Raw genomic sequence first — 125,410 nt, forward strand, 5'->3', positions numbered from 1 at the left:
TGTTTAACGGCATTGGTTTTGCACACCAATTGCAATAGGTTACGTCCTCTGCTATAATTTGAACCTATAGAATTTTTCTGACTCATGAAAAATTGTTAGCTACTACGGAGACCCACAAAATCACTGGATGGAATATTTTGCCTATAAAAGCTCCATGAATGGAATGTTCACATTGGCATTTAAACCTAGGAATAGTCATGATATTCAGAGATAAATCTGCTCGAGACTCGGTCCTCCGTCCTTTTGTCCTCATAATCTAATCAGCCTTTTCCCCACCCTGCTTTGTATGTCACGCTTTTCTTTTTCCCTGTTCACATGTGGCTTCTGAGGGTGTGTAGAGAAATAAAAAGAGAGAAAGAAGTTCCCCAAACATTCTCTGAAAATGGTATTTATGATGGATCTACACTATTGTGGCCCAAGCTTTTGATTTACAATGGCTGAAACCATTCTGCAACAATGGATTCAAAATGAACAGTTTCTTCACGAGGCAGTGCACACATTTTGGGAATAGCAGGCATGAGCAATCTCTACCACACATCTGTTATTGTGAGAATATACACAGTGTTATGTGGAAGTCTTTCTGGGATACATGAATTTTCTTTTTACCTGCTTGACTGCAGCTTTTTATCTATTTGACTCTACAGATGGTACCTTATAACGTAAATTTCTGCATGTATATACATAGAAAGTCATGTATGAGTTTCCTTATTTTTGGTCATTTTCTGGTGCCTTCAGCCTATTGGTGAAGTGTGTGTACAGAATAGTTTTCAGTAGTCATCTCCAATATTGGGGCTATATCCTCCCATCATTTGCTGGGAAGTAAATCACAGACTAGCGTGAATTGAGCTGATTTTGATTAAACATGGAAGTGTTGAGCCTTTGGATTACTTCAGTGCTTCAAAATTGGGATCTACTGCATCACATTTGTTACACAAAGGACTCTCAAGACAAAAACAAAGGAGCAGAGAAACTATTGAATAGAACACAAATTCAAGTATTTCAGGCTTGACACTTAGTGAACAGAAAACCATGAGGGAGAAAAGACATTCCCTTCCATAGGTGGAATAGCTGATGCTCAGATGTAGGGGTACTAAGTGCGTGCTTGTGGGTGAATCTGTCTATACAGACATTCGTCCACACATTCATAATGCATATGTCTCAACGTAATTTTTAGCACTTGATTGTAAGTGGATTTGGGAGAAGTCATGAAGAATTTTAGTTCCATTCAAAATAATTCGACAGCTTGGACAAATAATCTTATTCAAGCATGTTTCAAACAGCAAAGCCATGTAGCTCATGCATTCAGAACGCTGACGTTCAGAAGGATAAGATAAGCAATACTTCATACCCATTTACAAATATATAGAATATATGCAGGTTGTTGGTTTTTTTTTTTTTGTTTTTTGTTTTTAAAACCACCTGCGACTGTTGAACCAAATTTCCTTCCTGCATTTGCGTATGAGGCTCCTACACTAGCCAGCAGTGATGGCAACCGATGCAATAGCTTTGGCAGGATCAACTCCAGCTGTCTCCTTTTCATAATAAATACATATTCACAGGGCTGGGAAAGAGGGTTTAAAATTTATAAAATTTCATTCAGTTGCCATTTTAAGTCTTGTGACATTTCCCTCCGAGCTCAGAGGAATTGAATGCACTTACACCAGGCTTGAATTTGGCCTGTTATAGTGGAAAGCTGTGATCTGATTGAGTCAATAATTGCAAACCAGCATCTACTATGTTAATATGCACATTTTTCTTACTCTTTCCTGGGCTTCCTCCATTAATTCTGAAGATGAAGAAAAGTGTCATTGAGTTTGATTTAAAAAAAGTAAAATTAAACTCTTCTACCAATACCCATTTTAGCAATGGTTGATGTAAGTTTTTGCCTCCACGTAACAATAAAAGATATTTTAGCAATTTCTTACAATTGGTGAATTTTTACTATTTTGTATAGATTTAATATTTGTTACTGGAACCTATGCAGAAGATCAAAAGGGGGTATCGTAACAAGGAAAATAACATTGACAGAATGTACATTTTCTTGTCAAATGTACTTATGGTGGCTCATCACAATACAACCAAGCTGTGTTTGGACAGCAACCACCATAATGGGGCCCCAATCCAAAAATAGGACTTTAGAGGACTATTGTAGCAAAATGGCTCATTATTCAACCTTATAAGTCTATATAACAGGCTATATAATTGCCCCAAGTACACACACACACACACACACACACACACACACACGCGATGGGGTCTACAACCACCTCCCCATCCCCAAAAAAACAAAACAAAAAAACCACAGGCAAGCAGAGGTTGAGAACCCATCCTGATTGCAGACAGCAAAACATCTCTGAGAATTATCAATTATGGGTACAACTCATCGCATGAGCTCGCACCAGGCTATCTCTAAGGCTTCTGGAGTACAACAGCAGAAGCTGGGGATGAAGCACTGAGTACCAAGGACTTTTGGTCTCATTTATATTAGGTTTATAGTCTCTGCCTTTTCGCTGATTTAATTTAAGTAGCTGGAGCCCACTTCAAGGACCAACCCAGGCCATTCAAACAGTATCCTTGGCTGCTGACAGTACCTTATGAAAAATATTTCAGTTGCACTGAGGGATACATTTTTAACAAAGTACAAGGAAACTTCACTGTGTGACTCCTGTTTTTAGTACTGGAAGTTGCACAGATAAAATCTATGTTATTTCTCTTCATGATCTCCAATTTTACTCACTTTGGAGAGGAGAAATTACTCCAGCAGAACTACTGTGACAGAAACAGGTCTGCTACTACCAGGGGCACAGATCACTCTTTCACTGTGCAGGGTAGTAGTTCCAAAGAGGCAAAGAGGTTGTTTCTGTAGACAGTGTAGTATTTTATTGAGTGCCCCTTGTTTGAGCTGCCCATTGTTGACTTCAACAAAATATGCCCAATCTGTCCCAGCATAGTTTTCCCTTTGCAACAATAAAAAACTACCCTGGTGATTTCTTTCAGGTGGCCCCGCAATCCTTCTTCCATCCCAGTCAATAGCAAAAGTCTGATTGACTTAAATGAAAGCGGGACTGGGTCCAGCAGATAAGTTAAAATGTCTGTGTAATTGCCAAATCCCCTCACCTTCTACACACGATTTTAGTATGAGGCAACGAGTAACTGAAGTTCTAAAAGATTTGTGACTAGTCTTAGTCTGGCTATTCACAGCTTAAAAATCTGATCCTGAGTAGTGCCTTTCTCCGCAAATAGCCTCACTGAAATGAGCTGATGGAATTAAAATTTCGGAATCTGGTCCGAAGCAATTAATTGGGCACAGACCTTTGTATCTTAATATTGGCTCAACACAGAGAATTTTCTTCATGTTTTGTGCTATAACATAAAAATCTTTAACACCACATCTATAGAAGTGCAATATTGTATACACCAAAATGCAAAACAAGTTTGTACATTTTAAATCAATCACTGACTAAAAAAACGAAAGTGAGGTATAAGAGTTTATTTAAAGGAACTGGTGTTAGTACAGAAAAGAGGTCAAGAATTCAGGGATTTGCTTCAACTTCTTTCACAAAAATTTGGTACAAGCAGGAGATTAGACATATCTTTTGCCAGTGTAAACATTGCAAAAAACTTATAGATTTCCTGTTAGAGGCCTTCAGAATGACAAGAGCTGTTTTGTTAAATTTGACTACTGCTATCCCTTTTGGATTCACTCCATGCCAAGTTACAGGATGTAAGCCTTAGTCAAGTTATGCAACTGGTGTTAAAGATTGAACCTAGGTCAACATTTTATAACTATTACATTTTGTTTAGCACAATGCTCAGGCTGATCTCTGTAAATGCAAAAGTGGAACTTAATGTGCATTGCTTAACCGTTTAATAGCTTATTGCACTGATTTCAGATATAAGGCACATTTTTATCCCCTGCAGTGCCACTCTTTCCCAGCTCAGAAGTTTATGCTTGACATTCAAGCTTTACTTTGTGATTCTCTCATTTAATACATTAAATTTTACAAGTCAAAAGATGAAATCATCCAATTTCCTTTTCTTTTAAACCATGGTGACATATTTCAAAGTATGATAGAATTAGTATGTACTTAGAGAGTATTTCATAGCAATTAAAAAACTTTAAAAACATAAATAGTTCATAAAGAAGAAACCCAAGAGTTCTGCCCTTAGTCTACCCAAGAGGATGTACTGAATCTTAACTACAGGATATTTGGAAGTCTACTCTTAAGCAGTTCTCTCATTGAGAAGAGAATTTTTCAGTGTATGAGTCAACAGTCCAAATTCATTACTAGCATGAGATTAATTCCACTGCAGTCACTAGAGTTCTCCCACTTACAAATACACTGGGCCAAACTCACCACTGTGTAGGTAAAGCAATTTAGCAACAGACTTTTTTCAAAACAGACAATTTTGTAGCTAAAAACAAGCTTTTTAGACTTCCTGTCTCAGATATGAAGGTTGGTGTATTTAATATTCCAAAGTATTAGCTAGTAGCTTGTTTACACAACATCCACTTTCAACAGACTAACCGGTACTCTACAGTATGTATGCATACTTTAAATACAGTCATAAATAACGGAGAATTAACAAGGTGCTGATAATGACAGATCTATGAGGCTGCCACTGCCAATTAAAAAACATGATTAGTTTATAAACAGCTCTTTAACTCCAGTTCTGAGAATAAAAAATTCAGACTATCATGTATCCTTATCATTGGCCCATAGGTAAATTCTTTAGGAGGAGAAAAATATTCTCTCAGTTTGTAAGTCACACAGTCATATTCCATTTATGAAATTTAAGACATAAGATTCCTTTTAAATGCTTGCATTGCCGTTCTTTAAACTTGTAAAATATCCTGACTTCAGATAACACTGACCCAGAGGTGGTAATTAGTGCAAGTGACCATAGTTTTCATTCATTCAGGGAGAATTTCACCCTTGTGCAAAGGTTAGCACCAGGCTGAGGCACCATACTAGTATTTCTTAAACCCTATTTTGAGGGCTTAAGTGTTATGTAAGAAGCCTCATGCGGCCCTCTGAAGAGGGTGAATGTAGCCCTGTTAGCACTTTGGGAAGCGGTTACTTAACTCCAAAAAGGAATGACCAGGTAGAGTTATTATAGCAGATTTAAACAGAAGACATAGCTCAGGGGGAAGAGACACTTTAAAAACAACAATGGCAATTTAATAAAACTGTCAACAGCACCATCCTCTTTCATTTTTAAAAAAATGTATCTTGTCATAATAATAAAAAACAACAGTGTGACATTCAGCCATGACATTCAGTGTGAGAGTGTTACTGAGACTCAACATGCTAAGGCACTAAAAAGATGAGTGCCAAAGCCAAGATTTTCAAAAGAGACTTATGCCCAACTTGAGATACCTTAAAGCAGCCAGATTTTCAGAGTTTGGATGCTTAGCACCTTCTGAAATACCAGGCCACTTTAAGGCATCTCACAGTGTGCACCCAAAAAATCACCAGCCATTTGAAAATCTTGGCCTAGAGTCCTAATTCGTAGAATCCGTATCAACTGCCCATCCAAATGAAAGTGTTAATCCTGTTATCTTTATTTTCAAATAAGTTGGCTTTTAGTGATATTATACACGTACAGTATATGTAATGTAACTAGCAACAGCAGGTACTTGACACCGATGTATCAGAGCGTTCTGAATCATCATCTGGATCCTACTTTGGAGAAATATCTAGAAGAAGCTAAAATCCATTTAAGGAAAGCAGCAACAGTCCTCCTCTCCAAAACCAAAACAGCCTTAAATCATCATGGTATCAACAAACTGGTGTACTCTGTCTGTACTGCGCTATGGTGAATAGCAAGTAAAGTTACTTTTCATATGTAATAAAAGTGGAATGGTATTTAACTACAAAGTATGGACAGAGTATTTAGTAAATCCTTATAGGAAAAAAAAAAAAAACACCACACACTTAGGTCTCATACATGTCTGAGACATAAAAGTGTTACCATTGTGATTAGTGTAGTGCTATTTAAATGGAAAGCACCATATTTCTGCTTACTTTCTGGGTTTCTTACTGCCAGTCATAACAAAATAGTGATCATCTTGTTTAGCCTTCAAAATAGGATCTTTTAATACACGAGGCGTCCCCTTGCCATATGCAGTTGTAGTCTTTCCTTTTGAGAGGGGTTTCTTGGCTGTTGAAGCCAGGATTTCATCGCTCTTTTGGGAGGTTTTGATTGAGGAGAGATTTGTTGTGGAAGGCTGTGCTGTCTTTTTTGTCGTTTGTGCTTTGGCTGAAGTTTGGGGAAGTCGTACAACAGATAACGGAGTGCGCTCAGGATGTTTTGATAAACTGGATCCTATCTGTGGGCTTATACTGCTATCTTGCCCCTGTAAACACTTTACTGCAGGTCGTTTATTAGCAGCTGAAGCTACGCTCTTGCTTGGAGATGCCAGTGGAGGCATTAACTGTGATGTTTTACCAGCTGCAAACGAAGATGCAGAACCTGGCTGTTTTAAGACAGGAGTGGTTCTGAGATTCCTCCCTGGGCCAGATCCTGTTTGTGGCACTATTCTGGGAGGCCGGGACCCTATTCCCAATGCTTCATTGTTACATTTGGAAGCAGGTTTTGCTATTTTTGCAAGAGACTGATAAGAATGTGAAGGCTTAGAAACAACAGGCAGATTTGCGTTAGGTGGCCTAGCAGATTTTGATGAGGATTTTGAAGCACCAGAATTAAGTTTGGTGGTAGAGTTAGATACAGTTTTGCATTTAGAAGGAGCATATTTTTGTTTCGAAGCAGTCATCTCTCTTGCCCCAGGTAATTCTGAAAGCTGACTTGTAGAGCAAGAGAGGGTAGGATGTAAAATTGCTGCTGGAGAATTCTGGGATGGTGGAATTTTGATGTTAGGAGTATCAGGGGACCAGATGCGTTTGCACAGTGGCCCTGAACAATCAGGGGCAGTATTTAATAATGCAGGTGAAGAACTTTTGTTTACAGGTTGTGCAAGTTTTGAAATAACAGAAGATGGTAAGTTGCGTGCAGAAGAATCCAGTTTCTTTGAAGCACCTGTTAAGGATCTGAAAGGAGACTGGGCACCCTTTGCTGGAGATCCTTGTAACTTGGAACGAGCTGATATGGACTTGGTTGCTGTTTTTGGGGATGACAGGGCAGGTGACTTTGGACGTTTAGATAATGCCTGCTTACCACTGGCCATCTGAGCAGCTTTTAGAACTGAAACAGGAGTGGCTGGTTTTGAATTTTGTTTCTGAAACATATTAATAGCCGATATGGGATTCATGAAAGGAGGCTGCAGAGTTCTAGATGATGAATCAGGGGTGTCTTCACTGGGGCCACCTTTCTGGAATGCCAGGATTTTTTGCTCCAGAGTTGCAAATTGCAGCACTCGACATGGATCATATTTGAGAAGAAAACCTTGAAGAGTGTCCCAGCCTCCACCAACACGTACCATCACATGTTTTCCATGCAGCATCTGAGAATGGCAAAACTCTAAAATCATATCTACTTTAGTACACAATTTATTACCAAATGTAACACAGGAAGTGTAAGGAACTAGCAACTTTAATGTATCCTATTTCTAAATAATAGCCTAAATTTCCTGAATAGCAGCCTTTAAATAATAGCCTGAATTTCCCCTTATTTTAAATTCCCCCTCCCCCCCCCCCCACTTTTTTTTTTAAAAGGAAAGGATTTCAGGGTTTTTCTGGTCCCCTCTTGACATTAATAAGGTTTTTTCCAGCAACTGAGACACTGACTGAATATGCAGGGGCAACTAAGTGTCTATGGGCTACTAGGTGTTATGGTAATACAAATACAGTACATTCCCATTTATCCAAATGGCCTGGGGGACATTCAGATAACTTTCAGATAACTGGATTAGGATACAAAAAAGTTATTAACTAACACAGGGCTCTGGAGAGGGGACATACTGGATTTGGATAAGTAGGATTTTCAGAAAAAGGGAATTCAGATAACTGGAATTATAGTGTAATAAAATAATAAAGTGTAATGTGACAGATTGGTTTATGTTTGTATCAAATTGTTGTATGCAATGTTGCTATAGCCATGTCAGTGCCAGATTACCTTTCCCAGACCTGAAGAACAGCTCTGTGTAGCTCAAAAGCTCGTCAGTCTCACCAGCAGAAGTTGGTCATAAGAACGGCCATACTGGGGCAGACCAAAGGTCCATCTAGCCCAGTATCCTGTCTTTTGACAGCATCCAATGCCAGGTGCCCCAGAGGCAATGAACAGAACAGGCAATTACCAAGTGGTCCATCCCCTGCTGCCCAATCCCAGTTTCTGGCAAACACAGGCTAGGAACACCATCCCTGCCCATCTTGGCTAATCTTTTTTGAACCCTGTTATAGTCCTAGCCTTCACAACATCCTCTGGCAAGGAGTTCCACAGTTCTACTGAGTGAAGAAATACTTCCTTTTGTTTGCTTTAAACCTGCTGCCTATTAATTTCATTTGGTGACCCCTAGTTCTTGTGTTATGAGAAGGAGTACATAACACTTCCTTATTTATTGTCTTCCCTACCAGAGATTTTATAGGCCTCAATCATATCCTCCCTTAGTTATTTCTTTTCCAAGCTGCAAAGTCCCAGTCTTATTAATCTTGCCTCATATGGAAGCTAATCCATACCCCTACTAATTTTTGTTGCCCTTTTCTGTACCTTTTCAATTCCAATATACAGTACCCTTTTTGAGATGGGGTGACCACGTCTGCACGCAGTATTCAAAATGTGGGTGTACCATGGATTTATAGAGGCAATGATAGTTTGTCTTATTATCTATCCCTTTCTTATGATTCCCAACATTCTGTTAGCTTTTTTGGCTGCTGCTGCACATTGAGTGGATGTTTTCAGAGAACTATTCACAATGACTCTAAGATCTCTTTCGTGAGTGGTAACAGCTAATTTAGACCAAATCATTTTATATGTAATAGTGGCATTATGTTTTCCAATGTGCATTACTTGGCATTTATTGATATTGAATTTCATCTGTCATTTTGTTGCCCAGTCACCAGGTTTTATGAGATTCCTTTGTAACTCTTTACAGTTCTGCCTGGGACTTAACTATCTTGAGTAGTTTTGTATCATCTGAAAATTTTGGCACCTCACTGTTTACCCCTTTTTCCAGATCATTTATTAATATGTTGAATAGGACTGGTCGCAGTACAGACCCCTGGGAGACACCACTATTTACCTCTCTACATTCTGAAAACTGACCATTTATTTCTACCCTTTGTTTCTATCTTTTAACCAGTTACTGTTCCATTGAAAGGACCTTCCCTCTTATCCCATGACAGCTTACTTTGCTTAAAAGCCTTTGGTGAGGGACCTTATCAAAGGCTTTCTGAAAATCTAAGTACACTATATCCACTGGATCACCCTTGTCCACATGCTTGTTGACATCTTCAAAGAATTCTAATGGATTGGTGAGGCATGATTTCCCTTTACAAAAAGGTGTGTTGATTCTTCCCCAACATATTCTGTTCATCTATGTGTCTGATAATTCTGTTCTTTACTATAGTTTCAACCAGTTTGCCCGGTACCGAAGTTAGGCTTACCGGCCTGTAATTGCCGGGATCACCTTTGGAGCCTTTTTTAAAAATTGGCGTCACATTTGCTATGCTCCAGTCATCTGGTACAGAAGGTGATTTAAATGATAGGTTACCACAGTTAGTAATTCAGCAATTTCATATTAGAGTTTCTTCAGAACTCTTGGGTGAAGAACATCTGGTCTGGTGATTTATTTCTGTATAGTTAATCAATTTGTGCCAAAACCTCCTCTAATGACACCTTAATCTGGGACGGTTCCTCAGATTTGTCATCTAAAAAGAATGGCTCAGATTTGGGAATCTCCCTCACATCCTCAGCTGTGAAGACCAATGCAAAGAATTCATTTAGTTTCTCCGTAATGGCCTTATCTTCCTTGAGTGCTCCTTTAGCATCTCGATCGTCCAGTGGCCCCACTGGTTGTTTAGCAGGCTTCCTGCTTCTGATACACTTAGAAAAAATTTTGCTATTACTTTTTGAGTCTTTGGCTAGTTGTTCTTCAAATGCTTTTTTGGCCTTCCTAATTATATTTTTATACTTCACTTGCTAGAATTTATGTTCCTTTCTATTTTCCTCACTAGGATTTAACTTCCACTTGTTAAAGGATGCCTTTTTGCCTCTCACTGCTTCTTTTACTTTGTTGTTTAGCTAATGGGGGCAGTCTCTTACTATGTTTTTTAATTTGGAGTATACATTTAAGTTGAGCCTCTATTATGGTGCCTTTAAAAAGTTTCCATGCAGGGATTTCACTTTTGGCGCTGTACCTTTTAATGTCTGTGTAACTAACTTCTTCCTTTTTGTGTAGTTCCCCTTTCTGAAATTAAATGCTACAGTGTTGGGCTGCTGTGGTGTTTTCCCCGCCACAGCAACCCAATAACATTTCCTTCCAATACAAGATATTATCTCACCCACCTTTCTATCAAATTGTGACTTTCAAAGAATGTGACCTATCCTTTCGGTATGTAACTGGAACTGCCTAGAGCGGTCAAAGACAGATGCAAGGCAGCTTACTGTAATGCCCAACACCTCCATGGAGAAACCAACTTTAGAATCATCAACTGTGATTGTTTTCCAACCAAAGGCGTCCAACTTTAGAACAACGGTTTTGCTACAGAGTGTGGCTAGGCAGAAGGAAACTGGCTTTCCCAGTTTTGGCTCCGGGGTGCTGCGCCATCCCAGTTAATCACCCAACTGTGGTTCTGAAGCTGATCAGTTGGTCACCTGACAGAGGAGACAGAAGCTTTATTTAAGAGTAGGATCTGCTCAAGGCTTCCTCTCTCTCACTGACCAACCATTGCCAGATGGCAGGAGGGCAGTATGTCCACTTGACATACTGATTGGCTTAGGACTCACGAGATGGGTGAACATACACTCAGGGGAGAGGGCGTATAGGCTTGTTATTTTTCCCAAAGATCTGTAACTCTTGTATGTTTTGAGAGTAAGGATTACCGAGGTTAAGAAATACCTGTGTTCCTTGCTTTACCTGCCTCTTGGTCCCTAAGGAGTTAAAGTATAACCAGAGCACCCATGGCAAAGTTAAACGCTGGGGGTGCATGCATAAGCAACTAGGGCAGATTGGGAGGTAACAGCCCTGGTTTCGGAGCCTAAGGCAGATGGACAGCAGAGTACTACACTGCAAGGAACAGTGTCAGACAGGGAGTCTGCACCCAAGCATCTGCCTTACAGGCCCAGAGCTAGAAAACAGTGAATGGACTCTGCTCAGACCCAGCTGGCTTGGAAGGCTGGATCCATTTAAAACGAACTGGGGGTAGCTACTAGGCAGGTCTGTAACATGTACACAGTAAACTGAAATAATAAAGGAAAGTTGTTCCTGCCTACTTCTTTCCATTATAGTAATTGTATGTGTCATTTCAAACTATAGGTACCTCATTTTCAGACAGAAAAGTTGTTTTCACATTGATGATGCCCCTTCAACATTTAGGATAGCATAAGAATTTGTGAGGTTAAGGGGTAGATCAGCTACACTACTCAATAGCCCAGAAGTTTGCTAGTCAACATTCAAGGATTAATATTCTATTCATTTATCTTCCTTTATTCAGAGTCAGAACCTGAAGCGCAGACACAATTCAGTAAGGCACTATACTTTAAACTTAAGGGATTCTGTCTGGTTGTCACTATTTACATGGCAATGATGTTTGGGTCATTATTTACAGTATAAAAATCACGATATCCCCTTTTAGAGAATTTCTTTATGAAATGTAAGAATTGTATACAAATTTAATATGAAAGTCATAAAGACACAAATATATAGTGATCAGTTTCTGTGTAGCTAATATTTCATGACTTCAGTGCTTGTTTCCTTGTTAAACTAATATTTTCGAATTAGTTCATACAGATCAGAGTGCCAACAGCCAGGACTGGGGGGGGAAGGAAATGTACTAGACAGCTACAGACTAGAGGATTAAACCTGTTAGCCAGACAGGAAGTCATCTGTCTCTTTCTTGGTCTTTCCCACCCTCCCAGACACTACCCAAATATCTGCAGTGTTCTGACACAAATCCCAGATTCACAGCTGCTGGAGAGCAGGTGCTGGAGGTTCAACCAAGATGCTTTTGGCTCAGTCTCTGGCTAGACAGTATTATATTTGAAGCTCCAACCACCCTCTAATAGTCAGAAGAGAAAAGAAGTTTTCTGCCTCTTTCTCCCTACTCCAAAGTCTCCTGGCTGCTGCACACACTACTCTATCAACTGTCTAGTATAGCAGGTTGTTGTAATGCCCACCCAGTCTATCCACACACCAGTTTCTAAGCCAGGTTTAAGAACAAAAACAAAAACCCCAACACTTTCCTTATGACCAAACTCAAGTTCCTGCCAGTTCTGCTTCTCATAGCTTCATTCATAGAGTGAATGTCTGCCCCCATTGTAGAGCAATTACCCCCGCCTCCAAGCGGAGGTTGAGGCCATTCCACCAAGCTGGTGGCGAGAGGAGTATTTTGATGGGCCACCCTCGGATACCGGTCCCTTTCCGAGGTCCCTAGGGTATAAAACTATCATTACTACAGACGGGTGTATGGACGTTCTGATGGGACATTAGACACATGAACACTGGAAATCAAGGACAGTAGATTGTTGTAAACAGTATTCCCTCCCTGTTATGCTCCTAGGTCACCAGAGGTTACCAAAGACCTGCAAGAGATTCCAAGGGGAAGGAAGACTGGAAGGACACTGCCAATGGTCCAGGGATGAATCCAGTGAGACAAAACACATGCAGATTGTACATTCCTGTCGTGCTGGACAGACATATGAACCCAAGTGAAAAACCCCAGACCACAGGCCGTATAGGATGGAGGCAAAGCTAACAAATGAGGTGAGGAAACATTTTGAGGAACCGCACTTACTCGTATGAAGAGTATTTTATCTCCCAATCTATAACGTCCTTCAGATAAGTACTCAATCGAAAATCTATGGGAACAGCTACAGGGAGGATCTTCTGCTATGTGCTTAACCTAGATTTTAAAAAGGAAAGTATCTGTTAGAAAATTGAGTTTTTTCAAAAAAAGATTACATGTGTGTGGTGTTTTTTGTTTTGTGGATTAACCACTGATAGGTCATTTAACCATGGCAAAAGATTGAATATGTCCCTGTCAAAAAACTTTCCCTCATTACAAGATGGCCTGAACAGATAAAACTCCTAGATGTAATATAAAAGAAGGTCATAAAAAGGCACACGTGCACGCACGAGAACATATGCACACACACAAGATTACTTTAATTTTTTGAATAGCTCAGATCTGGTGCTTCTAATTTCTCATTTTATTAGAACAAACTTTTTCCTATTTAAATTCCCTTTCTTTACTTTACCCCAATTCATTTGTCAATAGTCGTAAGGGTAGCTTCATAAAGATAGACTTTATGTCTCAAGGAATTGTACCAGATGACTGGGCCACTCTTGAATTGTTGAAATGGTTTTTAGTAGGCCCAGTCTGACCTGTCTCATAAGATGAGCAAATTGGTCAAGATTCTGTACTTGGTCCAAAAGCACCAGTATTCTCCAACATAATTGGATGAAAGTCTGTTTCCTACAGAAATTTGTTCTCACATTACTCCAAGATATTTTAGCAGGTTTGTTTCTTTAGCAAGTTTTCATATTAAAAAAAAACCCTTTCTTTTGAAACATATGTTTTAAAAAGCCTATTCTTTTAATATTAAATAGTTTGGCCAAATACCACTAAATAATACCAGTTAAGACTTACACATCCAGTATGTTGCATTAAATTTCCAAGTTTTTTTCCCATTCAGTGTTTCCCTGTCTTCCATCAGTACAGGAAAGAAGGAGGGAGAGATTTCAGTACAAGCTTTCCCTTTGCTGAAGTGTTTGTCATGCACCCATTTAATACTACTACTTATAGATAAAAAGATTCACTGTGTACATTTAGAACATGTCCATTGGCGGAGGCCTATCCTTGCCCTTTCAATGCAAGAAGGTACATATATGCTACATAGAAATTCCTTGCATTTAATGATCTAAATAGCACATATGCAAAATTAGGAGCTGCAGTAATTCAAAGCCTACACCGCACAAAATATGCACAATACTTACTGCTTCATGCAGTTCCCCATGGTGGCAACATGACTTTGGGGTGCTGAGAGATGTTACTGGCCCAGAGGTCATTAACAATGTCTCTTCTAACTCAATTTCGTTCTCCAGTTTTACTAGCACAGGAGGTTCAACTCCATACCTGAACACAAATACAAAGATGATAATGGGGTAAGAGGAGACCTTATGAAACTAAACAAATACAAAGGAGCCAAAGAAGAAAATACATGCAAAGTGCTGAATAACTGAACAGAGAAAAAAAACCAGCTCATATAAGAAAAGTCTGGTCAGTCAGAGGATTAATTATCTAATAAGTCAGCTAAGAGCATTAAGGTTAGAATTTCTCTCAGACATGCTTTAAATTGCTTAGAATCATTTTGCTGTTGTCTGGGTTCCGTTTAAATAGCAGGTACACATCCCCAGTGAATGTACCAGAGTGGGGGAAAGATGGTCTCAGAGAGGCTACAGCAGAAGATAGTAAAGTTTTCACCAGATCGGAACAATTTAAATTATGAGGAAATGTTAAGGAAGTTGTTCTTATTCCCAGTGGAAAACAGGAGACTGAGAAGACTTAGAGGTTTTCAAAGGTATGACATGACTGCAACAGTTGAGGCATTTTTCAAATTTAAAGTTTTAAGAACAAGAGTTAAAGTTCTGTTTTTGAGGCCACTTAGGTCTCCATTCATGATCTCCCCTCCTTACAAATGTAGATATCTTATTGCTATCTATGTGCTTTATTGTGACATTTAGGCATAGCCTGTATTAAGCAGCAGTGTGGAACTGAACCTCACTAGAAAGCATTCAGGCAGGTATTAGCAATGATGGGAAATTTTTCAAGAGTATCCTTAGCATAGGTAGGCCATAACAGCAGAGCTGTTAATTACTCTCTGAACCAAAACAGAATCTATTTTCATTGTATTAAAAGACTTCAATTTGCAAAATACGGTATGTAACCCAACACTAAAACTTTATATGCTTAACAGAAAGCAATTTTTAGCTTCTAGTTAGAAAACTACATGGAGTTCATACCTCGATACGATGCGACCAATTTCCAGTAGACAGAGATACACCTGTCTTGGATCCTTGTGCAAAACTACAGAGGAAAAAATAAGTCATACTTCACGTTTGAAAAGCTCTATCAGATAAGGGGTGGCCTGTGAACTAAGTACAGAAAATAGAAGGCAGGTAGGGTTTTCACCCATTCCCTAAGCCAGCTTTACATCCTGCAAACAAGATACATAAACACACAAGACTAAGTTTTCAAGTGTGGGATATTACAAACAGCCTCAACAAGACAGAACGTGCCTGTTTGAAAATTTAACAAGTGGGTTATGGAGGCTGACATCAAGGGCCAATCAGAGGTGGGAGTTGACATCTCGACAGTGAATGAGAGAAGATGGGTAGGGTGGGATAGGCTGTGAAGGCCTTGAAAGTGAAGACAAGTAGCTTTATGCCTAGATCACAAACAGAAGTCTCAAGCTTCTGTTTCACTAGCAATCAAGATGTTTGGCTTGGTATCAGAGTGGGCGAGGGGGACAGAGCATCCAGAAACACACTGTTGCCCATGTGAATGCCATTCTGGGGTCACTTAATTCGCTACCTCCATAACCTCCTGCCCATTCTAGGGGTTGTTTTTACAGCATGTCTCTTGGACAGAAACGGGTAATTGCCAAATCACAAAAGCAGCCATTCCCACTTCACCAGTCAAGAAGAGCTTGAAAGCTTGTCTGGGCAGGGGGGGAATTGGGGTGAGAAGACTTGCAGCCTCCCTAATAAGACTCATTGCCAAAGGCATACAACGTTGGCATTTATGCCACAGAGCCAGTTTCTGAAAACAGCAATAAACAGACTTCAAAATACTTCTAGCTACAAACAAAACAAGACAGCATTAGGAAATCCTGACTGCTGATCCCAAGGAAGTTAAACATATTTTAAGTAGTTGTTTCAGAGTGCATTTAATGAGTTTAGGCTCTTCAGTTTATACAGGGAGTGAACTGGGGATATACACAAGCATTTTTTTTCTCCTACTTGCACCACTGAAGACTGAAATATAGCAATAAATTTAATATTTTAGATTAGATTAGATCGGGGTGGGCAAACTATGGCCCGCGGGCCGGATCCGGCCCCTCGGGGCTTTGGATCCAGCCCGGGGGATTGCCACCGTCGCGGGCTCCGCGCCACTCCAGGAAGCGGCCACACCACGTCCCTGCAGCCCCTCGAGGTAGGGGTGGGTCGGCAGAGAGCTCCGCATGCTGCTCTTGCCTGTGGGTACCTTCCCCAAAGCTCCCACTGGCCAGAAACGGGGAACTGCAGACAATGGGAGCTTCGGGGGAAGTACCCACAGGTAAGGGAAACATGCAGAGACCTGTGCCCCCTCCTCCCCCAGGGGCCACAGGGACGTGGTGCCGGCCGCTGAGCAGAGCGGCACGGGGCCAGGGCAGGCAGGCAGCGAGCCTGCCCTGGCCCCGGTGCACGCCGCTGCCACCCTGGAGCCGCTCTAGGTAAGTGGCGTCGGGCTGGAGCCCGAACCCCTCCTACACCCCAACTCCCCGCCCTGATCCCTCTCCTGCACCCCGCACCCCTCCTGCGCTCCAACTCCCTGCTCTGAACCCCCTGCGGCATCTTGCGTCCCTCCTGCACCCCAACTCCCTGCCCAAGCCCCTTCCTGCACCCCACACCCCTCTTGCACCCCAACCCCCTGACCTGAGCCCCCTCATAGACCCCGCACCCCTCCTCTGCCCCAACCCATTGCCCTGAGCCCCTTCCTGCACACCACACCCCCTCCCACACCCCAACCCCCTGCCCCGGCCCTGCAAGCAATTTCCCCGCCCAGATGTGGCCCTCGGGCCAAAAAGTTTGCCCACCCCTGGATTAGATTGATAGACAGATAGATAGGAACTGGAATGGGCACCTCCAAATGGTAGCAATGAGAATTTCAAAGAATAGATAGCCAATAAAATGAGTAAGCAGTGACAGAGGCCATTAAAGTGTCATAAACATTAGCAGTGTGTAATAACAGTTTTTTAAAATTAAATAAATAAAATCACCCTTACTGTAACTGCAAACTACATTTTTGGTCACTATTGCAAGTTTTAATGTACATTGCAAATATAGGTAATTTTATATGTTCTTTTGATAGACAAAGAATTTTGCAATATTTAAAGGGTACCTGAGTTGCCACAGAAAGGCTTGTGCTGGTTTGTTTCTATTTAAAAAGTAGGTGATGCAAAAACAATTAATTATCTTACAATGAATATACAATTTTTCTTAATGAGCAGTCAAAGATTTCATTCCATCTGGAAGATCAGTCTAGCAGCTGCTGGTAACAAAGTACAGGCTGAACACTAGAGGCATAAACTCTATTGACAATCTGTTTTCATAACCGTCTAGTTAGAGGGGGAAAAGTCAGGGGTTGAGAGTCATGTAGGGTAGATCCTGAGGTAAACGTTAATTACTAACAGACTGTTGTAACTTCAGGCACAGAATCCTGACGTAGCTCTCTAATTTAGCCATCATGCGTGTACTATTCTGACCACTTTATATAGCAAGAAAGATTTCTAATACCGAATAAAGGAGATTTTTGTGTTTTAACAATTTCCATGTAGTCTCTTGGCACTTTAAAAAAAAAATGCTTGTCTTTCTTTCAATTATTCTGTTTCGGGGGTTTTTTGCTATGCAGAAAATGTGGCATTTCACTGCACTATTTTTATTTTTTCCTCCCACAATGCAACTTTTCAGAGGCTTCAAAGACACTATTCAGTCAGATTACTCAATGCAGCCATAAGCAAGTGATCCTGCAAAGCTTCTCACATGAGCAGTCCTATCAAAGTCCCAATCACTGCTTATATGATTATTCCTGTCTCATACAAGTATGGTTTGAAGAGCGCCACAGTGCCAACTGGCAAAGGCTTCACTGTTCTGTCAGCAACTCCTATCAGGCCTGACAAACTCACTACACCTAACACACTGCAATCATAGTATTTATCCAAAAGCATCTTGTCAGGTATCAAATGAAAGCTGGTGACACACTGATCATTAAAGTTGTAAAATGGATGTATTAAGATTATATGAGGAATTATGCATATGTACGGATATTATGCTTTAAAGTCTGTAACCAAACAAAGGGAGAACCAGGTTTCTTCCAGACAGGAGGGAAGATAGTTCTCTCTCTGTGAAATATAAATTAAGCACGGTACAGTCTATACACAGGAACTCCACTTGCATGTAAAGTGAACAGGAAAAATAGATTGATGAGGGGGATGTGAACTCAACATGGTGTCAGCATGCCAGAAAAATAAATAAATAAATAAATAAATCTCATCTGGGGGTGCACTTCAGAAGGATACACTTCAAAGGACAAAGGGATAAAATCTGGGTCCTGGTTATCACTGAAAACTAGCAAGCCCTGCAGAAAAATCTTAGGTGAGCGACTGTTTTAGACAAGGATTATAACCAGTTAAAAGCTTTACTCTCTAGAAAATGTTTTATACTTTGTTTCATTTGTACCCATTTCTGTTTCCCTTATTCTTACTCAGTACTCATTTGAATCTGTGAATCTTGGTTAATAAACTTATTCGTTTTAACCATAAACAAATTATAATTCAGTGTTATAGAGGACCTGATCCTGACGTATAACCTTCCAGCTGTGTGTACACTGTCTTTTTGGGGACAGATTAACTTGGTAATTACTGTGAGTGTCTACCGCCAGGGGCTGGACACTACAGGGGGATGCTTCTCTGGAGCTCAGGGATGGGGGTACACTAAGTGTTACCCTGCAAGGCAAAATAAGTGTTGGCAGAGTCCTGAGGTGTGTGTTTGGGTGGCTATCTGAATGAGTGTAAATCTCCTCACTGTATTTTCCACTGAATGCATCCGATGAAGTGAGCTGTAGCTCACGAAAGCTTATGCTCAAATAAATTGGTTAGTCTCCAAGGTGCCACTAGTACTCCTTTTCTTTTTTGCGAATACAGACTAACACGGCTGCTACTCTGAAACCTGTCGGGGAACTGATACACAGTTTAGCACCAGCAACTCTCTCTACAGCTGAGGCAGAGGGGTGAGTCACAATCCTGGGCACCCCAAGAAAGTGTCACAGTAAGGGTCAGGATAGGGTCCATGGAGAGTTCTATGCCCCCAAAATAACTTTACAAAAAGAGATAATTACCTAACCCTTCAGATTCAAAGAGATAAGTCTCATCAACTCCAATGCACCTACACCAGTTCAGGAAGTTGGCTGTATTATCTCTAGCAAAGAAGGATCCTGATGGTGCATTCTTCTTACATGGAACACGTCTCATAGGAAAATTCTGGCAAAAAGTATTTCAAAAATTAATGTACATATGCTGTGCGCACAGATACATAGATGACATTTTGAAACACATTTTCATAAGATCAAATAAGAATATCACATTTAAAGTACAAAAATGGTGGCTGGCTAATGACTATTTTATTATTTTTTAATAGCTGATGTAACCTACATGCATATCTGGAATGCAGATGAAGCTTTCCCCATTTGATGGCTAGCTACAGCCAGGTCATATATAGGCCTTCAAGGGGCAAGTCGTCATTCTTGTGCACAGTCTAAGAAGACAGCGTGTGTACGGTTACTCTGTTGAAGTCAAGAATTAAGGCGGGGGAAAAGAAATCTTCCACTGCAACTCTGCATCCTGGGATGCAGTAGTGTGGCCTCTCCTGAAGCAGTCTCTACCACTGACCTCCACCAACCTCACAGCACATGGGGAAGTTTAGGTGGTGGCTCTACGCAGTCGTGGTTCCACTGGCTGCACCCTCAAACTCCCTGTACAATGCGGCAAAAGGATTACTCTTAGAGCACATCCCTAGAGTACACAGAGGGTGCTGACTAGCTACATGGACGACACAATCCTTTCACCCCATCCCCCCAGAATATAGTGAAACTGCACTGGCTGTCACAGTCAGGCACTTTTCAAGCCCTTCCATAAGCAGATGGCAGTGGTACGGAGGGAGGAAGAGGGTAGAGTTTCCTTTAGAAAGTAGTGACTTGCTTTCAGTTTTTTCTAAAGCAGTTTATTAACTTTGGGGATATAGGCGAGGCATCTTCTCTCTTCCTTTCACAGCCAATGATGATCTGCAACATTCATGGGTGTCCCTTATCAATAGGGCCCTACCAAATTCACAGCCATGAAAAACGTGTCACGGACCATGAAATCTGGTCTCCCCCCCGCGAAATCTGCCTACTGTAGGGGGGTCATGGTATTGCCATGCTGCCTTCAGAGCTGGGCAGCCGGAGAGGGGTGGCTGCTGGCCAGGCACCCAGCTCAGAATGCAGCACCGCGGCCAGCAGCAGTGCAGAAGTAAGGGTGACATGGTATGGTATTGCCACCCTTACTTCTGCGCTGCTGCTGGTGGTGGCATTGCCTTCAGAGTTGGGTGCCTGGCCAGCAGCCACCGCTCTCCGGCTTCCCAGCTCTGAACGCAGCACAGAAATAAGGGTGGCAATACCATAACCCCCCTACAATAGCCTGGCAACCTTCCCCATGGTTTTAAATTCACCCTTACTTTGAATTTAAAATTCAAATATCTGAAACTGTGAAATTCAAGATTTTTAAAATGCTATGACCATGAAATTTACCAAAATGGACAGTGAACTTGGTAGGACCCTACTTATAAATATACAACATGGTGCTCTGTGAAAGTTGCTCCCTTTTTACTATCAAGCACCTCCCTCAAGAAGAATTTTAGCAGTTAGTTACGGATATATAGCCTTAATATATTTAGCTATAGTTAAAAATGTAGGCCTTCCTGTCAGCTTCTACAATACAGAGTGCGAATATAAAAAAAGACATCGTGTTTCTTATCTCCAAGAACAATGAACACAGAACGCAAATTTGTTAAATGCAGATAAAAATTGGTTGCTCGTAAAGTGATGAAGTTCATCAATTACTGTACTAGTCAGATGGCTCACCCTTAAGTCCTTTGAGCTACAGCATTTTTTAATTGTACTTTGAAGGACACCAACCAACTGGCAGAGTAGTACGCCATTATCAAGCTCTTCCAGCAACCGTTCCGCTGTAACATCTACCCCTGAAAGTAAAAATTGGAAATGTTAGAATTATTCCAGAGGAAGGCAAGCTAACACAAACTATATGCAGACAACTCAGACATGGCATTCCACCATTAAAAAGACACAAAGTTGGGCTGTAGTCTACAATAGAAGTGAAATCATCAGTATTTTGAGTACCAGTTTTTATTCCATTCAACTAAAACAATTGATGAATGGCATAAACTTTAAAATTTCTGCTACCTTACATATTCACCGTAAAAATCAACTGCCAGTGAAGTAATATAAATATAAGCTTTTATTAAATCTAAAAAATAGAGATACACCTCTAAATTAGTATTTGTACTGTGTTTCCCCCTTCTCAACAACCACTGTTTCAGCCTGTGTTAGTTATACCCTATAACTTTGGATTGTAAAAAGAGAATTGGCATGCATTTACAATTAAATATGTTTATTTACCTATAAAACTATTTCTATTAAAACACAGATAAAAATCAAATAAAATATGCATTATTTAACTAGACTACAGACAGACCAGTCACTGAACAGGAAATATAAATAAGAGGTATTAAGCTAGCATCGACAGTTGTCTGCTCATAAAATCTGAAACTGGAACATGCATTTTAATTCAATTTTCCTTATTATGCAAGCCCAGTCACATTCACTCGCTCTTAGCAAATTTATGAATATGAAAGGTCAGCATTGGCCAGGATAATGGATCTTTCAAATTCATTAGACAATGATGTATTTTAGCATTACCCAGTAATCCAGATAGCCAGATTGATAGATCTTCCTGCATAGGCACCAGAGTTGCTTCATGCCGCACAGATATCCACTGATCATATAGGCAAACATCTGCCAAGCCCGGGCCATGTCTGGGAGTCAGAGGGCTTCGTGGAGTTAGAGGAATATCATCTCCAAACCACACCTAAACAAGTTTTCAGTAAGTTAAAACAAATGGCTCTAGTAGCTGCAACCTCCAGTAATGGAATCTGATAATTTCCTCACACAAACAATAATCAAGTAATGACATAAGACATGTAATTTTGATTTTTTTAAGCCACTCATCAACCCTGCAAAAATCTATTGCAGCTTTCAGTCTTCATTCCTAAATTCAGATGGTACCGCATCACTATGATTTACAGTTGTCCCTCTGAGTTATATAAGAAAAATTTCTCTCCCAAAAAAAGGTCTATTTTTTAAACTGCCTTATAAATAAAGAATTAATTCATAAAACTTGTAAGAAAGTTAGTACTGGGCAGAATCCACAATATAAAAAGACAAATCTACAGCCTAAAACCAAATTTGCTGCTGGTCTCTCTCTCTTTGATCAAAGATTTCACAGGAGGTTTTTGTTTAGGGGGAAAAAAAGAACATTAAAATTCTTATGCTACAGCAGAAAATGTAGAAACCTAATTTCCCCCATATTAATTTCCCCCTACTGTTACTCACACCTTCTTGTCAACTGTTTGAAATGGGCCACTCTCATTAATCACTATAAAAGTTATTTTTCCTCCCTTGGTATCCTGCTGTTAATTTAATTGTCTCATTAGACTGACCTCACACTTGGTAAGGCAACTCCCATCTTTTCATGTATTTATACCTGCTCCTGTATTTTCCACTCCATGCATCTGATGAAGTGGGTTCTAGCCCATGGAAGTTTATGCCCAAATAAATTTGTTAGTCTCTAAGGTGCCACAAGGACACCTCGTTGTTTTTGCTGATACAGACTAACACGGCTATCACTCTGAAAGTAGAAAATGTGTTACTGTTCAGACTTGTTTAATACAGGAACACACACTTTTTAGACACTAGTCTTCACCTCTTGTATTCAACCATTCTAAAGCAATGTGCAGGGGTACTGAAAATGTTTTCCTCACTATGGGGCAGGAAGGAAGACTTCATTTGCTCAATATACCATAGCATCAATAAAAAAAGGATATCAGTCCAAGTCTTCTAATTGTATTTTTTCCCTGTGTCAACACCTGTGTCATGTTAGCAAAGAAATAAGAAATTCTGACAAGATATATAAAAGCCAGCCTTGCAGAAACTTTACCTGCAGTGCCTAGTGACTGTCAAGAAAACAAAACATAACAGAGAAACAGGGGCAGATGAAAATTTGTTCTGAATTGTATTAATCTGTGCCTTTAACTCCACTGTTTTCAATGGAGTTCCACTGGAGTACCTGAGAGGAAAATGTTATATTGAACTGCAAGTTCTTTAGGACAGTTTGGGTACTGGGAGAGGGAGAGAAGCAGCAAGGAAGGACTTCACCACAGAGTAAAGCAGAAAAAAGTCTGAATAATAGGAGACAATGAGAAAGGAAAAATTCAAGTTCTTCCTCTCACACCTTCTATATAGAAATCCTTCCACAGATATATCATTGAAATATGACCCTGTGAGATAAGGGGACACGGGGTAAACTGGGAGTAATTCATCCCATGATTCCTGGCAAACTTCCATTGGGAAATTCCTTGTGGAATTTAAAGAAAGGAAAAACCCATGAGAGAGGGAAATGTCTATCAGTAACATTGTTAAGGGTTAGCTTAGGGAGTCAAGGAGAATAATGGGGATGAAGAAAAAATGATGAAGAAAAACAAAACAAAACCCCTCCCTCTCAGAGGATCTCATTCACCCCACAAAATTTCATTCCCTCACCATCCCATCACCCCGATAACATAGTCCAGACACACAACTAATTGTTGATTGAGTTCATCCATGATTACCCAGTTGATCCCACCAGACTTTTTAACTTGTGGATGGACTGACTATATATTCTCTTATAGAATTAATCACTTTGCAAAATCTAAATATTAATAGTTACACAAATAAAGTCACTATATTTTAGGAATAATTGTGTTTGATTAGGCTCTTACTTTGCCTTAGAAAGGCTCTTAGATAACAACACTCAAGGAGAAGTGGTGTGATCTAGCAGTTGAAACAGAAGGCTAGGCTCCAGAACGTCTGGGTTATATCAGTCCTGCCACTGACTCCCTGTGTGACCTAAGACAAGTCAGTTAACCTCTGTGACTACATTTTCCCACCTGTAAAATGTGGATGGTAAAGTTCTCACAGGGACAATTGTGAGCCTTGCAGTAATTTGTTTGCAAAGTGCCCTGTGATCCTTGCATAAAGAAAAGGTGCCATAAGAAATATCAAGCATTTTTATTATTAATGTCATTTACCTGAACTGAATGCTGCATGGTCATCTGTATTTATACGAGAGTCTTTCCCTGGAAATGGGGGCGGGAGGGAGGAAGAGACAAAAAAAAAAAAAAAAAAACAACAACCCAGCAAATTATTTTTAATGGAATAACTTCTAATTTCATATAAAAGTTAAAAAACTATTGGGTGAAAACAGTCAGATTGACTCTCTTAACACAGTTAGAATCTTGACCTGATATTTTACTACTCTACCCCGTCAGAAAACAGTAAATATTACAGGACAAAATGGCAAGTTTTTTCACTTCTATTTAGCTATAAGTAGTATTTGAAATGGTTCACGTGCTTCCAAGAAGGTGTCAAAGCTCTCCGACTTGTAGAAGAGGAAAAAAATTCCAAGTGTGCTATTACATCAGTTATCCAACATGTACCCAAAAAACCTTAACTTGAAGTTAAGGTTGTTGGAGTCCATTCCTATATATCACAAACAGCATAACTGCAGAAAATCATGTGTTAAGGTTCTCTCAGTCTTTAAAGTAAAATATTATTTATGGAAAAGGAAGTGATTTATAAAAATTTGTTTATTCACATGCAATACAAAGGAGAAGTCAAAATTCACACAGAAAGACAAAAGCAAAATGTTTTTATTATATAATATTTGAACTGTGGTAGGGCCTAAGAGCCCCAATCCTGAACAAGGACCCCATTATGAAAGGCGCTGTACAAAACACAGAACAAGATAACCCTTACCCCAATGTCCTTTCCAAAGAATGCCATATCCTATAATGCATTTCATATATGGTGTAATTCTATTTCAAGTAGCAAAATAATTAAATTAAATCACACATGCACTTAATAAAACTGAAAGGAAAAAAATTCAGAATGTCTTTCATACATATGATACAGGAATGCCCAACATAATTGTTGCATGAACTCTGAAATATACATTTATCTTTCATAATTTGTCAATCACGCTGGAGTAAATACCACATGTTAGGAAAAGACATCTGTCAGACATTTCTTTAAAAAAAGAAGAACCTGCTTGATGACAACAGGAAAAAGTTCTAGAGTCACCGCACAGCCAGAGTGGGATTAAAGCACATTTGTGATGTTCTGACTGTGTGTGTGTGTGTGTGTGTGTGTGTGTGTGTGTGTGTGTGTGTGTGTGTGTGTGTGTGTGTAAGTCAAAGAGAAACGTAAACTTACATTTGTAACACAAGTCTTTAGCTTTCTCTAAACTGTAAGTTTTACTACAGACCGAAGTATTTCCATTTCCTAAGAAGAGTTTGTGTTGTTTCTTTCCCATCTATTCTCCCCATTACCTTGGCCTTTGTATTCCACCCACTACAACATATTTTAATAAACTTTACAAAACATACCTTAAGACCATGCAGTTACACTTACTGTGAAATCAGTTTGTTTTCAGACAGAAGTTTTTTTCTTTGTATCAGACTTGTCATGCTGATCAATTAAAGATTTACCAAAGATGCCCTGAGTTGGTTATATCTGAACATGCAAGAGTTACATCACCTTTTTATTTGCAGGAAAACAAAATAAATAGTGGGATTGTCCTCTCCCTGTCATTTTCCTCTCTACACATTAGAGGAAAAGGGCAGGGTACATAGCAGGCATTACAAATGAGCATATTATGCTTCCCACGAGTTAGTCCAGGGGCATATATTTTCCTTTAGCATAAGAAATCCTTTGTCCCAAGAGAGAGCCCCAGTAAGAGGCTTCATTGACTGTTTAAAAAAAAATATATATATATATATGGATGGAACATGGATGGAACAGCCAGTAGAAAAGCTGCTCTCATTAAAATAAGGAGCCCCACATAATCAAACAAGAGACTTAACATGGTAACTGCCAATAGAAGAACAAAAGGTGGCCTAATTCACAGAGAGTGCTCAAAACAAGAACACAGTAAAATATTCACAAAGCAGCTATTACAAGAATGTTCAGCATCTGCACTTTTGGGGAATGCGTAACAAAACTGGTCTTTTTTAAACAAATAAAGGGATTGAGGAAAAATTGTGACCCTTGAACTTCATGCACTTCTTTTTACATAAGTTATTTTGCAATCTTAGTTGTCATGGGAGGGCTCTCTAAGAAGTTAACACTCTGCATTTACACAGTAAACATTTGAGTAATCGTAGCAAGGACACATTTTTCGTGTCCCCAAAGGACTCAAACTAGGATTACAGACTGCTAATTTAAATTCTCTCTCAAACCATCAGTTACAGGCAGATGTGGAGTTCATACTGTTGACGAATGTAGGTTACCACAGCCCATACAGGTATAGCAGTTATGGTAAAAGATGGGTGTTGGCCGGTGTCAGGTGGATTGGCCCTTGGTCTAATACAGGGAAGGTGAATGGGGGAATTGGAATGTATAGCCCCTAATGGGCTGGTGGGTATGGGACTGGGTCTCAGGTGGCCAGTGTGTAGAGATATGTGAGATGCTGTGATCCACAGGGGAGTTGATTCATAACTAGTAAGTGGGTTAACAGACAAGTCTTCTCCCCCGGGGATATTGGAGTTCTTTGGAATATGAGATGGGTGAGTGTCAGAATTAAGGCTGCTGCTGCTGGAAGCTTGTTAATTTCCAGACATAGAAGTTTCTCACGTTAAACCAAACACTCCACTATAACACTGTGAAATGTAATTGCTTTTTAGCATAGGTATCAGCAGTCTTAACTATCACAACCAGGGCTTGAAAAATCTACTCCCCCAGGGCAAGTAGGAATCTACGGTAGGCAATTGCCATCTTCCATTCTAAACAAGTTGCCTTCTTTTTAAAAAGGATTAAGTCTCTAGTGCTGGTTTTTATAGCGGAAGCCTTCAGAATGAGAACAGTGTAACCAAGACAGTCAATAAATCTGCAGAAGTGACTCCAGTCCTGCCACTGCGGTTCAGATGATGAGTCAGCTGCCACTATGAAGAGTAAGTTGACCTGAAGAGCTGTATCCCACCTTCACCCCCTGAAGGAGAGAGCAGAGGCAGGGTTTCATCCCCTCCCCCTCCAAAGCAGTGGGCACAACCATTCCAGCCCAGCATGTGTGTGGGCTCCTGCCACCATCACCCCAGGCTGGGGAACTGTGTGTGCATTGGAAGGACAGGGGATTTCTGTTACCACTCCTGCCACCCCAGCAGAGGAGTCTGTACAGAACTAATTGTGGGGGGAGAAGCATTAATTTATTGTTGGAGGGGCCCAGCTAGGCTGATTTATTGTGGGGTGCAGACCAGGCATTAATTGATTCATTAATGGAGGCAGGAGCTGGCAGTAACTGGAGGCTCGCCGGGGAGGCCAGGGTGATGGAGCTAAGTGGAGGGGAGAGGAGGGTGCTGGACCACACAGCTGTCAGTGTATCTCAGGAAGATGGTATGGCTTGGGGCACACCCCCTGCACAGGCCTCAATGGCCCAGGCAAACTCCCCCCCCCCCCCCCCCCACTTTCAACATGCCCTCGTAAGGTGGTTCACTTGCTCTCTACACCCCACAGTGCCACCACCTGGTGTACAGCAGATCCAGGAAACAGAACCACAGGGATCCCAGTCTATATGAACCAAAGTAGGGTGACCAGCTGTCCCATTTTTGGGGACTTTTTCTTATATAGGCGCCTATTACCCCCAATCCCCTGTCCTGTTTTTTCACAGTTGCTACCTGGTCACCCTAAACCAAAGCATTTACTGCAAAAATGAATAAGAACTCAGGAGGTGCATCTTGGGGTTTGTCTGCGCTGTAACAGTTAGCTCAAGTTACTACACTCAAGCCAGCTACCTCAAGCGAGCGTGACTGGCAACTCAGAGTGACTGGATCAGCAAAACTATGAGTTGTTGTACCTTGAGCTGCTGCATCCCCACTGCATTATAAACTCCAGTTAGCAGCGCTTGACCTTCAGCCCACCTCCCTGTCAGGCCAGTTAACTTGAGCTAGAGATTTGTATGTGGACAGGAGTTAGGGGAAAAACTCAAGTTACAGGTCAAGCTAACAATGCAATAAATACAAGCCATTAGTGCATTGTTTTAAATGTCAATCTATTCGATGCATTAAATAAGATGGGTAGTTCATACTCATTAGCCCTATAAGTCATTATGTTGCAAAAAGATGCTAAATTAGATACAAGCTATTCTGTAATGCAAATTTACAAATCTGTCCAAAATTACATATGTTGTAATTAGAGTGACCCATAAGCAGTTCAGACACTGAGCAATACAACAAAAAAAAGTCAACTCAACAGTTATTGGCATCTGAACTATAAAGGAGGTAGCCACTAATTTAGATGGATGTGGAAGCCAAAGCCATTTATAAACTCATTACAAAATGTTTGTATGTAAGACTGTCTCTCTCTAAATATAGGTTGAAGATTTAAATATAAAGCATGCTGGGGTGGAAGATTGCAACCCCCAAGACAGTCAGAAACAGACCATTCTGAAACTGATGGAAGTTTTATATTAGTTCTGACAGTATTGTTGGAACCCACATCCCTACAAAATATGTTCATTTTTAAATAAAAAACACAGCTTCTTTCCCTTCATAATGTCAGCTGGTGTGCTGGTGTAGATTTAATATATCCAGGAGATCTTCATTATACATACTGACAATTTTGTTTTGTATGTTAGGTTCTTAAATGTATCAGAACAGATGTGATGCCTAGAGCGTGCTACTATATATTTTACTACAGCAACTATAGCCTTCCAATTACATCATAGGAAACAAAACTTCTGCTTACTTTCAAATTGATTTCCTGGGGCGGGGGAAGGCCTCAAAGGCATGGAATAGAGAAAGAACCAAATTAGTCACCAGGGCTCAAACACCTTGGCAACCACCTATCTTTTCATCAGGGTGTATAGCAACCGTGCTCCTTAGGGAGTCCGTTTCTGGAGCCCTAAACAATGGAGTATACAGCATTCTGCAACTCCCAACTTTAATACAGAGGTGAGGCTCCTGAACTCATACAAGACCCTGCATGACAGAGAAGTTCACTCAAGTCAAGGAGCATTTCCTGCTGGAACATGTCAGCTCAGCAAGCAGCATCTTTACAGCAAAGGTGTAACTGGTTTACGTGATAAGAATGGGTGTAGCCTGGAGGGCCCCGTGGCTACAACACGGCCAGAGCCAGCTAACATGGTTTCAGATACGTTTGGCCTGGACTTCACTGCTAAAAGTGTTTTTTACCTCCAGGTAACTAATGCACATGAGCTATCCTGAGGTAAAAAACACGACACTTCAATTTTACTGTGAAGTAAACAGCTCTATAGCCCCTCCACGGGTTGACGTCAGGGAGCTTACCTCACGGCAAAATTGGAGTGCCTGGACTTCACTGTCGCTCTACCTCAGAATAGCTCATGCACATTAGTTACCTCAAGGTAAAATGCGCACCTTTTTTAGCAGTGAGGAAAAGGCACCTCAACAGCACATCTCAATAGTGCTTTTCAATCACGGTAAGCTAACTGACTGATAAAAAACACCCTTTTTACCCAGCAAGGCAGGAACTAGGAGTGCAGCCCTAAAAGTCTCAGCATGTTGCTCTTTGGGTAGGCAAGGCCTGGCCATCCTGTTACATGGCTATAGTCAGGAACCAAGTAAAAGGTTTTAAAAGACCCCTGGCAGGAGCAGGACAAATTATAATATGGAAAACCTGCCTGTGTTTTACTTTGAAAATCCTTATACAACACTAGTAAGATTTCAGATGTATAAATCTATGCCTTAAAGTCCAAAGGTACATAATACTTTACATTTATATAGTTTCTGTATCCCAAAAGATGCCAAAATGTTTTACAAGGTAAAATGCAGCCCACCATTTTTCGGCACACTGAACAACACGAATGGGAATTTTAGCCAAGGACATTTGCACAAACCACATTCCTATAAAATCAGTACTGGGATCAAGGGTCCAGGTAGAGAACACTGCACCCTGATTTTAAAGGTGTCTTCCAAAAGATCCCCGTGGCACTCATCTTACAGGATCCACTTCGGAAGGGCAGTGTTGACCCGACTGGATTTGAACCTGTGGTTCCTGGGAGCCTGCTTTATCCAAGTTTGATGATTAAGGCCCTGAGGTGAATATAGCTGACCTGCTCAGCAATAGTGACCATAATGTAATTAAATTTAACATCGAGAGAGGTTGGGCCCCGAGCGGGGGGAGAGAAATACCAAATAAGACTGCCACAGTAATACTGAACTTCAAAAAAAGAGGAACGACACAAAAATGAGGAAGCTCGTTAAACAGAAATTAAAAGGAATCGTCACAAGAGTGACACGCCTGCAATTTGCATGGAAACTTTTTAAAAACTGCATAGTAGAGGCTCAAATTAAATTTTTTACCTCAAATTAAAAACAGTAAGTGGACCAGAAACATGCCACCGTGGCTAAGCAACAGGGTAAAAGAGGCACTTAGAGGCAAAAAGGCATCATTTAAAAACCGGAAGTCAGATTCTGCTTAGGAAAATAGAAAACAACAAACTCTGGCAAGACAAATGTAAAAGTGTAATTAGACAGGCCAAAAAAGAATTTGAAGAGGAACTAGCAAAAGACACAAAACCTAACTGTAAATATTTTTTAAAGTACATCAGAAGCAGAACACCTGTCAAACTATCAGTGGGGCCACTGGACGATCAAGGTGCAAAAGGAGCACTGAAGATAGATAAGGCCACTGCGGAGAAGCTATGGTTTACACTGCACAGAGCTTACAGTGGCACAGCTTCATTGGTGCAGACGCTCTAAGCCAATGGGAGAGAGCTCTCCCATAGACTTAAATTATTCCAGCAGAGGCAGGAGCTCTCCCACTGACATAGTGCCGTCCACACTGGCGCTTAGGTCAGCGCAACTTATGTCACTCATGGGTTGGCTTATTCACACCCCTGCACAACGTAGCTTAAATAAGTTGTGTACACAGCCTAAATGAAATCTTTGCATCAGTCTTCACTCCAGAGGATGTGAGGGAGATTCCCACACCTGAGCCATTCTTTTTAAAAGACAAATCTGAGGAATTGTCCCAGACTGAGCTGTCTATAGAGGAGGTTTTGAAACAAATTGATAAATTAAACAATAGTAATAAGTCACCAGGACCAGATGGCATTCACCCAAGAGAGTTCTAATGGAACTCAAATATGAAATTGCAGCACTACTAACTATGGTATGTAACCTATCACTTAAATCAGCCTCTGTACCAGATGACTGAAGGATAGCTAATGTAACACCAATTTTTTTAAAAAGGTCCCAGAGGTGAACCTAGCAATTACAGGCTGGTAAGTCTAACTTCAGAACCAGGCAGATTGATCATTTTGTTTCAACCAGACACATAGATGAACATGATATGTTTGGGAAGAGTCAACATGGCTTTTGTAAAGAGAGATCATGTCTCAAATCTATTAGAGTTCTTTGAGGAGGTTAACATATATATGGACAAGGGTGATCTAGTGTATTTGGACTTTGAGAAAGCCTTTGACAAGGTCCCTCACCAAAGGCTCTTATGTAAAATAAGCAGCCATGGGACAAGAGGGAAGGTCCTTGCATGGTTCAGTAGTTGGTTAAAAGAAGGAAACACAGAGTAAGAATAAATGATCAGTTTTTCACAATGGGGAGAGTTAACTAGCGGGGTTCCCCAAGGATCTGCACCGGGTCCAGTACTGTTCAACATATTCATAAATTATCTGGAAAAAGGGGTGAACCATGAGGTAGCAAAGTGTGTAGATGGTACAAAATTACTCAAGATGGTTAAGTCCAAAACAGACTGTGAAGAGTTACAAAGAGATCTCACAAAACTGGATGACTGGCAACAAAATGGCAGATGAAATTCAATGTTGATAAATCCAAAGTAAATCACTTTGGGAAACATAGTCTCAACTATACATATAAAATGATGGGGTTTATATTAGTAATTACCACTCAAGAAAGAGCTCTTGGAGTCATTGTGAAGAGTTCTCTGAAAACATTCGCTCAATGTGCAGCAGTGGTCAAAAAAGCCAACTGAATGAGGAACCATTAGGAAAGGGACAGAAAATAAAACAGTAAATATCATCATGCCGCAATATAAATCCATGACATCTTGAATACTGAAGGCAGTCCTGGTCTCCCCATCTCAAAAAAAGATATATTAGAATTGACAAAAGTACAGAGAAGGGCAACAAAAATGACTAGGGGTACAGAGCAGCTTCCATATGAGACTTGGACTGTTCATCTTAGAAAAGAGACGACTGGGGGGGGAGAGGAACACGACATAAGTCTATAAAAACATGAATGGTGTGGAGAAGATGAATAAGGAAGTGTTATTTACCCCTTCACATAACACATGAACTAGAGGTCACCCAAGGAAATTATTAGGTAGCAGGTTTAAAACGAACAAAAGGAAGTACTTTTTCTTTACACAAGGCACAGTCAACCTGTGGAACTCATTGCCAGGAGATATTGTGAAGGCCAAAAGTAAAAGTGGATTCAAAAAAGAATTAGATAAATTCATGGAGATCCATCAATGATTATTAGTCAGGGACACACCTCCATTCTCTTGGGTATCCTTAAGCCTCTGATTGCCAGCGGATGAATCACTGAAAAATAGCCCTGTTCTACTTCATTCCCTCTGGATTATCAGGCCCCAACCACTGTCGGAAGACAGAATACTGGGCTAGATGGACCATTGGTCTGACCCAGAATGGCCATTCTTATGATCTGGCGAAGTGAGCTGCCTTCACTTGCCCTCAGATCCAAATGTAGTCCCCTTGAAGGCAATACAAATACACATTATTTAAGTTTCATAGTTTCGTGGTGTGGTGCGGTGCTGTCATTTCATTCTAGAGTTGTATATACTTTCAGAGAGAGACTAGTGTTTTATAAAATGTCCTCCAGCACAAACCTACAAAATACAAAGATGTTAACAAAACATTACAATTGTAATTTTAAACATTCAAAAATCAAGAAATGGAAAAGTTCCCATGGTAATTTCCTCTTACCGCAAACTGAGATTTATGCTAGATACAACATATAAACTGAAAAAATATTTCTTATATGTAATTTTAGAGAATGATTATGCTGTTTAATATACACCTTAATATACCATATGGTTAAAATTGGCAAGTTACAGTTAAAATGATTCCTCTAGCTTTTCCTTTGCCTGACTTTCAAGTACTTGATATTGATTATGAACAACCCCAGTCAGCTCAAAAGTGCACTTCATCTCATGTAGCTCTTTACATTGTACTTCAGGAGGTGTAGATCTCTTTCCACTGCCAGAGGGAGAGGCAAAGATCTCTAGCAACAGGAACTGAAGGGTGTATTGATCAAATCAAGAATGCTTAAAGACTGAGTTAGAACAGGTTCCAAGTCACGTTATCTCCAAATCTGGATGATAACGATCATCATCACTGTTAGCAGCAACTTATTCGGAAGGTTAGTTTTATTTTCAATGCCAGTAAGATTCCTCACGGAAAGAGGAGACCTGCTCAACGAGAGCTGTCACAAGATCCTGCTGCTGCGGCAGTTTGGCTGCAGGGCAGATGTCAGACAGTGCTCAGAGATTGTCTATCGCACTGCAACTCACACACCAAGAGCATCCTTCATGCTTTTTTTGCGCCGCACTAAAATAAATCATCCCCCACGCCCCAGGAGAAGAGACGCTCGTACACAGCCCCAGCTTTACAAATTCGCCGAGCGCAGTCCCCTCCCTCACCCCCAGAGCGAGCGTGTAGGGGCGACAGCTGACCTCCGGGCTGCTCCTCGGATCCAGCGCGGTCCCCGTGAGCCGCGCTGGGGGGGAAGTACTCACAGACGGCGGCTGCAGAACTCGCGCTCCCCCCGTGCAGCGGCCTGGCACGCTGCGGACACAGGCAGAGCCCTTGCAGCCGGGGCATCCCGCAGCTCCCTGCCAGGATTCATTCGCCTCCGCCCGCCCGCGCCGTTCGAAAGGCCCAATCGGGCGGAGCGAGGAGGAGCCTGGCGAGCCGGGCCGCAAGCCCTGGGCGTCGGCCACAGCCAGCCCCGCCCCTCCGTCGGGCGAGCCCGGCCTCGCCCGCTGCAGGGCCTTCCAGGCGCAGCCTCGAACCCCCGGTCGCTCCCTGGCCCGGGGCGGCTGCAATAGCATCACCTGACAGCCCCGTGCTGCTGCCTCCCCGTCCCCGGGCTCGGCTCTGTCCGGGGAGAGTGAGGAGGCGCCCGGGGAAGGGGAGGGTGTCGCTGCAGGCTGTCCCCATGGGCGGGACAGGGTCGGTGGCCTATGCACCCTGCTCTTCTGCAGCCCCCGAACCTGCTGCAGAAGGGTGCTTTGTGGGGGAGAGGGCTAGTTCAGTGGTTTGAGCATTGGCCTGCTAAACCCAGGGTTGTGAGCTCAATCCTTGAGGGAGCCATTTAGGGGGGAAAAACTTGGGAACTGGTCCTGCTTTGAGCAGGGGATTGGACTAGATGACCTCCTGAGGTCCCTTCCAACCCTGATATTCTGTGGTGTGAGGATAACCTTCCCACTGAGAGCCCTCTGGGAACAGAGCAGCGCTAGCTGCCTGAGTCTGCAGACACTAGAAACAATAGCTCCCACTCCCAGAAGGTGTGTTGCCCCCATCTGGTTATGCAGTCAGAGAATCATGCGCAGTGTCAATTTGATTGTTAACCATTTCAAGCTGACCATTTTAACATCCAGCTAATGTCCCCTTTTCCAAGCCAACAGTTGTCTTCTACGCTTCCCTGAGTGCCAAAGTCCCAACTCAGTCACCCCACCCACCTTCTGCTTCCCTCTGCCAACTTTGCAGTGCAGCTCTGCAATGTTCAGCATGACAAAAATTAAAAATGTAAAGACAGCATAAAAGAAATGAATGTAATAGCGAGACACAGGGATACTGTAGTGAGTGTATTACTCATTTTCACATTTGCTACAAATCCGAGATTTGAATTTTGCTGAAGCTGCAGCAGAGTCTACTGCTCTGGAGTGCCAAAGAATACTGGGGTCTTGCTGCAAAGTTTAGGTCATAGTTACTGTGGAGTACCTGTGGCCTTGCTTACAGTTTCTTTCCACGATTATGGTGAGCAAGAAATTGCTGTGTGCTGTGCAAACTCTAGTCCAAGTGTGGGCAAACTTTTTGGCCCAAGGGCCACATCTGGGTATGGAAATTGTATGGCAGGCCATGAATGCTCATGAAACTGGAGGTTGGGGTGAGGGCTCTGGGGTGGGGCCAGAAATTAGGACTTCAGGGTGTGGGAAGGGGCTCGGGACTGGGGCAGGGGGTTAGGGTGCAGGGGTGGGTGAGGGCTCCAGCTGGGGGTGCGGGCTCTGGGGTGGGGCTGAGGATGAGGGGTTGGGGGGTGCAAGAAGGTGCTCTGGGCTGAGACTGAAGCACTCAGAAGGCAGGAGGAGATCAGGGCTAGGGCACAGGGTTGGGGTGCAAGAGGGGGTCAGGAGTGAAGGCTCCGGGTGGTGCTTACCTCAAGCAGCGATTCCTGGCCAATGGGAGCTGCGGGGGCAGCACTTGGAGCAGGGGCCGCGTGCAGAGCCCCCTGGCTGCCCCTACGCGTAGGAGCCAGAGTGGGGGAGATGCCACTGCTTCTGGAAGCCAAGCAGAGCTACGGCATGGAGCCAGACAAGCCCTGACCCCCGCTCCCTGGTGGGAGATGGAGGGCTGGATTAAAACATCTGAAGGGCCAGATGTGGCCCCCAGGCCATAGTTTGCCCATCCCTGCTCTAGCCACTATAAAATGGGGGAAGAGAGGGGTCATTTTGCAGTGGGTTTTACTTTCTTTAACCAAAAAGATCATTTTCTAGCCTTGTCTGTTTCAACTGGTCAGAGAAGAGAATTAAATAATAGTACTTAATAAATACTAGTGTATACCTGCTAGATAGTATTAGTCCATTATTAGATGGAAATGGTAAAATTGTCCATAATCAGAAAAGCAGAAGTGTTAAACAGATACTTCAGTGCTGTATTTAGGACAAATCCAAATGATGTAAAAGTATCATATGATGATGATGAAAGACTTCCTATTCCAATAGTAACTCAGAAAGATGTTAGACAGCAGGAACTAAAATTAGACATTTTTAAATGAACAGGTCCTGATAACTTGCTTCCAAGACCTCACTGGACTGTTAATGTTGATTTTCAATAAGTCTTGGAACATGGAGGAAGTTCTTGAAGATTGAAGGAAAGTTAACGTGGTGCCAATATTTTAAAAGGATAAACAGGATGACTTGGTTAATTATAGGCCTGACATCAATACTGGGCAAAATAACGGAACAGCTGAGGACTCAGTTAATAAAGAATTAAAGGAGGGAAATATAATTAATGACAATCAACATTTTGGAAAATAGATCCTGTCAAACTAACTTGATAATTTTTTTATGAAATTACAAACTTGGTTGACAAAGGTAATAATGTTGATGTGATATACTTAGATTTCCATAAGGTATTTGACTTGGTATTGTACGATATTTTGATTAAAAAACTAGAACAATAAAAAATTAACACGGCAGACATTAAATGGATTAAAAACTGGCCAACTAACAGGTCTCAAAATGTAATTATACAGGGAGAATCACCATGACACAGGTGACACCATGACATGACACGGGCCATTACCCTCTGATCCCACTGAGGGTTACCAAAAGAAACTGCACCGTCTGCTCAAGAAACTCCTTGAAGAAGCACAGGAACAAATCTACACAGACTCACCCCTAGAGCCCTGACCAGGGGTATTCCATCTGCTACCCAAGATCCATAAACCTGGGAATCCTGGATGCCCTATCATCTCAGGCATTGGCACCCTGACAGCAGGATTGTCTGGCTATGTGGACTCTCTCCTCAGGCCCGATGCTACAAGCACTCCCAGCTATCTTCGAGACACCACTAACTTCCTGAGGAAACTACAATCCATTGGTGATCTTCCAGAAAATACCATCCTAGCCACTATGGATGTAGAAGCCCTCTACACCAACATTCCACACAAAGATGGACTACAAGCCATCAGGAACAGTATCCCCGATAATGTCACAGCAAACCTGGTGGTTGAACTTTGTGACTTTGTCCTCACCCATAACTATTTCAGATTTGGGGACAATTTATACCTTCAAACCAGCGGCACTACTCTGGGTACCCACATGGCCCCACAGTATGCCAACATTTTTATGGCTGACTTAGAACAACGCTTCCTCAGCTCTCATCCCCAAGCACCCCTACTCTACTTGCGCTACACTGATGACATCTACATCATCTGGAGCCATGGAAAACAAGCCCTTGAGGAATTCCACCATGATTTCAACAATTTCCATCCCACCATCAACCTCAGCCTGGACCAGTCCACACAAGAGATCCACTTCCTGGACACTCCAGTGCTAATAAGCGATGGTCACATAAACACCACCCTGTACCAGAAACCTACTGACTGCTATACTTACCTATATGCCTCCAGCTTTCATCCAGACCACATCACATGATCCACTGTCTACAGCCAATCTCTAAGATACAGCCACATTTGCTCCAATCCCTCAGACAGAGACAAACACCTACAGGAGCTCTATGAAGTGTTCTTAAAACTACAATACACACCTGCTGAAGTGAAGAAACAGATTGACAGAGCCAGAAGGGTACCCCGAAGTCACCTACTACAGGACAGGCCCAACAAAGAAAATAACAGAACGCCATTAGCCGTCACCTACAGCCCCCAACTAAAACCTCTCCAACGCATCATCAAGGATCTACAACATATCCTGAAGGACAATCCCTCACTCTCACAGACCTTGGGAGACAGGCCAGTCCTCTCTTACAGACAGCCCCCCAACCTGAAGCAAATAGTCATCGGCAACTACACACCACACAACAAAAACACGAACCCAGGAACCAATCCCTGCAACAAACCCCGTTGCCAACTCTTTTTGCATATCTATTCAAGGGACGCCATCATAGGGTCTAACCACATCAGCCATACCATCAGGGGCTCGTTCACCTGCGCATCTATCAATGTGATATATGCCATCATGTGCCAGCAGTGTCCCTCTGCCATGTACATTGGCCAAACTGGATAGTCTCTACGCAAAAGAATAAATGGACACAAATCAGACATCAAGAATTGTAACGTTCAAAAACCAGTAGGAGAGCACTTCAGTCTCCCTGGACACTCAATAACAGACTTAAAAGTGGCAATTCTTCAACAAAAAAACTTCAAAAACAGACTTCAATGAAAAACTGCAGAACTGGAATTAATTTGCAAACTGGACACCATCAAATTAGGCCTGAATAAAGACTGGGAGTGGATGGGTCACTACAAAAAGTAATTTTCCCTCTGTTGTTACTCACACCTTCTTGTCAACTGTTGGGAATGGGCTACGTCCACCTTGCACTGGCCTCGTTAGCACTACAGAAGTAATTTTCACTCTGTTGATATTCACCCCTTCTTGTCAACTGTTGAGAATAGGCCATTTCCACCTTAATTGAATTGGCCTCATTAGCACTGACCCCACACTTGATAAGGCAACTCCCATCTTTTCATGTGCTGTAATATATATATACTGCTTACTGCATTTTTCACTCCATGCATCTGATGAAGTGGGTTTTAGCTCACAAAAGCTTATGCCCAAATAAATTTGTTAGTCTCTTAGGTGCCACAAGGACTCCTTGTTGTTTTTGCTGATTCAGACTAACATGGCTACCACTCTGAAACATGACACAGGTGTGTTTCTAGTGGTGTCAGGCAAGGATCAGTTCTTGGCCCTACACAACTGAGCATTTTTATCAGTTCCTTGTAAGAAAACATAAAATGATCATTAATAAAGTTTGCAAATGACACAAAGATTGGGAGAGTGGTAAACAGGCCCGCTGACGGACGGGCCAAAGGGGGCAATTGCCCAGGGGCCCGCATGATTTAAAAGGGCCTGGGACCCCCGGTCACTGCCGCCGGCAGCGCAGTGGGGCTAAGGCAGACTTCCTGTACACCCTTGCTCCGCACTGCTCCCAGAAGTGGCTGGCATGTCCCTGCAGCCCCTGAGGAAAGAGTCTCTGTGCACTGCCCCTACCTCGACCACCGACTCCGCAGCTCCCATTGGCCGGGAACTGCTGCCAATGGGAGCTGCGGGGGCAGTATCTGCAGGCAGCGCCGTGGGGAGACTTCATGGGCCCCCCGCCTAGGAGCGCTGCAGCCAGAGCGGTGTACTGGTCGCTTTCGGGAGCTGCCCAAGGTAACCGCCGACCCCCTGAACCGCTCCTGCACCCAAACTCCCTCCCAGAGCCCGCACCCACATCCCCTCCCGCACCCAAACGCACTTCCAGAGCACAACCCCACACCTCCTCCCTCACCCAAACTCCCTCCCAGAGCCCAACCCCGCACCCCCTCCTGCATCTAAACTCCAACCCTGCACCCCCTCCTGCACCCAAACTCCCTCCCAGTACCTGCACCCCTCACCCCCTACTGCACCCCGACCTTGCCCCAGCCTGGTGAAAGTGAGTGAGGGTGGGGGAGAGCGAGCGACAGAGGGAGGGGGGATGGAGTGAGCAGGGCGCGGGGCCATGGAGAATGGGCAGGACAGCAGCGTGGTCTCAGGGAAGGGGCAGGACAGGGGGTGGGGCAAGAGTATTTGAGTTTGCACGATTAGACCGTTGGCAACCCTACCGGACGGGCATATGAAAGCCCTGGCCGTGCTGGAAGAGCGCATCCAGCAGCCACTGGGCACCAGCCAGCTCAGGCACAGCACCGCCCAAATGTCAGGTGGACCGCGTCCCTGTGGCTGGTGCATGCGTGGGGGCCCATTGACTGTTCTGCCATGGGGCCTGGAATTACTGTCAACGGGCCTTGTGGTAAATAATGGGACTACACACCACAAATTAGGTCACTAATACAGAGCTATCTGTATTACTTGGTAAACTGGGTGCAGCCAAACTGTGTGTTTTCATATGGCTAAATGTAAATGTATACCTCTAGGAACAAAGAAGGTAGCCATACTTACAGGGTGGGAAAGCAGTGACTCTGAAGAAGATTTGGGGCACAGGGCTGACAGCTCGTGACAACCTGGTAATAATCTCATGACCCCCAGTTTGAAAAGCCCTGCTCTAATTCAAAAAGGAATTAATTCAGTGTCATTCCATGGCCTGTGTTGTGCAGGAGGTCAAACTAGATGATCACAGTGGTCCCTTGTGACCCTAAGAGCCCCTCAGTGCCCCCTGGCAGAAGGCCCACTATAGTGTAACTCATATCAGGCCTGACACACTCACTACCCACAACACACTATTGTCATAATATATATCTAAAAGGTGGCTTTCTTGTAAGGTGTTTTATGTAAACCGGTGACATGCTGGCACCGAAAGTCATTGCATGAGGTATATACGGGTTGTGTACAAAAAGTTATATGTGGGTGCTGGAAATATGTTCTTAAAATGTGTTTGAGAGGCAGAGCAGATATTGAGCCTGCCATAGTCATAGGAATGTGGACTCCCCTGCATGACTGGCTTGATTATAGGCAGAGGACAGTGAAAATACATGTATATATCAGGTAAATGAAGCAATCAAACTAATGAGCAACAGAGGAAGGAGTTTAGTGAACTCACCAGACGTCAGGACTGCACCCCAGGAAGCCTTCAATGGACTCTGGGTAATTTATAAGGGTATCAAAAAGACATTTTACTGATCCAGGACTAGGGGACATAGGGTACCACAATCTCTGAGCCAATCCCCTAGTCTGGAGGTATAGTAGTCTGGATGCTGGTAACTTGATATAAATAAAAAACTGTACAGGCAAAAGATTGTAACTTGCTAAAATTAAGTTTTAGTCACAGAGGGCGTGTTTTGTTTATAGCCTGTCTCTTTTGTTCTTGTTTAGTATCATTTACATCTCTGGTCTTTAATAATAAACTTATCCTTGGTTTATGACAAAACCATCTCAGTACTGTGTATTAAAGTGAAGTGTAAGTCCTCAACTAGCCTAACAGACTGATGTGTGCTCTGTCTCCTTAGAGGCAGCGAATTTAATAATTTCTGGCAGCATCACAGTAAGAGGGCCTGGATACTGCAAGGAGACGTCTCTGAGGAACTTGGGAACTGGGGTTCACTGATTGTTACGGCAAGGCAAGGTTTAGACGGGCAGAGTCTCAAGGAGTTTGCTGGCAAGGCAGACAGGCTGACACACAGTTTAGCAGCATCAAAGCTGCTGAGGCAATGTGGTAATACAATGACTTAAAGTTCTGGGTGTGCTGAGCAGAATGTCAGCCTTATAATCTAAGGATCAAATAATGTTTGAAAGCAACTCTTGTTCCCTAGGGCAGCAAAGGTGGGAGTGCTAGCATAAACAGGGCACAGGTGTTTTCACCAGTCAGTTCTAACCCTGCTCAGAGCAGATCTAGACAATTCCGCTGTTGTACATGCTACACCCACCAGTCCTACGCCTTATGGAGCAACAAAAGTGACTGTGCAAAGGTGGAGATTTTAAGAAAATGCTTAGGTTCCAATCCTGAAAATATGTATGTGCAAAGTCCCGTTGAAGTCAATGGGACTATTCACAGATATAAAGTTAAGCACATGTATACATCTTTGTGGGATGGAAGCCTTAGTTGTAGATAAGGCAATATTAGCCACTAGTGAGAAAGGGGCTCAAAAACATCAAAGAAAAAAGCATTCCAGCCTAATGGGTAATGGGGAAAGGAGTGGGCACGACAAAGAAGAGGATATGTTTGTATTGTTACTACAAAACATCTCTGACAAAAGACCACTTCAAAAAGTTTTAAATGAGCTGTATCAGTAGGAACCCTGTTTTAGATTAGGATAATAATATTGTTCTGCCAGAACTTTAGTGTTGCCAACTCTCATGATTTTATCACAATATTTAGTGGTTTTTGTTACAGCTTATGTTATCTGAATATGTGAAACTTTCAGCTTTTTTTTTTAAAAAAAAGTATCCAGCCCTCATGATTGTGAACAAAAACTTGAAAATTTGAAGCCTAAAGGGGCAAAGACCATAATATAAATAATCCCCCCCTCCAAAAAAACCTATTTGTTAAAATCTCATTCTTTTTAAGCTAATTTCATAATTTTGGGGTCCTGACCCGTGATTTTTCACTGCTTGGGGTTATCAGAACTGCAACTTCTACAATCAAATGTTTAGTCAAAGCAATTAGATAGGAACTGGCAGGACCTAATAATAAAATAATAATAATAATATAACAATAATTTACCTGTATTACTAACAGTATGTTGTTATTAGTAGTTTATTACAATATTTTAAAATTTTTAGTTAAAATTCTCTTTTTAATAAAAAATTCTCACCAAAAATTGTCAATATTTACTATTTTTAATTATCATTTTTCATGTATCATTTTCCTTTTTAAAAACAGAATTGTTTTAAAGAAACAGTTTTTTGAGAAATATTTCAAAAATAGAAAAAATTTTTTGAAAGAACATGCAGTCTAGAACAGTGGTTTTCAAACCATGGGTCGCGACCTAGTCCTGGGTCGCAGAATGTAAGGCATTGGGTCCCATCGGCGGTGCTGCCCAGCTAAAGCAGGGTAGTCCCTACCTGTTCCGACACCACGCTGCGCCCCGGAAGCAGCCAGCAGCAGTTCTGGCCCCGAGGCAGCGGGGCCATAGGGCTCGGCACGCTGCCCCCTTCCCGAGCACCGGCTCTGCACTCCCATTGGCCGGTTCCGGGGTGGGGGCGGTGCCTGCGGGCAAGAGCTGTGTGGAGCTGCTTGTGTGCTTCTGCCTAGGAGTCGGACCTGCCACTGGCTGCTTCCGGGGCATAGCATGGTCCGCGGTGCTAGGACAGGCTGGAACCCTGCCTTAGCACCTCTGCTGCACTGCTGACTGGGAGCTGACCGAGGTAAGCCTGCGCCCCAACCCCACACCTATCCCCTGCCCCAGCCCTGAGCCCCCCCAAACCTGGAGCCCCTTCCTGCACCCCAAACCCCACATCCCCAGCCCCACCCCAGATCCTGCACCCCCAGCCCAGAGCTCTGACCCCCTCCCTTACCCCAACCCTTGCCCCAGCCCAGAACCCCCTCCCACACCCTGAACCCCTCATTCCCAGCCCCACCCCGCAGCCCTCACTCCCGCACCCCAACCCTCTGCCCCAGTGAGCCCCTCCCACACCCCAAATCCCTCATCTCCAGCTCTGCTGGGTCATGGGCATCAACAATTTTCTTCAACTGGGTCTCCAGAAAATAAGTTTGAAAACGACTGATCTAGAAGATGAAGAGAATGAAAATAATTTTGAAATATCATGATATTTTTTCATTGTTTCACCAGCTCTAGTTATTAAAACTGAAAAATCAAAACTAGTTTTTGTACTTTTCTTAGTAAAACCAGGCTCACCTCTTTCTAGTCAGTTTCATAATGTACTAGTGCACTATTCAGTTTTCCACCAGCACAAAGGAATTTATCGAAACACTGGATTGTTTGCATGTTCTTCTGAAAATCATGAACATTTTTTAATTTATGTTAGATTTTGTAACAATTATGTACCCAACAATGTGAGGTCTAGATCCTGCAATATGATACCCTCTGCCTGCTTGAAGCCCTATTGATATTAACAAGGCTCTGCATGGGCACAGGAATTGGGGTCAGGAAGGAATTTTCCTCCAGGGCAGATTGGAAGAGGCCCTGGAGGTTTTTTGCCTTCTTCTGTAGCATGGGGCACGGGTCACTTGCTGGAGGATTCTCTGCTCCTTGAAGTCTTTAAACCACGATTTGAGGACTTCAGTAGCTCAGACATAGGTGAGAGGTTTATTGCAAGAGTGGGTGGGTGAGATTCTGTGGCCTGCATTGTGCATGAGGTCAGACTAGATGATCATAATGGTCCCTTCTGACCTGGATATCTATGAATCTATGAATCATCCCAAAACACCACATTGCAGGATCAGGGCCTAAATTTGAGGCCTAAACTATTTAAAGTGACATACATGAACAATTTTAAATCTACTCCGTTAAAAAAATTAAAATTAGTTTATGTTACTACACTACCCCATAGCCCCACCTTGGCAATTTTTATGGTTTTCTAATTGCATTTTCATATTTTAAAAAGGGTTTTCTTTCCCTTGTTTGCTGTGTAGAAGACCTGCAGAAATAGGAGGTGAAACTGGTTAACTGACTAAACAGTGAAAATAGTGGAAGTTACGGGGCAGAAAGTGCCATCAGATCCACAAAGTAAACAAACTGGAGAAAGGTTTCAGAGTAGCAGCCGTGTTAGTCTGTATCCGCAACAAGAAAAGGAGGACTTGTGGCACCTTAGAAATGGCCCATCTTGATTATCACTACAAAAGGTTCCCCCCCCCCCCCCCCGTCCGCTCTCCTGCTGATAATAGCTCACTTTACCTGATCACTCTCGTTACAGTGTGTATGGTAACACCCATTGTTTCATGTTCTCTGTGTATATAAATCTCCCCACTGTATTTTCCACTGAATGCAACTGATGAAGTGAGCTGTAGCTCACGAAAGCTTATGCTCAAATAAATTGGTTAGTCTCTAAGGTGCCATAAGTACTCCTTTTCTTTAAACTGGAGAAAGTAGAGAAAAATGCTTATTTTCCGTGTTTCAGAGTAGCAGCCGTGTTAGTCTGTATTCGCAAAAAGAAAAGGCACCTTAGAGACTTAGAGACCTTGTGGCACCTTAGAGACTAACCAATTTATTTGAGCACAAGCTTTTGTGAGCTACAGCTCACTTCATCGGATGCATAAAGCGGAAAATGCAGTGAGGATGTTTTATACACACAGACCATGAAAAAATGGGTGTTTATCACTTCAAAAGGTTTTCTCTCCCCTCACCCCACTCTCCTGCTGGTAATAGCTTATCTAAAGTGATCACTCTCCTTACAATGTGTATGATAATCAAGGTGGGCCATTTCCAGCACATATTTTCCATGTAACCTTTGCTATACTATTCTTGGATTTTACTTGTAACATTAGAGAGGATTGTGATTTTCAGATTTACAGTGTCCCTTTAATAGTGTCCCCATAAAATTAGTGCTACATTTATTGTATTAGTTTTAAGAATGATACCTGTTTCTAAGACATCAATAGTGAGATTTAGCTCAGAGCTGCTGATCACGGATACCTATTTCTGATATGTAACCTATTGTAAAATAGGATAGTCTATGGTGGAATTCCACAAAATACACAATATTATCTCAATTTTACTTGTGAATATTGATAATGCAAAGAGAACAAGAAGTTACATATTTATGGCATGCAAGAAATAGTTCGATAGCCTGTTTTGAGGCTCTTTCCATTTGCTCGAGCCAACTGGTTGTCCACCCATTTGAGCAAATAAGAGCTTGGACATCTCAAATTAACACATTTCATGGTTAAAAGATAAAAGTATGTCGAGGCATAAATCATTTCCATTAGTTTATTACAGTAAATATTTGAACAATGTCCTTTAATACAAAAGGTCAAGCATAATAGTACTGTGATGAACAAATATTATGAAAACCTGCATCACCCATTTTAAAAGAAAGAACTGAAAAATATAATCATTCATTTCAGAAGGAACTAATAGGGTATCTCAGTGATGCTGAAGATTATCTTTTTGATCTGAAAGTATAAATACAGGGAAAGTTGTTCTATATTCACATGTGAAAGGCTGATAGTTACATAACATTCAGTACATAATGAACAAAGTTTCTGTATGAAATCCTTTGTGTGTTTTCTTTGTGTGTAAAAAAGAAATAAAGAGAAGTTAAAGAAATAACTGTTGAGTAGTTCTATGAAAATAAATGCTATTTGGTCCTTTAAAAATATTTATCACTGCACATCCCAGATTTCACAGAGAAGAGGGGTAAATTTATGATCATTCACTCTCCATGACATCAGCATCTCTGCATGATGATGGTTAAATGTCCGTAATTCTGTAAGACGGCCCAGAAGACATGCAAAATGTTGAGGGTTATCAGTGTGGTAAAGCTTGCAGAGTTTTTGTAGAACTTCAAGCAGTGGTTCTTGAAGTCTTTCCACAGACTCTCTATCCTTTATGTATTGTCGATCTGGTTTGTTTTAAAAAGAATAAGGAAAAAATAATTGGCAAGTATGTATTTTTGTACATTGCAAACACTTCTCTGAATCTCTTATGAGAAATGGATGGACTGCAGCCTAGAGTATGTAATATTAAACCTTTTCACCCTAGCACAGGGCAACAGTCAAACCTGCCAAAAAGAATGTTTCAAGGCAAGAGGAAGCGGAAGGATCTCAGGACTTGTCTACATGATGCATTAGTGCTCATCAGCGGGGGGGTGAATTCTAATATGCACCAGTGTATCGTGCACTAATTGTCTTTGTGGATCCTACTGGTGCACGCTAAAGTTCATCAGTGTGCTTTGTGCATTAGAATTTACACCCCAGCTGGTGCACACTAATGCACTATGTAGACAAGCCCTAGTGTTGCAATTATGATTGAGACTGCTCTTTTTAATACATACTCCCTTCTTGCAACCAATCATAACTAGCAAAAAAACTAATTTTCAGGCAGAACTTCTCATGCCAGCAGCTTGGTCTTCTGGGGACAATAACTTGGCCTCTTTTTAGTTTGCTTCTTTTTATTACAGGAAAATACACACACAAATTAAATAATAAAACAAAGCTGATCCTTCATCTTTACTCATTTAGTATGAAATACATCCCAGTACAGAGGACCAGCACAAAGCTCTAAGCAATGATGGAAAACATTTTTCCATCAAAACTGTTTTTCTAGCTAAAATTGTATTTTTAACTAAACAATCTTTTTTGTGAAAAGTTTCAGCTGCCGATGGATCATTTTAACTTCAAACACTAAAAGCTTTTTATTAGAAAATGTTGCCACCATACCTCCGAGGCATTGTAATTCAGGTTCCTTGTGTCACCGTTCTCCTCTATGGACTGGGCTCCCCACCTTGACTACATCTCCCATGATGCACTGCAATCAGGAACTCTCACGATACATTGTGAGGGCTCACCAAGAGGGGAAGAAGTCATGTACCATGAGCTATGTAGGCCAGCCAGGGAGATGGGCCCATAGAAGAGAATGAGGGCATGAATCATCCAAACTACATCTTGCATTCAGCAACATGGTGGCATTTACAAATCAAGATTTCTAGTTTTCAGCTGAAAGCTTTTAGTCAAAATTTTTTGGTTTTCATTGTTTTTCCCCATCTAATTTTTTTTTGGGGGGGAGGGGCGGGGGACTCTTTTCCTGGCCATCTCCTGGTACCACCATGGGCAGTGGGTGAAGCTTCCTCTCGGAGAGGTTAGCTCCCCATCCCACCTCTTCTGCTCACAGTCCCGCCCACACTCCACCCCAGGCCCTGCCCCTGCTCTTCCCCAGACCCTGCCCCCTCCCCAGCTGGGTCCCCTACCCACTGGCATCCCTCCTCTCCTTTCCCCCTCCTCCCTGCTCGGCCTCCCCTGCCATTGCTCGATGGTCCCTCCTCCCCCACTCCACTGCTCAGCCCCCTCGCCACTCGCTGCATGCGTCCCTTCTTCTCCTCTCCCCTCCTTGCTTGGCCCATCGCTGGTGAGCAGTGGTGGGCAAGCGGGGAGGGGGCTGAGTGGGGAGGAAAGAAGGAACTGACAAGTGGCAGTGGGCACCTCCAGAGTGGGGGGTGGAGAGTGCTGGAGAGGAGCAGCCAGATGGAGAACATCAAGCTTTTATATGTGCCATGCAGGTTCCTGGGCAGCTGAGGAGGTGGTATCTGCTACTCAGCTTCCCGAGTTCATCAGTAATCTCCCTGGGGAGTCCAAGGGACCGGGGAAGCTGAGTAGCAGATACCGCCTCCTCAGCCGCCCGGAAACCTGCATGGCGCATAATAAATAAGCAAAACCTTCCCGTGGAAGCCCATTCCCAGAAGGGAGGGAAAGAGGCGGGGCCACCACAGCCCAGGCATCTGGTTCAGCAGCGGCTGCGCCAAGGGAGGCTTAGCCTCTCCTGGCTTGTTATACCTGCCGATCCATGGGCACCAGTAAGAACTGTACTTAGAGCTTGGTTTTTGCCATATTGCATGTTGGAATGGGAGTGACTGCCAAGTTATGTGAATAAGCAATTGGTCCCTATTCCAGCCATTTTATGACCCGTATGCCTAGTCCCAGAATTCTCCTGTACCACTCCTGTGATGGAAGGCCTTTGGTACCATAAAACTTCTTCGTATGTTTTGGTGAAAGCTGGAATAGGAACAAGTAGTAATAATAGTAAATATATTGTAGTAGGACCAAAAGGCCTTAATTGGGATTGGGGCAACATTGTACCGGTGCTATATAAACATAGAAAAGAGAAAATCCTGGTCCGGACGGAGCTTACAACATAAAAAACGGCTACTTTCCCTCCCCTGCTTCTGCCTGCAGGTTTTCTACCATGTACTTATGATATGCCAGCCAGAGTTTGTTCTTCAAGACTTAATCCCTTTGCTGCTGGTTCTTGAGCACAGTATACATGATGTGGAAGCTTCCTCTCAAAGTGCTGATGTTCCACTGAAATCGCAATGGAATGTTAGGACAGATTTGCTCAGATATATCATCAACACTTGGGAGTTTTCCATACAAGAGAAAAGAAAAGCCCTTTCTGATAAGCAACAATATCTTAATTTTTATTTAGCTGCTACAGGCAAGTCATTTTTATGATTTCCTGTATGTAAAAATTATTGTCGACTATTGAATTTAGAAATAGAAATTACCTGGAGTTAAGATAACTATTGCTGTTAGTAGAGCATACTCTTCTTCTGTCATCTTCAGTTCTCCAACGCTTTTATAAAAACCAAACATGGGGGTTATGTAATCATCAGCGATACCTGTTAAAAAATTCAGTGATATAATCAGATTTTTTTAAAATATACTAAAAATAAATAGTTTTATCTGTGGCCCTCTTGGCCTAAGCAGCTAGCCAAATATTTGGGCCTTTACCACGTTGTTTCCGTTAAAGGAGAAATTGGTGAAAGTCAGTATTTCTTTAGTGAAATCCTGTTGACTCCCAAAGAATGTACACAAAGTCCTGTTTCTGTGAACACAGTAGGAACAAACAACAGGAGACAGTTTCTTTGCTCATGGTTTCCAAGCCTGCCGTTCCAGTGAGTCCTGTGCCCCAAAAAGCTCTGTCTCTCCCTCTTAGGGCCACATTCATGACTGCATCTGTCTGTCTGCTGGCTTTCTGGTGGCTTTCTGCATCCAATACACGCAGCTTGCCAAATAATCCCCTAGCCCCTGCATTTGCAATCAGACCCAGAAAAACCTGTCAGGGTATGTCTACATTGCAGTTAAAACCCCACAGCTGGCCTGTGTCAGATGACTTGGACTCATGGGGCTCAGACTAAGGGGATATTTAATTGCAGTGTAAACACTCAGGCTGGTATCCTGGCTCTAGGACCCCGCAACAAGGGAGGGTCCCAGAGCCTAGGTTTCAGCCCGAGCTTGAACATCTACACTGCAATTTTATACCCCACAGCCCAAACCTGTGAGCCTGAATCAGCTGACATGGGCCAGCCATAGGTGTTCTACTGCAGTGTAGACATACCCTGAGTTCACCCCTGGGGTCAGAGCCAAGGGCATTATGCTGTGTGACACTTGCATCTGTAAGGTATTTGGACCAAGGAACAATGACACTTCCTGGCTCTCTGATTATTATTTGGGCCAAACCAAACAGGAGCATCCTAGACAGCATCCTAGACAGTTAGTAGGGATAGAAGGGTATGTAGCTGCTGCTAGCTTCCCACACCCCTTAGAACCTGTGACTGTGCCAACCTCAGCTGGTTCATTAATCTAAGAGACTGGTGTTCTCCCAGAAAAAAGGGAATCCCGTGCCCAATTCCTGACCCTTCTTTTAGAGCAAGTATGGTATGTTTGTATATGATCCTGATGGGCAGGATCTCCAGGGAGAATAACATGATGGGGAAAGGAGTCCAGGAGAGCTGGCTGTGTTTTAAAGAATCCTTATTGAGGTTACAGGGACAAACCATCCCGATGTGTAGAAAGAATAGTAAATATGGCAGGCGACCAGGTTGGCTTAACAGTGAAATCCTTGCTGATCTTAAACACAAAAAAAAGCTTACAAGAAATGGAAGATTGGACAAATGACCAGGGAAGAGTATAAAAATATTGCTCGGGCATGCAGGAGTGAAATCAGGAAGGCCAAATCACACCTGGAGTTGCAGCTAGCAAGAGATGTTAAGAGTAACAAGAAGGGTTTCTTCAGGTATGTTAACAACAAGAAGAAAGTCAAGAAAAGTGTGGGCCCCTTACTGAATGAGGGAGGCAACCTAGTGACAGAGGATGTGGAAAAAGCTAATGTACTCAATGCTTTTTTTGCCTCTGTCTTCACGAACAAGGTCAGCTCCCAGACTATTGCACTGGGCAGCACAGCATGGGGAGGAGGTAACCAGCCCTCTGTGGAGAAAGAAGTGGTTCGGGACTATTTAGAAAAGCTGGATGAGCACAAGTCCATGGGGCTGGATGCGCTGCATCCAAGAGTGCTAAAGGAGTTGGCGGATGTGATTGCAGAGCCATTGGCTATTATCTTTGAAAACTCATGGCGATCGGGGGAAGTCCCGGACAACTGGAAAAAGGCTAATGTAGTGCCCATCTTTTAAAAAGGGAAGAAGGAGGATCCGGGGAACTACAGGCCAGTCAGCCTCACCTCAGTCCTGGAAAAATCATGGAGCAGGTCCTCAAGGAATCAATTCTGAAGCACTTAGAGGAAAGGAAAGTGATCAGGAACAGTCAGCATGGATTCACCAAGGGCAAGTCATGCCTGACTAATCTAATTGCCTTCTATGACAAGATAACTGGCTCTGTGGATGAGGAGAAAGCGGTGGACGCGTTGTTCCTTGACTTTAGCAAAGCTTTTGACACAGTCTCCCACAGTATTCTTGCCAGCAAGTTAAAGAAGTATGGGTTGGATTAATGGACTATAAGGTGGATAGAAAGTTGGCTAGATTGTCGGGCTCAACGGGTAGTGATCAATGGCTCCATGTCTAGTTGGCAGCCGGTATCAAGTGGAGTGCCCCAAGGGTCGGTCCTGGGGCCGGTTTTGTTCAATATCTTCATTAATGATCTGGAGGATGGTGTAGATTGCACCCTCAGCAAGTTTGCAGATGACACTAAACTGGGAGGAGAGGTAGATACGCTGGAGGGTAGGGATAGGATACAGAAGGACCTAGACAAATTAGAGGATGGGGCCAAAAGAAATTTGATGAGGTTCAACAAGGACAAGTGCAGAGTCCTGCACTTAGGATGGAAGAATCCCATGCACCGCTACAGACTAGGGACCAAATGGCTAGGCAGCGGTTCTGCAGAAAAGGACCTGGGGTTACAGTGGATGAGAAGCTGGATGTGAGTCAACAGTGTGCCCTTGTTGCCAAGAAGGCCAATGGCATTTTGCGATGTATAAGTAGGGGCACTGCCAGCAGATCGAGGGACCTGATTGTTCCCCTCTATTCAACATTGGTGAGGCCTCATCTGGAGTACTGTGTCCAGTTTTGGGCCCCACACTACAAGAAGGATGTGGAAAAATTGGAAAACGTGCAGCGGAGGGCAACAAAAATGATTAGGGGACTGGAACACATGAGTTATGAGGAGAGGCTGAGGGAACTGGGATTGTTTAGTCTGCGGAAGAGAAGAATGAGGGGGGATTTGATAGCTGCTTTCAACTACCTGAAAGGGGGTTCCAAAGAGGATGGATCTAGACTGTTCTCAGTGGTAGCGGATGACAGAACAAGGAGTAATGGTCTCAAGTTGCAGTGGGGGAGGTTTAGGTTGGATATTAGGAAAAAACTTTTTCACTAGGAGGGTGGTGAAACACTGGAATGCGTCACCTAGGGAGGTGGTGGAATCTCCTTCCTTAGAAGTTTTTAAGGTCAGGCTTGACAGAGCCCTGGCTGGGATGATTTCACTGGGGATTGGTCCTGCTTTGAGCAGGGGGTTGGATTAGATGACCTCCTGAGGTCCCTTCCAACCCTGATATTCTATGATTCTGTGACTCTTGGGTCTAGAGACCATGGGCTTGATTCTTATTTATGCTCAGGCACCTTTACAGCACTCTGGACTTAAATTACATTCAAACCCACTTTATCTCCTTTACACTGTGCCTTAGTGCACTTGAGAATCAGGCCCAATGAATTCATGCCTTTTTTATCGGAGAGCAGGGTGCATTATAACTTTCATATTAAAATAGGGCTGTTGCAAGATTGCTTAATACAGCTGCCTGAAGCTGTCTGATGGTGGGCGTCTGGGGTGTGTTTAGAATTCCACACCAGTGGTTCTGCAGTAGCAATGCCAGGGCAGTTAACCCCATAGGTTTGAAGGAAGGGATCCTACTCTATTTCCAAAAGTGAAAACTTTGTGACTTGTTCTTTAGTTATCTCAATCCCTAGGAGGAAACGTATTTCTGAGTTTTGAGCTAATCTTGGCTAAAAGTTAAGGCTTTGGGTGGAAACCACTGTGGTTTTTCATGATTTACACAAAAAGGAAGCTAAACTTTGTAGTTTTAGTCACATTTTGCTTTGAGGTTTGGAGATTGTTCAAACCCGAAAACTCAAAGTGAAAATCAGTGGATGCGAAGCCACAGGAAGCAAAATCGAAAAATTGAGAGGTCACTTGACTAAACTATGATTAGTCACTTTCTGCTGCTGCTATAGGAATAAACATTTCTACTGTTTGGAATAAACTAGCAACAAAGAACACACTCTTTGGAGAGTAAATCTAACCCATGGTGCACACTGTAATTAAACATATAACATTAACCACCTGTGTTAATTTCAGGTTACGAACTGCAATACTGAAGCTCTTATCACAAGTTTTCACATAGTCAGGCCCTTTTTAGAAGGGTCAGAATCAATGAAGCAGAAATGTATGACGAGCGTCCGCTTGTCATATGTGAGTTAATTGTACTCTTGGGGCTTCAAAAACAATGAACTACAGCCAGAGCCTCTAATTTTCCACTGTAATTTTTCTCATAATTATCAGAGTTAGCTATTTAAAATATTGAACAACTGTTTCACTAAGCTTTCAGGTTCATCTATTCCTTTAGAAAGAGAATGCTTTTTAAAAGTACCACTATGATTAAATATGACAAAATTAAATGCCAAAGCTCCTATGAAAACTGAAAAATGTAAAAGATCTGTACAGTTTAGCATTGGCGGTTGCCAGAAAGAACTCCCCATTGGAAGTGAATGGCACAAAAATGACTGCATGAAGGTCTGGGAGCAAACCAAACATGTCCAAATTTGTTGTGCCATTAGATTACCATCATCTTCTTGACTGCAAGCATGGAAAATAGGAGAGGGAAGGGAGAATCCTAGCAAGACTGCCTCCTTCCCACTCCTGACTCATTGCTCTCCCCCAGTTTCCTTTGTTGCCACCTCTCCTGATTGTCTCATGACATCTGGTACTTCAGCCCCTGCAGTAAGTGATTATATGAGAATCCCAGCTTTTGTTTTTTAAAAAAGTTTCTAGCCCTTATGGTTGTGGAGAAAAGCTTGAAAACATGACTAGAGGGTACCCCAACGTCTCAAAAGCTAGAAGGCAAACAAAAGGAGCCCCAAGTGTAGTTTATTCTAAAATCTCATGATTTTTCAGCCAATCACATTTTTTGGGGTGCTGACTTGAGCGTTGAATGGTTGGCATTGGTGGTGATGAGTTTCTGCGCTGTTTTCTTTAGCCTCTCTGATACACAGTGTACCCAAAGCAAAATAAAAATGACAACAATCAGAGGTCCCAATTCTGGAGAAGGGTGTAGTCACTCTGCACCATGCCAGCAGTGGAATCTGGATCTAAAACAGGCATAGGTGGCCATGGAAAGATCATCCCATGGTAGAGAGATTCTCCAGTGGCTCCTACATAGGGGGAAATGGCTGGGGTTTCCCTGCACCTTCTCTGATCCATGGCTGCCTTATCTGTCTTTATCTGCCCATTGACAGTTTGGGCATGACTTAGAGCAGCAGAAGACCAGCCATTTATGTAATGACCCAGATCTACGTGAGCCCAAAAGTCACCTTTGCCCACCCCTTTCCTCATCTCTGGGGCTGTGCTGTGCACTCCTCGGCCCATCTCTCTATTGCCCACCACATTGTGTAGTCATTTATAACAGTGCAAAGTGGGTACAGAACACCACCTATTCAGACGTGATAGCATTTTACACTCCTCTTGTTCTGGGATAGATGTCTGCATGGTTTATTCACCTCCCTGAGCAACATAAATTATGCCAGCATAAACTGTAGGGTAGACATAGCCCAGGGTTTCGTCTATACTACAAAATTAGATTGATTTAACTATGTCAGTCAGAGGTGTGAAAAAATCTACACCTCTGAGAAGCATTGTTAAACTGACCTAATTCCATATGTAGATAGTGCTAGGTCAATGGAAGAAGTCTTCCACTGACCTATTATCATCTGTCAGAGAGGTGGATTACCTACGCTGATAGGAGAATCTTTCTCATTGGTGTAGGTAATGTCTATGCTGTGTCGCTGTAGTGTTTTCAGTGTTGACAAGTCGTATATGCCTGTACAGTGCCTAGCACAATGAGGCTCTGACCTCAGCACCACTGTGATACAAATAATAAATTTTATAATAATAAACAGGAAAGGGAGGAAAGAATGAAGAGGAGTGTTATAGTATTAGAGAGTATGCTTACGCTGATACCAAAAAGAATAGAATTTTGAAATGTTTCAGCAGTCAAATGAAGCAAGAGACTATTGTTAGCTAAATATGTAAAATGATAAGCCCCAGTGGAAGAGGCTTTTTTGGTTTTGTTCTATTCATCTTTCTACAGACCTCTTCCACACTATTTCATCATGCACTAACTGCTGTTTCATCACAAGAGGGAGCTGTTTTCTTATATGACTGAAAATATTTCAGTTTGGACTTAATAAACCCCATCAGAAAAAAAAAATAGAGAGAAATGTTTAAAATGCCTGATTGTTTTTTTTTTAATTGCTATTATGAAATATATAGAGGTGGTCTCATCTCCCTTCAGGTGCTTAAGAAGCAGATTATAGGTGGCGTTTGGATAGTAACTAGGGGGAGTTATGGGACCTTCTCAAACATCACTGCTGCAGTTTGCAGTTTAGAAGTGAAGCCAAGACATATTGTGTTTGTAGTTTTATTCTAAATTTTTAATTTGATTTTAAAAGTCTTTCTGGCCTCACCGAGAACAGAAAAAATAAGGACAGGTTTCAGAGTAGCAGCCGTGTTAGTCTGTATTCGCAAAAAGAAAAGGAGGACTTGTGGCACCTTACAGACTAACAAATTTATTTGAGCATAAGCTTTCGTGAGCATCCGATGAAGTGAGCTGTAGCTCATGAAAGCTTATGCTCAAATAAATTTGTTAGTCGCTAAGGTGCCACAAGTCCTCCTTTTCTTTTTGAGAAAAAAAAGCTAGCTCTTACTTTTGTTTATAAAAAATCTGTACGAGATGTAGAAGAAATCTGTGCTATATATTGTTCTGTAGGCACATCTTCCTGATTAAGATTCACCAGCCACCCCTTCTTCCCTCTTTCAAAAATCTTCTGCTAGTCCCATTTGTTCTGTGAAGCATTCCAGCTACAAAGAACATGCTCTACCCTGTGTGCCATTTTGTAATGTCATGTATCATACAGATCTGGGCCTACAAGGGTTGATCCATCTTCTATGGAGTCATTTCATTGACTTCAATATATGAGTAAAGTGTCCTAAACAAATCAGAGTCTCTGCCTTGAAGAGCTTTACTGTCTAATGACTTGATGCAACTTCTAGGGAAATCAATGGGAGATAGTCATGAAATCTTTTCATGAAAGCTCATCAAAGCGGAGACTCTTATTTGTCCAGCCCACTTTACCTATTGTACAACTTTATTAATATCCATGGTTTCATATACATGATTTTTATCTTGCTTTTAAGGGTTTAGTCCTGCAATTCTTAGACTGGCGAAACACTCCTTAAAGGCAATGTGAATGATGTCCGCAGCTTCAAGCCCTAAGCAGTTAGCTGGTTAAAACCAGAGAAAATGAGCATTCCTTTCCCTAGTAGCCAGTCAGTATTTATCACTACATTTATTTATAAGCTACATTTTCTGTATGTATTTATTTTCATTTGCCTCTTTTCAATAATAAAAATTAAACAGACCTACCTGAAGGTAAGCTTTAGAGAAGTGTTTATGACATCTAGATTTTTTTAAAAAACTTCTACCAGGGAGACTGTTTTGTTCTAATTAACAATGACTAATACTGTGTTGTTAATATGGATGAAAAGATCTTTCATCTGGATAAGTGTGAAGGTGCCAGTGGATATTAATCCTAGCAGTAAATGAACTGCTGTTTTATGGAAAACAAAATGTATTAATTACTCACTAAATTATAACTTATCTCTCACAGAATCTTGTCTATCAAAATTGTTTTCCAGACTCAGAAACTTTCACTGGAAACTTTGACTTTTATTTTATTTGAATGTTAACAGTGAAATGCATCACAGGACCCTATAATAATTGGGGCAGATACACCCAGGGTTTCTGCTGGCTGTGAGCGGTGTAGAGCCTGGCAGGGCATAGTCGACTTAGTAGAGAGGTTGCAGCACCAGAAAGTGGACACATGACCTCTCCCCCATCAGGTGACTGTTAGGGAGATGAGCAGGGAGAGGCATTAGCTGAGAAGAAGTCATGACCAGTGAAGGAAGTGGTGCATCTCCTCCGCACTCACCAGTGAGGCTCAAATGGAACCACAACTGCAGACCAAAGAAGCTACCCAGCCAATGCTTAACATGGCTTGGAAAAGCGGGGGTCTTATCACGCCCACATCTGCCCATCCCATGCTCAGCAATTAATTCTGTCTCACACCCCCAAATCAATCCTGTCCCCCAATCTGCCACTCATAAATTCTGTCCCCCCAGCCCCACCTCTGTTCCTACTGCAGCTTGTGGGGGGTTTCACCCCCCCCCACACCTGAGGGGGCTGCAGTAGAGTCCTCTCTCCCACTTCCCAGGGTGGGTGTTGCGGGGAGGGAATTGGGGGGCAGAGGAAGCAGCCCATTGCTCACAGGAGTGAGGTGGTAGCAGAGCTGGCATGGGCTGCTGGGCTCCTTATCTCCCTCCTCCCAGGGGCATCACTTCAGCATCCCACCTTCCACCTTTCTGCTAAGGCCACAGCTGCTCATGGGGGAGGAGCGCGGTCCCATCCTGGATGTAGGCAGGGTGGTGGCATGGCATGGCCATCTTATCCCGGGGAGTAGGGAGATGGCGAGCCCGAGGAAGGTGTCTCAGTGATAGCCAGCCTAGGGCAAGGATTGGGGCCAGGCTCCCTCTGCATTGTCACCTCCAGTCCAGACTGCCGCTGCTGCTTCCTGCCCAGCCAGTGAGCAGAAGCAGCAGAAGGAGCAACATGCAGATTAGGAGCCCCAGCCCAGGCCGCACCACAGCAGTGCCCCCCCACCCCAACCCCCAGCCCTGGGGAGGCAACATAGTGTCAACTGGCAAGGAGCTAGGAAAGGTCTGGGGAAGGGAAAACCAAGGCTGGGCGGGAAGCGACTGTCCCCCGTGCAATAGAATATGATGCCCCGGTCCTCCCACCTTGAGAATGGTGTCAAGTTGCTGAGGGGAGGGGAAGAGAGCTCTGCCTCCTTCCTGCAGCAGCCCTGATTGGCTACTTTTCCCCAGGCGATAGGAAAGTGGGAAAAGCACCCAACCAGAGGGGCTTCCCCGGGCAGCAATTAAAATGTGCACCCCTCAGCAACCCAGCTCACTCCCTAGAAATTGTATGTGCCAGGTCTGTGACTTGTTTCACAACCCAACCCTCTTTCAGTACTATCCCAGCAGAAACCCCCTGAGGGAAGGTGGTGGTGGAAACACCACACACCCTCCGTTGGGGGAATTACCTGCAGGTAGGGAAGAAGGCCTGGCTGGCAAGGAAGTATAATTTACACCTCCCTTAATTTTGGTGACTCTAGTCTATATATATATAAACATACAGTAGTAGTCAGCTTGGGAAGCATATTTATATCGAAGGAAAGCGGTTGTGTTCTCTGTGGTCTGTCTCAGTGTGCAAATTTAGTAGAAAATTCCCTGCGTATTGCAATTAGAATGCTGTATTCCCCTGCCTCTGTAGATATGAATTAAACACTTACACCTATTTATCTAGCTATAATGCAGGAATATGGAATTGGCTACTTCATGTGGCTCTGAAATATTCATGAACAGAATTTTCCCATTCTATATATACCCATGGCTGTCTGTATTACAGTGCAGTGAAATGTTACGGAAGATGTTAAATCATCCGGTTTTAAAGAGGTTGTGTTTATTTGCTTGTTTTTGTCTTCTTTTTTTTCAGCAATTCCATTTTGAACGTGTTTTAAAAATTGTGTCACTGTGGACAACACTACCATCCTGTCCGTCACTCGGGCTATAACCTGGGCATTATCTTCTTCTTAGAACTATTTGTAGGTCCTCACATCCCAGCCAAATCTAAGTCTTGCTGAAAAACATCTCTCAGATACAACTTTTTTTAGCCATCCACACAGCTAAAGCCCTCATCCTGGCTCTCATCTCGTGTCTCAATTACTGCAACACCCTTTACTCTGACCTTGACAAATACAATCTTGTCCCACTGACATCTATTTAGAATACTGCTGCAAAGATCATTTTCCTAGACCATCACTTTGATCATGTCACACTTTCTGGCGATCCCTCCACTGGCTCCTCCTTCTCTATCTCATCAAACAGAAGCTACCTGTCTTCACTTTCAAGGCCCTATCCTTTCCTATCCTCTCACATTCACTAACAAGGAGTCAACTCTCATGTCCGATTGGCCCAAGATACCAGCCTCCATTGACCACTTAGTACAAAGGTATTTGTTTGAAAATTTAACTTGTCTCACGCTGTCTCTCACATGTGGGAGCAGTTCCCCGTACACATCTGCAAAGCTAAGTCATTAGTCCTCTTCAAATCCCTCCTTAAAACTCTCCTTTAGTATGATGCAAAAATCTTGACAACATGTGGGCTGCTTGTATGTTGAGACCACTCCCTGTCATGCTGATCAATAATGCCTCATTGTTTCCTTGCACTCCCCTATCTGTTGTCTCTTGTCTGATACTAAGAATGTAAGCTCTTGGGGACAGGGACTGTCTTCTTGTTCTGTGTCTGTACAGCAGCTGGCACAATGGAGTCCTGGTCCAAGGCTAGGACTCCTAGATGCTACAGTAATACAAGTAATTAATAAATAATAATAACAATAATAATAATTTATTTTAGTATTATTATTATTAATTTATTATTATGTATAAAGCTGGAAATACTGGAAGTGATTGTCCATTATTCCTGAGCCAAATTTTGCCTTTGAGTGCACATGAGAGACTCTTATTGAAATCAGTGGGAACCACGAGTTCACATGCAAGGACAGAACGTAGACTCTTACCAATATTTTAGAATAAAGTAGTTACTTCCCTTCCTGCCTTTATCTCATTGTTGATGGGTTTCAGGTGCTAAAGGGCAACAGGCAATAGTGTATTTCACACTGACAAGTATTCTTCTACTCTCTGAAAAATTAGAGCCAGATTCTACCACACTTACTGATGTGAAGTAGCATTTTATTCCTTAACGCTGATATCGACAGGCTTATTTGTGGAATAATGTGCTAGAGTAAAAGAATCAGAATCTGACGCTTAATGACTTCCAGAAAAGCAGGTGTCATCATAGTTACAGTGTATAAATGCTCATGGAGAAAATATTTTGCCCTTCATAAACGTTTTAATAATATTGCACTATCAATAAGTGGAATCTGCAAAGCACCTTTAAAATTACAGAAGTAAAATAGGCATATTCCTGAGATGTCAGCCTTTCACAGAAATAACCAGGTAATTGCAACGTGGTACGCATTCTGCAGCATCAATTAACATAAAAAAAAGGCACAAGCTTTCATTAACATTAAATAGGTTTCCTCGGTAGCCCACGTAGGAGAGGAATTCAGTTTCAGCAACATTTAAAGAAAGAACTTTTATATCGTATTATGTAAAAGACCCTGAGGGCATAAACAAGACAGTTGGTGAGATGTGCTGCTACTTAGCCAGTATGTTAGTCACACTAATAAATAAAACCATATTGCATCAGCATAAGAATCAAATGAAAGCTGCTAATGCTGAAAGGTCATCGCCACCAGATCTCTATGGTTTCTTTATCAGGAAAATGTTAAATTCAATACAACTGTAGAGGGGGAATAGCATAAATATTAATAGATGAAAGCCATTTCTAAGAGCACATCATGACAGAGGACAAAACATTGGACAGCTTGTGACTTTCAGGCAGTTTTTCCCCATTTTCATGGGTCCATATATCAAAGCCTGACAATAGGACCCAGCTGACATTTAGACACTCGCCTACATCTAAAAAATGATCCTATATGGATTGAAGTTCTGACTAAGGACGAAATTCAAAAATATAGTACTCCTTTTTAAGAGGGTCAGTCTTTGGTGCCCTTCTAGAAGATCCAAGTATTCCTGATACCTTATTGCTTCCCTCTACTCTCATCCTTACCCTTTTATATAGTATGCTTACCTGCTTTGAATTTTGCTCAGCTATATTTATGTTTCCTCAGTGGTTCTTTTTTCTGTTTGTGTGGTTTTTCTTTTCATTTAACTTTGTCTTGCACGTTTGCTGCTTGTTTTTCATTGTTTTCCCTTCTGCATCATATTTTTTACTGCTCTTGGATTTTGCCTTCTTACCTAGGTTAGTTTTAATTTCTTTGCCTGAATTATTTGTTTAGCATTTTCGTAACAAGAAATAATGGCAGTGGGTATCTGCAACTTTTAGTAGAACATATTCATGGGGGTTAAGGCCAGAAGGGACCAGTAGATCATCTAATCTGATGATCACAGGCCATTAAATTTCACCCAGTTACCCCTGTATTGAGCCCAATAACTTGTGTATATAAATGAATTGCATTAGTAATATTTATGCTTACATATACACCTTAACTAAAATTTTCAAAGATGACAAGTGAAAATTGCTTTAATTTTGGGGTGTCCAACTTAAGACAACTTAAAGAAATTTGCTTTTCAGAAGATAGGTGCTCAGTGCTTTATGAAAATTAGGCCCCTTTAGGGTGTAATAAGTTGGACACCCTAAAACAGAGTCACCCCAAATCACTAGTCACTTTTGAAAATTTAGGCCCCAGATATTAATAATCCAACTCTGAAGTTTGACCCTGTGACTACTTACTAAAGTGAGATTCCATTTTTTTTATGTGCTAGACTACTTTCCAATATGGAATTATTTATCTCTAATTATTGATTCATTTTAAACAAACTGCCCAAATAATATAAAATATGAACAGCTGTGTTGTGGTGAGTTTTCAGACAAGCATTTTTCCTCTAAAGTTTGTGGTTCCCAGTGGTTCTCAAACTAGGGCAGCCGCTTGTTCAGGGAAAGCCCCTGGCGGGCCGGGCTGGTTTGTTTACCGGCCGTGTCTGCAGGTTCGGCCGATCGTGGCTCCCACTGGCCGCGGTTCGCCGCTCCAGGCCAATGGGGGCTGCAGGAAGGGCGGCCAGCACATCCCTCGGCCTGTGCCACTTCCCACAGCCCCCTAGTTTGAGAACCACTGCAGTAGACTAACAAACTGTCAGGCATGCTACAACTGTTCATGTGTTTATACCTTAGTCTTCAAAACACCAAAAAGAGTCTCACAGTAGCAGCCGTGTTAGTCTGTATCCACAAAAAGAAAAGGAGGACTTGTGGCACCTTAGAGACTAACAAATTTATTTGGGCATAAGCTTTCGATGAAGTGAGCTGTAGCTCACGAAAGCTTATGCTCAAATAAATTTGTTAGTCTCTAAGGTGCCACAAGTCCTCCTTTTCTTTTTGCAAAAAGAGTCTGTAATTTTTCTATCCCGTAGCATATTATTATGCTAATTTTGTTGGGGTCTGGGCTACATATTCCATTAAATTCCTACGATATTTTAAGATTCTAGAAGCATCCTGTAATAAGTCAGTAGCAGATGGAGTATGAAAGAAATATTTGTTGAGCTTAACAGAGTGCATTTGTGAGATAGACAAAAGTATCATTTTGCATTTCATAATAACTGTCCCTCTCTAAAGTGGAGAAAATTTACAGCCAAACATTGCAGATTTGCAGCTTTCTAACTAACTGGTATAAGTTCAACAAAGTACGGAGGAAGTAAACTTAGGTATTCTTTGCATATTTGCATGTTGCATTGTATGTTCAAGCCTAAGGTAATGAAAATTTTTGATGAGAGAATTGTACTGACAATGCTTTTTTTCCCTTTACATTATCTGAAGCTATATACATTGCAAATATCCAAGGGCCTGACACTGATACCCCCTACTCATGCAGAGTAGTACCTCAGTCCATGAGTAATCTGATTAATTTCAAAATCACTGGGACTACTGCTGGAGCAAGGACCTATTCAATATGAGTAAGAGTATCAGAATCAGCTGCAAAATGATTACTGTTTTGGCTTTATTTTGGTCAGAGCGAAAGCAGTCCTGCAAACACACACTTTTAACCCCATCACTTTTGGGCAGGAAAGTCTGGGGGAGGCAAGACTATATATAGTGAAACCAGGAGAGGAATGGAAGGTTATTTTGCCCTGCTCTTTGGAGGCCGTGGGTCCTCAAGAAATTTACTGTCTGGGATATTTTAGAAGTTTTAATAGCATAAAAAGGAGGTAAGCTTGCACCCTCTAGTTTGTATTGTAAGCCTATTTTTAACGGTAGTTTGAATGACTACCACTCTGTGGTTTTGGAAATGTGCAAAAGCACAGAAAGATAAAAATATAATGCAAAGACAAACGCTGATATAAAAAGAATTAGGGGAAAGTAGCAAAGGCCTGGCCTGACATAATTAATTAATTCCTGGAGGGAGGCCTCATCTTTTGGAAAATAAGATTAGGGGAGGGTATAAATGTTGATTGCTAATAAATATATGTACATGTTTAAGAATATTTATTTTCTGATAAAGGCTCTTTCACTGGGAAAAGGTCCCATTAACCCGCAGAAGGCCATTGCTCCCAGAGCGGGAGGAGAGAGCCCTAAATTATGCGGGAAACAGTAGGATTTGACTTCCAATTTTCAAATGATGCCTTTTTACCTCTAACCACTTCTTTTCCTTTGTTGTTTAGCCATGGTGTCACTTTTTGGTCCTCTTATTATGTTTTTTAATTTGGGGTATACATTTAATTTGAGCCTGTATTTTGGTGTTTTTATGAAAAAGTTTCTATGCAGCTTGCAGGCATTTCACATTTGTGACTGTACCTGTTACTTTCCACTAGCTTCCTAATTTTTATGTTGTTCTCCTTTCTAAAGATAAATGTTACTCCAGTGGGCTTCTTTAGTATTTCCTTCCCCATACAAGAATGTTAAATTTAATTATGTTATCGTCACTATTACTGAGAACTTCATGTATATTCACCTCTTGGACCAAATCCTGTGCTCCACTTAGGACTAAATCAAGAATTGCTTCTCCCCTTGTGGGTTCCAGGACTTGCTGTTTCAAGAAGCAGTCATTTATGGTGTCTAGAAATTTTATTTCTGCCTCCTATCCCGAGGTGACATGTACCCAGTCAATATGTGGATAGTTGAAATCCCCCATTATTATTGAGTTTTCTATTTTTATAGCCTCTCTAATCTTCTGGAGCATTTCACAATCACTGTCACCATCCTGGTCAGGGGGTTGGTAGTATATTCCTTCCACTATATTCTTATTATTCAAGCATGGAATTTCTATCCATAGAGATTCTACTATACAATTTGATTTATTTAAGATTTTTACTATATTTGACTCTATGCTTTCTTTATAGTGCCACATCCCCACCAGCACGACCTACTCTGTGATTCCTATGTATTTTGTACCCTGGAATTACCATCTACCATTGATTATCATCGTTCCACCAAGTTTCTGTGATGCCTATTATATCAATAGGCTCATTTATTACCAGGCATTCAAGTTCTCCCAATTTTAGTATTTAGACTTCTAGCATTTGTATACAAGCACTTACAAAATTTGTCACTTTTTAGTTGTCTACCATTATATGATGGAATTGAATGGCACTCTTTTTCATCTGTTTCTCTTCAGCTCCGATCTGTACTTTATCAGCTTCTATCCTCTCCTCTTTACTAACATACAGAGATTCCCCGTTAATAGATCCTCCCCTAAGGGATGCCTCCATTCGAACCGTGTGCTTCTCCGCACCTATCAGCTTTCCCCAGCCCTTAATTTAAAAACTGCTCTACAACCTTTTTAATTTGACACGCCAGCAATCTGGTTCCATTTTGGTTTAGGTGGCGAGCACCCTTCCTGTATAGGCTCCTCTTTTCCCAAAAGGTTCCCCAGTTCCTAATAAATCTAAACCCCTCCTCCCTACACTATTGTCTCAGCCATGCATTGAGGCCCTGCAGTTCTGCCTGTCTAACTGGCCCTGCTCATGGAACTGGAGGCATTTCAGAGAACACTGCCCTGGAGGTCCTGAACTTCAATCTCTTACCTAGTAGCCTAAATTTGGCCTCCAGGACCTCTCACCTATCTTTCCCTATGTCACTGTACATGCACCACGACCACTGGCTCCTCCCCAGCACTGCACATAAGCCTGTCTAGATGTCTCCAGAGATCTGCAACCTTTGCACCTGACAGGCAAGTCACCATGTGGTTCTCCAAGTCATCACAAACACAGCTATCTATATTTCTAATGATTGAATCCCCCATTACTATTACCTGTCTCTTTCTAATAACTTGGGTCCCCTCCCTCGGAGAGATATCCTCAGTGCGAGAGTATACCATGAAATCATCTGGAAGGAGGATCCCAACTATAGGATCATTTCCCTCCACTCCACTTTGATGTTCTTCCCAAGACTTTCATCCTTCTCAACAGCACATAGGCTGTCGGACTGAGGGTGGGACCATTCTACTGTGTCCTGGGAAGTCTCATCTATGTACCTCTCTGTCTCCCTTAGCTCCTCCAGTTCAGCCACTATGGTCTCCAAAGCCCGTACACTGTCTCTGAGGACCACAAGTTCCCTGCACTGAATGCACACATATGCCACCTGCCCACAAGGCACGTAATCATACATTTTGCATTCAGTGCAATAAACTGGATAGCCTCCACTCTGCTGCTGGACTTCTGCCTTCATTCTTTCTACTCATGTAGCTTTTGTTGTTGTTGTTATTTTGGGTGGGAGTGTTTATTGGCCTAAATTTAGAGACTGTTAATAATGTGTATCTGGCTCTCAGGCTCCCTCTCTAAACTCCCTTGCAAAACTCCCCTGTTAGCTGCTCCTGTTCACTAGCTCAGTGGTTCTCAATCAGCATACCCCAGGGGGTACACAAAGGTCTTCCGGGGGTACATTAAATTCTCTAGTATTTGCCTAGTTTTACAACAGGCTACATAAAAAGCTCTAGCAAAGTCAGTACAAACTAAAATTTCATACAGACAATGACTTGTTTATACTGTTCTACATACTCTACACTGAAATATAAGTACAGTGACTTCACACAATACAGAACTTTTCCAAGTCTACAACAATTCCTAACCCGCGTTCAGTCCCTATTCAGCTGTTGTTGAGCTGTTGTTGTTCTCAACTGTTGAGAACTGTGTTCAGACACTGCAAAATTCCATCATGCAGACCAGACCTTTGAGAGCCCTTATGAAGCGGAATGTGTGCTGAAAATACATTACAAACATCATTGTTCAGTGCTCTTTATTCTCCGTGATCCTTCTTACCAACTGACCCAGAGAGGCAGGGTTTTTTCCCTCTCAATCATACACAGTAATAACCTATAATTCTTTTGTTATATTAATGACATTTACAAGCATATAAACTGACACTTTATTTGAACAACACAATAGAATGGCATTTTATTGTCACAGTTCTTTTATACTCACCCTTGAAGAGATACATTAGTTTCTTTGATATAGCTTAATTCATAATGTTTACAATGAAATTATGATTAAACATTTACCTCATGACCTTTGCACTCAAGGCTGACTGAGAAGAACAACATTCAAATAAACTATTTCATTACCAATTATAAACATTCTGAGCTAACATTTCAAGGACAAATGCTGACCCATGAAAGCAGGTCTTTTTTCCACTAAATAAAGCACCTACCGCTTTTGCGAATTCTTTCTTCTAAGAGGTCAGCATCTCCTACAGGAAGTTTCCTATTAAAGATCTCAGCTGAACGAAGGAACATGGCTTCTACTGCTGAGCCCTTCAGCAAAGCAATCTGATCTTCATGATCAAGGGTTTGAAAGCCTGGAAGGATATTAGAAATAAGAACATCAGTACTTTAGGTCCTATAGTTCTTAATCATAAGATGCCATTTATTTTATTTAGCATTTGCATATTCACTGAGCCAAGCAATAGCGTTCTTAGTGGCCAAGTGGGCCACTAAGCTGAATTTGGTTAGCAGGCATGCCATGCATCTGTATAAGAGCTAACTGTGTCCTTATCAGGGCTGCTAAGTATTGTGGATGTAAGCAGAGTCAGGATGAGCTCCACCCTGACATCTGGTGGTGAGGTGTGGCAAGTTGTGGAAAAGAACTTCAGGGGCTGATCTCATTTGCATAGGCACACCCACCCCGCCTAGAAGGAGGCCATAGCTGCCCAAATGGTCACTTTGGCTGCTGTGGGATCCCCAGTGTCTCTGTTATTGGGGCAGGAAGAATAAATTGTTATTACCCTGATTATGGGAATCAAGGACAGTGGAACTGTCCTTGGACTTTTGTTATGATGGAGGGACTCGCCATCAACTAAGTAGCACTCGCTAGGCAAGGGACATGGGTTCCAAAACTCTGTGAATAGAGAGGCTGGGAACAGGTATTAATACCTGGTGGCATGGGCCCCCTGGTGAGGGCCTTACATGCTAATTGCACTTCCTCCTCTCTCCACTGTGGAATATCAGAGCTAATTTTGATTCCATTAGGAGTCTAGTTACAGGCTGCTGAGCTGAATTCACTTTGGGCTAATGGTGTACCAGCACTGTGGCTCCCCTACTACAAGCTGAAATCACTGAGTGTTGTGTTAAGTAGTAGGGGAGCCTGAAGCTATATGGTAGAGCCGTTTGCAGCACGGTGAGCGGAGCGGCTGGTGGAGCAGTTCAGTTTGAGGGATGGCAAGTAGAGCGGCTGGTGGAGTGGAGCCCCATGGAGAGGTGGGGCCATCAGTATTGGACCACGTAAGGTGCCTCGTAACACCCCGCCCCCCAATCTCCACCCAGGTTGGGAGTTAAAAACTCTGCAGATAAACTTTTGAACTCTGGGGCTGCCCTGACCAGAGACTTTTGGGTCATTGGACTTTGGGTGATTTTGGGTTGCTGGACTCAAGAACCAAAGGGAAAGGACATGCCCCAATTTGCTTGGGGTGGATTTTGCTCGTGGGTTGTGTTATGAATCCTGTTGGTGGTGTTTCCCCAACATAATGCCACATTGTTTCTCTCTGTTATTAAAAGGCTTTTTGCTACACTCAGACTCTGTGCTTGCGAGAGGGGAAGTATTGCCTCTTGGAGGCGCCCAGCGGGGGTGGTATATATTTGTCCCAGGTCACTGGGTGGGGGCTCGAGCCGGTTTGCATTGTGTTATTGGAATGGATCCCCTAGATATTGAACCCGGCCCTTGTTGCTGCCAACTTTGACAGGCAGAAGGGTTACATGTACATTTAAGCCTGGATTCAGCTGGGGGCAGCACCGGGGCTTGAGCTATGGGGTCAGTGCTGGGACTGAAACCAATGCTTCCCTCATACCTAAAGCCCCAAACCCTGGCTACCCCTGCAGGGTTGAAGCTGGGAACGGATCCATGGGGCTGAAATGCTGAGCCCTGGCACCCCCCATGCGGCAGAAGCCAGGAGCAGAGTCACAGGGCTGAAGTCCCAAACCCCAGTGCTCCCCCCAGTCTAAAGCTCTGAGCCCCAATGCTCCTGAGGGTCAGAAACCTCCAGCCCTCTCCCTGCCTAGACTCCAGACCCTCCCACACACCCTGCGGCTGCAGCCCCAACCCCTCCATAGCTGAAGCCGTGAGCCCCAGGGCTAAAGCCCCGAGGCAGTACAGTATTTGCTGTTTTTTGGTTGTTGTTGGTTTTTGTCTCTGGTGCTTCCTGACTGATGACTTCTTGTTTCACAGGGTGTCTGGTTGACTGGTAAGTCCATAACTCTGGTGTTCGTATCTTTGAGGTTCTGCTGTATAGGGATATGTGCAAAGAAGGGGCTGGCAATCAAAAATCATGCCTCCTTTTCATGATTTTTAAGCTTTGTTATTTTGGATAAAGGCTTCCCCCTATATTTTGGATAGGGATTTATCCTTTCTGTGGGCCTGGGCTCTTCCCCTATTGTAGTAAATTGCCAAACTCCCATAAACTTCAGTGAGTGCAGAATGGGGCCTCTACATACAAGAGTGGAACTGAAGGTTACGAAAAGCCCAGTTCATGCTGACTGCCACTACAGACCCAGTACAATGAGCCTGTACCAAGTCCATGAAGCAGCACACAAACAAGGAAATAGAATACAGAGAATGAAAGGAAATAGTTAAAGTCACAGATTTAAAGTCACAACAAGTAAACTGTGCTAAATCTCACTACTTTAAATTTTCAAATGGCAGTTGTATTTGATCCTAGAAGGCCTTTTCCCTTTTTTCCTCAGTATACACTGATGAACATAACTCCAAAAAGAGCTTGTTTGTTCCGCATTTCCATCTCAAAGTTATTTTACTCTAACAAGACTGCAAGCCCAATATTTTCATGAGAATCCACTAATTTCAGGAGCCCAGGGGAAGTCTTTTGCCTGATTTTCTTAGGTGCTGAGGATCCATCCACCTCCTCCAGTTGAAATCAATGGGAACTGCAGGTACTCAGCAGCTATGAAAATAAGGCTCAAGTTGGGTGCCCAAAATGAGGCAGTCAGAATTAGTGGAGACTTTGAAGATTTGGGCCTCACTTTGTTCTTGACTTGAGGCCAACAGACCATCTGTATTACAGAAATCTTGTAAGGGTTCCCCCCCCATTTCCTTTTTCAAACTGCCAGGCTCGCATCCTTCCAAGTCTCCCTCCCCCTCTCACTCACACATGTAGGTGTGTGTAATCTTGTTTTGGATCAGGTAAGATTGCCTTCAACTTGATTAGCATAGAACAAATTAAATTCCTGCTTTAGTGTTAATAAAGAATTGGTAGCATTATCATCTTTCAGCGCTGAACTGAACCCATTCAAAACTCATTCACTTTATTTTTTTCATTTATTTCCTGTGAACCTGTGCCCATTAGTTTGCAAAAGAAAATACAGTTGGAATTGTAATACTGTAGAGGCTTTAAAATAATCCCATAACAGAGGGAGGAAAAGGGCAATGCTAGAAAAAATGAAATTTTAACATATTGGAATATGAAAATATGTATATATGAATGAAGGTGAGAGGCAAAATGGTCTAGTGCAGCAGTTCTCAATGAGGGATCCACAGCCCCCCGGGGGTTGCGAGCTGATTTCAGTGGGTCCATGAGCCCTGGTGCCCCAGAGGACAGAAACCCCAAGCCCTTGGGCAGAGTTGCTCCCTCATAAATTGCAGTGCCTTAACCAGAGCGGGGCAGGCCCATACACACCCCCTCACCTCCTCCTCTCCCACATTGCTCCTAGGCCCCACCCCCTGGCCAGGTCAGAGGCAGGAAGCCGGAACTGGGCAGTGCGGGGCAGCTGCTGCTCTGGCTGGTACCATGGAGTGGGCAGCCGAGGCACTTCCCCGTCTCCCCCCGCCTGCACCCCTTCATGCTGCTGGTGCCCAGCGCTGCAGCTGTTCCTCAACTCCCAGCCTCCTTTGACTGCTTGCTGGCAAAGCCCTTGGGGAGCAGCACACAACTGCTAGCTACCCCTTCCCTACACCCTGAGCTACCCCACCCCCTTTCTGCACATGGCCCCTAGCCAGCCCCTGCCTGCACCCTGAGTGGTTTTCAAACTTTTTGAGCTGAGCCCCCACTTTGAGTTTTAATTTTTGGTTGCCCTCCTCCTGGGCCCTGGAGTTTTTATGGCATGTTTGGGGACGGGGGAGGAGGCTCAGCAAGAAAAAAGTTGAGAACCCCTGGTCTAGTGGATGGGGCACTGAACTAAGGACTCCAGAAACCTCTGTGTAGGGATTAATGACCAGTGGATCTACCCGCCCTACCTCCACGCCTCTTTACTCCAAGCCACACGGCACAGACGGGTGCGGGGAGCCTCACACAGAGATGGGTTCCATGACAAAGGAGTAGAGATGGATGACCTGCATATACTCTGCACTCCTCCTCTCCAAATAGAAAAACTCTGCCTCTTGTGCTGTACCTGAAGCCACTTGGGATGGGGCAGGATGTGCTTCAGAATGAACCTAACAGAGCTGTGACACATTTGGCCTCTCGAGGTAGCATGATGCTAGATTTTTATAATGCCTCTTCCACTGTGAATTGAAAAACTGAAATCTCGTTTTCAATGTGATTCTGTGATTCATTATTCAAGGAGTCCAAAACACAAACCTTGAATAAACATCCCTTCCACACACTTAAAGCCAATGTTCTAAGCACACACACTTCAGTGGATGACACTGACCCAAAGGCTTAAACAGAAAAGGGGGCACAGGGAATAAAATAAAGTTTCTAAAGTGTTAGAGTCAGTTCTAAGGAGCAATATTTTGCATTGCAACATTATTTTAAAATAATGGACCTTCAAAGACTCCTAAAACACCCGGAACATTTTGTCCTTGAATAGATATAGAGGATATTCCTTCTGAAACTGGTTAAGTTTGAGTCTTTCAAAGCAGTCTCTTGGAGTATAAAGCTTCAGTTTTTTAGGTCGCATAAGTGACTTATGTGTATTGGCAGGGACAATGGAACATACTTTTATACATCCTCTCAGCTATACATACCTAGATATACATAGCAATCAAGCTGCAACTAAAATCAATTGGAGGTTTGCAACTAAAATCAATTGGTGGGAGCAAGATTTGGTCCATTGTGACATACCTGGTAACTTTTTGGTGAATTCCACAAGAACCTGAACATGACTGGTAGCCATTTCTGTTAAGATGAGAAAATTTTCTTCAGCACTGAATTCCTCTTGTAACTAAGTATTTAAAATTAAAAAAACAATGGTTAATAAAAGCTGACACTTTGGACTTCTGTCATTCTTTTTGTAAGAATATCTCAAAGCACTACACAAATATTTACTAATTAATCCTCACAACACCTCTGTAATATAATAGGTAATAAAAGTAAACAGAAGTTTGGGATTTTAGGATTTCAGGTGGACTGTGGCAGCTGCTTGCCACTACAAAGCAATGTTACACAGTAGTTTAGATTAAGGAATGAGGAAAGACACTGTATTCGGTTGCAACTGCACTGGGAATTTAGAAAGGCAGAATATCATCTCCAGATTGGAATTTGGCCAGGTCACCAGGGTTAACAGTCCTACACTTATGAAAAGAGCATGAAACCTTTACGGACCCCAAGTGGTCAGAACCTTGCTTTTTCAATATCATGTGTGTAACCACACCTCCAGCAGTACCACACTGGAACATTAGTTCATATGGATTCAAGGGGAAGGGTGCCAACTACTCAACTAACATTACTGCCTACAGCACCCAGGATATTCCTTGGAGGTCACCCATCTAAGTATTTACTTGGCCCAACCCTATGTGCTTGCAAGATCTGATGGAACTGCAGCAACAAGTAGCATAGTTTCAGACCAGCTACTATATTGATTCACCACAACGACGAGAAAAGAAATATACCATTACAAAAAATTGCTCCAGCAGTGCAAAGGGAGAGTATAGCTGATTTAACTAGACAACTGAAGTACTTGTAAAACCCAAGTGACATAGAACTGGCATAGCCAGTTCTCCACACATGCCACATAACTCCCCCTGTATAGTGGAAAGTCAAAAGGATTGAGCCCTGAGGAGAGCTGGTCAACATTTTTTGTTCAAAACTTTTGTTGTTGTTGTTGTTTTGTTTATTGACATTTTCCATTTTTTTAACAAGAAGAAAACCCCAAACTGAATTTTTTTAGTTTTCAAACTTGGAAACCAAAATATTTTCTCCCATTTTCTCCTCTCTTTTCCCCCTTTATCTTTTCTCCCCTTTTTCTGCTTTTTTTATTTTTCATTTTGCCACTGAAAAAGAGAGGCGGTGAAAGAAAGGGAGAGAAAGAAAGGGGGGAGAAATCCCAAAAGGAAAAACTGAAAAAAAAAGAAGTTTTTGGTTCCAAAAACTGAAACATTTCAAGTTTTTGGTTTGATATTCTTGTTGAAAAGTCCGAATTTTTTTTGCGATTATTTTCTTACCAGATCTAGTCCTAAGGCTGCTCTAACTTGCACTTAGGAAGAATAACCATAGTCTGATAAGGCAATAAAAAGCCACCTTTGCCTCCCACTTCCTGGATTCTTTGCTGTGCTCAGCCAGACCAAAAGATCAAGTGTCTTTATATGTGTGTTTGTGTGTGACAGCGACTTTATGACAACAGTGTTGGAGGCTGTAGTTTATTCACACAAATTCAGATTCTACTAGTCAATGTAGATTTCAGTTAAGCAATATTTAATATAGCATCACATTATACTACCTATTTGAAAGTCTTGAGTGATTAATCATTATCTGAGTGATTTGAGGGTGTTAGTCACTTTCCCCCAAGAAGCACACTCTTCTCCTCAATATTTGGGTTCAGTGAACAGAGAAATGGTCAGATTGTAGTGATTTAAGAACAGATTCTGATTTTCTTATATACTTTTAGATTCTAAACTCTTCTTTTAGACTGTAAGCTCTTTGGGGGCAAGTACTGTAATTTACTGTGTGTTTGTACAGTGTCAACCTGGTTGAGGGCTCTAGGTGCTACTTCCATATAAATGTTAACTTATGTTCACAGCATACACCCAGAAACATTAAATTAAAAAAAACCATAAATATCCTTGCTGGAAGGTTGCTTTATTTCCTAGAATTCAAAATGTTTACAAACAAAAAGAGCGCGGAAACAGGCTGCTCCCTAAAACAGACTGACATAACTCACCCCAACTTGCTTTAAGCTGCTCCCAGATGTTACAGAGCTTGTAGCCTGCAAACAGGACCAGAAAACCCTCCCACTCTTAAAGTGACAGCTTGCAGTTCAAACACAGTCCTCAGTATACCACCTTAACTAATGTTAATAATAATAATAAAGCCCCGTAGTCTCTGCATACAACCCAAATGACAACTTTCAAAAGACTAATTAATTTGTGTACTTACAAGTTTTTTTGATACCTCTTGAGGAATTCTTTGTTTACTATATGAATCCATGATGTAATGAAGAAGGTTCTGCTGTTCTGGGGTAAGTTCTACTTTCTCCTATACTGGCAGAAAAAAACCCATAAAGTTCAGTAACTGGAAGTGATCTAGCATCTCTTACTTCAGTAAGTTTGTATCGATCTACGTCTTACATTTGGATGTCAACAAGATGAGAAGTCTGCCTAGCCCCTTAGAGACTGCAGATGTATACAAAGGATCAATGATAGAGTGGTATAAATGTTTTACCAGCACGAGTTTGGAGTGGAAGTATTATCAGGTTTGGTAATTAGTGAGTTATGTGGACATCCCAAAACCTCAATACCATACCCTCATATATTCTATACATGACACTTATGTTACAGAAAAACTATTTTATAGATGTTTTAGTGAGTTTCAAAAAACATCTGCACTCTTTGTATATCTCAGGTATCGTAATTATTATGTGTCCCCAACTGGGTAAGGCTCAAAAGAAGCACTAAAAGCCTCTAACGTGACTTGATATTGCTTTTCTATACCTAAGAATATCAGATTTTAAGGTCTAATATCTCCGTACATTCCAGGTCTAGAAGCAAACACTAGGTCCATTTGGAATGTCAGAAATCTTGCTTTTCCTTTGCTCCTATTTCTAGTCCTGAAGGGCAGCAAGGTATCCAAATTTAAATCTGTAACTGATGCAAGTAAGGACTGAATATTGCCATCATGGCCTTTGGGCAGCTGTAAATTTTTTGGGGGGTAGTGTTGGAGGATTGGAATTCCACATTTGGGGAGAAAGAGCAATGTTTCCTTCTATCAAACTGATCTTTTTATGGCAACTGTTTGCAGGTACTCAGAGATTTGGCATATTAATAGTAGTCCTAAGGGAGATGGATTCATGACAGAGAGCAGGTGAGGTGGTCAAAGGTGCATGATAATTTATAAAACCGTAATTATTCAATAGACACATCCCATGCAGAGATTAGATCTGTAAATATATATCGTAAAAATATCCACGGATAATTTGCACAGCCATGTGATGAATCTTACTTAATGTGTATTCTGCAGTTTATCACGTCTCTGCAGTTTATCCCATGCATATTTCTACCACATAGATCTAATCTCTGTGTGGAATGTGTATGCTAACGTGTGCATGTGCATATGCACATGCATGCATAATTAACATGTTAGGGTCAAGACACCCCCCCTTAGAATCTATATGAGAAGTTATCGTTTTACATGTTATTGACGTAGACTAATGCCTTAGATCCTCAAATAAGGCTACTTCATTAATTATAGGTAAACACTATAAACACTGAGGGAAATGTGTCTGGCTACATAAGGTGATTCTCTAAATTACTTCAGTGTAACCATAGTATGCTGTGTTCGTTGCATGTAGCTAAAACATCCTAATTATTGTACAGACTATTTCCATGAATTTTATTACCCTGTATATTTTAGTTGTAGATGTCACTTGCTTCAGGTCCGCTCCCTCGTTATCTTCGTTGGCTGTCTGATCAGGCGGCTGTTTCACATGTTTTCTTAGACGTTTTGACTTGCATTGTATTTCTGTTAACAAACCTGCAGCATTGCAAATAATACGTTCATAGGATTCGCACCCCAAAAGACATTTTAGGGTAGGTTAATTTTCACATACCAGTGTGGAACCAAGTAAGTACATGAGCATGCCCACATATTGCCCTTTAACACCAATAAACGACTTACCCATGCAAGACATTCTCTGAAAACAGCTTTCAGAGTAGCAGCCGTGTTAGTCTGTATTCATAAAAAGAACGAGGAGTAGAGACTAACAAATTTATTTGAGCATAAGCTTTCGTGAGCTTATGCTCAAATAAATTTGTTAGCCTCTACGGTGCCACAAGTCCTCCTTTTCTTTCTGAAGACAGCATTCTCCTTAGATACAAGTACTTAGGCCACTCAAAAAATCGACCTAATTTGTTTACTGTATGAATCCATGATGTAATGAAGAAGGATTATTTCTACCTAATTTCATAGTGTAGACATACCCTCCGATACATAGATGAAAGGCTATGGATGTTATGATCAGCATTTTTGGGACGAGCCAACTTCTACTAGTGCAAACCAGGGTGCAGCCTCACTTGCAGAACATCCACTTAGAAGGGGCACAGGCATCTGCAGCGCCACTCTGCTGACAGATCTAGTGTTGCTGGTACAAACCAAAAATGAATCATGCTGGCCAGGGAGAGGATATGGCTGAAGTGTCTGGGAGATGTGCTGATCCAGTGCATTATCTGGTCAACTGCCACAATTTGTACCTCCCTGCACCAGCAGGTTGAATCAAGCCCAGGGTTTATTATTGATTAGAGTCTATTGTGTTCTTAAATTAAATATTTGTCACTTTATGTATTTATTCTTATAGACTGTAAACAACTTGGGTCGGGGCTATCTTTAGGTGCATTATGCACAGCAACCAGCACATCATCTGTGCTGAACAATTACTAAATAATAACAATTAACAGAACCAACTCTCAAAAGAAAACCAGCAAACTGACCAACAGGCAAGCAGGTATGAATGGATCTAAGAATATAATCATCACAGAACTTCAATTTAGAGTTTCTTTCAAGGAGTCTGCCTGGCTCTCCAATCTTGAAAATGCAGAACAGGAAAAGAGACTCATTCAGAAAGTATATGATGGTGGGGAAAGATATGTAAACACTGAATTCAGTTGTGAATGTTTTTAATTTCCTGTTTAAGCACTATATAAAATAACCTACCAACAGCACTGAGAGAAGAGGAAGTTTACATGATTAAAATAAGACTTACATATAGTACCTTGAAATAGGAAAATATCAGTGATAGGAATGTTGCAGATAATAATTGGCATCAAGGTATGTGATTGTACTGCCTCATTTTTACAACATCCTAGCTTTATTTTTCTAAAGAATAGATGTAAAGCAATCCTGCTAAAACCATTGGGCCAGATCCTCAGCTGATGTAAACTGGGGCAGTCAGTGGAGCTACACTGATTTATACCAGATGAGGATCTGGCCTATTTCTTTTCTGGGGAAAATTTGGTTTGCTTTGTGTCCTGTACACTAAAGGCCTGATTCTGCCATTCTTACTTATGCTGAGTAGTACTTTGGGGGTGAAATTATAGCTCCACTGAAGTTAGTTGCAAACCTCCTATTGACTTCAATGCAGCCAGCATTTTACTCTAATTCCACAAATGGCTCCATTTCAGTGAGACTAGGAGTGCGACTCAGCCGGAATAAGAGTGGCAGAATCTGGCCTTTAAGTAGAAACTCAGGTCACGCTAAAGAACTGCAACTATAAGTACAAAAATATATTTGAAGCTGATGGTTAAATAATTTCACCGTATTTGTGGTTTATGTGCAAAGGACATGGAAACGTTTAGTGAGTAGGGCCATAAATGTTTATAAGACTCTACCTCCCTTTTTGCTATAGCAAAATTCTTCAGTGTTTATAATTGCAACCCTCTGGTATGAGTAACTGAAACAAAGTTCAAGGTAACCTTTTATTTCAAAGGAACTTCTTCAACTTAAGACAATGTATAAATAGAAGCTTGAGGTTTTACCACCCTGTCAGGCCCTGATCTAAAACCAACCATATACGGTATGGTCTTCCTTTGAAACTTGTTAAATGGTGACTTGCAAAATGTCCTCACTGAAGTGCTTTAGAACATGCTTATGTTTAAGTTATGAGTAACATGAGATACCCAGTAACAAAGTAAGTGTTTCCATTGCAGAGAAAGATTCAAATGGCAGCACCTATTGTCGGTCTTTGTTTCACATATGCCAATTTGAGAAAATGATCAGCCAGTTTAAAAGTTTCATGTGTCCTCAGTCAGTATTATTTACACTAACCTATTTTTTTTCTGTGATCTGTTGTTTTTCTGCTGCTATGAGTCACTCAGAGTATCCTGATCTCTTGAATTTGTGGAACAATGAATCTGAGTCCAACTCCATGGGTTTTTATTTTCCTATGACACTTACTGACTCATTGAGTGCTATCATCACTTTGGTGCCATTTGTTTGGATATTTATGTATTGTACGAGAATATGTCATATCTCAGGATCTTTGTAGTCTGTTCAATTTACAGAATGAAAGATTAATTATATTATATTTGCATGCATTCCAAATATTGATGGAGGTTATTGTTTCTCACAAAGCCAACAGTTAATATAGCATCTCATGATCAGATTAAAAAAGAGAAGTATATTAAAAACTCAGAGTAGATTAATTTCCTGTATGAACCTAAATTGGTTTGACACTACAGTGTGCTAAAATGATTGGAGCCATCAATAAATAGAATAAACTGCCGTCCTATTCACTGAAGGCAGCATATGCAGGTGTGTACACTATATTTCTAGGAGTGAGCCTTCAAATATGGAATGACTATTACTGTTATAGTTGAAATTGAATTACTGGTAGAACTTTAACTCCTCATTTTGGGGTGCAGTGCAGTATCACAGATGTTTAAAGTACATTGGCCTGGAGCTTGGTAATGTATATAATTAAGATGTCAGCCTGAATTCCATTTTTTTTAATATAAAACATGGTTTAAATCTAAAAGCCAAGTTCTTTGGAGGTGATTGTACCTATATAGCTCTATACCTCCATTAGAAGAACTAATGAGACTATTTAAAAAAAGGGCTGTCCCTTACCAGGCCAGCCCAGATTGCCAGAGGAGGACTGCAGCACACAGCAACTTCCAGCCAATGGTAGCCCTCCTTTTTCAGGAGATCCGCCATTGGTTGATTGCCAGCACTTCATACAAGCATTGGAATTGCCTGGGAAGGGCTGGCAGGCAGTCCATAAAAAGGTGGTTTTGGGTAGGGGTAAGTCTGTTCCTTCTCTGCCCTACATAGCACTGAAAATTCCCTGCTTCTTTGTATTCCTCCCCTTCTCCAATTGATGCCTTCCACCACCTCCATCCTTTTTCCATAGCTACTGGAGTGGCTTTTCCTCGCACTTGGGCAGCCCCTTTGGCTCTTGCCTTTCGCTGTGTCAGCCCACTCTGGCAGGGAAAGTCCTTTCTTCACCACCAGATCATCACGCACCTCACGCTCTGGTGTCCCCTATCATTAACCAAATCTCATCATTCATGGGTATGTCATGCCTATTCAATAAGATTTGTTGAGCATGGACTGCAGTGCCTTTAATGCTACAGTCCATGCCTTCAGATTTGCTAGATTATATCTTTGAGGGTTTTACCCACCTTTGTATATGTATGGAGGTTTCAGCATATTAGCCACAGCCCAGTTAGACAAATGTAAGATTGAATATATTTTCAAAGTACTTTGCTTGCTTGATGCAAATACCTGTATACATACATTCAGCCAACATCCCCATTTGTTTGCATTTCCGCAGGCGGCACTCCTGGCACTTTCTTCTCATGTACATGTCCATCTCACAATTGCCTCCATTTTTACACTTGTATACAGCATTTTTAGTGATACTTCTTCTGAAGAAGCCTGTGCAAACAACAGTGAGATAGATGTGTAAGAAGGCACTGCAAACTGGTGAACTGATTAGCTTGAAAAGAGACTGCATAACTGTTTCACCCTCTGAATGCAACACATTCTGCAACAACTCCAGTTTCTTTTGGTATCACTTGGACATGCTGATGGCTGAATTATTGCTACTTTAAACCATTACTTGCACCTAAGTGGTCCATGCAATATCATTTAGAACCAGATATTATATAATGTGGGTCTATACACTAGACATTGGCCTGAACTAAAATCCCACATCCAAATATCTGGGATCCTTGAGAAGGTTCAGATGCAAATTTGGAACCCATCACTGTGGTTCAAATACCAGGATTATACACAATACTGGACAGTACTCTGATAGCCAATGAACAACTATGAGGCTGCAATTCACTTGAAGGACTCTGAGGACAGGACAAGCCATGAGAATGCAGGCAGCAAACCCATCTGAGTGAATTCCCATTGTCTCAATTACCGAGAATTAGAGTACTTGCAAACACGTGTAAGCAGGGTCACACAGACTGCCTGCCCATCCAGAATGAAGCATCTGAACTATATTTAGTTTCATCCTACATATTAAAGTAGACGATTCCTCCCTCGTTTGCAACAACCCCCTGCCTCCTTCATTAAACTCTGCTCTTCTGGTACACTGAGGCCCTAATTCAGCAAGGTACTTAAGCACTTTTCTAACTTTAACCACACAATTAGTCCCACTGAAGTCAAGTTTCACGGAATTTAGTTTCCCTGGATTCACTCCAGGTTTACATTGGTGTAAAGAACTGCAAACAGAAATTACCCCAAGGAAAATCATGGATCCACAGACCCCTTTCTGATTCAGTACAAAGCCCTTATTCACTGTCCAACCTGTACTCAGACTGCGCTACTGTGGAAAAGACAGTATGCATTCATGCAGTGAAATTCTATGCAATAAAAGACTATTATAATACCATTTACTAGGGGGGCAAAGATAAAGTTGCACAGGCAACCTTTGCTTTAACATTTCCTGAACTTTTAGTACTTCATTTTGCAAGCATAGCATTTTTCGAATGCTGCGTTTTAGATGGGATGATTTAGCAGCATTCAAAGAGGGAGTGAACTCTGTCAGGCATGGGAAATAATCTCAACTCTTCCATCGGTTTGGTGGCAGCATTTTAAAAAGGGACTCCTGGAAGCCCCTGAGGGCACATGGCTGATTTGTAGTACAGGCTAACCCTAATCTCAGCCCTGGTAGTATTCTACCTGACACTTCCATTCACTAAAGGTGGGACTGAACAAAAACACAGGATCCAATCACCCACAGTCAACTCGGGGGGAAGTTCAGATCTGGCTCTCTTCTTTGTTTTCTCTCTGAAAGGCATTGAACTAGGACACATATGCCTACATACACCCCTGAATTGTTGAGAAATTCACTGTGGATCCAAATTACAGTGTCATGGCTCAGGCCCATCTTTAATTTAAATAATCCATCCCAGCCCTAACATTTTGTTACAAAAAATAATAAAATTCTATTTAGCAACAACAAACTTGGCACTTCTTTGACTCCTGTCTCCTGTACTGTGTGTTTTGAATAGTTCTCTTTTTCCATTCAAATATACTTGATTGACACTAACCTCTTTTGAAATGCAGATTATTTGGAACTTTCAGTCAGACCCAGACATTATTTTTGTTTGCCATTCACATGGAGTTTAACACATTTCCATATGCTGGTCAGGGAAGGAAGAAAAGGTCTAGGTTTAAGCTGTAGATTTTCAATACCAGTTAAATGGCAGTTCAATTTGTTTCAGATCATGTTCTAATTTTATTTTAAACAATTTATTTAAAGGCTGCAATTCATGAAGAAAATCATTTATGATAGTTATATTCAAAAGCTGTATGCAAATATGTTTATGACCATTAGAAGTCAGATTGCTGTTATTATGGCTAGCATAAACAAGATCTAGGCAACACTTTATTAGCTGTTATTTGTATGTAAAGAATTGCAAAAGCTTTAGCAAATGCATCTTATTGATAACATGTAGTGATGCCAAATCAGTGAGATTTATAAACCAACAAAATTTAGAACTGTGACTGTTTCCTACTGAAAGAAGCAATTTTTAAAATCCAAAATGTTTTTCTGCTCTGGCAAAGCATAATTTTCAACCTTACTCTCATCCCATTTTTATTATGGAGTGACATTCTTAGCAGTTTCTCTCTAGATAGTCTTCTCCCTAGTAATGTCAAAGTTAGTTCTCCACTATAAGCCCAATTTTTGACACATATCCCTTAGTAATGACAACTCCAGAGTTAAATCAAACGTACTGAAATGTCACGTGTGTGATCTTGTGCTAAGGGAGAATTTTTTGGGACAATCTGAGGCAAATCAGGCAAGATATTTGGAGAGACAGTGTCTGGGGGGAGGGTGGTTAAAAATAAGGTGTTTTTTTGCATTTTGACATTGCTAACCTTATCTGATCTTGCAAAATCTCAACAACTAGCTTCAGTTAGAAACTATGAATGTGTTTTGTTCTGTTAGCCTCAACAGTGATTAGGGTTAGTTATGGGTAGAACTCCCTTTTTCCGGCCCCAGTCCTGAAAGTTGTTCTTCACAGGCAGACCCTCACCAACTTTAATTGGGCTTTATACAGATACATTGAACAATTTGTGAGACTGGGGCTTCAGTGTATATCTTGTTTTTCCCACCCTGTCCCCTGTTGAAGTGTTTGGTTTTGCATCAGGTAGAGGTCATCTGGTGCATGAAAATAAACAAGAGCATGTTTGTGGTCTATCTCTCTCCTACAAAATGAATTTGAAATGAAATTAACCAGTTCTATCATATCCAAATACTGAATTGTATGTTGCATATACTGTATAAGACATTAAAGAACGAGGAGTTGCCTCTTCAACTAAAAGGACACAGTTTGATTCTAGCTCTTCCTTTTATGAAAAGTGCTCTACAATGAAACCCACCAAAAGAGTGAATTTACTATACCAGCACAGCTCCACAGAGTTAAGAACCATGAGAGCTGAACAATGCTGAGTCATGTCATGAGGAGAATGTCTGCTGAGAACTGGTGTTAAGACACAATGAGATAAACTCTACTTTGGTGTAACACCATTGACTTCACTATTTCCGAATCAAGTCTTCTAAATGCTACCCAATGAACAAGCAATGCATGCCTACTTTGAATGGTCAGACTATTGACATTTCAAAGAATACTGCTGAGTTCCATCACCACACAAACTGTCCTGACTTTCTAGAGAGAGCGAGAAGATGAATGTGGAATGACTTTAACAGGAAATATCTGTGGTTTGACAGGACATACATCAAGGATTATCAGGAATAATTTGGGGGTAATAAAAATCAGCTAGGCCATTTTGTAGGGGACAGAGTATATAATCCACTTTTCTGTCAATGTAAACGATTTTGTGACTTCAATAAATGAGTATGACACTATAGTCTGCCCCACTAAATTCATGTGACTTGTATACCACCCCTTTCCAGAGGGGTCTCTAGATTCCAGTTATGGTCCAAATGTGCTCTAAGGCCTCCTCACAGGGTATGTCTACACTGGAATTAGACATCTGCAGCTGGCCCATGCCACCTGACTGGGGCTTGTGTGGCTCAGGATACGGGGCTGCTTAACTGCGATGTAGACATTCATGCTCGGCCTACAGCCCGAGCTCTGGAACCCTCCCACCTCACAGGATCCTTGAGCCTAAGCTCCAGCAATGTCTACACTGCAATTAAACAGCCCCTTAGCCCAAGCCCAAGTCAGCTGGAACAGGCCAGCTGCAGATATTTTAATTGCAGTGTAGACATACCGAAAGAAGGTTTTATAATGCCTAACCAGGACAAGTGTTACAATGGAATAGACTGTAGAAAATATTGTAATATATAATACCCCAAACATTGTAATAACACTTGTAAACTGTCTCATTGTTTATGGACCATTATGCCATTATTGTAGAATGATGTAATAATTTATAACTGCACAATTAGGGATGAGAGATGTCCCACAGAAGTTTTCAATTTTTAAAGTATCTTTTAAAAAAATTCTAGCATAAGCCTAGATCTAAGAGGTGTGCATCCTGTTTAGTTTGCTTTTTGATTGATATTTTGGGGAACGGATAAATAGAAAATCAGATTTTCAAACCATTTTTTTCTTGCCAAGTGATGGGCAATATTCACATGTATTTGTATGTGGATAGTAATATAGTCACAAAAAACTGAATGTATGCACAGCTCCAGAATACAAATCTCTTGTGAGCCAATAAAACATGGTTTTTTTCCCCCACAAAAAAGAAGAGAGAGAATATAAGGTCAGCAGCCCTTTCAGTTTATAAGTAAACCACTCAAGGTTCACTAAATTCTCTTCAAAATTTCAAATATAAATAGACTGGTTTGTATTCAGGTATCACAGATATATTTAATTGGTTCTATCATGCTTTGCACTGGCTCTCTATTCAAATTGTAGATTAATATTGATAGTAATATCTTATTTTTATATAGAGCCTTTCATTCTGAAGGAGACCAAAGTGCTTAACTCCACACATTTAGCACCACTGAAATGCAGCCACCTCTGGGGTGAAGGGCACCAGAGAGGCAGAATGCTAAGACCATTAAAACATACTATCCAGCTTTTCAAACAGAATTGTTCTCCTCTCCCCCTTAGCACATCATCTTACTATTGCTTTAAGCCATTCTAAGATTTATTGCAGAAACATAATACATTAACCTTAAATAATTCAACTTTTACAGTCTTTGACCAAGGGTTGTGCTTTCCTCTGTAACTGATGTTGCAGCAATGAAACAGTGAAAACACAAAATGAATTATCCCAATAAAACAGTAATATAATGGTTTCACAGAATGATTTAAGTAAAATCAACAAGGAGACCTGAACATACATTTACTGTCACCACTGATCCCAACACTTACAGGAGAGTTGTACTTGGAATGACTTTGGCCCAAAATGTTTTTAGTTTTTACCATGTTGTTTCCTCAGTCTCTAGTTATAACTGCTGGGGAAATTACTACATTTAATTTGGTAAAAGCCATTTAATAGTGAGGGCAATTAATCACTGGAACAGCTTACCAAAGGAGGTCGTAAACTTATCATCACTTGGAGTCTTTAAATCAACACTGGATTTTTTTCTGAAAGATACACATAGTTCCATCCACAAGTTATTGGGCTCAAGAGTGTTGACTTATGTTGCAGGGAAGGATAATTCCCTTATTTGATGCAATTATCTACCAATGTGCCCTGGAAGAACCACCTCTAGGAGTAAGAGTTATTCAGCTGCTATGTCCTTGTCCTCTCTGCTGAAACTACCCACAACAGATCGCTAATAACAGTGAGTGGCTTTTTTTGCCACGTGTGGGCTCTGTTCACTGGGCACACTTAAAATGTTCATTCTAGTTTTAGAGATATTATCAATTTTGGAGGTATTCCTTATAGAATAATATTAAAATGATGACTGTTACTAGTCCTAGCACTGGAAATAATTTTTTAATTGCACCCATGCATTTCCCATAAATGGGCCACCAACAAGGTGCATTTCCCATAAATGGGCCACCAACAAGCCATCAGACGGTGACCACTTTCAGTCACTACTGACTTGGATTAGATGCTGAACTGACAACACAGAAGTGAAAAGCTCTTATACTACTACCAGTCCTTTCAGCTGCTCATTTTACCCTCATGCTGTCTTCTCAAGAAATGAAAGACATGCAATGTAATACTCTACAGATTGAATTTTTTGTGGGGAGGGGGGTTTAAACAATATTTACGGATCAGAACTCAGAAATGATGGAGGCTTGACCAGGGATAGTTCTTATTTTAAATCAACTGTTTGTTTTGCTGCTGCTGCTGACGACAATGATGGATGGATGGATGGATTGATTGATGATAGGTTTTGGTGGACAAACACTTTTGCTTTAAGTTTGACAGTCAACAGTGCTGCAAGGCAATGTATATTCTATATCCACTAAGGAATGAAACTACCAATGTGTCCCAGGGAAAATAATCATAGAATTATGGAAATGTATGACTGGAAGAGACCTTGAGAAGTCCTCAAGTCCAGCCCCTTGTGCTGAGGCAGGACCAAATAAACCTAGACCATCCTTGATAGGTGTCTGTCCAACCTGTTCTCAAAAACCTCCAGTGACGGGGATTCCGCAGCCTCCCTTGGAAGCCTGTTCCAGAGCTTAACCACCCTTCAATTCAGAAAGATTTTCCTAATCTCTACCCTCAATCTCCCTTGCTGCAGACTAAGCCCGTTATTTTTTTGCGACCTACCTTCTGTGGATGTGGAGAATATTTAATTCTCATCCTCTTTATAACAGCCGTTAACATATTGGAAGGCTGTTGTCAGATCACCCCCCTGAGCCTTCTTTTCTCAAGATTAAACATCCTCAATTTTTTAACCTTTTCTCAGAGGTCAGGTTTTCTAAAACTTTTGTCATTTTTATTGCTCTCCTCTGGGCTCTGCCCACATCTTTCCTGAAGTGGTGTGCCCAGAATTGGACATGGTGCTCCAGCTGTGGCCTCAGCAGTGCCACGTAGCATGAGACAGTTACCTCCTGTGTCTTACATACATACAACACTCCTGTTAATACAATCCAGAATGATATTGGCCTTCTTAGCAACTCCATCACATTGTTGACCCATATTCAATTTGTGATCCACTATACCCCCCAGATCCTTTTCAACAGTACTACCACCTAGCCAGTTAATAACAGTGCATTGGATCCAAATGCAAAGATCTAGAAAGGGTAAGCACTTGAATGAGCTTTTCAATTAAGACAAAATGAAATTTCAGAAATAAATATCCATTTCCCCCCAAACTTATTTTGTGACAGATTCATTCATATTTTGCCCTACCTTTGCACCCCTCGCAAGTCAGAGCATTATAGTGGTATCCAGATGCTTTGTCACCACAGACAACACATAGCTCTTCTCCTTTCACTCTTCCCGTGGAGTGGCCCAGTCTAGACTTCTTGGCTACAGGTATATCCGCTAGTTCTGTCTCTCTTGTGAAAAAGTTCTCACAGGGGATTCTCCTGAGTTCATACATTCCAGGGGAATACCATTCTTCAGGCTGCTGGGGGTAAAAGCCAAGGTTGGAATAATAAGGTGGTGATGAAATCTGAGGCTGAACTGGGGGGAACGGCATACTGCTGTACTGTGTATAAGGTGACACATCTGGTTCTTGCACTGGAGAACTCATTGCCTCTGTAAGAACACCTACATAATAATGCAGAAACAATATGCATTAGTACCGTTAAACCACAGTCACTGGAACAGTTTCCATTCCTAAATATACCAATCTCAGATACTGGAAAAAAATTATTTATTAATCCTAGAGATTGTATTGACTAAACATAAAGAACTCTAAAATAGTCTTGATAATATTTATACTTCCCTCAGCATCCAGAGGCCCCAGTCACAGAACCCCCTATGCACTAGGTCTGTACAAATACACAGAAAGACGCTCTCAGTATAAATTAACATTCTCAGCTACTTTATTACAGGCAGTGAAAATATTTTGCACTGCTATTTCCTTAGAAAATCTTGAAAGATTATTATTTCTACAGAGCTAAAAATGTACATGATGCTCTACAGACAATTAAGCGAAAGCAGTCCACGTTACAAAGGAGCTCTCAATCTGAATTAGACACAAAAACACAGCAAAGAAATGGAAACAGAAGCCAAGGGGCTATGGGAAGGAGGAAGGCTACAATAGTCAGATGGAGATACACATATCTTGTTCATTTCTGTTTTATTTGGAGTTAGTGTATCATAGCGTGAGGAAACACAGCTGGGAGAAAAGACAAAGGTGGGGTTTAGCAAGAGCTGGAAGGTTAACCAAATAAATGAGCCTTCAGGAGGGGTCTGAAGGGGAAGCATGAGATTACACGACACAGAGGATCAGGGAGGATATTCCAAGCAAAGAGAGTGATATGAGATACAGGAGGGGTTCCCAAACTGTGGGTTGTGGCCCAAAGGTGGAGCCATGGGTAGAGTTTGGTAAGGGCATGGCGGGGGGTGGGGGTTGTATTGTGAAGTGGACAGCAACAGAGTGGCGGCCAGCAATGGCTCCTGCCCAGGGCCAGATGTGCGCAGCGCACTGGCAGGTGGCAGAGGGCAAAGCGAAGCCGCGGGGCTATGGGCAGAGGGCAAGGAGAAGGGGCCGGCCCCCTGAGGCGGCAGCTCTCGGGACAGCTGGAGGATTTCTGGAGCGTTCGCAGCTCTTCCCACTCTGAGTCATTGCACCCTGTGATTCATGGCTGGCAGGCCCCCTGAAGTATCAGCCCCACAGCCTCCCCCAAGGAGAAGGGTTCAATGGCGCTGCTCTGTTTCCTCCTGGACAATGCCATGATCAGGACCATTATAGGTAAGGCTAAGGTTTAGTCATGGGCATTTTTAGTAAAAATCATGGACAGGTCATGAGCAATAAACAAAAATTCACATCCCCGTGACCTGTCCATGACTTGTACTATATACCCCTGACTAAATCTTTGGTGTTCTGGGGGGCTCTAGGGGCACAGCTGCTGCTCTGGAAGGGGGACTCTGGGGCACCCGCTGGTGCTGAGGCGGGCTCCAGGGTGCCTGCTGGTGCTGGGGGGGTTCTGGGGCGCCTTCTGATGCTTGGGGTGGTGGCTCCGGGGCACCTGCTGGGGTGTCCACTGGTGCTGGGAGGGGGGCAGCACAGGACTAGCACTGCTGCTGCTGGCAGGGGACAGCCCTGCTGACCCAGGACCACTGCCGCAGCTGCTCTGGCACGGCGGGGGACTGCCCTGCCAGCCCGGGACCACCACGCCGCTGCTGGCGGGGAACAGTCTGGGACTGCCACCGCTGCTGGCGGGGGGGCAGCCCGGGACCACCACTGTTGGGGGGGTGTACATCTGGCCCCAGGGCTGCCCGAGCTGTTCAGGTGGCCCTGGGGTCAATTGCACCTGCCGGCTGCAGAAGTCACAGAAGTACTGGAAAGTCATGGAATCCCTGACTTCCGTGACCTGCGTGACAAACTCGCAGTCTTAATTATAGGTAACGGCCAGGCCCAGCCCAAGTGCCTGCCTCTGTCCAGCACTGGCAGCTCCCAAACCCTTCCCTCGTTCACGGGCAGAGGGTGTCTGTGAGGTATCCCAGGATGATGGCTGGGTGACTGGGGCAGCTTTGCCAGGTGACAAGCTCAAGGTACTCACTGAGCTGCTGAGGCGGAGGGTGTCAGCGGGGGCTGACTGTGGAACCTGCCTTGCCCCTTTGCCCTCTGAGTGTCCCACAATGCCCCTCTCCCTGACGGACACGTGGCAGCCTGGGAAGGCCAGGCTGTGTGCTCGGCAGCCCCATCCCTGATTTACCATTTGATCAGCCTGAGGGAACAATGACTCACCTGCCTGGTGGGCAAGGCGGGAGTGGACAGTATCATACTGTATAGGCTGATAGCGGGGGGCATAATTTAAAGGTTCATCAACCCTGAAACCAGCTCGAGTCATGGCCTTACCCTGGCAATCCCCACCACCACCTTTACCCTCAGTGTCCTCTCTTGGAAAGCAGTGTGAAGTGTTACTAATGGGCCACAGTGCCTATTTCAGTTGCACAGGTGGGCCGCAGGGGAAAAAACCTGGGAACCCCTATGATAAAGTGCAGATTAAGGGCTAGATTTGTACCCCTTTGGTGAAACGGCTATTGAAGACAAGGGAGTTTTTTCCCAAATAAGGACTGCAGCATTAACCTCTTAAGACAATAACAAATCATGGCACCAGCTAACCAAATGTGATAAGGAATTGAAGCAGTTACTGTAAAAGCAGCATACAACAATGAAGTCCTAGAGATAAATAGCACCAACAGAAGGCTCCCTTAGCCTTGTACTTTATGGACTTGTTAAAATTCTATTAGTCACTTTCAAAATGCAAACAAATTAAAATTAAATCTCACAGTTATAACCAGTTCAACAACACTCAATACTCCCTCTGTGATGTAGTTTAAATCTAAGAAACATAATCAGTAAGTTGGACAGAGAAGAGGAAAGTGATTTACAAATTACAATAAACTTTCTGTTCAAGAAAGTCCATATCCTGGTGCTATTGAAGGGCATGGCAAAATTCACATTGACCCACGGGGAATTGGCTCTGTGAGAAGTAACTATATTTCCAGGAAGTTACTCAGTTCAGCTTTAGATAACTCCTTTTCTCTCTGTATTTAATGTTGAGTGGGCTTGGAGGAAAGCTTGAGATCTCAGTAAACACTGTTAAGTCTACTGTAACACAATGACAGGTGATAGCTCAGGTTTTGACATATCTGCAGTAAGGCAACAAACATTCATCCATGAGGATTTGTAAGATTTTATCACAAGAGGCATTTTGTGCAATAAATTGTGTGTTTCAAGGTTCCAAACCTGTGAGATGCTGAATGCCCTCAACTCCCACTGAAGTCTATGGTGAGACAGATGAGAAACCCTGTAGATAAACTGTCATTGATGAACATTGCTAAGTGTACTTTTTTAACTTGTACCGTATTTACAAATCAGAAGAAATTTAGTATTTTTTTCTGCTTTCCTTTTCGAGGGATAATCACCAGAAAAGAGGGTGTGGCTGGGAACTCTGAGGAGCACTTCTACCAGTACAAAAACAGTCCCTCTCTCCCCCACCCCACCCCAGGTTTCCATCAATTCAAAGGAGTCAAAAGGAAAGGAGAAGTACCAACAATAAAAGATAGGAACACCTGCAATGACAGCAAGACATTATTAGCTATGAAAGGGGTCCTTCTATTCTGTCACCCTTCAAGCAATACCAGAACCATAACTTCCTGTTTTAACTAAACTCTCATTCCAGATGTCCCATGGCATCAGCTGTGCTACATCTTGCTCCCTTACCAGCATACAACACTGCAAAAGTTGACGCAAATCACTTTTCAGTATCTACTTAGGCTGTAGCCCACGAAAGCTTATGCTCAAATAAATTTGTTAGTCTCTACGGTGCCACAAGTACTTCTGTTCTTTTTACTTGCTTAGATGGTACACCATCAACATAGCATCCACTCATGTACTGACGTGTACAGTTAGCAGAAGCAGAGATGCTGCCATAGGACAAGCAGACATAGGTATGTCTGAAAAGCTGTGGGACAAAGCCAAAGGAGGACAATGGTGCTACATACCACTAATAATTATTTAAATTACAGTAGCACTTAGTGATCCCAGATACTATCAGGATATTAATACATAGTAAAAGATGATCCCTGCTCTAAAGAGCTTCCACTCTAAATAGACCAGACAAAGACACAAGTACATTATCCCCTTCTTACCAGTGGGGAACCAAGGCAAAAACATTTTGGGACTTGCTGGAGGTCACACAAGAAGTATGTGGAAGAGCTTAAAATTGAACCAAGGTCTCCTAATTCTCAATCTCATGCTTTAACCATAAGACTATCGTTGATATCTGTCAGCAGCAGCACAGAAAAACACGGGCAAGATGTTGTGTTAACAATGAGTTGCTGTAGGCTCTATTGCTTTGCAGGAGACTCCAATGTAAAACAAAGTTCTGGGTACTTGTGGGCACAGTATTAATAAATATTTGGCCTGTTTCTGTTAATTATATTTTCAATTTATTGTGACTGTTACTTAGTAAGATTGTTCAAAATTATTTATGTAGAAAAACAAGAGTTACTTTAGTTTCCAACTATACAACCACTGCACAAATATTTAGTATCTGTTTTGTAGAAACAACTTTTAGTTATGGGCACATAACATGCCATTTGCTAATTTTTAATTATTTGGTTGATTGATTTACACAAATGGGAGTGGGAAGATCCCAGGACTAAAATAAAAAATACATTATTCATTTTTACTTTTATGTCATTTCCAAGAAATGCTACAGAAGCTTTAAACCACTTTCCTGATCTGCTCAGGGCTTTGAAATAATAGTAAGAGACTGCAGCACTCCTCCCAAAAAGAAAAACAAATCAATCCAGGGTTTTACAGTGGGTTCAGTACAATGCTGGGACAGAACTGTGGGAGTTTAGTTAGACCTGTGTAGACATGTACAAAACCTCTCATAGTTCCTAGAGCTGCATATTTGTTTCCAGAAGAAACCAAATACACACAAATCTCTCTATATTTGGCTAAACCTGAATAACCCATACATCTTTATTTCTCTCACCTAGCCTTCCCACAATAACACCACATTAAAAAAAATAATTAATTACGGCCAGTCCCTGCTCACTGAGGGGTAAAGGGAGGGAGGGAGAGAGAGACAGATCTTTATATCCACACTTTAAAGTGCTGGTAGGCACTCAGGATATGTCTACACTGCAATTAGACTCCCGCAGCTGGCCGACTCAGGCTCGCAGGGCTCGAGCTAAGGGGCCGTTTAATTGTGATATAGACAGTCTGGCTCAGGCTGCAGCCCAAGCTCTGGGACCCTCCCACCTTGCAGAGTCTTAGAGCCCAGGATCCATCCTGAGCCTAAATGTCTATACCGCAGTTAAACAGCCCCTTAGTCCAAGTCAGATGGCACAGGCTAGCAGCTTGTTTTTAACTGCAGTGTAGAGATACACTCAGATACTATAGTGATGGGGACCTGCCTTTGATTTTCAAGGTAACTTATCCTAGGTCTTGTCTACCCAAGAAAGATGCCCCAGTTCAATTTAAGGTGTAGTTTAAAACTGATTTCCCCCACCTGAATTTTTGGGATTATCAGTTTGTGAAAATTATCAGGAGTTTGATTTTATTTGGGGTGGGAGGGGAGGTTCTACTTTCAGAAAGGGGAAAATGTCAAAAATCTCCAAAACTCTCATGGGAAAGGAAAACCATTCCCATCCAGTTCTATACACAAGGCCTTCTTGAAGAGGCTTACTAGAACAATTAGCTTCTTATAATAAAACTAATTTGATTTTATCTTGCTGACTGGAATGTGCATATGATTTTATTAATGTATTAATGGAGAGTATAGATCAGATTCTGACATTACTTACACTACTGTAAAGCAAGATTTCAGAGTAGCGGCCGTGTTAGTTTCCGCAAAAAGAAAAGGAATACTTGTGGCACCTTAGAGACGAACAAATTTATTTGAGCATAAGCTTTCATGAGCTACAGCTCACTTCATCGGATGCATGTAGTGGAAAATACAGTGGGGAGATTTTATATACACAGACAGCATGAAACAATGGGTGTTACCATACACACTGTAATGTATACCTTCAAATCAGCGGCACTGCTATGGGTACCTGCATGGCCCCACAGTATGCCAACATTTTTATGGCTGACTTAGAACAACGCTTCCTCAGCTCTCGTCCCCTAATGCCCCTACTCTACTTGCGCTACATTGATGACATCTACATCATCTGGACCCATGGAAAAGAAGCTCTTGAGGAATTCCACCATGATTTCAACAATTTCCATCCCACCATCAACCTCAGCCTGGACCAGTCCACACAAGAGATCCACTTCCTGGACACTACAGTGCTAATAAGCGATGGTCACATAAACACCCCCTATATCGGAAACCTACTGACCGCTATGCCTACCTACATGCCTCCAGCTTTCACCCAGACCACACCACACGATCCATTGTCTACAGCCAAGCTTTACGATACAACCGCACTTGCTCCAATCCCTCAGACAGAGATAAACACCTACAAGATCTCTATCAAGCATTCTTACAACTACAATACCCTCCTGCTGAAGTGAAGAAACAGACTGACAGAGCCGGAAGAGTACCCAGAAGTTACCTACTACAGGACAGGCCCAACAAAGAAAATAACAGAACGCCACTAGCCATCACCTTCAGCCCTCAACTAAAACCTCTCCAACGCATTATCAAGGATCTACAACCTATCCTGAAGGATGACCCATCACTCTCACAGATCTTGGGAGACAGGCCAGTCCTTGCTTACAGACAGCCCCCCAACCTGAAGCAAATACTCACCAGCAACCACACACCACACAACAGAACCACTAACCCAGGAACCTATCCTTGCAACAAAGCCCGTTGCCAACTGTGCCCACATATCTATTCAGAGGACACCATCATAGGGCCTAATCATATCAGCTACACTATCAGAGGCTCGTTCACCTGCACATCTACCAATGTGATATATGCCATTATGTGCCAGCAATGCCCCTCTGCCATGTACATTGGCCAAACTGGACAGTCTCTATGTAAAAGAATAAATGGACACAAATCAGACATCAAGAATTATAACATTAAAAAACCAGTCGGAGAACACTTCAATCTCTTTGGTCACTCGATTACAGACCTAAAAGTGACAATTCTTCAACAAAAAACTTCAAAAACAGACTCCAACGAGAGACTGCTGAATTGGAATTAATTTCCAAACTGGATACAATTAACTTAGGCTTGAATAAAGACTGGGAGTGGATGTGTCATTACACAAAGTAAAACTATTTCCCAATGTTTATTTCCCCCCCTTACTGTTCCTCACACGTTCTTGTTGAACTGCTGGAAATGGCCCACCTTGATTATCACTACTAAAGTTTCCCTCCCCGCCTTCCTGCTGGTAATAGCTCACCTTACCTGATCACTCTTGTTACAGTGTGTATGGTAACACCCATTGTTTCATGTTCTCTGTGTATATAAAATCTCCCCACTGTATTTTCCACTACATGCATCCGATGAATTGAGGTGTAGCTCACAAAAGCTTAGGCTTAAATAAATTTGTTAGTCTCTAAGGTGCCACAAGTCCTCCTTTTCTTTTTGTAAAGCAAGAGTGACTCCGCTGACAGCAATGGAGTTACAGCAGTGTAAATCAGTGTAAGTGGGATCAGAAGCAGACCCATTGTCTCTGGTAATGTATTATGTTCATATGTTCTTACTGTTCCATTACACTTTTCATATCAGAAACACACATGTAATCATTTTTGAAATATGATAATTGAAATAAATACTAATAGGTCTGAAAAAATTGGGGGTTATGTTTTGCAAAAGAAATTGTAATTAGAACATTTCACAAAATGTCTCAAATTTTACTAATGTTGTCAGAATGAAATTTTATTTCTTGAATCTGGCCATCAGTTTGTGAATACTTTCCCATTATGTAATTGGTGGGTGAGATTTGTTGAAGATTTTTTTTTCCAATTTTACATGTGAATATTTTGGGTGGGATTTTAAAAAGCTCTCAGCATTTGCTTAACTGGACTCCCATTGAAGTAAAAGGAAGTTTTACCATCAGAGTTTAGCCATCACTGACTGCTTTTGAAAATCTCACCCTTTATTTTCAGTATTATGTTGAAATTATATACAGGCTGTAGAATTTGTATGCAAAATATTACAGAAGTTACAGTGGTAGTGCATTGGCACAACAAATATTGTCAATATAAAACTATAAGAAAAAGAACAGCAAACAAATTAAACCTTAAGGCCTCGAGCCTGCTAATAAAACTAATGTAACGTAAGAGTCACAGAGAGCAAATGATCTTAAGCCAAAAAGAACAAAATGTATTTCCTGTGATTCACAGGATAAACCAAAATGGGAAACATAAGCTAATCAATTGGCTTAAGTACTGAAAAAACTATTATCAGGTGTCTAAGGGCATGGGCTAGACAGCCTCTGGCATCAAGCTGATTCACAGCATTTAACAGATATATTGTACAATGTAATAGATCAAACATGAGCTTGAACAATATCCTACCGTTAGCAGTCTTCATTCCAACCATTTCCATGACAATTCCTGAAAAACTTGGGCTATTTAACGTGTTGTTCTCTTTACTTTTTCTTGTCAGTACTTATCATCTACACTTCCTTAGTCCTGCTTCCTTAATATCTTGTTGCTTTACTCTGAACTGAAAACTAGAACTTCCTTTAAGACTAGCTAAGGCGTGATACAGGCCAGAGGTTATATAGTTTACTGATTAACTTCATTACAGTGAAGCCTATTTCTAATTGCTTGAGAGAATAACAATGCCAAATTACAGTATAAATGTCCTTTACTAAAATCTGGATACCTTTCTCTGGGTGAGTGGATTCAAGGGGGCTCTTCCAAATAGCTCCTCCATTACAATTTTGTAATTTTTTGTTTTCATTCACCTTAGTATTTTGTATAAATAAAAATCTACTACTTTTTTTAGGTGACTAAACTTAATAGATTAACCATTCAAAATCATTTTGACTGGCTGATGCAGCACGTGCATCATAGGCACAGAGAAAACTCTATTATTTTAGGATGGCCAAATTCTGTCATCTTTACCCAGACAAGAATCACGTGTTCTAGAAAATTCTTGGTCAATAAAATTGCTCAGGAAAGTATCCACGATACCTGGTAGTAAGTGTATGTAGAATCAGGCCCTAAAGGTATATCATTCCTTTTAAAAGCTAAAAACCTGCACAGGAGGAACTGAGCACACAAGTGATTCTCTGTTGTCCTGTCCTATCAAATGACCTTGTGCCACATAGCTTTATTCATTCACGTCCTTCAGGTTTAGTTGAGGTATTTCTCATTATTTTAGAACATCTTTCAGGTTACTTCTGCTCCACTGGATCATTTGTTGTCCATAATTATTGTACATACATAATGTTCTGTTTTAGTTTTTGCTGCTTTGTTTCCCTTTGACTTGGAAGTCGACCACTTGCCTATTTATCATAATGATAATGCCAGATGCTGCACCATCTGCCAGATGGTGCTGGATACAAATAGTTAGCTACTTCATCTTATGATCTTTTGGTTGTTAAATAGTTTCTGACCATTGATTTTAGAGATTTTTTAAAAACCAAACAAAAGCTAACAAATGGATCCAGTCTCTACAATTCATTAAGGTGCTATGTCACTGATACAGCTACTATATAGCATTTACTTTTGAGGTTTTTTTTCATTGTCCAGTCATTAAGCGCTGCTTAAATATGTTGCTTTGTTTTCTGCTTCTTACATTAATTTATTCTTGTATCTCACTATCCACTCCAGGGGGTCTTTTAATGAATTCTATAAAAAATACTCATGCCATCAAAAATACTTCTACTCTATTTTTCCCATTCTTCTCCAACTTGTCACATTTCCAGTGAGTTTGACATATCTAGTTATTTCCCACGTGTATTGTGTTACATTCTGGGGAGAAATTGCTGGAAATCAGCACCAGTTCATAGACTTTAAGGCCATAAGGGACCATCCTGGTCATCCATTCTGACCTCCTGCACATCATAGGCTGCAGAACTTTACCCACCCACTCCTGCAATAGGCTCGTAATCTCTAGCTGAGTTAATGAAGTTTTCAAATCTTGATTTGAAGACATCAAGTTACAGAAAATCCACCATCTACTCTAATTCAAACCAGCAAGTGACCCAAGTCCCATGCTGCAGAGGAAGGTGAAAAAACCCAGGATCTCTGCAAATGTGAGCTTGGGGAAATTCCTTCCCTACCCCAAATATGGCGATCAGTTAGACCCCGAGGATGTGGGCAAGACCCACCATCCAGACACCTGGGAAAGAATTCTCTGTATGAACTCAGAGCCCTCCCCATCTAGTGTCCCACCTCCAGCTGTTGGAGCTATTTGCTAATAGCAGTAGCAGTTGGGCCATATGCCATTGTAGGCAACCTCATTATACCATCCCCTCCATAAACTTATCAAGTTCAGTCTCGAAACTACAATCACAGATTTTTTTAAACTGAGCCTCTTTATTTGAATCAATTGTATAATTCTATTTTTCTATCTATCTACAACCTTCCATCTCCACAGTATCTGAAGCTGCAAGATTGAACGTCATGCAGATTAACAAAACCTATACAAGAAGTTTCAAGAGAAAGCTGTAATGGGCTACATATTCAAAGCATTGCAACCCATTTGACACCCTAATACCAGATTTTGTGCACCTGTATGTACATGTAAGATGTTAAGCATGCAGTCCTTACCTAAAGATGACATTGTTTCATGTCTAAAGACTTGTCCCTTGTAGAAAGGGCAAGGGATAACTGTTGAAGAAAATGGTGGGTGCAAGGGCATTTCACACATATTAGGTGGCTATGTCCCTGTTGTATTAATTTAGATGGAACATATGGCCAGAGGAATTAACATAACCCAGTCACTGTGCGGCATGAAACAGTTTTAAACAAGGTTCAGGGTTTGGCATAGAGACCTCAGCCTACTTAGCACCATGGCAAAAGCACCATTAATAATCCTTTTATCTCCCATCTTTTTATTAAAGATACAGAAAAGAAGGGAAAACAGTTAAAGTATTAAAAATGGCTTTCATTTTAATAGCATCCCTTGTCCCCTTTCCCTTTAGCTGGAGACAGTTATTAGAAGGAAAAAAAACCTTGTCTGACAGTCTCTTAGATGGTATTGAAGATGGTAACAACTGTCCTTTGGGGTCGGGGTAGGGGAGAATGAAGAAGTTAGTTGAGATGGGCTGGAGCAGTCAGCATTGCTGGCTGTTTTAAAGTCCAATCCCATTTTCTAGAAAACAAACATATACAAAGGAGAAAAGTACAGCAAAGACAGAAAATGCAGCTTCTGTCTCTGGTGTTGACTGTCAGTTGCACCCTCTCTTCTGGAGAAACACGAACACAGCACGTGTCTCATTAGCCACTCTGAGACCTAACAAACTTGTACCAGCATTAGGCTGTGTAGGGCATTGAATTTAGCTGCCTTTTTCTGGTCACAGGCTTACAGCAGTGTTGCAAAATATACAATCTTGCCCAGTTAATTCAGATTCTGATTAGACAGAAGACAAAAGGAGAGGGATAGAAAAGAGAAGAAATAAGGTGGGGAAAGAAAAGGGCACATGGGGGGAAGGGAAATGAAGTCTCACATCCCAGGTGGTGTTCAGGATTCAGCCAGAGCCAGTAGAGATGGCAACATCATCTGGCCCAATCAGTTCAGGACATCTTTCAGGATTACAGTGACAAAGACCTGGCATCCCAGGAGACGGTGGGTGCGGCAGACATAGGATTGCCAACTTTCTAGTTGCACAAAACCGAACATCCTTACACTGCCCCTTCACCACCCTTTCCCCGAGGCCCCACTCCTACTCATTCCAGCCCCTCTCCCTCAGTCGCTCGCTCTCCCCCACTCTCACTCACTTCACTGGGCTGGGCAGGGGATTGGAGTGTGGGAGGGGGTGAGGGCTCCAACTGGGGATGCGAGCTCAGGGGTGGGGCCAGAAATAAGAGGTTCAAGGTGCAGGAGAGGGTGCGGGTTCCGGGAGGGAGTTTGGGTGCAGGAGGGGGCTCAGGGCTCGGGTTGGGGGTTGGGCTGTGGGACAGGGTGCGGGGTGCAGGCTCCGGGAGGAGGTTCAGGGCTGGGGCAGGGCGTTGCGGTGCAGGTGGGAGTGCAGTGTCCAGAAGGGAGTTAGGGTGTAGGAGGGGGTACCGACCTGGGGCAGGGGGGTTGGGTGCGGGGGGGAGCTCAAGGCTAGGGCAGGAGGTTGGGGTGTGGGTGCGGGTGCAGGGTCTGGGAGGGAGTTAGGGTGTGGGAGCAAGTTCCAACCTCGGGCAGAGGGTTCATGGTGTTGGCTCCGGCCGGGCGGCACTTACCTCAGGTGGCTCCCAGTCGGCGGCGCAGCAGGGCTAAAGCAGGCTCCCTGCCTGCCCTGGCTCTGCGCTGCACCCAGAAGGGGCTGCCATGTCTGGCCCCTAGGCGGAAGCACGGCCAGGCAGCTCTGCATAGCTCCCACTGGCTGTGGTTCCTGGCCAATGGGAGCTGCAGAGCCAGCGCTGGGGGCGGGGGCAGTGCGCGGAGCTTCCCTGATCACTCCCTTGCCTAGGAGCCGCAGGAACATGCCGTCCACTTCTGGGAGCTGTGCGGAGCCAGGGCAGGCAGGGAGCCTGCCTTAGTCCTGCTGCACCGCCAAGTGGACTTTTAACGGCCTGGTAAGTGGTGCTGACCAGAACTGCCAGAGTCCCTTTTCAACGGGCGTTCTGGTCGAAAACTGGATGCCTGGCAACCCTAGACACTCATGATGGCAAAACTCAATCTAGTAGTCATTTTTCCCCAAAGCCTCTTTCTTTATGGGCCTCAAAGGAGAGTGATGGGTGAAACAGACCATCTTCTCATTATTTTGTCCACCAATTGGACCTAGTTTCTGACACACCAATTTTGATCTCTGGTTCTACACTTTTCTTGTTTCTTAAGCATGATCTTAACACAATCCTTGAATTATACCAGCAGGTCTTTTTGTTTGTACTAATTCAGTTTGTCTCCCTTTCATACCTTTTCCCATCAACATTTTATAGGTTATTGTGACATCTTATGAACTTACACTCACTTTTTACCACTGAACTCACAGTTAGGGTAAATTTGTAGGCCCAATTATTAGAACAGTCTTAAAATGGGATTATTTTATAAACCAAATTAAATCTATTACCAACTGCTATTTAGCAATGGACCTTGACATCCTATGACTGGGACTTCCACTGAAAAACCAACAATCTTTAAAATATACTAGATTAATAGCCTATTTATTAGATGTAGCACATTGCTATCACTGGAGGAACATTTGGGAAATATTGGTGATGGAAATACCTATAAAAATTGAAAAAATATTTTGGTTGAATTCACGAAAAAAGGGCTTCATGCTGTCAAGCCCACACAGCTATTCTCTTTTTGTTGTCTATTTACTAAATCATGATAAATAGTTAATAATTAACTGAATTTCCTTGTTATTTCCAAGTGATATTTACACTGATACGAAGCAGCCAAGAAATCACTTGACTCGGCCAACCCTTACTCATATTGAATAGTACTTTACTCCTCAAGTAAACCTCATGATTTCAATTACCATGATTCCAATGCAACTACTCCAGAAGAAAGGTATTACTCAATATGAGTAAGCATAAGACTCTAGAAATATAGGGTGAAATCCTGGCCCTGTAGAAGTAATTAGCAAATCTCCCATTGACTTCACTGGAGCCAGGATTTCACCCATAAGTTAGAAGTGTTTGAAAACCTGGTTTGGCAGGTTGCGTTGTACCACTTTTCAACAGGCTCAGGGTACGATACTGGGCGATATCCCGGTTCCTTTACACAATTGGTCCCATTCAATTCAATGGGACTTTGTTGGGTAAGTAAAATAAGTAGCATTTGGCCAGTGAGGAGAAAATGAACCAATCTAAATAGGGAAAGAAGGAGGGAGAGAAAAGGCTAGTAATCTAATTCTATTCATTTCAGTTTTAACTCCAGTTTGAAAGGCTTTTCCTTTTCTCTCGCATTTCTACTTACCAATAAAAATGAGGAAAAAAGATAAAGAGGACAGAAAACAAAACACAGAAACAGAAAGGCTGGCCAAAAAAAGGGACACATTTTTCAAAAGCATTTTGGGGGGGGGAAAATTGACCCTATTTTTATTGAAATTTTTTTAATTTGGAAATTTCTCAATCAGCTCTAATGCACACAAGTGTGCTCAAGTGGTGCAATCAGTGGTGCATGCATGATGAACTCAACTGCAGTTACTAAAGGTGTCAACCAATTTTTTTTACCATCATCAGAATCAAAAGAGGAGTAGCTAACCCCTTGTTGGGTATCCCAAAATTTTGCCACATAAAAAAACCCAACAGTATCTACATCCAAATTCATCTGTTTTTATAGGGAAATAAGCTCTATCTTGAAAGTATGTGTATTCCAGCAGTAGGCTCCTTCTAGGCACTGACCAGTTGACTGCCCTCTATTTCCTGGTTCTCTGCTCTTTTTATGACTTATTCCCATTGCCCCTTCCTGCTGGACAAGGAAATCCCAGATGCCCTCTGTTTCTGCCTTTCATAGAGCCCCTATTCAGGGACAGGCCCCTTTCCCTTACCTGGAACAGTTGTCATAGCTGTGGGTGAACAGGGGAGGAGGGAAGAAGAGGAACTTTCTCTCCATAGGAGGTCCCCATTCTCCTTACAAATAATGTGGTATAGATGGGTAGTTTAATGTATTTGTTTGCTGACTTCTTCAAACAAGAGATGCTTGCTGTGCAGATATATTAGACATCTGGTTTGTTTCTAAACCATCAGAATGACAAGGTAGATAAACAGAACTTGTTTTCCAGTTATAGAAGACACAATAATAAAGAAATGTTTACATTTTAGTGGCGCTCACATGCGCTGCTCTGGTTAAGGTCACTTTGTCATTTCCAAAGGGAGCACCTCTTTTCAGGAGTTCATAACTCCACAAACAAAATCTCAGTTAAAGAGTGAGAGACTAAATAGACATTAACTAGAATAGATACATTACCCTAGGAATATATTGTTAAAACAGCAATTTTCAGTCTCCAGCCACCAAAAGTGAAATTGTTTATCCTGAAGGACACACTGAACTTCTTGCAACTATAAATCTTAAGTGCTGATAAATCTTGAGAGCTACTTTAGGATTACCATGGTGATCAGCTTCACAGTGTAAACCTGCACAATGACAGCATAACTTTACTAAATAACTAGACCCCCAATACTCAGAACTGTACATTCGAAGGGACACTTAGACATACACTCATGGTTCTAACAATGCCTTCCAGGTAGCTCTAGCCTGAATGAACTACAAAGCAAAGCCAATACTTTAAAAAAAACACAAAAGAAAAATGTGTTTAGATTTTTGAGGGGTGGAGGATATTTTGTAGAGAAATCAATTTTGACCGACTAACAGCCCCTCCTGTTATATCAAAGCCATAATATATGAGGCATTGCATGAGAAATTTAATTGTTCCAAGTGTCTTTATAATATAAAATTACCCTCTAACCGCCTTTCGTGTATAAGTCTCAATCTGCCAAGGCCCAATGCTGAACATAATGTGTCGCAAAGACCAAATTGAGGGATACAAAGAAGTATTCATACACAAAATTTAAAAAGCACTCAGAGTCATTTCCTTAGTATAAGTAACACTCTCTCATCTTGGTTTCATGATTCTGTATTTCTGATGCAAATAATTTTCAACAATAAAAGTGTGGGGACGCCAAATTTAAGAGAAACATACTAGCTTTGGACTAAATTGAGTGAGATCCCTCTAAAAGAGGGACAGTTGAAAGTTGTGCATAGGTGAAATACGTCCTTTCTGATTTGAGGCCTAATTCAATTCCATTATACATTAATTATTTATATTACAGAAATACCCCAACTTAGATCAAGGTTCCATTTTGCTAGGCAGTGCACACACATAATATGTAACTCTCACAGCACCTTACAAAGGAGGTAATGAGCATTATCCCATTGCACAATGGAGAAACTGAGCCAAGGAGAGATGAAGTGACTTGCCCAAGGTCACTCAGCAGGCCAGTAGCAGAACCCTAGAACCCAGGTCTCCTAAGTCCCTGTACTATTTTCTGACCACTATATCATATTATTTATTGCCTCATGCATGTCCTATTGGACTGTACAAGCCTTGCCCCAAGAACTGACAGTTTCAGCAGGGGTCAGTCAAGCCCTTGTTGAAGAGAACATGTTTTAAATCAACACACTTCCTTGTATTTTGGAGTTGCCCAGCCTTAACCTCTTTTCCAGAAAATATCACTGAACTTAATAACATAGTAGACTTTTGGGGCCAAAATCTATTCTCCCGCAAGTGAAAATCTGGACTAATTCAATCAAAATCACTCTGGACTTTTACTGGTGAAAATTAATCCAGAATTTGACCCCAAAATTTGAATGCCACCCCTTTTTTCATAGATTTTGGCCTGTGACCATGGGATTTCACAAATAGACAAATATATCTAAAATTGTGGCTATTTATTGCTGTTTTAAAAACTGCATGGTATTGAATTTCCTAAAATATACTTCTCCCAGCACAGGACAGTAGCTCCAAAGTCAAGGGGGAAAAAAATCTCTTTAAAGTTTAAGCATTCATAGGTTTAGTTTGTTTCACGGAGGTTCCCCACTCAAACATCTGCTCATTAACATTCCAGTTTAGCCACAGGGGATCCAGATATACGCTAACTGTTAACAAACTGATGTGGAAAAGAGAAATGATGAACACAATCTTGTGTGATCTTAGCATACAATTTGTACTTGAGATGTGGTCCAGACAGGGAGCCTGTCCCATGGGGGAGTATGCAGGAAAAAAGCACCCAAAACTACAACTTCCTTGAAATATTTCAATTTAGGTCAACCTCTAGCCCCAAATTAAATATTTCATTTTGATTTTCCTGGAGAAAAATTGAAAAAAAATCAGCATATTCAAATTTTCCCAGGGAAATGTGCAATTTTATGGAAAGTAAATTTTCCTTCAAAAAATATTTAAAAGCAAAATTCTTTAGTGAAGAGGAAAATTCATAAAGAGGAAAAATAGTTTTGTTAAGGCACTGTACTTCCCCTTAGCAGATCTGGGTTCCTCTCCTGGCCCTTCCACAGACTTTCTGTGTGACTTTGGGCAAGTCACTCTCTCTGTGCCTCAGTTTCCCAGCTATACAAGTGGGACAGTAACAATAACCTTAATCCCACCTTTGTCAGTCTTGTCTGTGTAGACTCCAATCCTGCATTTCTTTGTGCACAGGCAGACTTCTGTGCCTGCACAGAGTCCCACTAACTTCTGCGGGTCTCCATAGAGGCATAGCAGTCCCTCTGCATGCAGCAAACTGTAGTACCAGGGCCTACAACTCCAAGCTGTCCAGGGCAGGGACGGTGCAGTGAATACAACAATGGAGCCCTTACCTAGTCTGTGTCTTCTAAGCAGTAAATGTAATCTGAATAAATAACAACAATAATAATTAATACAGCAAATGGACCAGATCACCAAGATGGCCCTTTGCAGTTGTTGTCAGTGCAGGCATCATCAGGTGATGCGGTTACACATAGTCCTCCAAGAATTTTTTCCTTATGTGAGCAAGTTTTGATTCTTGCCACGTCCACACTACGAACTTCTGCTGGCAGAGCTACGTCAGTCAGGGGTGTGCTCTCTGACTGACATAGCGCTGCTGCAGAAGCCCCTAGTGTAGATGAAGTTATACAGGAAAAGCTGTGCTTATACCAGTATAACTTGTTTTGCTTGTGAGGGGTGGTTTTACTATACTGGTACAAAGTACAGCTTTGCCAGTATAGCTGTATCCACACTAGAAGCACTTTGTCAGTGCAGCATATTGGTGTTCCTACACCAGCAAATCACTGCTAGTGTAGACATGGCATTGGAAGACATGCTGTGTTGTGGTTAGTTTTGGGTTATGCAAAGTTCTAAGTGGATGCTGTGGGAGAGAGGAAGTTGTGTGAACAGCAAGTGAGTTTGCTTTCTGCCTGGGGCTCAGATTAGTCAATTCTTGTGGCAGAGTTTCTGAGAACCAGGTGCTGGTGTTGGGCTGAGATTCCTGGAAGAAGAGATTGTTCTACATGCTGTTTGACCATTGCATTTTAGGACTGATGCATAGGTATAAAGAAAGCATGTTACATGTAGCATATCCCCAGACTTCTTGTCACTACTTTTTCCTCGACTGGGAAGCCACTTTGCAAGGCCCCAGACATATGCTCCAACTCAGAAGAGGAGCAACACTGGTGTAGAAGAAAGGGCAGCTATCTTAGTTATTTTCTTCTTTCCCAGTAACACGTATAATAGAAGACAGCTTCCCTGTACTCATAAAATATTGACAGAGTATTCTTCATTCGTTAACAAGCCCATGCTTCACAGTGGAAAAATGCAGTGGAGTCTCAGCTATGTAGAATTTTGCAGCCTTTATTATAACTTTTATTATGCACTAAAGTTAATAGCACAGTTTTTAATGGTCTCTATAAAAATAGAGTAATGGTTTTAATACCAATTCAATTCTTTTCATAAATGTATATAAGAAGGCAATACACATATTTTATAGTATCATTTAGTTATAAATTGACTAAAAATATTTTGTATCTGCTCAGCTGGACATAAATGACTAACCTGAAGATCATTTCCTGCCTATCTATAATAGGCGATCCTTGCTGAATAACTTATCATGGCAGCAGAATAATGCTATAATAGTAAACTACAAGCTTTGTTAAACTGTGGCACGTAACAACACATATTGCGCCTTATTTTGTCATTCATTTAAATCCGGAGTTCTGCGTAAAAACTGATTTCACAGCATGGACCATGGTGACTGACTGTAGGACTTCAGTATTTTGATTCTAGGCTATTGGTTCAGGTATAATTTGCTGTAGATACATTTTAAGCTAATTTGATGACTTACCAAATAAATTAGGACCTTCAGGAAGTGAAAATCCATCAGCACCAGGTAGCTGGGAATGTCCGATTAGATTCATTTCAGATCCCATCTGGTCTTTAATTGAAGAACAATGTGACAGTCAGGGCACAGGCTGAAAGGAAACCTTGAAAGATAAAGAAACAAGGATAAGTAAAGCAAGATAATAATTCATTTCTGTGTACATATTACAGGCCAGAATTCTGAAGGTTGTTTCAGTATTTACTATAACAAACCCTGATGTGAAGTTATAATGTGCAATTTAGCCTTTTAAAAATGTTGTGCCTGTTCCTTGCAATGACATATGTTATATGTGATAATTCTGCTTTCCACAGCAGCTGATGGGGATTAGGCTGTCACATTATTCTTTCATAATTTCCTAAATAAGTGGTCTGAATTTTTAAATGTGCTGCACACACAGTATTGGGCCTCAAGAGGAGCTGTTGTGTGCTCACCACATTTGAAAATCTGGCCACTTATTTAGGTGCTGTGACAAAGTTCCTGCGCTACCTTGGTGGGTCTTGCGCTTATTGGCAGATTTGCTCGCCTTGGAGCTTCACAGCAGCCCTCGGCTTGGCCGTTTTTCTGAATTCACAGTCCAGGTCGACGACTCCTGTGTCTGACCAGGAGTTGGGAGGATTTGGGGGGAATCCGGGCCCACCCTCTACTCTGGGTTCCAGCCCAGGGCCCTGTGGAATGCAGCTGTCTAGAGTGCCTCCTGGAACAGCTGTGCGACAGCTACAACTTCCTGGGCTAGTTCCCCATGGCCTCCTCCCAACACCTTCTTTATCCTCACCATAGGACCTTCCTCCTGGTGTCTGATAATGTTTGCACACCTCAGTCCTCCAACAGTCCACGTTCTCACTCTCAGCTCCTAGTGCCTCTTGCTCCCAGCTCCTCACACGCACATCACAAACTGAAGTGAGCTCCTTTTTAAAACCCAGGTGCCCTGATTAGCCTGCCTTAATTGATTTTTGCAGCTTCTTGATTGGCTGCAGGTGTTCTAATCAGCCTGTCTTAATTGTCTCCAGAAGGTTCCTGATTGTTCTGGAACCTTCCCTGTTACCTTACCCAGGGAAAAGGGACCTACTTAGCCTGGGGCTAATATGTCTGCCTTCTATTACTCTCCTATAGCCATCTGGCCCGACCCTGTCACAGTGCCTAAATATGGATACAAAAGCCTAAATTTAGGCTCCTGTCCTTGAAAATCTTGGCTTTTCCATATTTTGAAAAAAATAACAAAATTCTCAAAACAAATATACAGTTTCTCCCACCTTTATTCACAAATTCAGGGTTACAGTTTTCATTACAGAGTATCATGGCTCAAGCAGGAAGACAATGTGCCTTAGCAATCAGTATGCACTCTCCCCATTTAAAACACAAAGAGCTTTTTGATTAAACAGAGAGAAAAGCTATGAAAAACAACCACCATATGGACTAGGGAGACGACTGGTATGTGTGCATGGTTTTCCCCTTTATAAAAGTGCTTCCTTAATTCAAGCAATTTAAAATGTAATAATATAACTGCTGAATTTTCATTGCCCACACTGAAAAAACCATGAATTTTTTGCTTTGTCTTTCCTGTTCTGTTTTATTATTATGACCCAGTATTCAGAGGTTTTTATTAAATGAAGCATTCCTTCACTTGGAAATTATAGCGTGGGTTTCAGGCTTCCATGGGTAAATGAAATCAATGAGTAACATTTTCAAAAGCACTTAATTGACTTTCCATTGGACTTAGACTCCTAAGTCACTTCTTTGCTTTTAAAAATTGAACCCAGTATCTGTAAACCAATAAAGGCTATAGAAAGCTCCCATACCCACAGTGGAAGAGTCTAATAAAGTCTCAGTGTATGAAGAAATCCCAGAGCTGAGTCAACTGGCATGCAATTAATGTTAGGAACAAGTAAAATAAGTGTATAATTATTTTTAGATTGGTTCATAGGGATCTATTAAGCTCTTTCCTAACATAAACCAAGGTCCTCTAATTAGGACAGCTTTTTTAAAATTGTCCATTCAGACATAAACAGTTTACACAGAAATGTCAAATGGTGCTTGTATCATAGACCAGATGATGTTTCTGTGGCAAACATGTAAACCAATCGCCAGCACAAAATCTTGATTCCACAACTGCAGAAGTCTCTTGGTATCTTGGAATGGGGGTAGAGAGCCCATCCCCTCCTGCTCAGCATGGCCACCTCCAAGCCCCTCCCCACTCGATTCCCTGACTATAATGTATATCACTGGGGGGTGCTGTCAGGGAAAGCAGTGGCCCTCCCAGGTCCCAGTGGAAGGGGCAGGATCCTCTGACAGCCAGGAAGGGACAAAATGGGCTGATCTGACAAAATATATCTCCTAATGTCTCCTAATTAGAGCTGTCAAGAAGATGGCAACCCATTGTGAGAGTTTCCCCCACAGAGGATCCAGGGAAGCATGGAATTATAGACTAGCAGCTCTCTCATGAACCCCCGCCTCAAGATCCCAAACCTGAAGGTCCCTTACTAATCACCAGTTATAGGAACCCCTGACTGTGCTTCTGTCCTCTCCTCCAGCAGCTTCTCTACTATAGTTGCTGCTGCTCTGGGGTGGCACGAAACTCCATTGTTCAGGGCATCTGGAGAGGGTTTCTGCATCTTGCTCCTGGAGAACAGCTGTGGGAGGCCCTTTTCACCTCTGCAAACTTGACTGAACAGTCCCCAGGACCTATGCAGGACTAAGGGCTTAACACCAGTCTAACTTTCCTGCAACTGAGCTGGTAATTAGGTGCTATAAATCTTTAGTTCTCTTCATATTTCCTTGTCAGTGATAAGCGTGATAGTTTACTATTGAATAATTCACACTGCCAGGTCTTTAGGACAGGGATTGTCCATGTGATTGTGCAGTGCCTAACACAAAAGGGCTGATCCTGGTGCTACTACAATACATATTCAAATATTAACAAACAGTGCCGGTTGCCACCGGACTCCTTGTTGTTTTTGTGGATACAGACTAACACGGCTACCCCTCTGATACTTGTTCTGATTAATGGAATCTTGTCCGCAGTGAACAGAAATATAGAGCCATCATGCGGCTGATATCATCTGGTGTGTGGCAAGTGATGTCATCTTCACCTGTGGACTGAGTCTTTCTTACTACATGTGGTATTTTGGCAGAGGTGTTTTCACAAACTGTAGAAGATTTTTCTTTGAGAATTCAAACATTAAAGTTGCATCACCACTCCTTCCAGAGTCAGTTCCTTTGTATGAGCAGTGATCAGAAGTCTCTCTCTTAATTCAAAGCTCCGTATCCCAAAAACAAAATGATTTCCAAGAGCTTCTTTTAGAAGGTTACCAAAATGATTAAATGTCTATCTTTCATCTACTTTCTTTCTATCAAGATAAGCCTGGCATAAACCCTAAAGTAAATGACTATCTGATATTCTTTCTGCAGGTGGAACAAAAATGTATTACTATGGGTAAAAGGTAGATGCTTGAAAGAAAAAAATAGATTGGATAGAAGACCAATGTCCACCTAGGAAAGGGGAGGCCTTACTAAAATGCAAAGGAATTAAACAGCACAGACATGATTTGGAAGCTAGAATGCTAGTTTTTAATAGACATTCTTTCCCCATCTACCTATCCAAGCTGATATGAATTTTGCCACTTTTTATCCAGTTTTTCATATGACAAAATTATTTGTAGTAAAGAAACAATGGAAAAACAAAGAGAATTCTTTTAGATAATCAGATATTGAACAGTATCTGATTCCCAATACCTGGAGATTATTTTCACCATATACTTATTAAATACTTTGAGTTAAGTGCAACATTTATATTATCATTACACAGAGATGCCCTACTATACTTCAACAGATTCAAACATTCATTATATATTTTTAATATTCCATATTAAATGGAGATATATATTCCATACACACACTCACAAACACACACAATTTTCACTTTTATTATATATATAATCCCAGAGTTTTCTTATATATATTTCAGTTTTATTGTATATTCCTATCAAGAGCCTGCTTTTGGCCCCACCAGAGTTAAAGCCAGCAAAACTGCTTTTGGCTTCAGTTTAAGCAAGACCAGGCCTCTGTTGAAGCAATTAATTTCAAAAGTATCTAGGTTCATTGAAAGGCAAAAGCACCATAACCACATATTTTCAGGTAAAGTACAAACATAAGTTTGATTATCGTGAAAATCTAGTCATATTTGTTATCTTCTTTAGTGAGAGTGATCAAATCTATTTTCAGTTATTAGAAGAAAAAGATACCAAACAAGGGACAGAATTTTTCATACATAAAGATTAGTAAGGTACATTTTCCAAAAAAGTAATATGAGTGTTCGGTTCTTCACATACCTGAACTACCAAATACCCCCAAAATAAATGTTAATACTAGCATAAATTTAGGACCTGACCCAAATGCTACTGAAATCAGTAGAAGGATTCCCCTTGAGTTCAATGGGCTTTGAATCAGAGTCTTACATCTTTTCTGGAATGATTAATGCCGTGCCTTCATTTTTTTTTCTTTTTTTTTTTTTAATTCTTTAAAAAATATTTGAGAAACATGAACAAATTTGGAGATTTTTATTTCCAGCCCATGTCACCAAGTAATTTTGAGTTGCATGGCATGGTGATAACCAATACAACATATGACATAAAGTAATGAGAAGGACACGGGCTAGAGTGAGAACTCTGTGACACACAGACCGAAATACTGTTTTCTTATTTGTTTGAAAATTACGGTTAGGAATTCAACAATTCATTTAAAATTAGCTCAGTAAAGAGATACTCTCCTGTGGCTAAAATGTAGAATAGACTGAAAGGTCTTTCTGAGGAAAAAATGATGTAAACATTAATACACAAAAGTGAGCAACCTTTCAAAAGAGGTAGTGTGATTCAGTGGATAGGGCATTGCAATTTGACTCAGGAGACCTGGGTGCTAATCCTGGCTCTGCTAATACATGACTTTGGGCTAATCACTTCATGTCTCTGTGCCATTCTTTTTCCCCTAGTACCCTTTGTCTGTCTTGCCTATTTAGACTGTAAATGCTGGAGCAGGGGCTGTTTCTTACTATTTGTTTGTACAGTGCCTAGCACACTGAGGTCCAAATGTTTGGAGTCTCTAGGTGCTACTGTAATGAACATAATAATAAACAATAGATTCAGAGTAAGAGTGTCTTACCTCAGGTTTTTTGTTTTTTTTTAACATAAGTGTCTAGCAGAACAATTCAGGACAAAGTGCTATGTTTCTAAAAGCTGTGACTGGAATTAGACAATAGATGCTTCTAGCAGGACACTGTGTATCATTACTTATGATTATTTGAAAATAAGTGTTAAAGCTCTGAACGTTAAAAGAGGATTTATTTTGAAACACTACCACCTGTACCTGAAATTTGCCAACAAAAGAGAAGTACATAAAACAATAACTCTTTCCTGAAGAAAGAACAGGAGGACTTGTGGCACCTTAGAGACTAACCAATTTATCTGAGCATAAGCTTTCGTGAGCTACATCTGATGAAGTGAGCTGTAGCTCACGAAAGCTTATGCTTAAATAAATTGGTTAGTCTCTAAGGTGCCACAAGTCCTCCTGTTCTTTTTGTGAACACAGACTAACACGGCTGCTACTCTGAAATCTTTCCTGAAGAACAATCTATTTTTCTCCCATTATACACACATTTAAAATGCTCTCAGTTTCTAACAGGTCAAAGATGCCAGCTGCTGCTATACAGATGATCTGTATAAATCAACAAGGTAGAACTGGCCTATTATTAAAGTTATGCCATATCTACCGATGTAAGATGACATACCCTAACGGTCGCTACTTTTTCATCAATTCAATGAAATTTTCTCAAAGAAAATATCTGTTCTCACACACACTATACTGATGAGATTACATTGTCTTATAGTATTAATATATTTTTCATTCATTTAAGTAATATTTAGAGATTTTGGCGTCCAGATCATTGACTTTTCTAGCTCCTCGAGATGCATTTACATTAATTAAATAATGTAAGTGAGAAAAAAATTGTACTCCATGACTAAATATGATCAAACAGCAAGATTAATACCCACTAAGCAATTATTACTTACTGTCCTTTTCCAGAGTCTTGAGAATGGCCGTGTGTGGAAAGCCTCTGCACTCAGTTCAAAATCCTAATAAGTTTCAAACAGGAACATTTTTGTTTTGCTTTTTTAGGTTTAACAGAAGCCTGTAGTGATAACCGGCTGACTCTGGGCTTGGGCTCATCTCTTCATTGGCTCATTGCCCTAATGGACAAAGATTACTCATTAACAATTCTTTCTTTGCTAACCTATCTAAACATAGATTTCAAGTATTAAAACTTTGTAAACCCGGAAAGTCAGTCAGATCAGAACTTTTGGATGCTTACTGGACACTCTGGGAAGGGGTCTTATTCTAAACCAGCACACACAGCAGGGCAGCTGTAAAAAAGGCATGTAGTGGATGTTGACCATTTCACACAGAAATAGGAGTCCAAACCCAGTGGCCTTATGCAGATGGGGAGCCTCTTGCATGTTCTCATGGAGACTGGAGTTCCAAGGCAGCTCCGTGACTTTCCTTCAGTACCTCGGTTATTTTTACATTGCTCAGGAAAGAACAAACATTTCAGAGTGTTACTGTGCTTTAAGGAGAGGTTGTTGGGGGAACAGTAGTTACAGCCCTGGACTGAGACTCAAGCAATCTGGGTTTAGTTCCCAGGTCTGCCAAAGACTTCCTTTGAACACTTCACTCAAATGCTTTGTGCCTCAGTTCCCCTTCTGTAAAATGGGGATAATACATCCTTGCCCCTTGTGATGATAATGTCAATCTTTAAGGTCTGTGAGGAGTTCAGATACTTTGGCCACAGTGGGGGCCATATAAGTACTTAGATAGAAGAGATAGCAGGAAGCTGTCAGCCCTGAGAGGTGATCTCACTTTGACTTGCTTCTTCTGCCCTCCTCCTTACAGCATTTGCTCTGTCCAGTCCACTTCAGGAAGCAATGGGCAGGAAGGCAGAGACTCACGAGGCAAGTTTCTTGTTGGAGAAAGGAGATGAGCAGAGCCCATGCTTTGCTACAAGAGGGAGCTGGCATTGAATTCAGTGACAGAGCTCCCCCCACCTCTTCTCCCGGCCCTAGCTCAGCTATTTATTTAAAGGAGGGAGAGGGAAGTTCTTCTCCCCCTATCTGGCAAGCTACCAGATACTGCCTGTGGCAGCGAAGGAAACAGTGGTTCCTTCCTGCCATCACTCTCCAAGTACATCTGAAGCAGCAGAAGCAGCCTGCTGTGTTCTCTGCTCGGGCAGCTTCTTCTGCTCTCCCTGGTGCTGTTGGTGGCCATGCTGCCTACAGATGACATGGATAGCAACGCACAGAAGGGGATGAGGCTTCGCGGGGGGGCAAGTATCAGGGCCTTAGGGCCCCCCAAAGTTCCCCAGACTCTAAAATAACCATTAAAAGAAAAAAAATATTTTATTCACCCTGATCCTCATTTTTATGGAATTTGGAGTTTTGATGTCTCTCCCCAATCCTCTATGACTGTAAATAATAATAACCAATCAGCATCATTTGTATTTCCTAGCAAATGCACCCAGCAGCAAGCCATGTACAGAAGAGGTCATCATAATTTGTAGAAAGATCAATAGGGGACCAATGTCATGAGGTTAATACTGAACCTTGGAGTTTTCGACCCTGCAACCAATAAGCCCCAGGCGAGCAACAAGTGAATGACTGGAGCCAATGTGGGTCTGATAACAGTGCTCTGTGTATTATACCCAGGACTCACACCAGCATGCACTTGTTGTGCACTATATTTTAAAATTGGTTTATATTTAGATATTCACGGCTCACTTTCTTAAATACATCTCCGCTGCAGTCTTTGTGAGTGGTGCCTTCACAAAATTCTGAAAGCTTCAGTAAAATTACGGATTTAACAAAGCTGATACCTCACTTTTGAAGATGATAGTTCTTCCAACAATCCTTCCCCACAGGGGATACTCACTTTCCTCCAGTGTCTTATTCAGGATAAACCAATGGCCCAAACTGACACTTCTTATCAAAATAGCCACTCGGGGGGCGTTCGGAGAAGGGCATGCCACAAGGAGCCCCACAAAAAGTTTCGCAAGAGAATAGCATAGGGAGTGGAATTTGTCCTCCACTCCAGCAGGAGGAGCAGCAGTGCTGTTTCAGGAAGCCACAAATACCCCAGGAGGCCAAGCTCACAGACCCAACTTTACCTTATGAGGCCTCATGCTTCAGTGCCAGTTTTGGAGCCTTCCAGTTCCCCACTCTTGTAGCCATAACCTTGCAGGATTGGGCCCAAACATCTGTTGTCACAGAATATCTATAATTTAGAGATAGATTGTAGCTAACTCTTTAAAAAGGTCTAGTAAAAAGGCCTTCTCAAAGAAGTCATGCACTTGGAAGCTGCTTTACAGCCAATAGCAAAGGAGCTGGAATTAATGGCCACATTAGGGTGACCAGATGTCCCAATTTTATAGGGACAGTCCCAATATTTGGGAATTTTTCTTATATAGGCACCTATTACCTCCCACCCCGTCCCAATTTTTCACACTTTCTATCTGGTCATGCTAGGCCACATTCACTTACAACTGTTTCATTAAATTATTTTTCTTCTTTCTAGAATAATGAAGAGGCCAATGGCAAAGTTTGCTTCACCAACCAATCAATATTTATATAGCATTATTGAGGAGAACAATGCAAGCATCTCTGGATCAAAGGAAGAGACTGTTGCCTATAGCAACAATATGTGGAATTACTAGTTCCCTGAGCCAGGTGTTCATATTTTATTGTGGCTAGACGTGCAAATGAAAAATCAAACAGAAAAGAGAATTAGATCAAATCAAGTGAGTCATCTATAATGAGACAAGAGGCTCTTTACAAAATGTTAAGGGGGTAAATTCAAGTCCATCTATTCACCAATAGGATATCTTCATTAAAATAGTATTGTGCACTAATAAAACGTACCTCACTAAACAATATTAGAAATAGATGTATAACTGAAGATAGCTTCTGTTCTAAAAGTCTCTTCAGATCATTAACAGTGAGAATACATCTACAGGGCATCCAGGTGATGAATATTGGATCTCAAAAATTAGCTGCGATACTGAACCCCTCTCTCAAGTTTGTTTTCAACAAGAAGGGTCAAGCGAAGAAATGAGGAAGACCTTGTAAAATAAGTTCATGAAGGAGACATGAGATTTCAAACTCCCTTTGTGATTGTAAGCTCTTGTATAAATAAGACAAGTTAAGAGACAACAGTTCAGCCATGCAGAGATGTAACATCTATAAAAAGAGTCATCTTCAAAAAGGATTAGTCCTTTAAAGAGTTAAGTGAAACAAAACACAAAATAGGACTAACTTGGTCCTGTTCTCATATGCTTTCCCCAATACAGAACTCCCATATGTCAGTTTAAGAACCCTAGGAAAGTAAGGAATTAGTAACTTATGTCTAGCTCTAACTATGGTTCATTTAAATGGCTAATGCTTTGCAAATGTGCTGCTTTTTTTTTTTTTAAAAAAGATATCAGGATGAACTCTCGGTCCCATTTAAGTCACTGGCAAAACTCCTCCCATGGGGTCAGAATTTCATCCGAGCTCTTTATGTAGCTTATTTTACTCTGAGATTTTTGGATCATATATCACTGGTCCAAAGTAGATGAAGAATACAGACAGCCTATAAAAAAGTATTCAAATATGAAGATGTGGATATATATGTATAATACTTGAAAAATAAGTGACATTCAGTGCTAAAAGTCAGCATGTATAGAAAATATTGTTTCATAAAACCCACACTCCATGAAAGGAGAGGGACAAGATTAGCTGTAATTTGCGCTTTCCCATCCTCCTATCTCCTTCCTCTAAGCTTCTTCTACTCAAATAATCCCAGTCCCATTTTTGCTGATCTTCCCAGAGCAAAGGTTTGCCACATGCTGCAGCCACCTCCCCACAGACAGGGTATGTCTACATTGCAACGCAAACCCAGGGTTAGTGGGACTCAAGTCAGCAGATCCTGGGTTAGCAAATCCAGGGCTTGAGCATCTACACTGATTGTCAATGCTAGGTTAAGAATTTTCTAGCCTGGGCCTCAACCCAGGGCACTGATGTCCACATTACAGCACGCAGATCTGAGTCAAACCAACTATGTCCAGATTCCTTTCTGCCCTCCTTTGAAATGTGGCTGCTCTAGCCCTTTGGCCAGGATGCGGTTTGGGAAAACTTGACTGTCCACTCTGCAGGTCACATGAAGTTTGAACAGCCCACCAGCACAGCCTCCCAAGCAGTGATTTTGGACTGCATGCTGCCAACAACCAGAGCCAACAATGTGGTGGAGGCGCCATTTGCAGAACTGCTCTCGGTTGTGCTTTCACTCCTGTTTTAGGAAAAGGGAAGAGCTTCCATGAGGCACTGTGGACATTTTAGCAGGGTTTTCTGACCCACCGAAGACAGCTGACTGAGCAGGAGGAGAAAGAGGAGGACACAGACATGGCAGACTCGCACTGGTGGATGCTGCTCAGGATAGCCACTGATGCCCGCTATGTAGACCAGCACTGCTGGAACAGGGCCACAAGCACAGACTGGTGAGATCACATCACCTTGCAGACCTGGGAGGACCAGCAGTGAGTCCAGAAATTTCTCATGAAGAAAGCTACATTTCTGAAGCTTTCTGAGCAGTTTGCCTTGTTGCTACAGGGTAAAGACACCCACATGGGGCTGGCCATGCTGGTCCAGTAAGATGGTGGTGGAGGTTTCTGAGGCAATCAGATGCGTGATTTACCCCAAGATGGTAGACATAAAAGAAATCCCTAAAGTAGCTGCTGGCTTTGAAAGAATTGGGTTTCCAGACCACACCAGTGGCCATTGATAGAACTCATATGACCATAGTTTATCCTCCTCAAGGACCTCATGCGGCTTGCTGTGCTCTTCACAATCTTTGTGAAACCAGAGGTGAGCCATTTCCCTGTGAATGGACCTATGACAGTGAGGGGCCGCTGAACCAGTACCTTCAGGCAGATAGTACAGCTATCCCAGCTGGATGCTCCCAGGCAACAGAAGTCAGGAATGCTTTGTGCTCCCAAGTTATGGACTTGCATGGGCCAATGGAAGAGGGAGAATAGTACCTCTGTGAATGTATTTGTGGTGGCAGGAAGGGGCTGACTGCTTGTGGAGGGTTTCAGTGCTTAGGGAGGATGTAGGGGGTGGATTGCCATTCAATGTACTTATGAATGATCTGACCACCTATCAAATGCTGGGGAGAAGTGGGGGTTGAGTCATAATATGGATTGATGTAATGAAGTGATTGATGCATGGATTAATGTTGCTAACTGTGCTGAGGAATACAGTTGCTTGCATGCAAATTCCCAATTGTCCCTGAACATATGTTACCGTCGTTAATTGAAATACGCATTGTATGATGTGATGCAGGGATAGCACTAAACTTTTTTGATAAAATGTAAAGCTCTTTATTTAGAAAAATACAACATCTATCCATTGCCAGGCAGGCCAGCTGCCATTACCACACCAAAACACCAGAAACAACAAAACCTTTTTTAAAAAAGTGAATGAACAAGTCCAAACAATAAAACCATATACAAGACAAAAATAACCTACTGTTGCATGTTCCCTCCCACCCTCCTCTCCATTCTGTTACAATGAGGAGGGAGAAAAATTGTTCTAATTAATCTCTGAGGATAGGACAAGAAGCAATGGGCTTAAATTTCAGCATGGGTGATTTAGGTTGGTGTGGTGGGGCATCTGCCCCACGCTGGCAGAAGAGGGGTTAAAGCAGCCACAGGGAGGCTGCGCAGGAGACAGCCAATTAGGAAAGGGCTTGTACAGTCATCCAATCAGGAGAAGGTTTAGAGAGACAGCCAATCAGGGCCAGGCTGAGCCATATAAGAAGGGCTGCTGAACAGAGCAGTTTCAGCCACTCCCTGGGGTTTGAGGAGGGAAGACTGGCTGCCCGGAAGGAAGGAAGGAAGGAAGGAAGGAAGGAAGGAAGGAAGGAAGGAAGGAAGGAAGGAAGGAAGGAAAGAAAGAGACAGACAGACAGACAGACAGACAGCACCATGGTCAGAGCAGTACTTGGTGGGTCGGGGAGCATGAGTGAGCTCCTGGCAGACTGAGGCTCTGATACAAAGATGGAGAAGGTGCTAGGGCTGTGGGAAAGTGGCCCAGGGAAACAGACAGTGGGGTTTGGAGGTGACAGCACGTGACTGCTACCCCCCTGCCTTTGGCTCCAGTTGCCACTGATGCAGGTGGATAGACCCTGGACTTTAGCCAGCCACTAAGGCAAGTGGTTGGACAGAGGACTGCTGGCCCCCTAGAAGTGAGGGGGGCAGAGAACCAAGTGAGGCACAGCTGGAGGTCTGTGTCCAGAAGAGGACACTGTGGTCCTGAGAGTAACACAGGTCCTGATGACAGAAATGACAGTGGCAAGATGCCACTAGATGAGGGTGCACTGGTGAACCAGAGCTAATTCCCAGGATGGCCAGCAGGAGGCACTGTAGTTGTGAGTCACACCCTGTCACAGTTGGACACAAGAAAAAACTTCCTAACTGTCAGGGTGGTTAAGCACTGGAATAAATTGCCCAGGGAGGTTGTGGAATCTCTGTCACTAGAGATTTTTAAGAACAGGTTAGACACCACCTGTCCAGGGATGGTCTAGATTGGGGTGGGCAAACTTTTTGGCCCAAGGTCCACATCTGGGTGGGAAAATTGTATGCAGGACCAGGAATGTAGGGCTGGGGCAGGGGGTTGGGGTGTGGGAGGGAGTATGGGGTGCAGGAAGGGGCTTAGGGCAAAGGATTAGGGTGCAGGAGGGGTGCATGATGCAGGAGGGGGCTCAGGGCAGGGGGTTGGGGTGCAGGAGGGTGTGGCAGGGGGCTCAGGGCAGGGGATTGGGGTGTGGCAGGGGGCTTAAGGCATGGGGTTGGGGGCTCAGGGCAGGGGGTTGAGGTGTGGGGTGCAGGAGGGGTTCGGGGTGTGGGCTCCGTCCCGGCGTCGCTTACCTCGAGCAGCTCCAGGGTGGCAGCGGTGCGTAGCGGGTTAAGGCAGGCTCCTTGCCTGCCCTGGCCCTGCACCGCTCCTGGAAGTCACCAGCATGTCTGGCAGTGGCTCCTGGGGGTGGGATGGGGCAGGCGGCTCTTCCACGTGCTGGCCTCATCTGTGGGTACCAGCCCCGAAGCTCCCATTGGCTGTGGTCCCTTATTCCCAGCCAATGGGAGCTGCGGGTGGCAGTGCCTGCAGGTGAGGGCAGCGCACGGAGCCCTCTGCCCACGTCCCCTTCTCAGGGCCACAGGGATGTGGTGCTGGCTGCTTCCAGGAGTGGTGCAGGGCCAGGGCAGGCAGGGAGCCTGCCTTAGCCCTGCTGCACCATGGGGCAGGCAATCCCGTGAGCCGTAGTTTGACCTTCCCTGGTCTAGATAATACTTAGTCCTGCCCTGAGTGCAGGGGACTGGACTAGAAGACCTCTCGAGGTCCCTTGCAGTCCTATGATTCTCCTTTCCCTTCCTTCCACTTTTGCCACACATTTGGCTCTAGGGGGAAGCGGTAGAGGCATCCACAGTGGAGGGGTCAATTTGGAGGACTGCATGCAGCAAAGTTGCCCTGTCCAGCCACTCAGAGGGCCCAATTGCAGGACTACTCAGCCATGGAGTTGTCCAAGCTGTTTCTGGACTGCAGCACAGGGTACTGGGGAGAGAACTCCGGCCGTGGCATGATACAGCAGGAGCCAGTACTCTTGCAGCCATCAGTGATAGAAGCTGCTCAAACAGCTCTTTCTGGTGAGCTCTGTCACCCTCCCTTTGCTGCCATTTCTGTTCCAGGAACTGGGAAGCAAGTGCCTGCTCATATGCTGAAACCCTGCTCTCAAGCTGCGCAGCCAGCCTGAGCCTTTCCTCATGCTTCTCTCTATCCCTTTCCTGTAGCGGTAAGTCCCTCTGTTTTTGGTACTGAGCCTGCCTATTGGATCTCTCCAGAACTTCAACCATAAATTCACAGTGGAAATGCTTCCACTTGGAGCAGTCTGTGAAGGTACATGAGCCCAGGTTTCTGCTGCAGCATGGGTGAGTTGTGGAGTTACTGCAGCCTGTAGTGATCAAGGGGCCTGGAACAGGAAAAGAGAAGTCTGCCAGAGACGGGTACAGGTTCTGCTCCTGCTGTGTCTTTCTGGTATGCCGTACAAACTATAAATATCTTGCTGGTACAGTGTACCAGAACGTACCGCCCTACTTGCACTGCTGCCTATATTAACAAACATTAAAATGGAGCCAGAAACTTACAATGCTTGGGGTGGCTTCTGTCCCTTCCATGTCTGTTGTCAGTTCTGCAGAGGGGCATCAACAAGTTCCTCTGAGTACAGACCCAGGATGTGCTGCAGCTGCTCCTGTGGCAAAGCCTCCTCTGGGACCGGTTTCATCCCCAAGTCACTTCACCGACCTCTCTTGGCGCCTGCTGCTGGCTCCCATCAGTCCCTATGCTGGATTCTGGGGCCAGCAAGGCACCATCCTGGCTGATCTGGTCATCATGCACCACCACTGGCTTCATTCTTTGCACAGTACCCAGTCAAACATCCTCACGTGATGCCGGTGAGTTGCACGAGGTTCAGTTCTGATCCCTGGTTTTCCAGTATTTGGTCTTGAACCACTTAACCCACTCCCTGCACTAGGCTGGTAAATTTCTAACACTGCCATCTTCTCTATTTTCTGGTATGCGTGGTCATTCCTGGTACTCTTACTGAAATCCACTGTTTTGCTGGCCTTGCAGCAGAAGTTAACTATAATCTGGCTGTGCTCCCCTGACCATGAAGCAGTGTGCTTTGCAAAGGACTACTTCTGGCCATCTTCATTTTAAACGCAGAAGGTTCTCCAAAAGGTGTGTTTGCAGCATGGTGGTCAGAAAACAATGGAAAGTTAAACACTGACTCACCAAGCTGCTGCAGTACAACAAGGAAAGTTGCTTCCATTTCCCTGGAGTCACTTGGAGATTCTTGGGTTAGAGACAAAGGCGTCAGTCTATGAAAGTGAGGGATACTTTCGGTGGACTCCCAGGATGGGCTGCGTCTACACTGCAAAGCAATAGGGATTGAACCCAGGGTTCTGGCTTGACTCGGGCTCAAAATCATCAACTGCACAAGGTCCTAGGACCCTAGGTCTGAGCGATCTGTGTGTAGACAGAAGTGGGGGTTTGGCCTCAAGCCTGAGTCTGAGCCTGGGCTTACCTTGCACTATAGACATTGCCAAGGTTAGTAGGGAAGTCTGCAATCCCTGCTCCTCAGTGTTTCCCCTATATATGCAACGTGTTCTACGTGGGTTAAGACCTATCTCATGGAGCTCAATCTCTGTGGTGCTAAATGTAGGATTCACAATACCCATTGGTTAGCCATGAGGAGGCAAATCATGGCATCAGAAATATTTTTTTCAATCAAAGTATGAATAGCACAACCTGGTAAAGGAGGAAGGGAAAAGAGAGAGATTAACTCTCCGTATTGAACGGTGTTTCTCCTCTCCAACCCACCCGCATTTGCAATACACACCACAACAGCCATCCAGACCACTACAGACCAATTATATTCCACTCTGTATAGCAACATCACTTTGCCGTTCACACTTTAATGTGCAGCCTTCTGAAAACTTCACAAATTGGCGTTTGGAGCACTAGCACAATACTCGTACAAATTACAAACCAGTCGCTACCAGAGCCCAAACCTGAAGTTGGACTCTAATGACAGACTGAGGGACTCTTTCAGACTTGAATGAAATCTTCTTTGTTCAAGGAGCACATCCACCCAATTCTGCAGTCCCAAAAGTTATGGATAGTGCAGATTTTTGGGTGCCTGCCCAAACTGAACCTTTTGAAGTTTTTCCAGGGCCCTGGATTAAAGCATTGAACACAACCCAAATATACATGGGGCTAATACCTTTATCTGCCTCCTGCCAGCTTTACACCCCTGCATTATTATGTAATAATCTGTATTGGAGTGAGTAGATCTATTATTTAGCTCACTAGGAAAATCCCTGGTTCGAGCCTTGATCTGATTTTTCTTGAATCTCAGGATGTCAGAAATGAGGACTTGCAGCTATGTCTGGCCAGTCTGTAGGCTGCCTATGAGCACAGTAGGGCTGCCTGATTGACCACTCCACCTGATTGGCCAAGGAAGACAGCAAGCCTGCTTTTAAACCCAACAGCAGCAACTGCTCTCTGGCTGCTCAATAAGCATGCTTGCCGCTTTGATCTCTCCTGTGCCCGCTCTGCTCCTAGCCTTGTTCCTGTCCTGCCCAGTCCACTCCAGCCCTCTTCGGTTTCTGAGCCTTGGCTTGACTTCTAGCCCCTTATGCTGTCCCTGACCATTGGCTCTGACTGTGGTCCCTGACCTTTGTCACTGTTCCTGGCCTTTGACTCAGCCCCGACCACTAGGCCTGACAACCTCTGCTCTGACCATTAGGCCAGATCGCATGTCCCAGTTTGTGACAAGGGCTCTACTTATATTACCATTATCTACCACTTTAGTGAAGAAAGGAAAGATTTTTTTTTAATTATGGCCAGAATTATCACCAATTTACAATAAATTTTATCAAGCTAAGATAGTCAAGTAATCTTCATAGATAAGGCTGCTTCTGTAGAAATAAAAGACCAATGTGCAAAGTATCAATCAGTTTATTCCAGCAGACATTCCTCTTCATTCTGCTCATTTTTGTTGCATTTTGGAAGTACAGAGAAGACTATAATAAACTCAATTTTTAAGATTTATTTACCTCATTGAATAATTTCATTAAGCCATACCATAAAATCTATATAATAGTTGATAAACCTCCTATTATAAGCATTTTCTTCTCATAACTTGATCTCTTATGTTTCTCCTTTCTCAGAGATGGGATATTGGATCACTGCAGATAAGAAAAGAGGATTGTTGGATGACTGGATGCATGCAACAATCCTCTTTTCTTCTCTGAGGTGATCCCATATCCCATCTCTGAGAATGTCCAGTTCAGATTCTTCAGAGGAAAGGTCAAGAAACCCTATAACGGTCAATTATGGAATAACCTGGCCAGAGTGGAAATTTCTTCCTAACCATAGACCAGTGGTGCTGGAACACTTTTAATAGTGGGGGTGCTGAAAACCAGGCCCTTTACCCCTGTCCACTCTCCCCCTTCCCCCTCCCTGCCCCCAGGAGCTGAGGCTGGGAACAGAGCCCCAGGCGTGTGCAGCTGGCAGCCAGGACGCCAGGCGCATGGGGCCGGGAGCCGAGGGGTGCTGCAGCACCCCTCCCCGCACCCCTAGTTCCCACACCTATGCCATAGACAGTTAATGGTTAGCCAATGCCCTGTAGCAAGTGGAAATATATTCCTTACAAGCCCCAATCTTGCAATGGAAGCAGTGCAAGAAGAATCTTGAGCCCCATGTAAAATCAGTTGCAGAATTGGGGGCCTAAATTTGTATCTATTTAAGCATTTAAGACCTGAGCCAGCTCCCATTGATTTCAACTGGAGCTTTATATATAAGTAATTTTTGGATATTTTGATTATATACTATGTCCCATTTATTTTAAGTATTGTTCTTTTTGATAGCAATTCTGTGGCTTTATAGCTCAGGACATTATTTTGTTTCTAAAAGGTTACAAGTTTACAAGCTATTGGAGGAATAATTGCTTTGAGCTAAATATGTTATCGCTATATTACTGATAAACAATTATGCCAGAGTCCTCAATGTAAATATATATTTAACTCTTTCACATTTTCCCCACTGACATTTTGATGTTAGACAGCTTGGTAGTGAATGATTTCAATAAAGGTTATCCTTAGTTTATGTAAATATTTGGAGAGCTACAAATATTGTGAAATGTTATTCCAGTAAATTAATTTGCTGTCCTTTTATTTAATAAATAGCTGTTTGAAACTAAATGTCAAAAGTGATCCGTGAAGTATTGTACAGTAGAACCTCAGAGTTACAAACACCAGAGTTACGAACTGACTGGTCAACAACACACATCTCATTTGGAACCAGAAGTACACAATCAGGCAGCACCAGACACACACACAAATAAAGCAAATACAGTTCAGTACGGTGTTAAATGTAAACTACTAAAAAAATAAAGGGAAAGTTTAAAAGAAGATTTTACAAGGTAAGGAAAACTGTTTCTGTGCTTGTTTCGTTTAAATTAAGATGGTTAAAAGCAGCATTTTTCTTCTGCATAGTAAAGTTTCAAAGCTGAATTAAGTCAATATTCAGTTGTAAACTTTTGAAAGAACAACCATAACATTTTGTACAGAGTTACAAACAACCTCCATGCCCGAGGTGTTCAGAACTCCGAGGTTCTGCTGTAAATAAATCCTAGGATATCTTTATATTTTGAATCTATGGCTAAAATTTCCAAACTTAGGAGATCATTTCAGCAAGGCACTTATGCATATGCTTAAGTTTAATCATGTACTTAAGCCCCAATTATTTAAATGGGGTCTTTGTGTGAGTGCAGAAGTCTGCCAATGAGTATGAGCATGCAAGACAGGGCAAAAGTAGCTTGGTGGTGGTGAAAAATTGTAAGCCACATTCTGCAGTCCTTATTCAGGCAATGAGAACTGCAGGGATGTACATACGTGATCATGGAACTTGATAGAGCACTTATTGCTGGAGCTGGTTGCAAATAGGACTTCCTGTTCCCCTAGAACAGGGGGGAACAGGAGTTCTGAAAATGTTCAAAAGAAATAATTCCATTTTGGAATGAAAAGTAGAAATTTCAAAATCTCCCAAGGAAAGGAAAATTCCAAAAAAGTTCATTCTGAAATAATAAAAATGGTTTGTCTCAAAATTTTCAAAACACAATTCCTCCTGGGAGTCCAGTCTCTGAAGCTCAGGCTTACAGGGAGCTGGGAATTTAGAATTTATGGGAGCCACAGCTAAGCTCAGATCCTGGGAACCAGAGCTCCCATGGCTTACCGGCTCCCATTTTGGCTGACTCTTCAGGCTGCTGAGGAGCCAGGGGGCAAGCTGGCAGCAAATCAGGCAGATTTCCATTGATGACCTCTCAGGCAAGTTTAGAAAACTGCCTGACAGGCAGGGTTCCATCAAAATGCTGCCCCTGTTCTGGAGGAAAATCAGTTGAAAAACCACGTTTCCACAAAAGTTTTCGTTTTCAATGAATCAGCATTTCCTGAGATAAATTATTCCTATCAGAAAATTTCAGACTAGCTCTACTAGTTGCCAGTCTGCTGCATTCTTCCTCTGGAAGTGGGATCAGTGAGAGGGAGACTACTGTGGGTTATTGGTGAGAGGAGTAGAAAGATAAACATCTTCCTGTTGAAAATAGACTTTTTTTTTTCGCTCCAGAACATCGGAAGCAATGTGCCCCCTCAAACTTGCCGGGTGATGAGTACACAGTAATGACTAGCCACTGTTCAAGGTGAATTGAAAAAACAATTAAAATGGTGAGTTTAACAATTCACATTGAGAAATAGCCAAAGATTTTTGAGCTTCTAAAACTCATTCTCCCTGCTCCTGTATGTTGCAGTAGCTGGGACTGTCAGGGAATTGCTATTAGAATACAGAGAGGTAATAATTTTATGAACACTGTATGCAATCTGGTCAGTGAGGGGAAGTTATTGTATATTGGGTGATAAGGCTTTCCTATGTGAATGTGTTGATCTCAATTAATAGTGGGATGTTGTATGAACAAACAGGAAGAAGACAATGGCCCCGAAAAGGACATCCCAGCACCCACTTGGAAAGACTATTGGCAAAGCTGCCAGCTTTGAGGACCTTACATTTGGTCTCCAACAATTGGCAAACCTTGTTCGGCCAGTGCTGGGAACTAACAAATCACAGGGCTGTAAACTGTTAAAAAGTGACTTGGCCTTAGGGGAAAGTGGAGTGATCAAAATGACTAAGCAGCTTTTTTTCCCTCTTTCCCTGAGGCTGGGAGAGAAAAAATGGTTTGTGAGTTAAAGGAACAGACTACACCAGACAGGCGCTTGAGGTCTCTGTAGGAAGTTTAGACCTAGAGGATCCCAGGTAGAAGATGGTTAGACTCCTGGTAAGATAGACATGTTTACAGTCTGTTTTATTAGTTTAAAGCCAGTTTTTTTCTGAAATGCTTTTGTTCTAACTAAATAATACTTTGCTTTAAGGAGGCTGGGTGGTCACCGCTTACCACTGTCATTGTTCCCGGAAGGAACAGACTTGCAGGTGCTGGACAGAAGTCAGACCTGTTGAGGTAATCACGGTTGATACACAAGGGATTGCAACCCAAAGTCTGGTCTGAGAGTGGGAGAATCATGTGATTCCATCCTGAGTGAAGTGGCTGCCTGAGACTTGAAGGTGGGGTGGCACTCAAAGAGAAGAGAGATGCAGTTCATCTGACAACTTTGACTGCAGCATCACTCAGGGTTGGTTGGAAACTATGCTCACCCCAGGGCTTAATTTTTGCCAGGGCTGAGCCCTGGCACCTCTAGGCTTGGCAGTT

At 42.2% G+C, this 125,410-nt stretch overlaps 2 protein-coding genes across 5 annotated transcripts; both read right to left on the reverse strand.

Annotated features, from left to right (window-relative positions):
• Positions 1-3,471: 3,471 nt before the first annotated feature.
• On the reverse strand, positions 3,472-34,295 carry GAS2L3 (growth arrest specific 2 like 3). Of its 3 annotated transcripts, none has more exons than XM_007067694.4 (9): positions 34,008-34,295; positions 24,335-24,382; positions 21,909-22,077; positions 21,054-21,172; positions 19,275-19,416; positions 15,140-15,203; positions 14,114-14,252; positions 12,912-13,019; positions 3,472-7,465 (listed from the first exon to the last, which is right to left on the reverse strand). In XM_007067694.4, exons 2-9 carry the CDS (start codon positions 24,356-24,358, stop codon positions 6,026-6,028), a joined length of 2,205 nt encoding a protein of 734 aa, XP_007067756.2. In that variant the 5' UTR covers positions 24,359-24,382; positions 34,008-34,295; the 3' UTR covers positions 3,472-6,025. The 3 variants fall into 3 exon arrangements, with proteins under 3 accessions (XP_007067756.2, XP_027685691.2, XP_027685693.2); XM_027829890.3 differs by having other exon boundaries at positions 3,477-7,465; positions 34,071-34,218; XM_027829892.3 differs by lacking the exon at positions 34,008-34,295 and adding an exon at positions 25,716-25,837 and having other exon boundaries at positions 3,477-7,465.
• An 11,095-nt stretch (positions 34,296-45,390) lies between these two features.
• On the reverse strand, positions 45,391-94,656 carry NR1H4 (nuclear receptor subfamily 1 group H member 4). Of its 2 annotated transcripts, none has more exons than XM_043524855.1 (9): positions 94,523-94,656; positions 85,756-86,118; positions 78,736-78,876; positions 74,846-74,979; positions 73,387-73,485; positions 71,137-71,236; positions 66,280-66,426; positions 48,891-49,004; positions 45,391-46,235 (listed from the first exon to the last, which is right to left on the reverse strand). In XM_043524855.1, the coding sequence occupies exons 1-9, from the start codon at positions 94,551-94,553 to the stop codon at positions 45,997-45,999; spliced, it is 1,368 nt and encodes a 455-aa protein (XP_043380790.1). In that variant the 5' UTR covers positions 94,554-94,656; the 3' UTR covers positions 45,391-45,996. The 2 variants fall into 2 exon arrangements, with proteins under 2 accessions (XP_043380790.1, XP_007067755.1); XM_007067693.3 differs by having other exon boundaries at positions 78,724-78,876.
• Between the last annotated feature and the right edge of the window lie 30,754 nt (positions 94,657-125,410).

This window comes from Chelonia mydas, chromosome 1 (assembly GCF_015237465.2).
Source record: "Chelonia mydas isolate rCheMyd1 chromosome 1, rCheMyd1.pri.v2, whole genome shotgun sequence".
Taxonomy (NCBI): Eukaryota; Metazoa; Chordata; order Testudines; family Cheloniidae; genus Chelonia; species Chelonia mydas.

Excerpts from the sequence above, each read along its gene's own strand:
- GAS2L3 (XM_007067694.4), bottom strand. The coding sequence starts at position 24,358 with ATGACCATGCAGCATTCAGTTCAG. Across the intron at positions 19,417-21,053 it reads GTAGCTCAAAGGACTTAAGG|AATTTTCCTATGAGACGTGT; the intron begins GTGAGCCATCTG and ends ACTTTTTGCCAG. Across the intron at positions 14,253-15,139 it reads ATTGGTCGCATCGTATCGAG|GTATGGAGTTGAACCTCCTG; the intron begins GTATGAACTCCA and ends ATTTGTGTTCAG.
- NR1H4 (XM_007067693.3), bottom strand. The coding sequence starts at position 94,553 with ATGGAAATGGTTGGAATGAAGACTGCTAACG. Across the intron at positions 73,486-74,845 it reads CTACAACTAAAATATACAGG|GAGAAAGTAGAACTTACCCC; the intron begins GTAATAAAATTC and ends CTGCCAGTATAG. Across the intron at positions 49,005-66,279 it reads AGAAAGAATTCGCAAAAGCG|GTATCGCTGATGATTACATA; the intron begins GTAGGTGCTTTA and ends ATTTTTTAACAG.